At 48.8% G+C, this 132,640-nt stretch overlaps 3 protein-coding genes and 1 long non-coding RNA gene across 8 annotated transcripts; 2 read left to right on the top strand and 2 right to left on the bottom strand.

Annotated features, from left to right (window-relative positions):
- The first annotated feature begins 37,001 nt into the window (after nucleotides 1-37,001).
- On the top strand, nucleotides 37,002-40,207 carry Cst7 (cystatin F). Of its 2 annotated transcripts, none has more exons than XM_063248604.1 (4): nucleotides 37,002-37,212; nucleotides 38,393-38,565; nucleotides 39,534-39,650; nucleotides 40,112-40,207. In XM_063248604.1, the coding sequence occupies exons 1-4, from the start codon at nucleotides 37,149-37,151 to the stop codon at nucleotides 40,175-40,177; spliced, it is 420 nt and encodes a 139-aa protein (XP_063104674.1). In that variant the 5' UTR covers nucleotides 37,002-37,148; the 3' UTR covers nucleotides 40,178-40,207. The 2 variants fall into 2 exon arrangements, with proteins under 2 accessions (XP_063104674.1, XP_013015029.1); XM_013159575.3 differs by having other exon boundaries at nucleotides 37,004-37,212; nucleotides 39,810-40,207.
- A 2,678-nt stretch (nucleotides 40,208-42,885) lies between these two features.
- Apmap (adipocyte plasma membrane associated protein) lies at nucleotides 42,886-68,957 on the bottom strand. Of its 3 annotated transcripts, none has more exons than XM_003476396.5 (9): nucleotides 68,775-68,957; nucleotides 61,146-61,262; nucleotides 58,541-58,656; nucleotides 48,267-48,359; nucleotides 47,169-47,285; nucleotides 46,524-46,698; nucleotides 46,047-46,181; nucleotides 45,485-45,677; nucleotides 42,886-43,784 (listed from the first exon to the last, which is right to left on the bottom strand). In XM_003476396.5, the coding sequence occupies exons 1-9, from the start codon at nucleotides 68,864-68,866 to the stop codon at nucleotides 43,575-43,577; spliced, it is 1,248 nt and encodes a 415-aa protein (XP_003476444.1). In that variant the 5' UTR covers nucleotides 68,867-68,957; the 3' UTR covers nucleotides 42,886-43,574. The 3 variants fall into 3 exon arrangements, with proteins under 3 accessions (XP_003476444.1, XP_013015172.1, XP_063104673.1); XM_013159718.3 differs by lacking the exon at nucleotides 68,775-68,957 and adding an exon at nucleotides 65,867-66,312; XM_063248603.1 differs by lacking the exon at nucleotides 47,169-47,285.
- Nucleotides 68,958-68,970: 13 nt separating this feature from the next.
- LOC134476031 (uncharacterized) lies at nucleotides 68,971-79,580 on the top strand. Of its 2 annotated transcripts, none has more exons than XR_010047450.1 (2): nucleotides 68,971-71,225; nucleotides 73,550-79,580. It is a non-coding gene; the product is annotated as an uncharacterized LOC134476031 (long non-coding RNA). The 2 variants fall into 2 exon arrangements; XR_010047449.1 differs by having other exon boundaries at nucleotides 73,140-79,580.
- Acss1 (acyl-CoA synthetase short chain family member 1) lies at nucleotides 74,697-109,148 on the bottom strand. Its single transcript, XM_063248602.1, has 14 exons — nucleotides 108,647-109,148; nucleotides 101,586-101,682; nucleotides 89,952-90,151; nucleotides 88,003-88,178; nucleotides 87,556-87,708; nucleotides 84,183-84,330; nucleotides 83,558-83,695; nucleotides 82,851-82,943; nucleotides 81,856-81,968; nucleotides 81,506-81,632; nucleotides 80,825-80,952; nucleotides 80,646-80,709; nucleotides 77,388-77,506; nucleotides 74,697-75,879 (listed from the first exon to the last, which is right to left on the bottom strand). Exons 1-14 carry the CDS (start codon nucleotides 108,912-108,914, stop codon nucleotides 75,700-75,702), a joined length of 2,004 nt encoding a protein of 667 aa, XP_063104672.1. The 5' UTR covers nucleotides 108,915-109,148; the 3' UTR covers nucleotides 74,697-75,699.
- Nucleotides 109,149-132,640: the final 23,492 nt, after the last annotated feature.

Genomic DNA, 132,640 nt, shown 5'->3' with positions numbered 1-132,640 from the left:
ACCTGAGTGCCAGTGTGAGGACCTGGGCTCCATCCCTAGCTCCATAAAACAACCACCACCAGGAAAAAGCAATTGACCTCAACCCTCCTGTAGCGTGCTGGTGGCCCAGCCAGGAGGAGGAAGGAAAAGAACGGCTTTGACCCCTCACACACCTGGGGCAGGAGGCAGAGTCAGCCACCCCCAGGTGGAATCCAGAAGGATTGGACCCCTGTACTGTCCCCGAGTCTGCTCTTGCCAACTGCAGACACCTGGAGGTCTCAGCAAGAGCCACACATCCCGTTTTCCAGGTACCTGCAGACACTTCTAGTAGACAGGACCCCAGGTCTGGATGGGATAGAGAGGTAGACAGGTAGCCCTGGTCTGGCCACCAGGGTGGCCCTTGACAAGAGGACATGAAAGCTATCTCCCCTCTGCAGCAACTCCACCCCATAGGCAGCTCGCCTTGCCTGAAGGAAGCATCTGCTACTCTGGGTAAAATCATCTATTGCTTGCAACCTTTTACCTCTGAGCTACTAGGCAGGCTTCCTTTTGCTACACTCATCAGCTGGATTCCTGCGTGTTCTGTTGAACCTTCCACTCCTGATGCAACCTGCACACATTTTTCTTGTTGACAGATGACAGTACACTGTGAAATGTGTTGCTCAGTGAAACATAAAATCCCTTTGCCACTCGGGCTGTTAGTGTTTTCTTCCGCTCACTGTCTACTTCCTCCTTGCTGTGATCTTGTTTCCTTGCTGATGGATCTTGTCTCTAGCCCAATACAGCACATCAGCACCTCCTGTCTACCCTTCTAACTACATAGCCCGGAATCTCTACCCTAGGCAGGCATCTCCCACTCACAGTCAAAATCAGACCACTGCTGTTCTCAGGATTGTTTTGGTTCTTTCTGTGAATACAGCACTCAGCTGGCTCTGCCATTTGTCTTGGGATCATGAGTAAGGTGGCAGGGTTCAGCCTCTCATTCTTGATAATCTCTAAACCATTTACTTGAAAATCCCTCTTTGGCCTTCCGGCTTGAAGCATCAGGCACACAGACTAGAGCTGGGTGCTTGCCATGGGCCCTCCACAGGAACCTTTGGGGTCAATACAGTGCTGTTACCAAACTCCACATGTTATCAGCCTGCTCCCTCCTCTCCTTCTTCTTCCTCCTCCTGAACAATTATGTCCCTTTCTCCTGGGCCACATTCTCCATCGACACACTGCTGCTGGAGCCCCGTGTGTCCTGACACCATGGGTTACACAGCGCCCATGGCCACCTTGGCCTGTTGGCTCTCCCAGCTCATGGTAAATTCGCGCTTCCATGTGCTTGGATTTTTCATTTCATCCCTTGCAGAATCTTCAGGTTTTCTTTATACAGGTCTTGCCCAGTTACTTTTATTTTTAAATTTATTTTCAATTAAAAGATAATCATTGTGTATATTTAGGGGATACCATATGGTGTTTTGATCTATGGATGCGTTACAGAAAGATTCAGTCACATTTTTAATTTTGTATCTTGTTATGATCTCACCTAATTGCTGTTTAAAAGCCAATTATGCTTTTTCATAACACTTTAACAAGCTGACTTGCATAAGAAAGCAGCGGTAGAGCTCAGTGATATTCCTGCCCTGCTGTGTTCCCTTTTCCCTGTGTTCTCTTCCCCTGCATGCTCCCATGTGATGCTGGGGTCTATGGGGCTGACCACCAGGGGGCAGAGTGGGAAACCACTCCGGCTGCAGGGGGGTGGGCTCCAAGCCCCAAGGGAGGACATGGGCTCCGGGGCTCAGAATATAACACTGGACGCCAAAACCCCAAGTTCCATGGTGCAGCCCCAGGGTCCCAGGCCTGCACCCTCCCTACCAGGCCACCATGGCCAGGTGCCTTGCTTCCCCCGCCCTGCACCGGAAGAAGCCACAATCACAGCCGGTCTTGGTGCCTCAAGGGCCCCCAACACCCTGTTCTCCCTGCAAGCTGAGGGAGGCTACACTCGGGATGGGCAGAAGAGGAGCAAGTACACCAAGTCTGTCTCCCAGGGGGAGAAGGGGACCAGCCAGCACCTGGCTCAGCAGTGAGGGCCTGCAATCTGGTGGCACCATTCATGGCTACCTGTCTTCTCAGGGACTCTGGAGTAGAACTGTCACCTCTGCCCACAGATGAGAATGAGCCCCAAGCAGAAGAAGAACACGAGAACCAGAGACAGTTCCCCATGGCCACCGCACACTGTCCAGAAGCGTTTAGTCCTCTTCAGCCAGAGCAACCATGGGGTGAAGACGAGACCATGAAGCAGGCAGAGAGCAGTGCCCGTGGGCTCATGCAGCTCCGAGAACCAGAAGTGACAAGGAACACAGGGCGCCAGCCCTCCTGCTTGTGGGTCTGACCCAGCACAGCTGGAACCCGCCTTTGTTAGCTTTGTATCTGCTGTACAGGGATGGAACCAGCACCCACACAGGCTAGGAAAGTGCTCCGCCATGGAACAGTCACTCAGCCCTCTTTTCTTTCTTTCTTATTTTGAAATAGAGTGTCATGAAATGGCCCAGGTTGGCCTCAAACTTTGACCTCAAACTTTGCCTCAGACCCTGACAGTGCTACCAGCTCTGCCTGGCTGCAATCTGTAACTCAGAACAGGCTAGAAACACTGAGGCCAGGCCCCTCGTCCAACTGTGAAACTGGAAGCTGCATTTTAACATAATCTCCAGGTGACTCATGTGCTCTAAGGGACCATGGGCCCAGTTCCTTCAACAAAGAAACTTAGAAGAAAAGAGACAAAGGAGAATCTACAGCTTGGCAGAAATAAAACCATGCTGGGTGCAGCTCAATGACACAGCATTTGCCTGGCATACATGAGGCCCTAGGTTTCACCTCAGCACCACAAAAGATGGGAAAAAGGTAAAACACATCAATGAGAGGCACCGGTGATCTCGTTCGGTTCCTGGCTTACATCAGCGGAAAGTAGGCGCTCACCTTACATAGACCCTGGTACTCCAAGCTATGTTTGAAACTGAATCATTTTCTGAGACTCTGGTGGCCAGCCCTGCAGGGAGAGAGTCCAGCCAAGTTTAAACAGCCTCTTCCTGGGTCAGTGAGGGTGGGTCCTCAGGGGTCCAGTAAATTACTTTCCATACTGTGTGGGTTTGAAGTTCTCCTAAGAAAATGTGTTTTATTTCATAGATGTTTTTACTTTAAAAAAAGATTTCTAAGCATTTCCTACACATGTTGAATCTCTAAAAGTCAATCCTGGGAATGGTAGTGATGGTTAAGCTTGTTTGGTCAGCTGGCTGGTTGTTTGTTTGGTTGGTTAGTTGGCTGTCTGGTTGGTTGCTTGCTTTGTTAGTCAACTGGCTGTCTGATTGACTGGCTGGTACTAATTGGTTAATTGGAAGGTTGACTGGCTGGTCAGTCAATTACCTGGTCAGTCAGTTGGTTGGTCATTTGATTGGTCTATCAGTCAGCTGGATGATTAGTTGGTTGGCTAGTTAACTGTTTAGTTAGTTGGTCGGTTAGCTGGTAGGTCAGTTACTTGGTCAGTCAGTTGGTTGGTTCACTGGCTGGTTGGCTGATTGGTTGGTTGGTGGACTAGCTGGCTAGTTTATTGATTGGCTGGTTGACTGTAATCTCTCCAGCTCATCTGGAGGCATCTGGGCCCAAGAATGGAAACTGAATGGAATTCAAGTGCTACATCTAGAAAGAGCTGAACCACCAGGAATTCAGTCTTGCTTTCATCAGCAGTACAGACATGCAAGGGTCCACAAGATATTCAAAGGCAGAAATAAATCAGCTTCCTTCTGAGCAATTCAAATGCAGCATGCTTTCATTGTATGTAGGTCCCTCTCATTGAGATAAAAGCCCCCCAAAAGTAGGGAGAAGAAGCAGGAACCTAACCTCAGCAGGCTGTACCTTCTGGGCAATGGGCTGGACATGCACAGGAGTGCAATTCTAGCCAGGCAGGAAGCACAGCTCAGAAACTACCCCAGCCACAGCCTCCAAAATTCAGACATTAGAGAGTCATTCCTTTGTAGTGAATAAGCACTCTCATTTAAAATGCAAGTGCCAGTTCTCCTTCATAAGGTTCTACAGATCTTGACATCTACAGATGCCTATAAGGGACATCCATATGCATCCATAAAGATGCAATTCTGAAGAATTAGAATCATTTAGCAATGGTAAGGTCCTTAGACAACCTCTCACCAGCGCATAGTGTGTTATTTGAAAGTGGACTTGGACTCATTGTAAATGTATATTGCAAACTTTAGGACAACCACTAAATAAAAGTATAATTAAATCCTAAGAAAGAGAAAATAAAATCAAACAGAAATAGGGGCAAGGGCTAAAAAACAACACATTATATCATCAACCTCCATAAATGCCACCACCTTACCTCTACCAAATAAGACAGTCTATCAGAGTGCAACAAAAAACATACATACTGCACATAAGAAACCCACCTTAAATAGAACTACATATGCAGATTTAAAGTAAACAGAGAAATATGCTGTGCTGACACTAATCAAAGAATGTGGGGAGAGCTTTTCTAACCTCAGATAGCAGACTCACAGAAAGGAGAGTTAGCCAAGATACAAAGGTGCACTGCATAAGAATGAAGAGGCCAGTTCCCCAGAAGACACTGCAAACCCATCATGCATGTGCCCAAAATATAGGTGAGGTGAACCAGATAGAACTGCAGAAAGATAGAGTCATCCTGCTGTGATAGAGAATGTATCAGCAATGAACAACCCAGCAGGCAGAAAATCAAGGACAGTGTTGAATCCAACAACATCCTCAGTCCATAAATTACCACCAGTGTCTATCAATCACTTTATCCAACAATGGCAAAATACCATGCCAAGTTACCATGGACACTGCCCAAGATGGATACTGCCTGGGTCAGGGCAGGAAACTTTACAGAGAGGACAGGCACTACCCACATCAAGACAGATCAGTCTAGTGTACTGCAGCCAGAACACACATGCAAGCCTGACAGAAGATAGGAAAAGCCCCCCAACAATTGCTTAGTGTTTCTGGGGACATGTCCAGAACTGTTCAAGTACCTGGAGTTTGGGGCCTGCTGCCTAGGATGAAGCTTCTGTTCCAGGCTGCCTCAAGAGGGTATTTCCTGCCCACCTGCAGCCCCTGATAAGGCTAGCTCTGCTCAATCCAGTAGAGACAAAATTGAAGAGGGGAAGGAGAACCAAGAAGCCAAAACCTTCTTGTGACCCTAAGGCAGCCAAGCAGGCTAGGAGGAGAACCAAGACCCCTCCCATAAGCCAGCAGCAGCCATATGGGCTGGGAAACCAGCAAATAAGCCAACCTCCTCCAGTGAGCCATCCAGCACATAGGCTTGGCTCTTCTTGTCCCCCACCCAGGTATGCAACAGGCTGATTTGGAGGAACACAGGCTGAGATGATAGCTATTGAAGTAAGAAAACAAGTTAACACTTACACTGTTTGATTGACTTTGCAGGTCTAAAACCAGTAGTCTGAGCATATGTTTAGAAGATAACAATATGCAATATAGCAACTATGGGGGATTTCTTTCTGTCTTGTTTTTGAAATCCAATGTTGTTCTCACTGTTTTCATTGGTTCTGCTTTATTGTTTTTATTCCTTTTAAAATAAAAAGAATTTTTTAATTGGAAAATCTCCAAAGACAGAGTCAGAAGCCCCACCTTGTGCTGCTCCTCCTTACAGTGACCCTATATTTCAATAACATACTCTTGAACTGTGCTGGAGGGATGGAGACCACACCACACTGCAAGCTGCAGGGACTTTGCTCCTGGAGAAGATTCAGCACACTGAGCGAGATAGACACTGAGGCAGGAAAGCACACAGCCCTAGCAGCAGGCAGCCCTGCCTTCCTCACTGTTCCTAAGGCATAAGCACTCTTGAGCCCTTAGAACAGAGCTCCCAATTCCTAGACAGTGAGTCTTAGGGATCATTTACTGAGGTTTTGCTTGGAGGGCTAAATTTTTAGGTAAATCACTGTATTTCCTGTGAATGTGAAACTCAAGTAGATTGCCTTGAAATTCTAATCATCAAGCGGGAACACATTTGACTGAGGCCTGCACTGGTGCAACACGGAGCTTGCTGTGCCCAGGAGCCAGCAGGTGGCATCATTGCTTCCCATCTGCCTCAAAGTCTGTCCTCTGTAGCTCACTGTGTCCCAGCCTCATGTCCCCTCCTCCTGCCTCCTCCTCTCAGCCCCCAGGGCCCTGGGCCAGAGCCACAGGCCAACTCAGGTCTCCCTGGATCAGGACAACGGGTCTGCACTCAGTTCCCTCCTGGGGCCTAGGGATGGCACTGGCTGGCAGCAGCAACATCAGGTCCTCAGAGATCAGGGAAAGCAGATACTGTTCCTGCTGTGCAAGGGGTTCCAGTGCCTCTGCAGGAGGCAGGCATGCTTGTCCCTGACTCCCTGAACTACATGTGACTGGAGGACACCCCAGTGGTTAGGGCAGTGTTATGGGGTCCGTGCATCTGATCTCAGGCCCTGACATGCAGCTTTTGTTACACCTGTAGACCCTGGCCTCCACCTCAGAAGCTCAGGATTGGTCTAAGTGTCATGTTTGTGCCAGGCCTTTCCTGCTGTATCTAATTCGTTCTGGCTTTTAGTCACAGCATCTTCTTAAAGGTATTTTCAATGGTTCTTGTCTTCCAGCCTGAACCTCAACCTGGGCTCCTGCTCCAAGGGAAGGGTTTATGCATCAAAGCACAGTTTTTCCACCTTTCCCATCCCCTCCTCACACCTACTGTTTCCCCTGAGTAGGAATGGCCTGGAGCACAGCACACATAGCGGCTCCAGGTGGCATGAAGTGCCCGTGAATCCTGTCCATTCTCTCCAGTGTGGACCTGGCAGGGCCCTGGCTCCCATCAGCTACTGTTCACATCCCTCGTGGAAGGATGTTCTGCTGCCCGTGCCACACCGGGCAGGACAATTAGCACAATCCAGGAAAACTACTCTGTCGCACCTGCTGCCCACTGCTGCCTGGTAGGGCAGATGAGTTTAGCACATCCAGGGATCCTCACTGTCACTACCATGTGGTCATGTGTGTCCCTCTGGGGACGTGGATTTGCTCAAAAGCCAGTCCCAGAAAGGAGCAGCAGGGCAGAAGCCAGTGGTGGGTGTGGCTCCCCCTAGAAGCAGCACCGTCCCTGGGCAAGAGAGACAACTTCCGATCACCCTGATATTCATATCCACCTGCTCTTCCTTCATCTATAGGATCAGACCATTACTACCAGATGTGCTCAGTTACTTCCCGGTAATCCTGTGGTCAGCAGCTCAAAAATTCACCGAACTCCTAAGAAGGGTGACAGAGTAGCTCCGCCTGGTTGACTCACTTCCACGGCTCCCTACAATTCTCCAGTAGGTGGCGCACATGACAAGCTCTTTCAGTGAGTGAGTGAAGAAATGAAGGAGGGAGGGAGGAAAGGAGCAAAGGAAGGAAAAGGAGGGAAGGAAAGAGGAAGGGAGGGAAGGAGGAAAGAAAGGAAGAAGGGAGGAAAGTATATGAAAGAAGACACCAAGGAGCTGCTTTGAACAGTGCCTTGGATGAAAAGCAGGGAGACAGCTCTGCTGAAGATGTCCTCCTCCACATGTCACTGCCCAACAGAGAGCTCCAATGGACACGGGATGGTTCTGCATGCACAAACCAGCAGGCGCAATCCTCCCTGTGAACAGAAGCATGACAATCACATGACTATCTCAACAGACACAGAAAAAGCCGTGAAAAAATCATCCATTCTTGATAAAGAGAAGACCCTGAGGAACCTTATTTTTTTCTCTTTTTTTTTCCCTTTTTTTATTTAAAGAAAGACAAAACAAAATAGAAAACAGGCAGAAATAGTACATACTTTCAAAGAAAAGAAATAAACAGTAATAAATCACTAGTTGATATATACGTTGTTCCCCCACAAATAGTTGTTCAAGATACACAAATGGAACATATAAATGGGAATTCAAGCAGGGAGACTGCAAACAGTTTTGTTCAACTATCCAACAAAAACTAAGTATTATGGCTATAAATCCTATATACTTAGACATGTACCCATTTTTCCATATCTTCATTTATGTTGAAACCTAACAAAACTTATTAGATTAAAATCCGCTGGATTTCACATCATAACACTCTGGAATCAGCACTGGGTACTGCAGTGCCCTTTCTTTCCTTCAGAGTATTTGTTCATTCCTTCATGTGTCATAAGATCAGTTTTCATAAACTGTTTATAGGTTTTACACAAGCATGAGTCTTAACATGTATTTCTATCCTTTCTATATTAGAGGGAGAAACAGAACAAAGCAGGACTTTCTCCTATAGATACATAAAACTAAAAAGACATATAAATGTGCTACATAAGGAGTTCTACCATGGTCACTGTGCTGTTTCTTGTTATCATCAACAGAATTGGCTATATCATCAGATAAAGTATAATTGAACATATCAGTACATAACAGGATTAACAGAAATACAACTTTGTAGATAGTATAGAGCTACAAAAACAGGTAGTAATCAAATCAGAATGGATATCATGGTGAATCATTGTCATTTTCAGTATAGTTATCTATACTCCTCAATTTGATACCAGCAACCTAACAGTTTTAAATAAAATCTGTCAATAATAAGCAGCAATCAAACAAGTCAGATTAAACTAAGATCAGTCATGATACAACAGTATAAGCCATACAGGGATCCTGATTGAGTTAATAGGAAATTAAAGATGACCACTGTGCTATGTTCTGATATCTTCGGGACAGCTGTCTGTGCCCTCAGATCCAGTGCTTGTATACAAACTAGGATAGAATAAGTTCCAACCAATGAGAGTGGTGCAAGTAATAGGGGTTTTAATTCCTGATACACTATTAGCTATATCTTCTGCTGTTTTTTTGAAGACTATTTCTCCCCCTTTACCCCCCAGAATGAACTGTGTATTTTTGGGTCTCCCCAACACTCCCCACACTTTGTATTGTGGGGGACAATCTGCTATTTACCAAAGTGTTTCCAAACTTTCTCACTCCTGGGCTGGATTTCTAGTTATATTTCTTCATTTATTAAAGCCTATCTATTCAACCTATCCATAAATACTGGTCTAGTTATCCCTATTACTCTCTGGTTCTCTATCACATCGAGTTCCATTTTCTCATGTTTGATTTTGGTCCATATAACCTTCTTCAGGCTAATTGTATTTCCTATAAAGAGCCTCTCAGTGAACCCTACCTTTTGATCCACTCTGCCTGCAATTCTCTCTTTTTCCCATTAAGTTAGTGTATTTAGGCCATCTATATTAGAAATTTTATCCAACCTTCTTTACCTCATTTCTGTTGAGCTCTTTTTCTGCCATTAGTTGTCTGTTTGTCTTCTTCATTTCGCATCTGCTCCATTTATTGTGCCCTTTCTGCCATTGTTTCTGGAATCCTAGTACTTTTCTCTTTTAGAATGTTCTGCAGTATTCTCTGTAGGGTTGGGTTTGTGGTTGTGAATTCCCTCAGTTCCTCTTTATCTTGGAAGCACCTTGTTTCTCCATTAATTTCTAGGACAGTTGTGTTGAAGGTTATTGTCTTTCAAAGCTTGGATTATTTCACCCCATGCTTTTCAAGATTTCATGGTTTGTGACTTCCAGGAGAACATGGTGAATAGATAATAGCAGCTATGGAGGCTCTCTGAGATAGTCAGCTTAGAATCCAGGAATGGTGCAGTGTGAAGAGTCCTAAGCAAGGGGAGATAAACCCTGCCAACCCAGGAATGAACTAAGCTGAGAGAAACCAACTGGAAATGCAATCCCAGTGCTATAACCAGAACAGATAAAATCTCAGCGCCAAAGTTGGAACCCGCATAATTTGAATTTCCTGCTGCCACTGCTGCGTCTGAATCAGCACAGCAGGGACAGAAATGCGAAAGCTCTGAGAGCAGGAATCAGCGAATGGAGTTGAGAGCGGGACTGGAGGGGAGCCCTGCATCGACCTGCAGTGAGTGAGAGGAACGGGGACCCCTCCATAGATAAGGAGGCTCCAACAGAGGACATTCTGGGACCGGGCAGACTAGCCGGAACAGGACGCTGCAGTGACTTTAGTCACATATTCCCCTCTCAAGTGGGATTGGTGAGGAGTGCTTGGCTTGGGTGATGCCACGGACTAAGACCCAGTAGGCTAGCCCAAACCAGGTCTCAGTGCCTGGCGGTGCACCCTAGCAGTGAAGCCTTCAGTAGGTTGACCTGGAGGGACGTGTCCAGCAGAGGCTGCCCAGGTCTGTGTCTCCCTAGTACACTGCAGTGGTGGGAACACCTAGCTGGCGGATTCAAACAAACTGTAACTGACAAAGAAAGAACCTGAGCCTCCTGTATACGTTTGTATGGAAGGAACAAAAAGTATGGGAAGAGGGAGCAACAAGAAAGGGTCCTCAGTCCCCAGTCCTGAGAACACTGATTCAGGAAAGGTAAATGCAAAGGAGAATGAGGACAGAAAACATGCAATATCAGACACGGCACCAATAGACGTAAAGCAATATTTCTGGAGTCTCATACACAAGTTCAAAAGTGAAGTATTTAACGAAGTAAAGCAAGATATAAGTAGAATAGTTAGAGAAATGCTAAGCACCGCCCAAGAAAAAACAGTTGGTGGAATGGAAGAACAGAAAAAAAGGGAAGAATTGTTTGATGGAGAAAATAGAGAAAACATAGAATACATGAAGCAGGTTCAAAGAGAATACCAGGAAACTAAAAACTCTAATGAAAGCTGGCATAACAGCTTGAAAGAAACTAAGGATAGATTATCTGAACTGGAGGACAGATTTGTAATGTGAGAACATGAAATGAAAAACTTCTTAAAAATAACAAGGAAACAAACAGCAATAATATGAAGGCTAGAAGATGATAAGAGGATCTATAACTTAAGAATTAAGAATGTAAAAGAAGAAGTAGGGACACAAACAAATGAACTACAAAAGCTATTCACAGAAACAATCCAGGAGAATTTCCTTAATTTAGCAAAATGCAAAGATACTCAGATGTATGAAGCATACAGGACCCCAGCCACCTACAACCCAAACAGAGCTACACCCAGGCATATAATAATCAAAATTCCAGAAATCCAATATAAGAACAGAATATTAAAAGCCGTCAGAGACAAGAAACAGATCACTTACAAGGGAACACCCATCAGAATTACAGCAGACTTCTCGGCACAAACCATCAAATCACAAAGAGCGTGGGGGGAAATAATTCAAGCTTTGAAAGATAATAACCTCCAGCCAAGATTGATATATCCTGCACAACTGTCCCTAGAAATTGATGGAAAAACAAGGTGCTTCCAGGATAAAGAGGAACTAGGGGAATTTGCAACCACCAATTCAACTCTACAGGACATTCTAAGTGCAGGACATTCTAAGAAAGAAAAATACCAAGATTCCAGAAACAGTGGGAGAGAGGCCACAATGACTGGAGCAGAAAGCGAAATGAAGAAGACAAACTGACAACTAATGACAGAAAAAGAGCTCAACAGAAATGAGGCAGAGAAGGTTGGATGGTAGGAACAGCTATTTTGGAGAAAACAAGACATCATAATACCTAGTGCTGTTTTAATATCATCTTGTTTTGAAGTCTCATCAAGCTTTTGTTCTTCTGTCTCCATCGGTCTTAACATGTTGTATCTCATTGGATTTTATTATATGTGATAATACAAACAAAAACTTATAGACAAGGAGATTATACAGAAACCATTGTTCATTTTCTGTTAGTTGATTCTAAATACCCTGTAATACTGTCATCCTCTTGAATGGTTTTACATTGTCTTGATATGTTTGATGCTACAGTATATGAAGTTATACTCAAAGATTTCGAGGACAGAGACACTATGGTAACTACTTTTATGTCGGGATATCTTGTGGTGAAACACTATTTTGCTTAAATGGTTATGTTTTGACATGTGCTGTTTTGTTGTTATGCCCTCTTTTATCTCAATCTCCTTTTTTATTATTTACTTTTTTATTTTTATCTTTTTAATTAAGGGAAAAATAAATAAAATAGCAGGATATATTACAGTAACCCACTTTGATTTCCTATTAACTTGATTTGAAACCTTGTATTGCTCTCATCATCTTGTTTTGACTGACTTTCCTCTATTCTGTATTGCTTGATAGTACCAAGTTCAAGAGTATGGGCAACAACTGTGAAGACAATAAGATTCATTATGACACCCATTCTGGTTGACTATTTATGTTCTTTTGAAGTCCTGTAATGTCTCCAATGTTTTGGTTTTATTGGTTTTGTTCTTTACTTTTTTGTTCAATTTTATTACAACTGATGATATAGGCAATTCTTTTTAAGATAGCAAGAAGCATTATGGTAACCATTGCTGATCACCTTGTATTTTGTTTTAACATTATGTATTATGTCCATCCTTTTGATTTGACTGACTCTGTTTTGTTATGTCACATTTGGTTTTACTCTCTTCAAAAAAAGTAATAAGAACTGTGGGAATAAAAATCCAAAATGTGTAATTGTCATTGTACAAAAGAGAAGAAAAGAAAGTGCTCTAAAGGACATAACTGCATACATATTTAAGCGTATAAGATAGATAACCATATTACTGAGTTTTTGTTGGATCATTGAACAGAACGTTTGCAATCTCACTGTTTGAATGTCCACTTTATATACTTTAATTTTATAACTTGAACAACTATTTCTAAGATGACAGTATTTAATCTATTAACTAGTGATACGCTACTGTTTATTTTTTTCTGAAGTTCTGTATGACTTTACCCTTTTTTTTTTCTTTTTCTCCTTAAATAAAATTTAAAAAAAAAAGATTTCATGGTTTGTGCCAAGAAGTCTGCTGTAATTCTGAGGGGTGTTCCCTTGTAAGTGATCTGTTTCTTGTCTCTGACAGCTTTTAATATTCTGTTCTTATATTGGATTTCTAGAATCTTGATTATTATATGCCTGGGTGTAGTTCTGTTTTGATTATGGGGGGCTGGAGTTCTGTATGTCTAATACACCTAGCATCTTTACCTTTTCCTATGTTTGGGAAGTTTTCCTTAATTGTTTCTGTGAATAGCCTTTGTAGTTCCTTTGTTTGTACCCCTGCTTCTTCATTTACATTCTTTATTCTTAAGTTATAGATTCTCTTGTCATCTTCTAGCCTTTGTATTGTTACTGCTTGTTTCCTTGTTATTTTTGCTGTATCTTTTTTTTTTTTTTTTTGTCTTTTTCCTTTTTATTAGTACCGGGGATCGAACTCACGACTGCTTGCTTGCAAGGCAGGCGCTTATGCCGCTGAGCTAAATCCCCAGCCCCTTCCTTGTTATTTTTAAGACGTTTTTCCTTTCATGTTCCCACATTACAAACCTGTCCTCCAGTTCAAATAATCTATCCTTAGTTTCTTTCAAGCTTATGCCAGATTTCAATAGAGTTTTAGCTTACTGGTAATCTCTTTGAACCTGCTTCATGTATTCTATGTTTTCTCTTTTTTCTCCATCAAACAATTTTCCCCTTTTTTTTGTTCTTCCATTCTACCATCTGTTTTTTCTTGGGAGGTGCTTAGCATTTCTTTAACTATTCAACTTATATCTTGCTTTACTTGGTTAAATACTTCACTTGTGAACTCATCTATGAGGTCCTGAAGATATCACTTTATGTCTATTGGCACCATGCCTGATATTGCATGTTTTCTGTCCTCATTCTCCTTTGCATTTACCTTTCCTGGATCAGTGTTCTCAGGATTGGAGACTGAGGACCCTTTCTTGTTGCCTCCTCTTCTCATATTTTTTTGTCCCTTCCATACAGGCATATGTAGGAGGCCCAGTTTCTTTCTTTGTCGGTCTCAGTTTGTCTGAAGTGCACTGACTAGGTGGTCCCACCCACTGCAGTGTACTGGGTGGCAGCCTCTGCTGGGCCTGCCCCTCCAGGTCAACCTACTGAAGGCTTCACTGTGTTAGGATGCACTGGCAGGCACAGGGACTTGATTTGGGCTAGCCTATTGGGCCTCAGTCTGTGGTATCACCCAGGTTAAGCACTCCCCACCAATCCTGCTTGAGAAGGGAATATGTGACTGAAGTCACTGCAGCGCCCTGTTCCAGCAAGTCTGCCCAGTCCCAGAATGTCCTCTGTTGGAGCCTCTTTGTCTACAGAAAGGTCTTTATTCCTCTCACTCACCACAGATCGATGCAGGGTTCCACACCAGCTCTGTTCTCAGTTCGGCTCACCAATTCCCTCTCTCAGAGCGTTGGCATCTCCAGTGAGTTGAAACCAATTTAGGCATAGCAGCAGCAGTGAGTTCAATCCACGAGTTCTAACAGTGGCACCAAGACTTTAGTGTTTACTAGAACTGCATTTCCCATTGGTTTCTCTCAGCTTAGTTTGTTCCTGGGTCGGCAGGGTATATCTCCCTCTGCTTAGGATTCCTCACACTGCACCATTCCTGGAATCTAAGCTGGCTATCTCAGAGAACCTCTGTAGCTGCTGTTATCTATCCGCCATCTTTTCTGGATCTCAGGAACCTTATTTCAAGCTGATCAAGCTATCTACTGTGCCAACATCATATTAGGTGGGAGGAATCTGATGCTTTCCCTGGAAAATCAGGAACAGGCCAAAGAGTTCTAGCACCCCTCTTGTCCAGCACATTCCTCAGAACAGTAACCAGAGCACTCGTGCAAGAGAAAGAAATAAAGGGGCTATCTATAGAAAAGGAAAATGCTGAATACGATTATTTGCAGATGACATGATCCTCCACATAGAAGACCCAAAGAATTCCACCAAAACAGTTTGAGCATTAATCAAATTCATCAATGTAGTAGGATACAAAGTAAACACAAACAAATAGGATTCCTATACACCGATAATGAACTTACCGAGAAAGAAATTAAAAAACAACACCATTCACAATAGCATCAAGAAAAATTAAATACATAGGAATTAATCTAATCAAGGAAGTGAATTAAAATGCTATCAGAAAGAGATCAGAAAATGGAAAGATGTGTCCCCATCTCTGGAGGGAAAGAACTAATATTGTCAACAGACTTCTAAAAGTGGTGTCCACAGGCAGTGCAGGCCCCATCAGAAATCGAGCGGGGCTAGGGAACTAGTGCAGTCCTCTCCCTCCCTTTTCTGTGGGCTACATGCCTGGAATACACCTGTGACCACATCTGTGAAGTCTGCTCTGGCCTTGGGGACCAGCTTGTGGAGATGGGGCCAGGGCACAATGTGGCCTCCTTGCTATCTTGACAGCAGTGGAGCTGCCTAGCTGCCAGCATGAAGGCTGTGAATTGCTGTCAGAATGGAAGGTCAGTAATGTTCCAGGACTGGCCCATAAGCAAAACAGCACTGTGTCCCACGCACTGATGGCACAGTTTTCACAAGAACATGTGGAGGCATGACCACGATGGACCTGTGACATTCTCCTCGTGCTTTCAAAGGGATCCTCTCTCATGTGATTCAGTGACAGAGTGGAGAGCATACCAGTGCCAGTTGGGACTAAGGAGAATGACTCTACAAGGGATCCGGGGTAAGGAACCAGGGACAACGTGTGCAGATCTGAGTCCAAAGCCATAGAAATGCCCACCAGGAAGAGTGGGTTTTAATGGTTTTTAAAGCAATACGCTTTATTAAATTAACACAAATTAATAATCGGGAAAATTAATTTTAGTAAGAACTTTAGAAATGTTCAACTAAGTCTGAATGTGCTGGCACACACCTGGAATCCTTCAAGTTCAAGGCCAACACGGGCTAAAAGTGAGTTCAAGGCCAGCCTAAACTGTACGCATAGTGAAACCCTGTCTCAAAAACATGAAAACATAGCAAAAGAAGAAATGTTCAACTGACACTAGTCTGCTATAGAGAGAAATAGGTCCTGGTGGGGACAGGCCTGCTGCTTTTGACTCACAGGCTGTGGGTAACCAGATGACCCCAGTGACTGCCCAAAGCCTGTCTGAGGTCTTTGCAAGAGACACATTCACCCTGTCAGCAAAAGATAGAAGGTGTTGGGAGCAGGTGGAGAAAAGGGATCCCTGGTCATTGTGGACAGGAATGTAGATACTATAGCCATTATGGAGAAGAATAGGTGAAGCCAGGCATGGGGGTCCATGCCTATAATCCCAGCATTCAGGAAGCTGAGGATTTCTGTGTGTTCAAGGCCAGCCTGGGCTACAAAGTGAGCTTAAGGCCACCCCAAACTGCATAAACCAGGTAGAGAAGACTGGGCGCTCTCACTTACATGTTGCATGTGACAGACAAATATTGGCTCACAGTTTCAGAGGATTCAGTACATGGTTACTGGCTTCAAGGCAGAAACACAGGGGTGGAGCAAAACTACTCACCACATGGCTGCCAGGAGCAGAATAACGATGTGCCCTTCAAACACAGGCCCAGAGACCTGCCTCTTCCATCCAGGCTGCACCCTCTGACCACACGTTCAGCTAGGAACCAGCAGTGGAGGAGTCCACAGATGAAGACAGTGCCTTGCCCCCTGACCCAGTTACCTTCCAAAGTCTCACTCATGAACTCTAGCCTTTGGTGTTAATTTTGGTCCACACTACAACACATATGGAACTAAAAACTCTGAAATCACAGTCACGAGTAGGTAGAAGCTATGAGGCGGTAGAGAGGGGTGGCAGAGAAATGGAGAGGGATTGGTTAAAGGACACAGAGTTAGGCAGAAGGAATACATTCTGGAGATCTGTACTGTAGGGAGACTGACTATAATTAACAGGCATACACTGTATATAGGAAAGTTGCTAACAGGAGATAGCAAATCTTTTCACTCTGCCATAAGTCTGCAATAAGTATGCAAGGTGATAGATATGATAATTATCTTGATTTATTCATCTGCAGACACAGGTATCTATCAAAAACATCACAGAGCATACTGTAAATACACACACTTTCCACTTTTCATTCTAATTTAACACTACTAGTGGGAGGAAGTCCTGGGGCAGAGTCACAGGGTTACTGGCTGTACCCATTCCTGGGGCCCTGACCCGTATGTGCAGCCCAGGCCAAGGCCAGCTCATATGTCATGCAGCAGCCGGCCAGGAGCTGAGCTGCCACCTGCCTACTCCTATGGACACAAGGAAGAGATCCCATCCTAGGACTGGGCCCCAGCCATGGGGTGGGGTGACACTCAGGCTGTGCATGGAACCCAGAGGCCAGCAGTCCATGACCAGGAGGGGCTCTTCCTCTGTGGGAGCTCAGGGAGACTCAGTCTTTTCTCTGGACAGGAAGGGAGGTCAGCATACAGGGAACTCTGGCAACCTTCTTGGGGACAGAGGATATCAGCAGCCTTAGATGGCAGGAAAATTCACTGTAGAACACAGCCCTCCTCCTGCTGCAAGTGCCCTGGAGTGAGCCTTGCCTTAGACTGCAGAAGTACTGTTGAGTGATCCAGTACAAATTCTCCCAGCTCTTGAGTATGAAACAGATTTCCTGTCCTGTGCAACATAAAGACAGTGTATCCCCATCCTGGGTGGAGCCCAGGTCCCTGCAAAGGGAGCGTGATTAGCCTGAGGCCTGAGAAGAGCTGCTGACCACTCTGGCTGCTTTCTTCAGGCTGCAGCCACAGATGACAGACCCTGCACTGAGAGGTTGCTGGCTCAGAACATTCTGAGAGGAGCAAGCGTCCTCTGACCTGTGGGCTGGGACACAGGTGGAGGGCAATGCGGAGGAAAAGCCAAGGCTCCCCATGTGACAGGGACAGAAGGACCCAATCATGCACAAGCTCATGGTGCCTCAGGAAGGTGTAGCCTAGAAGCCACAGGTAGGGCCACAGGCCCTGTACCAGGAAAGGGGACCACGAGAAGTTTAGACAGGACATGACGGGGTCTCCATCAGGCCAAGCTGATGCCCCCAGTTGTGTGTTCAGCTTCTTGCCCAGGGCAAGAAGGGACAAATGGCAGGCTGGGGAGGGGCCGCTTCAGCCTTTCCTGAGCTGGGAAGCTGCCAGGGTTGTGGGCAGACAGCAGTGGCCAGACCGGGGATTTTCCACAACCAGAAACCAAACCCTGGGACGTAAAGACAATCAAGACAACTGCGTTTCTGTGGACTGAGTTCCCACTTCCTCAGCCCTCGGCCTTTGCTCTGGCCCCTCTTGTATCCCAGGAGGGCAACGCTCAACCGTCAGCCACAGCTCTCTGTGGTTCCACAGTTGCACGCATGCCACAGCTGGCTGCTCTGCAGGGGCCCCAGGCCAGCAGCCCCATCGGACTCTCACCACACCTGGGGCTCATTGCGACATCCCAGGCACTGAGGCCAACCTTCTCCAGACGTCTGATCCCTGCGAGAACAGCAAAGATTCACCCCATCAGACTTTCGTTCTGTTGTTTCCCATGGCCCACGCAGTTATTCGCCCACATTCTTCCCAGATTCACAATAGCCTCAGTGCTTTAAGGAAAAACAGCTTTTCCTCTCGTTTAAATGAATCCAGGAGTGGTTGTCATTTCGCTGCTGTCCCTCCCTCATGAGGCCTCGGGGCCCAGGCAGGGACACAGAGAGGTAGTAACCTCTCTCAGGTACCCTCCTCCTCGCAGCAGGGTACTGGCCACTCCCTGGGCCTCATCCACTTGGCGTTCCCTCCTCCCACAGGTGGCACATGACTGTGAGTACAGGCAGTGTCATCACCTCAGCCTCATTTGAGGCCTCAGCTACTGAAGTCTCGGGCCCCAGGCCACATAGCTCCTTGATTTCCTTCTCTGGTGTTGGATGGTGGTATGTGAACATGTAAAATGACCAAAACTCATCAAGCTAAAACATATGATCTGCATATTCCAGTTACACACATTATGCCTAAAAATCACCACAAACATGGTTTTCTCACCAATCGGAGCCACTCTCCCCACAGCATGGGCTTCCCAAAGCCCTTCCTGTGCAGCTCTTGACCAAGGAACAGGGATGATAGAGATGGGGACATCACCCTGCTCACTGTTCTGCCCCAGCTCCTAGGTCAGCACCTGGGAACAGATACCTAAAAAAGTGAAGACTCTGCAGCTATGGGAACAACAAGCCATCCTAAAACCCTGTGAGTTGGCTCAAGCCCAGCTGATTCTCTTGACTAAAGTCCCTGCTTTGGCTTACAGGTGACTTTTCTTCAAGTTAACATGTCATCATTCAATGTCAAATAAAACAAGCATCAGCAGCACAGATGAGAAGCATCCTCTGTAGCCTCTACATTCACACCCACATACACCCACTCTGGCTTCCATCTCCTCTGCCTGTGCACACAGATGGTTTCTTTTTATAAAAATAGTGTACAGAGCAGTGACTTTCTGCCTGCAGCTCACTTACCTGGGTTATTCCATTTGAGCTCAAATGCTTGAGCAGCTGCATGGTTTTGTATGAGTAAATACCATCCTCTCCAGACCCATCCATCAGGCACAGCCCACTAAATGGAATAATCATGCCGATAAAACTCAGCCCCTACAAACACACTGGATTCAGGCAGGACCCAGGCACACAAACTCATCTGGCCATGTCAGAAACTCCAGAGGAGCTGATCAAACATCACCTGGTCTGAGGTGTTAAAGTCACCATCTGGGCACCACTGAAAGAACTCTCAGCATGTTTGTCCCTGTGATGAGCACTCTGCTGGCCCTGTGACTGGCCCTCCTCACTTCAAAGACAGACCTCAACAGCACAGCTATGAATGTGACAGGGCTTCTGCAGGTGTGCTGACTTGCCTGTGAATTCTGCAGCCTCCTCACCTTCTCACTGACCCACATACAGCATGAGGTGTGGTGTCATGGTTTATGTCTGTGTCCCCCAGGCCTCATGAGTTTGCATTGTGCATTTGTAATTGGTTCATTATCTAGTGCTTGGATTGATGATGTCAGTGCTACACCCACATAGGGGTGGAGCCAGAATGTGATGTAATGGCAGGAAGAAGGTGTGTCTTGCTCTTTGCTGGTTTCCGCTTGCTGTTTGCAGCTGCCATGAACTGTGGCCCAGCCATGCCTGCCTGCCTTGGAGCCAACTAAGTGTGGACAGAAATCTCCAAAAACTGTAAGAAATAAACCTTTCCTTTCCCAATTTTGGTTTCAAGTATTTTGTCTCAGCGACAAGTAAAAAGTAACTAAGACATGTGGCGAGTTCAGGATCAGAATGATGAAAATTGGAATGGGATGAAGAGTCCAGGCTGCCTTGTCATGACCCCCAGGGAAACCACACAGAATGCCCGTTGCTCAGCCAACCCCAATAAAGATGCAATCTGTGTCCTCAGCCAGCTTGCTCATGCAGAGCAGGGTTTCACCATATGTGCACAGAGTGTCACCATAAGTGCAAGGTGTCACCATACATGTAGGGTGTCACTTTATATGCAGCATGTCACCATACATGCAGGGTGTCACCATATGTGCCAGGCATCACTGTACATGTCTGTCTACAAGTTTTTTGACTTGGAAATATTTCCTGTATCAATGTAAAATAACAACTCTGCCTGAAAGGAAGTTTTAAAAAGTTGTTTTTGAGCCAGAGGAGAGTTATCTCAGCCCAGGAGCATGGGTCTTGAGTGGAAAGCCCAGGGCAGAGGAAGCCACAGATCAATGGTTTCCCCTGCGGTGGATTAACTAATAATGCCCAGCTGAACTGAGTCAGTGTGGTGCTGCGCATGGAAGGCCCAACTGAGGATCGTTGCCAACAGCATAAAAAGAGAACTGGAAGGGAAGAGAGTACTGCTAGTTCTCCTGGAAAAGCTTGTCATGCTGGCTTCCTGTGAACTCGGCTGTTCTCATTGTCAGAGGAGCTCGGGACCTCGTTGTCACTGAGGATGGCTGTAGTACTTTTCAGGGGCATTCTCTTCTTTTCCTTGAATGTCGCTTGCTGGCTCCAGTGCAGACCCCTCAGCCTGCTGGCACAGATCCTTCATCCCACTGGCATAGTCTTTCTGGCTTCTACCATTGACCTGTAGGCCTTTCCAGAGCAAATCCATGACACAGACTTGCATGAGACTTTTTTGTATGAGACTTGTCATGGGCTCTGGGCCTCCCGCTGCACTCTTGCAGAGCACTGCCGTGGGATCCAGGCCCTTGGCTGGATTCTTTGAGTCTCTAATGTGTGGACAGGTCTCCCGAACTCTTCTGCCTTTGACTTTTTGAGTAAATATTATAAAATAACCCTATAAAGTATGTGTCCTGTATTAAATCTATTCCCTTGCAAACCCTGATTACAACACTGTCCACATTGCTGTTCCTTCCATACCTTCACTCCTAAATCTCTTTATAAATTAAGCTAGTTGACAAGGTAATGGAACTAGCATGGCAAAATGAAACTCCAATTTTTTTCTAGAGACAAATAGCCTCTCCAGACATCTTCAGACCCAGGGCAGAAGCCACCTCCCCTCCTCAGCTCAGGTTCACATGTAGACAGACGTGTAGGTGGCAACCTCAGGAGGTCACAGGATTTGTCTCCACAGGAAGGGAGGAATGAGTGATGGGAGGGCCTCCCATCTCCTGGTACCCTGATCTTGTCTTTGGGAAAAGACTCTCACCATCCAGACACAGTGAGCTGACCGGGGCACAGGTGCCCTATCTCTGCCACGCTCACTTCAGATAAAGCCTTTTGCTTTTCACCAAAAGGCATGGCTTCCCTCAGTTTGGTCAGCAGGGAGCAAATGGCCCTGGTCATGTGGACCTAAGTGGCCACAACCAGTAAGGGGCAGAAATCTGGCCTGACAGTAATGAAACCAATTCAGAGGGTGCAAAGGAATTTTTTAGGTAAAACAACTCAGGTCACCCATCCCAAAGACATCTCTGGCCCAGCCTGCATGTGCTTCTCTCTAACTGTACCTGGTAAGTCCATCCCCACCTCTAGGGACAGATGTCCCAACCACTCTTCTCTGGGGACTCTACAGACTCATCTGGTGACAGGCAGCTACAGCAGTGTGAGAACTCCCGCAGGAGTCAGGCTTTATCTTTAGCCTCACAGCATAGCGCTGGTGGGGGCTAGAGGTGGCCAAGCTTAGAGATGCATTCCTGAGCTTTGCTTCAAAGTCTGGAGGACACTGGTAAGATGCAGAGTGAAGGCAGTGGCTATGCAAGGGACTACACAGATGTGTCCATGAAAATGCCATGGACAGCTTGCCCTGGGCAAAGTGAAGAGTGAATGCTTCCAGTCAGGCTGCCTGCAGACCATTGCAGGGCAGGCAGTGCACCCTAGGCCCCACAGGCTCTGCTAGACCACACCCTGCTTGCTCTTCATTGGGGTGCTCCTTTGTGAAACTCTAAAAAATCCTCCGGGATGAGCCTGTGGGGAGCAGTGAGCCATTCTAGAGAGTCTGGAAAGTTTCACTCCATAGCTGAGTTTGACAGAAGTTGCAGGTGACCTGGGGACTTCCCTGCTTGTGGCTGAGGGAGCTCCTGCCCTGTGGAGCCCACACAGGTGCAGGGCCACTCATGTCGGGGGTGCTGAATTGTAGGATGCCCAGTGTGGGAAGGGCTCACATGCCTGCTATTGTTTCTGCAGTTCTGGGGTGCAGTGGGGTCCCTGCTGAGCCAGATTCTTGTCCCAAACAAAGAACTGGTCAAGACACATGAAAAGGTAGTGAGGGTTTTACATTTATTAAAGATAGGAAAAGAAACAGGCTCTGCAGAGTAAGAGTGAGCCAATTAAGTAAAGAAAGCAGCACCAGCCACAGGCTGAGAGAACCTGAGGCTAATGGCAGCCATCTTGTGTCCTCCACTCTGAAGTGATCTTCTATTAAAAAAAACAAACCTGCTTGATCTCACGCCAGAGGCACTGAGGATTGCATTTCCCAACAGGCCCTGGTACAGGGTTCCAGAGCGCATTCTGTGAATGTGCCCTGGGTCTCTATGACTGACAGGTCACACAGGCTTATCTGGCTGTCTGGCCACACCTGCTTTCATACCTTGGCACGTGAAGTGCAGAGGGTGTGCACAGCACTTGGTGCCTGGCTCTCGCTGTCTGTGCTGCTATGGCTGGGTAAGGGATTAAAGGGCTCACACCTACCCCCGCTGACCCTCCATACAGAACACCCTACCCTGAAGCTACTTAAAGGCTGGACTGCACTCACCCATTTTTACAAAACAGCTGCAGCATGAAACTTTCCTCCAAGACTGACCATATATGAGGTCAGGAAGGCAACTTCGACATGTTTTAATCTGAAAACCATAGCATGTGTGGTCTTCTCTGACCAAAATGGGATAAAACTAGAAATCAACAATATGGAGCACTTCAGAAGTTGTAGAAACACACAGAAATTAAACAACAGTCTCCTTGATGACCAATAAGTTAATAAAAAAATCAGAAGGGAAATTTAAATTTTTTTGAGACAAGGTCTCACTAAGTTGCCCATACTGTAGTCGTCCTGCCAAGAGCACTGGAATTACAGGCATGTGCCACTGTGCCCAGATAAAAATTTCCTTCAACAAATGAAGAAAGAATTTAACATACCAAAAGCTATGGGCTACAGCAAAAGCAGTACTAAGAGGAAGTTCATAGCACTTACTACCTGCACCAAAAGAATGATTTCACATAACCAACTTAATGATACAATTCAAGAACCTAGAAAAATTTGAACAAGTCAAACTGAAAATTATCAACAAAAAGGAAAGACAATGTTATGATTTGTATCAAGATGTTCCCCAAAGTATCATGCTCTCATAGTCAGTACTCTTTGGAGGTGACTGGGTTTAGGGTACACAAATGCGATTAAGAGTATGTGATAACTAAATTAGTCTACTGATTGGCTTAGCGTAGTTCTGATTGTGGATACTGGAAAGGCCCACCCTGAGTGGTAGCACCCTTGTACCCTGGGCGAGATAAAAGGAAAATGCGCTTGCCACTGCTGCCTCCTACCTACCCTGCTGTGGGCTATTTCTCCTCCATGATACCAACCTGCCATGCTGCCCTACCTTGGAGCCAGCTGACCATGGATTGAAACCTCTATGAAGAGTGGGTTATAATAGATTTTTCCTCTTTAACTGGTGAATGTCAGGTATTTTTGTCCCAGCAATAAGAAAGTAACTAAGATAGAATCCAAATAAATAAATCAAAGATATAAAGAAAACATTATAACCAGCACCACATGAATACAAATGCTCATTTGAGCCTATTATGAAGAACTATGTGCCAATATAATGAAAAACCGAGGGGAATGGGATAAATCTCTAGACACTCATAACCTACCAAAATTAAACATGAAGACACATAAAATCACAAGCCAGTAACAAGTAATGAGATTGTCAGCAATTTTTTAAAATTCTAACAAAGAAAAGCTGAGGGCATGAGAACATCACTGAAAATTTTACCAAACCTTTAAGAACACATGCCTTTTTTTTTTTCCAAACTACTGAAAGGATGGGAACCCCTTCAAACTCTAGAAGTATCAGCCTTGGATTAAAAACCACAGAAAACACAACAAAGGAAAAACTACAGATGCAAATATTCTCATGAAAATACTAGCAAATTAAATCCAGTGGCATCTAAAGAAACTATACAACTTGATCGAATGCGACATGTCTCAGAGATGCAAGGATAGTTTATCATATGCAAATCAATGAAACATCAAATCAATGGAATGAAGGGAAATCATAGGATCATCCTGATTGACACTAAAAAGCAATGCTAAGACTGAACATCTTTTTGATACACTGTCCCTGTCTGCAACTCACTAGCATACTGCATTGTGAAGGAACGTCTAGCCAGAGTGCTTCAGAAGAAATATAACCAACAAAGAAAGAAACTGGGGCCTGCTGGAAGAAGCAATAAAGATGGGAAGAGGAAGCAACAACAAAAAGTCCCCAGGTCCCAACCCTGAGAACATTGACCCAGGATAGGTAAATACAAAGGAGAATGAGAACAGCAAACATGCAATATCAGATACAGCACCAGTTGACATAAACAGATATATTCGGGACCTCATAGATGAGTTCAAAAGTGAAATATTTAGCCAACTAAAGCAAGATATAAGAAGATTAATAAAAGAGATACTAAGCATCCCTCAAGCAGACACAGATGGAAGAAGCAAGGAACTCAAACAAAGGAGAGAACCATTTGGTGAAGAATATAAAAAAACTATAGAATACGTGAAGCAGATTCAAGGAGATAACCAGGAAATTAAAAAGTCTATGGAAAGATGGCAAGTCAGTTTGAAAGAAACTAAGGATAGATTATCTGAACTGGAGGACAATTTTGCAATGTGGGGGTATGAAAGGGAAAACTTTTTAAAAATAACAAGGAAACAAACAGTAACAATGCAAAGGCTAGAAGATGACAAAAGGATATATAACTTGAGAATAAAGAATGTAAATGGAGAAGCTGGGATACAAACAAAGGAACTACAAAGGTTATTCACAGAAAAATTAAGGAAAATGTCCCAAACATAGGAAAAGGAAATGATATTCTGATATATGAGGCATACAGAACTCCAGCCACCTACAACCAAAACAGAGCTACACCCACGCATATAATAATCAAGATCCCAGAAATTCAATATAATAACAGAATATTAAAAGCCATCAGAGAAAAGAAACAGATTACCTACAGAGAAAGGCCCATCAGAATAATGGCAGACTTCTCGACACAAACCATCAAGTCAAGAAGAGCCTGGAGCAAAATATTCTAACCCCTGAAAGAAAATAACATCCAGCCCAGATTGGTATACCCTGCTAAACTGTCTCTAGAAATTAATGGAGAAACAAGATGCTTCCAAAACAAAGAGGAACTTGGGAAATTTGCAACCACCAATCCAACTCTACAGAGAATACTCCAGGGCATTCTAAAGAGAGAGAAAAGTACTAGGACTCCAGGAACAGTGGCAGAGAGGCCTCAATGAATGGAGCAGAAAACAGAATGAAGAAAACACGCAGACAACTGATGGCAAAATAAGAGCATAACAGAAATAAGGCAGAGAAGATTTTATTCAAAACTGATATGATTGATACTATCAAGTCTGAGAGTATAGGCAACTACACTGAAGATGACAAGACTCTATGATACACATTCTGGTTTGATAACTGCCAGTTTTTGAAGTTCTATTCTATATACAAAGTTGTATTTTTATTAATACTGTTATGTACTGACATATTCAATTATACTATGTCTGATGATATAGCCAATTCTATTGGAGATAACAAGAGACAACACAGGAACTATGGTAGAAGGATTTGTACAATGGTCTTATATGTTTATTTCGTTTCATGTATTTATAGGAATATGCTTTGTTTTGCCTTGCTTTGTTTTGTTTCTCCCTCTAATATAGAAAGGATAGAAATACATATTAAGATTCATGCATGTATAGAATCTATAAACAGTTTATGAGAACTGATCATATGACACATGATGAAATGAACAGATACTTTGAAGAAAAAGAGACACTAAAACACCAGTGCTGATCCTGGAGTGTCATAGTGTGAAACCCAGCCATAGCATTATTCTTTGTTCAGAGTGATATTAGCCTGCTTGGGTTTATTCAATCTCAACGTAATTGAAGATATGGATAACTGCATGTATGTTTAAGTGTATAGGATTGATAAACCATATTTCTAAGTTTTTGTTGGATGGTTGAACAGAACTGGTTGCAATCTCACTGTTTGAACCCCCACTTTATAAGCTCCACTTTAGTATCTTGAATAAGTATTTGTAAGAAGACAATCTGTAATCATGAACTAGTGATTTCTTACTGTTTATTTTTTTCTTTCACATTATGTATTATTTCTACCTATTTTCTGTTTTGTTTAGTCTTTCTTTAAATTAAATTTAAAAAAAATAAGACACTACAGTACCCAGTGCTGATCACAGAATGTCATGATGTGAAATCCAGCAATACTATTATTCTTTGTTCAGAATGATTTTAACCTGCTTTAGTTTGTTTATTCTAAACATAAATGAAGATATGGATAACTGCATGTATGTTTAAGTGTATATGCTTGACAACCATGTTACTAAGTTTTTGTTGGACAGTTGAACAGAACTGTTTGCAGTCTCGCTGTTTGAATTCCCACTTTACATGTTCCATTTTTGTATCTTGAACAACTATTTGTAAAACAACAATATGTAAACATCAACTAGTAATTTCTTACTGTTTATTTTTCTCTGAACATTTGTATTATTTCGACCTATTTTCTGTTTTGTTTAGTCTTTCTTTAAATAAAATTTTTTTTAAAAGACATCTTTTCATGACAAAAAAAAACCCTCAAAAAATCAATTTAGAAGGAACAGTCCTAAATAGGGTAGATGTGAATTATGGCAAACCCATAGAGTACATCATGCCAAAATCTCAAATTGTTTCCACTAAGGTCAGAAAAAAGACCAGGATGTCCATATTTCTCCCTCTAACTCATGAGGTGTCAGAAGAATAAGGCAAGAGATAGAAATGAAGGACTTCCAGGTAGAAAAGGAGAAGGTCAAGTTATCCTGTCTGCAGATGTCATAATTTTACAAGAAAAGGCCAAAAACTGTGAGAACTAAGAACACCAAAAGTCAATAGGTTTTATGCACCAATAATGAATTGATGAGTAAGACAACAAGAAAGCAATCCATTCACAATAGCTACCACCTAGAAACAAATTTAACTACAAACATGAATAACTACTACAATGGAAATTAAAATGCACAAATTGAAAACCACAAAAAATGGATAGATCATGTTCATGGAATCGAAGAACTAATGTTAAAATGTCTATATTATGCAATGTATTTTACAGACTCAGTGCAGTTCCTGTCAAAATACCAATGATAATCTTCAGAAAAATGGAAATGCATCTTGAAAAAAGAATGTATATACCGTATATCAGCAAGCTGACTCCTGAGAACTAAGCCAAGAAAAACCATCACTAATGTCCAAAAAGATGTTTTACTTTGTGAAAATTATACCTAAATTTGACCTTAAAGTAAAACAAAAATCATGTAATAATCAGTACCAGCCATTGTTTTATTTATTCTCTGAATTTGAAATGATTACTGGTTTTGATACATGCAAAAATTTTATGCTATGCAAATATTCAAAGCCAGTAAACTTTTTCATATAAAACCTAAACTTTGGGGGGTGGGGATTTAGCTCAGCGGCATAAGCACCTGCCTTGCAAGCACAGGGTCGTGAGTACCAAAAAAAGAAAAAAAAAAAACCTTAAACAAAACCTAAACTTTGCTCCTACCATGATAAATGAACTCAAAAAGCATTTTTTCAGTGCTTTACACATTAAAAATAAGTGAACTCTTCAAGTGGTCACCAAATGACAGAACTAACTAGAGCTCATCATCATATTTACAAATACTCTGCCACTGTGCTTTATTTAGAACCAACTATCACATGTGGGTTACTGAGGATGGGCTTGAGGATGTGAACTCAGAGGCAGGAAGTGAAGCAGGCTCAGAGGATTCTGGACATTCATGAGCAGACCCAAAACACATGCCTGAGGCCTGGCAGTTCAGTGGTTAGGGCTCCTGACTAGCATGCCTGAGGCATGGGTTCCATGGAGAGAGAGACAGAGATGAGAGAGGGAGGGAGGAAGGAAGACAGGGAGAGAGAGGGAGAAAGACAGAAAGGGGGGAGGGAGAGAGAGAGAGAGAGAGAGAGAGAGAGAGAGAGAGAGAGAGAGAGAAGAGAGAGAAAGGACGGGAGAGAGAGAAACCTGACAAGGGCAAAGTCCTGAGTTCAATTCCCAACATAAAAAAAATAGAGACAGAGCCAGAGAGGCAGATACACACAGAGAGATTATTTAAAAACAAAAAACGAAAGCATACAGCAAAATCTATTGGGTGTTGGTGGCTGCCTCCAGAAATGAGAGTTTCCTATTAACTGCCACACCAAAATCAATGTTTCTCAAGGCTAAGTGAAAACCACCTGCTGATGGGACACATGAATGTAATATATGAATATAGGTGTAGCAGCTGACATACACACAGACATGTGTGACATTTTGTGCTAGCATGTGGTCGTGTGTGTGTGTGTGCATGTGTGTGTGTGTGTACATCAACAGTAATGGCTGCAATGGCTTAGGACTCAGACCAGAGCTGTCTTTAGAAGGCCACATTCTGTCCTCCATGTTTTTCAGATTCTGCACATGTAAATCTTCCTTCCTTGTGTGGCTTCTTTCACTGGGTACATCCTCCGAGTCCGATGTCCTGTGACAGATAAGAGAATCTCCTTTTCAAGACCCAGTCATATCCCCCTTCAGGCAGTGTGGAGACATCTGTGAGCCAGGCCTGTTAAAGTGTTCAAATTCTTGTCATGTATCTTTCAGTGCTTTTAAAATCACTCCCTGGCTTCAATTTCCCTGCAATTTTTTTGATCTCAGTCTTTCAAAATTTCCTGAGTCGAGGATTCATGGAAAGACTCCAAGAGAGAGCAGACTCTGTCCCAACTTGCAGTTTGCCTTTGGCCTCAGGTTGGGCCCACACTGGAGTTGTTTTTCTTGTTCTGGACAAGGAGGTTGCACTTTGCTTTGCCCACCACACTGAGGATCGTCTGAAGGGGATGGCCCCCCCTCCCAGAGCCCTGTGAGCTTTGTGGCTCAGGGGACCTGACACAAGGGAACAGGACCCAGCCCCTGCAAACAAACCCACTGTGGGAACAAATGACTGGAAATCTGCTAGTTAATTCTCCCTGGAGGCTTTTCCAGTGCTGACCGCACAGCTGGCCTATTTCAGGTTGCCTGAGGGCTCTTGGACCACTTTCTCTATCCTTCATCTGCTGCTGGATGTGGGTTGATTCCTCAGGCAAGGCCATGCAGGTGCCTCTGCCATGCACCAACCTCACTTCCCGGCCTGTACCAGGGGTGGGAGAGGAGTCAAGTGCCAGTTCCAGTGTCAGTTTTCTGGGGAATGCCATGTTGCTCCCCACAATGGCTGCTCTTACACATGTCTTACGTGTGTCCCCTTGAGTGCAATCAGCCCGTCCTCCAGGTACGCCTCCGCAATTGTTGCTTCTGTCCTTTCCATGGTGGCTGTCATAGTCAGGGTGAGAAAGTTCCTCATTAGGGTTGAATTCATGTTTTTCTGAAGATTCTGATGCTCCTGACCACTGTTACGTCTTCCACAGAGAAATGTCAGTCAAGTCCATCACATATTTTCACTGGATTCTGAATATTCTCACCACAAAGAAATAAGAAATGTCTGCAGTAATGGATTTTCTAAATGCCCCAATTTGGCCATCAACACAAGGTATACATGTGACGAAATATCACACTGTCCCAGAAGTACACACACCTGTGTGTCAGATAAAGACAGGACAGAAACCAGATGTACACCACAGCAGACGCAGTGTGGGCTGTGAGGATACCGTGACCCCAGTCAAGGTCCATCCCTGCTAGGAACTGTGCCGCCCACCCTCCAGTCATGTGACAGGCAAGTCCCATAAGCAGACACCAGGTACCCTGACCTCCCAGAAGCTGCAAGGAGGAGGGAAAGTGGAGCTATAATCCATTTAGAAGACAAAAAAAAAAAAAAATACCCAAATGGGAACATGGGGTCTCCCAGGAAGTGTCTGACAAATGCAGGAAGCATGGCACTTAAACCGCAAAGGAAGAAACAGTGCCAGGGCTGGAGTTAGCTGTGTGTTACTAAAGAAAAGGAACACTTCTGAACAGGAAAATAAAATCATGTAGATGAATTTCACAAATTAGTCTTTGAAAAGAGTTAACAGAGAAATACACATCATACTTCTATCACTCATCAGACAAAAACTACACACCTCCATCTAGGGCAGACAGGCAATCTTGGCCATGAGGCAGCCTCCACGGCATTACGGGCTCTGTGTGCAGGGTATGAGTGCTGTCTACTTGAGCTGGGAACAACACAGCACCAAACCTTGCAGGGCAAGAAGCCTCACAGGGTTAGCAAGGGGGCAGTGCAGCAGGAGGAGCACAGCACACCGAGGGAGCTGCCTTACAGGACCACAGTGGGTCCCATGTGCTGGAGAGGGGGTATTTCAGAGGGTCCTGTACCTGAGGGAGGGAAGCTGCAGGGGGCAATGGCCTCTGGGATGCTGTGTGACCTGAGCTCACTGCAACCAAAGCCAGTGTCCCCTGGGGTAACTATGGGGTCCTAAAGCATGGTTGCTCAGGTGTTGGGGCAGCCACAAAAGGAAGACCAAAGCCCCTTGAGGAGCTGGCCTCATCCCCATCCTTTCCACTTCCTCCTCAAGTGAAAAGGGAGCAGCAGGTGGGCAGGTGACCTGCGGAGGGGCCAAGGCTGACAACATGCGCCCCAAGAGGTGGAGACACAAGACAGAAAAGCTCTTTGCCCCATCCCCCAGAGACCAAGCATAAGTGACTCATCACAGCCAGGCAACCACAGTGGCCTTGATGGCCACAGCCAAGGTCATGTTGCTCAGCACAGCCCCTTCAGGGGTCATCACCCCAAAGAGAGGAACTGGCTTCAATGGAGCCCTAAAGTAAGCAAACCCACCAGCTGCCTTCCTACAGCCCCAGCACTTGGAATAAATTGGGCTCAAGGGAGCCCAGGCACAAGGGAATAAAACACTGGTACTGTTCATTAGAGCTTCAACAGGAGCTCACTTCGGGAGCCCACAAAGCACAGGAGAACTAATGAGACTTGCCCCAGCCTGAACAGCCCAAAGGCTATGCAGACACTAATGAGCAGCCCACAATTAACACGGGTTTGCTTTTTTTTGTTTTTTGTTTTTTTTAACCAACAGTCTGCAAACAGAAGTGTGACATTCTGGACTCCTGCAATGTTATTGACTAATGCAATGTTCTTGAAGAACCTCTTTTTTATGGAACACTAGCTTTGAGCTGGGAAGAAATAAATCGGGCAGGGAAATGTTTCAGGGTGTAGTAATTCAACAGAGTCCCATGAAGGTATCCTTCCAGGAGTACAGCCAGGGCCACTCAGGTCACTGGCTCACAGGTAGACTGGAAAGGCATGGAGCAGCCACCCAGTGACCTGAGCCAGCACCAAAGAGATGCCATCCGAGCAAGCATGGCCACAGTGCCCAGGAGCTGGTACCAGGGGCATCACACTGGGAGCACCATGTGGGTAAGCTCCAGGAACCAAGACATGGGCCACACATAGGCCGCTGTCTTAGGAGTCCTATAACCCCAGGAAACTGCAAGTGTAGACACACGATTCTTAAGTGGCATCCCTGGGAGCTGGTCCTGGACTCTGAGACCTGGGATCAGGCCCAGGTAGGCACACTGGACAGTCCTCTTCAGTGCCTGCTTGAGCTCACGGCTGAGAGAAGAGTCGTCCTTCACTGACACCTGCACAGAGGGTCCCAGAAACAACCAGTGCTGATGGACCAAACTAAAGGCCTTCAGTCACCAGGCAGACAAGACAGGTGAGGCAGGCATTGACTTGCTCCAGGAATAGGGAGGTTTCTGCCAAAGGCTGCATGCAGTGTTGTGGCTGGGTGGGAGGATATTCCATAACCCAGTGCTCCTAAGGCAAGATAATATCTATAGACAACAACATAAAGCAAGCAAGTATCCAGGTGCAGGGAAGGACCTTAACTTGCTTTCTGTGTGATACCAGACTTGTTCCTCATTCTACAACCTCTTTCTTACCGCAGCACCCTGGTTGTTCCAGGGAGAGGTCACTTCCCTCCCTTGCCCTTCCACTAGCTAACAAAGTGGGCCAGCCCAAGAGGTCTTTCCCAGCCTGAGGCACTGACTGCCTATCTCTCTGAACCTGCACATTTCTCTTTGTCTTTCTTTATCCATCTCTGTACACATCCCTCCCCTGCAAGGCAACCTGGGGTCTGATAAGCCCTCTGTTGCTCGGTAGGAGGGGTGGAGCAGGTGGTGAGCTCCCCATCCTTGAGGGATTGAACAGAGGCTGAGGCAGTGTGGGGGTTACAGGCACTCAAGTCAGCTTATTGTGAAAGGCAAACCCAGCGCTCGAGCAGCCACCTGGACAGACATGGGGTGAGGCTGACAGGGAGGTTCGCTATAGGATTCAGGGCCAGCATGGGAGCGTGTGTTCATGGAGCAACTCTCCCGCTTCCCAGGGGAGGTTGGCGATATGTATAATAAAACTTGCAGAGAGATATCAAATGAAGAACTGGGTCGAGGGGTAGCCCTTCCGACCATGGGACAGGGATTCTCCGATACAGATTGTAACTGCCGCCCCCCAAGAAGCCAGCACTGCAGATGGGAGGGGCACCCCAGACACCCTCCCGAGGGAAGAGGTGAAACCCACCCTAAACATAGCTACACAGAGGGGCTCTGCTCAAAGAGAGGCCCAGCTTCTCCTCTGCCATTTGCTGGCTGCAGGCAGCTCCCAACCTGAAAGGTCCCAAATTCACTTCCTCTTGGTGTCAGCCAGGCATTTCATGCTGAACAGTGACACACAAAGGGAAAGCCCAGCTCCAAAGGTGCAGGCAAAGGATTCTGGGGTACTCGGCAGTAGGGAGTCTCAGGGCAGGTTTGCACCAGGGCTTCGTCTCTGGAACTCCTCCCCAGCTGGCTGCCCTTGTTGGTACCTCGGAGACCGCCAGCCACATAGGAAGTGATAAGCACACATACCAGCCCTATTCCCACCCACAGGAGGGCAGGAAACAGCAGGGACACAAGAGGGTGGGGCCACCCTTCCCTCCAGGATGTCCAAGCCCCTCGCACCAGCACCATCAGAGCCATTCAGGTACCTGCTGCACACCCATAGCTGGGCCTGGCCTTGAAGGCAGCGGACAGCAGCTGCCCCCACAGGTGATGGCAGGGAGGCTGAGACCTCAGGTCCTCCAGAACCTGCTGCAGGGAGAGCATTTCCCAGAAATGCTAGTCTGCCCATCTTCCTCTTCTGACAATGTGACAAGGACCCACAAATGAAGAGAGAGGGTCTGCTTCACTCCCCCTCTTGAACCTGGGTGGGCTGAGATTGTGTCAGAAAGGACACCACGTCAGTAAATGTTTATATTTAAAATTATTACAGTACAGACACATTGCATTTATCCCCCTCGAAATGCCTCCCCTCACACAGACACACTCTCTTGTGGCAGCCCCCTTCCCAGAGCATCATCACTGCATCAACATCCTGAATCATTTAAAATGTTTCCTTTCCAAGGTCATTTTGACTTTGGGGCAGAGATCACACAGTACCAGGTGTCCCGTGAATAAGGTAGATGAGGACACAGAGTCCTGGTTTTAAGAGGCTGTCTTTCCTTCTATTGGACAGAGCCATTCAGTGGCATTCACAGTATTTTTTATCACACTTCAGAAAGACACTCAGGAAAGAGAACTCCAGAGCTGCTTCAGAGAGTGGCAGGAACAAGGGGCTGAGTGCGTTCGAAGTCAGGGGAGGACTCTGAGAGATCTGTGGCAATGTGTCTTTAACTGTAACTTTTAAAAATGTAAACATCCAAGATGTATTTTAATTATGGTTCATATGTGACTTTGAAGGTTGTCACAAAGATGAATAGCTCCCAGCTGCAAAGGTCACTTGTCCTTTGCACTGGCCTCCCCACTGTGAAAAGTAGTGTGGCCTTGGGGATGGACACCTTCCCTCCATGCTGGACCGGCCTTCACATCTTCCCTATGACCATGCTACCTTGTGGAGACCAAGTCCTAACCCTGAACATCCGTGGTCCCTGCTGCAGAGTGGAGATGATGCAGCTGTCACACCCAGGGTGCCCACATGGTCCTCTGGGAAGTGGCCAGGATAGCCCAGCAGCTCAGAAAACCCTTCCTTGGCCCAGGAAAGCTGCAGAGGGTACAGGTGTTGGCCAAAAGTGGGAGTCAGAAGTCCTGGGTCCTGAGCAAAACTCGGGAAGTACAGCCTGGCACAGTGGTGCACACAGTTAGTCCTGGACACTTGATAGGCTGAGGCAGGAGTAACCCTTCACACAGCACTTCAAGGACATTCTAAGTAATATAGCAGACTACATCTCAAAACACCAAAATCTACCAAGTGGTACCGAAACCCCATTTCTTAGATCTCCACGCCACCATGTGGACAAAAGTCTTCCTACAAATCAAGCAGCTGGAGGACTCAAGCGTTCACTCTACAGACACAGCAGGCAGAGACTCACGCAGAGCGGAAGGGATGTGGAAGCCACTGACACATCCCACCTGTGGTCCCTTGGTGTTTGTGTCCCTCACATGGTGTCCGGGACAGGAGCCCCCATACCCCTCCAGAACAGTGCTGAGGATTCCTAGGACACAGGCTGCCCTCTGAAGTTGGTCTGACTGCACCACTAGGAGGGAGGGAGAAGGGGGAATGAGGGGAAGGAGAGGGAAGGGAAGAAGAGGGCAATGTGGGGGGGGGGCGTGGTGGAGAGGAGGGGAAAGGGGAAAAAGGAAGGGAGGGCAATACAGAGTGATGGGTGAAGGGAGGCCTGAGGCTCAGCATAGGAGCAGTGCAGCAAGCTGAATTCCCATCCCAGACAAACAGGGAGCGCACATGTGCATACACACACATGTGCGTGTATACACAAACCCAGTCTCTGACAACTAAATTACGCTCAGGCTGGGCCCTGGCTGAGAGGGTCACCAGCTCTACCAGCAGACCCACAGGGAGAGGAAGTGTCTGCGGACTAGGGACCACATCCCTGGAGATGGGAACGCCTTCCCCCTCAGGTCCCTCCCCATGTCCACAAGTCTGTCTCTGGCCCACACCCCCACCAAGCAGGCTCTGTAGGCCTGCGCCCCAGGACCCACACATCTACGCCCTCAGGTGTAGACTTCTTTCTCTCTCCAACCCATTCCTCTCCCTCTACCACCATCCAGCCCAGGCCCCCATCCCTGCTCAAAACCCAGTTTGTCCATGCACCCTGCCAGCTTGAGCTCCCATGTGTAGCAAGCCTGCCACACTGGGGGGGTGGACAGGACTCAGTTTCACCCAGACTTGGCAGACACAGAAGGGGTACCAAGACCAAGAACAGGTGTGCCCCAGGACAGCAGGTGCCTCTTCCGTACATGAATACCCAGCAGGATGTGGGGGCTCAGGATCCCATGCACCTCACCAGACCCCATTTCCCTGCTCAGGGCCCTGAGCTTAGCACCAGAGCCCTCAAGGAGGCTAAAACTCAGGGTCAGGAGAGCAGGCAACCAGGAGCAGGAAGAGTTTTGGACCAAAACGTGGGATTTGTCTCACCATTTGGTCCAGTGGTATCATTCTCACCCAGCCTCACTCACTATGTGCCCAATTCCAAAAAGACCCAAAGTCCCATGCACAGCCATATGGCAGTGGCTTTGCACAGGGGCATCAGGAGCCTGGTCAGTGGGTGTCACAATGGAACTGGGTGGCACCAGAGCACCAGCACAGCTTCCTGCCGGGAATTCCACTGCCCTCCCTGGCCCTGAGGAACCTGAAACCCAGGCATGGAGCCCTGGGAGCAGGCAGGCAGGGGTGGGCTGCAGGACATCACCACAGACACCTGCTGTGTGCACACAACCTCTCCCTGGTAAGTTCTTACCCTCACCGCTGCAACGTGACCCCAAAAGTCTCCTGCCCCTATCCCTGATGACCTGGCAGACTGTGGGCCCAACAGTCCCAAGTTCTGAGGAGGGGCTACCTGGCTCAGGATCAGGGCATCATCAGCCGGGTGACAGTGGCCCAGCACATGGGACACCACACTCCCATCTGAGGTGTAGGCCTGAGCTCTGGTTCTGTCCTAACTCCACAGCATTACCACTGAGGAAGCCCCAAGTCCTCGCCATAGTCTTCCAGGGGGAAACTGAGGCACAGAGAAGCTGCTCTTCACCTACACCAACAGGCATTAAGAATTCCAGCCCCAACTTAAACTCCAGTACTGTCCCAGGCTCCCAAGCCTGCTCCTAATCCTGGGCTGGGCATGGGAATACAGCCCTGCTATGGACTTCTCTCCCTTCCCGGCCTTGAGCCTGAGATGGGAAACGACCACTCAGTCATCCAGCAACCCCTGCCTGGCTCTTCGGAGGGCATATGCAGGTCCTCTGTTCATTCCCAAGACTCTCTGCCTGGGCCTGGAGGCCACTCCATTCAGGAGGGGAAGGGCCTAAATTGGAGGAGGGAAGTCAAGTCGTTTCCTCTGAAAACACTGCTCATCCCATCTGGGCCCTTTTCCCGCATGTGGCTCCAGGTCAGAAATCCCCTGTGGTCGCAAATCTGCCACTTCCTCCTCCTCCACCCCAGCAATCGCGCCTGGAAACTTTATAAAGGAAGCGGTTGCCCTGTGGCCAATAGCTGGAGGAGAGGAGCTTCTGGTCAAAGTGATTCAGCAAGAAGCCGAACCTGCTGCAAGTACACTGCCTGCCCGCCCTTAGGTGCACAGGGTTGTACCGGCAGCACCCGGGCAGCTGGCACTGTCCTAGCCATGTGGGCAGCAGTACTGTTCACCTTCTGCTGCCTCACTGCGGGCTCCTGCAGGGTTCCCCCAGGTAAGAGGACATCCCTGTTACTCATCCCCTGGGGGAAGGTGGCTCAGGTCCTGTACTCCCTGGTCCTTCTAGGCCCTCACTGGCTGGAGCCCCCAGGGGACCAGGGCTGGGAAGGGGGCATAAAATGGGAGGGCGGGGAGCAGCAGGCAGTGGGAACGGGGTCACAGAGCTCTGTCCCCAGCAGGGAAGCACCCTGTGTGTCCTGTGTTCCTGGGCTTAGGGCCCTGCGCAGCCTGAGACCACTCTGGGAGGGAACAGAGCAGAAACTGCACCCATGGGGAGGGCTTCTCTGCTGGCTTTCTGCCCCTCTGCTGCTCCTCAGTTCCCTGCAGTCTACATCTGAGGGCCAGTGAGTGGGACAGGGAAAAGGAGGACAGGAGGAGGAAGAGGATGCCACAGTGCCATAAACGAGCCAGGCCAGGTGGCTTGCCCAGCACACAGCCACATGTCCCCAGCAGCAAAAGACTGCAGTGGCCTGGGCCTGGCAGGAGGCATCCCACAGCAGTCACTTCTGAAACGGTGCTCAGGAACAAAGCCCCTCTGGATGGCCCTGCAACCCAGGGATGCGGTGGAACAGGAGTTGCCCTACTGAGTACAGTTCTTCTCTATTGTTGGTGTGGCTGGAGAGACACCCAGGCTACCATGAAGTCAGAGCCCAGAGACCCCTGGATGGGAGGCCACAGGGCAGGACACTCCCAAGACAGCACAGGCACACCCTCACACCCAGGGCCTGTGGCAGACGGATGTCCTGGGGCCACATCCTGTGCACACCCCACTCCCTACGTTTGTTCAGTGTCCTCTTCACACCCCGAGAGTCCCCAGGTCCTAGAGGACTGCACAGCAGGCAGAGGACAAGCTACCTCTCCCCAAGGTCTGTGTTGGCTCTGAAGCTAGCATGGGGTGGCTATGGCCATGCACATGGAATGCACATGGTGGGGAAGGTGTGCTGGCCACGTGCATGGGTGAGGGGCACTGGTGAGAGCCACAGGCAAAGAGCAGACAGGTGAGGGGTAGACAGGTCAGTGTGCACAGGGGAGGAGCAGACAGATGACAGGCATACAGGTGAGTCTGCACAGGTGTAGGCAGATGGCACTGGGGCAGTAGGGGCAAAGAATGGGGCAGTCCCCAGGCAGAGGCACAGGCCATGTACCCTGCTGACCTGGTTCTTCGTTTCTCTCAGATTTTCATTCCCTGGACCTTAACTTGAGAATCTGGCCAGGAGCTCCCAAACCAATAAAGACTAATGACCCCAGAGCCCTCAGAGCGGCCAGGTACAGTGTAGAGCAGTTCAACAACTACACCAACGACATCTTCCTGTACAAGGAGGCCCACATCAGCAGAGCCCTGGTGCAGGTGAGGCTGGCACACAGGCTGGGTGCCCCACCCACAGAAGTCTCATTCTCCTGGGCCCCTGCATCGAGGCCTGGAACAACCCCTCCTCCACATCTCAGCCCAGGTACTTGGCACCAGCTGCCTCAATGTGGTCCCACTGTACCCTGGCTCAAACCTGCTCTGCAACAGGCTGCAGAAGCTCTATGCTTCCCAGTGACAGCCATGCTCATCCCTGTCAGCATGGCCAGGTGACAGTCACAGGACTGGGAGGGAACACCTCGGGAACCACCTGCAGAGTTCAGGGACCCTGAGAAGGCTGGCTTGGAATAGCACTCGCACTCCACACATGCAGTGCAGCAGGGGAGAGGAGATGGAGACCAGAGGCTGGAGGTGTGTCCAGCAGCACGGCCCAGGTCTCGAGGTCTTTTCACTGTCCTTGACGCATGAGCTCAGGTGCACATCTTCTCACCTTAGGAAATCTGCTGCCCACCACAGCGGGGGGGAGGAGGGAGGTGTCAGCAGCCCACCCTAGGGCTACAGGCTTGTCTGGGTGAGGTGCCCAAGGTCCTCCATGGGAAGATGTTACAGGGTCCTTTGTACTTTAGGGAGGCTGGGGACTTTGTTTCACAAGGTACTGGAGAGCCTGAGGCTAAATTCTGAGCAACTCTCCCTCTCCTGCTCCACAGGACAGGAGATGAGCATGAGCAGACCTAGCTCCCAGGAGAGGCACAGGGTGCAGGGCTGGGTACTCGGCAGGTACCATCCTGACACCTCAGGCTCCTGGGGCTCTGGCACAAGTCAGCAGCTGAAGTGAGGGTCAGCATGGCTTTGGCTGGTGCCCTTCCAAATGAAGGCTCCAGGCAGCGGAGCCACCCTGGGCAGGATGGAGCCTGGCAGGTGGGCGGCTCAGGCCCTGTGCTTCCAGCTCCTCACGGCTCAGGGTCCACCTGAGCCATGCTAAGTCCCAGGCTGCTGCCCTTGCCCCCCAGGTGGTTAAAGGCCTAAAGTACATGCTAGAGGTGCAAATCGGAAGGACCACATGCAGGAAGACCTCGCACCCTGCTCTGGACCATTGTGACTTCCAAACCAGCCCCTCCCTGCAGCAGGTAAGCACACAAGGCTACCTACCTGCCTACCTGGCACTCAGGGGAGGCAGCATCTGTCCCCCGCCTCCTCAGGTATCAGAGACCCAGAGCCCACCAGCGTGACTGGGTAGGTGGGGCCCAGACAGGAAGGGAATGGGTCTGAGTCCCTCCTTTTTTCAGACTTTGTGGTGCTACTCCGAGGTCTGGGTCATCCCTTGGCTGCACTGGGTCCAGGTGCCAGTGCTCCGTTGCCACTGACTTCGTCTCTGGATGCAGCATATGCTGTGGACGCCTGCACTTCAGCCCCAAGGTCACAGCCTGCTGGCAGACAGATTTGTAGTGGCCTGGGGTGACACATGCATCTTGTCTCAGTGATCACTAAGATCGGTGTCACTGTCGCAATGGCCCTAGAACTGGTCCTGGGATGGGTAGTGCTGGGGCCCCCTCTCCACCAAGAGCCCAAGCCTATCTCCTGGTCCCAGATGCAGATCACCAGCTGGAGGAAGGCAAGCACACTATGGATCATGACCTTTCCTGGGAAAGTGTAAGAATGAATAGAGACAGATGACTTAAAACAATGTTGTGCGTCACTTTTTCCCTATGCTCTGGGGACTGAACTTCCAAGCCCAGCCAATTTTATTTTTTGAGACAGGGTCTCAATATGTTGCCCAGGCTAGCCTCAATCTCCAGTCTTCCTACCTCAGTTTCTAAAGCAGCTGGTATGAGAGCCTCATAACTAGGTGTCACCTGTGGCCAGGGGGGCCAGGAGGTCCAGGCAAGGTCACCAGGCCCTTCCCTCAAGGTCTGGCAAGTGTAGGCTGCTTCCCTGGGACTCTGGGGGCCTGCCCAGGTTTAGATGCCCTGAAGACCCAACAGCCAGTGAGCAGGGAGCAGGACTTCCCTGTTCTTTGCCGCCTGGGGGCCGACAATTTAGATGTGAGAAGAGCATAGGATACAATCCACATCACACCCCAGCTCTCTTTTTCACCCAGTTCCAAATTCTCACTCATTGGAAGGCTATGCTGCCTTGTGTTCTGCATATCACTTGGGCACAGGGAGCCAGCGAGCCAGCACACAAGGCCCAGTGTGCCCCAAGAGCAGGGCTTTAGCAAGAATCCTGTGGAACCCACAGTTCAGGAGGTGGTAGAGGCAGAGGGCAGCCAGGATGGGAGCATAGGCTCCTGCCCCACTCAGAACCTCTCAGCTTAGCCCCATCTGGGGACAGGAACTCGCCCCTTCTCACTGAGGAGAGACCCTTGGCCATGTCCCCCCCGCCCCCAACACACACCTGTCACAGCTCTGTGGGCAGATGCCAGGTGAGGTTTACAGACATACCACCCATCATTATTCCAACCCACCACGGGAGAAATGTCTCTCCTCACCAGCCTCAGGACACAGGGAGGACAGGGGCTGGCCAGGCTTCTGGAAGCTACAATGCTCTGCAGAGCCACCCTGGAGACATTACTCCCATGCCAGCAAGCAGCTACAGCTATGTGCAGGACCACTTACCCTTCTGCCATGCCCCACACCACCTGGGCCCTGCCACTGCAGGCAGCCCTGCTCCAGGCATCACCTAACGGTGACCCCAAGGTAGAGCCAAATCCAGGTGACAAGGACACCTGGAGATGGAGAGGACATTGACCAGTGATAGCCTGGGGTCCCATGCCACCAACCCGGCTTTGTCTATTTTGTTAATTTATCAGCTTTACACCAACAGAGGGAATCACTGTGACACTCCAGGGATGCTGTGCCACAGGGTTGTCCCTGAGGAAACAGAAGGTTACAGACTCAGCTCCTACAACACACCAGGCTTGTGAGCAAAACTGCAGCACTCCTGTTCAGTGCTCATACTAACCAACCAACACGCCAAGAGCCACTCTGCGGGTGCAGTGCTTTCCAGGCTCCCTGCAGGAGCGGACCTAGCCAGATGGGGCAGGCTCTGACAAATGCCCTGTAAACCTTACTCCTACCGTGCCCAAGGGACACCAGTGATGCCCAGGCTACCCCAAGACCTGAGCACCCCACAGCATTCTGATGTGCCAGTTAGAGCTGCACGCTGCGGCCACCTGTCCCAGTCCAGTCACACAGCATATTCTGAGGACCAGCTGTGATCCTGGGTAGTTATAAACCTGGCACTCTAGTTCCTCCCTCCTTACAGAACAGGCATCAGTGTGCACAGCCAGGAGTGGTACATAGCTCTAGGCCCAACTACTCAGGAGACTAAGGCAGGAGGATCACTTCAGCCCACAAGCTGGCAAGCACTATAGGCAACACAGCAAGAACCCATCCCAAACAAAATCTTTTGAACTACATAGCACACTACAAGAGCATGCTGATAATAAAATCTCAAAGGGGTGCTGGGAAAGTTTGTAGCTGAATCCTAAGTTTTTGTGACAGAAAGCAGAGGCTTGTGATGAATCACCCGAATAATTTCCAAATCACAATACCCATAGACCTTACAGAAGGCCTGTTCATGCATGAGAAGCTTGCTGCGCCTTAGTTTGCCAGTCTACAGACAACACAGGAAATGACACTTGAGATGGAACCAAGATCTCAGTCAGAATTGAGATGCCTCTGCTGCAAACTGTGAAGACGACTCACCAGCTTCTCACCAGTGAGAAGTAAGCGCAGAAGAACCAAGATGCTAGCCACAGGCACAGGGCTCAGAGACCCTGATCACCTCACAGTGAGGCCCAGGCTATCTGGAAGCCACCGCACTTCCTCTGTGTGGGCCATGAGCAATGCTAACGGCCGTCCAGGCAGGAAATGTTGCCTTATCTGGCTGTGGGGTTCTCACCTCTACTTGTGGTAGTTTATTCCACATGATGCCATCCAAAGAGTGACACACAGAAGATGCAAGGTCACCCCACCCAACCGTCACCCCACAAAACAGGCGTGACCATGCTGGGGTAGGCGAAAGATGAGGCTAATGGCTCCATTACCACAAATGTTCACATCTCTGAATTTCGCTAACATTACTCAAACTGGTACCCCCACTGAGTTATTGCGAACACTCGCAGAGACATCCCCAAAACATTCCCAAGCCCCCACAAAAGCAGCTGGTGCTGCAGGACCCAGCCCAAGTTCACCCATGGGGACCTGGCATGGAGGCAGGACTGCAGGGTTCTTCAGTTTTGCTGCACAGCCCTAACACCCTGGCCAGGACAGCACTCCCAGCAACGTGGAGGGATGAAACTTCACTGTGAAACGATTACAGTAGAGAAGAAACTCCCAGGCCATGCCATCAGAAGCAAAGTAAGTTAAAACTGTTTATTATTATCAAATTAAGACCAGTGTGTCGACCTGTCAAGATACACAGCAGTTGGGGTTGTGACACTAGCGGAAGATAGGACATCACACATGCACTGCCTACGTGGGGCCCAAGGGACAGAACAAAGGAGAGGCAGTGCATTCCCAGATGGACTCGCAGTCGGGGTCAGACTCAGAAGAACCCAAATGGGCCCACTAGCCCTAGATCTGCAGTCCTTTTCACCTCGTCTACTGAGGTCTGCAAATATCTGGTGTGGTTAGAAGGACTCTACACACAGTGGGGGGCACCCAGGCTGTATCTCGAACTCACACTGTGCCCCCTGGCCCTTCTGTGCTGCCCTGAAAGTACATGTCCCCCTCAGAAAGGGATACTGAAACCTTAGGGCAAGGCCAGAGCAGCAGTGAGCTCTGGCAGCTTATCAGTGACTCTGGCCATCAACTCTGCGCTCCATGGATAGTGCAAATTTCCCACATCCTAGAGAAAGACAGTCCCTAGAGACATTACTTTTTAAAAGGAAATGGCTTTCTATGAATGATCTTCCCCTAAAAGGGAAGTCACTCCCAGGAGAATGGTCCAGTCAGGCTGTAGCCACCTTTCCATCCACTCCTCTGAGGACCCACAGGTGCTGGGACAGCTGCACCCATGGCTGCTCCGGCTCCCTGGCACACACAGATCTAGACTGACTGCAGGCTGAGCCTGCAGAGAAAAGGCGACCGGAAGGAGCCCAGGTATAGGTGTCCGTCATGCTCATGCACCTCACTGATGTAGGTGGCCACCAGCCCTTCAGGGTCGTGCAGGCTCCTCCGGAAGGCACCACTGTCACTGAGCTCCAGAACCAAGCTGTACCGCGGCACGATCTTCAGCACTGTCTCCTGACTCAGCAGCTGGGAAGAAGCACAGAGGCCCACTGACCTGAGAAAGCCACACACAGGCACCCCACAGCCCTCAGCTCCAGGTGCCTGCACTCACACACCAAGCCACAAAAACACATGGGCAGGGGGCTGGGGATTTAGCTCAGCGGCATAAGTGCCTGCCTTGCAAGTGTGCGGTCGTGAGTTCGACCCCTGATACCGGTAAAAATGAAAAAGACAAAAAAAAAAAAAAAAAAAAACCACACATGGGCAGGACAACTCTGCATAGCCATGCTAAACATCCAAGGTCAAGTCCCATCAGTGGAGTAACAATACCGAGGCCAAGGCTGCTGGTGACCTTGACCCAGCAGAATGCGGGGTCAAAGCCAGCAGTTTCAGGGAATCAACAAGTCCCCTGGCAAGGAAGAAAGAATGTTAGGCATGCAGGATGCAAAGGATGGAGATCAGGAGAGCTCCTCTCAAAAGACAGCTGGAAAGTTTAGTGTGCCTTGTGACACAGCCTTGGACAGGCTAACTCTGATGCAGGGATGCCTCCTCACATGGGCACAGGCCATGGGGCTGTCAAGAAGGCTGAGGAGGGCTGGGGATTTAGCTCAGTGGCATAAGCGCCTGCCTTGTAAGCAAGCAGTCATGAGTTCGATCCCCAGTACCAATAAAAATGAAAAAGACCAAAAAAAAAGAAAAAAGAAGGCTGAGGCAGGAACCACACGGAAGGGGTGACGGCTACAGAGAGCACCCGGCAGGAAGCTGCAATGCAGGGGTGGATGACAGGAGTGGAGAACAGCAGATCTCTATCCCAAGGCTGCCATGTGTCCCTGTCCAGGAAATGTGGACAACTCTAGAAGGCTCACCAGCAGGGACAGGCTACAGGACAATCTGCAGGACTCCAGAGCCTCTCATGGCACGCAGCCTTCCTCCCTGCCTCTTCCTCTTACCCAAAAGATGGCAGCCATCCTCTTGCTCCAAAAAAGCCTCTGAAACTTCTACCTACACAGCCAGCACTGAGTACTGTACACCCCTTCAGCTGCTGCAGACTCCAGTCAGGATCCAGACAGCACCGGCCGCTGAGGCAAGAGCACCACTCTCGGCCTGGCCCTGGAACCTCCAAACCAAACCTCACACCAAGGGGCCTCAGAACCAACCCCTGTGTGTGCACCTGACCTTGGGTCCGGACCAGCCCCAGCCCCACAGCCAGCAGGGTTGCACCAAGATGCCCTCAGTAACACATCCAGGGATGCCTGAGGTTGAGCAGGGTAGGTTGCAAGGGACCAGGACCACAATGACCAGAGGAGGCTTCAGAGCTTAGGGACAAGGGTGTCCCTGCAGCAGGGTAGATGGCACAGGCCTTAGGGCCCATGGATGAGAGGTGCTAAAGGGGCTGTGGGTGCTACTGGCAGGTAGGTGGTGTTTTTATAGAAGTAGGGGTGTCAGAGGGCCAAGGGCAGAATCTATTGATCCTGACCATGGGGTGGGGGCCTCAGAACTCAACAAGCAGAGGTGACAGAAGGTTCTCAAAAACAGTAACAAGAAGCAAAACAGGGGGCATGGAGAGTCAAACATTTAAATTTACATTTCAGGATGAAGAATAAAGTATTGTTAAGTAGACATCACAACTACAAAGATTATGAGTAAAACTTTTCAGGGTATAAAGGTAAAAAAAGATTATTACTAGATTAAATTTTCATTGTATTTGGGGCTATAGTTCTAGTTACCTTGAAAATCATCTTTTTGATCCAGGGCTTGTCCGACAGGAAGTCCAGCATGGAGAACCCGGGGTTCTGGCGGATGACGGACATGGCCACCCAGTAGCCCCCAGAGCTGCTAGGCCGGATATTGTCAGGAAATCCGGGCAAATTCTCCACGAACACATCAGCCCCACCTTTCATCAAGCCCGACACATAGACCCTGCAAAGTTCCACACAGGCAATGAGCACAGTTCCAGTCAAGAGAAGATGCTTCAGCCAAGCAGCCAACAGGTCCCAGTTCAGGCACAGGCATGGAACCACTGCAGGGGTGTCCCTCAAAAGCACCCAAAGACAAGCAGATAGGGAACAAGGCCCAGAGTGTAGGGAAAGGAGACCTGGCTATGCCAGCATTAAGTTGAAAGCCTGGACAATGCAACTCTCAAGGGGCTAGAGTAGTGGAGGAAGCCCACCCTTGTGGAGTGTGGCTTCCACCTGCAGGATACCACGTAAGGCACCCACTGGTCCCCAGACCCTACCCACCTGGTCTCCACCTGCAACAACACCAGGCACCAGGGGACACTGCACACACCTGCGTATCCTTGCCATGGTCGTTTCAGCCACCAGGACAAAGTCCTCCTCAGGAGATAACTGTACCCCATTGGGAAACTGCAGCTGGTCCAGGAGCACCCGTACCTCTTGGGTCTCAGTGTCATACTCCAGCAGGCTAGGAAGTAGGTATACATGGGAAAGTATGTATGCTTGCAGCCAGCCCTGCTCCCCTCTGGGCCAGGCCTGGAGCTGGGTCAGCCCCGGGAGGCCAGCACTCCAGCTGCAGGCTCTCTAATGGTCTACCTGTCTGTTTATACCCCCCATGAAATACAAGCCAGTGCTGTTTTATTTCCTTAAAGAGGAAGTGAGGGTGCCTGCTCTCTTACCAGTTCCAAACCCATCAAGACCCTTCTCAGGGGCCGAGGGCTACACTGAGGAACACATCACAACTCCAGTGGCTGTCGGTCTGTGGAGTTACCGCTGGGCACTGGCTGGGGAAGGACGAGTGCACACTTACCGCCCATCATCGGTGCCTTCCATAACCAGCAGCAGGAAGTCTCGTCTCTGCCACTTGCTGCTGGAATCCGTGAAGTAAATCTTCCGCCCATCACGAGTGATGGTAAGATCGTTCACAAAGGACATCTTCCTTCCCTCAATGGGCATCTCAGAGGACAGCAGCAACTTCACTTGCCCTGAAATGAGAAAGAGAAACAGAAAGAAAAAGACTGGCTTCCAAGGACAGGTGCCCACAGATGGATGGGTACCCAAGGACAGGTGCCTAAGAGACCACCATGGGGCTCTCGGCACGAACCTGCACTGAGAAAGCTGCAACCCTAGTCATAATGACAGGACACCCAGTCAGGGGACAGACAGGGAGAAGGAAGAACAGTTGAAAGATAAAAAGAAAAAGGGAACAGCAGCAGACAGAGATGGAAAAATAAAGAGAGAGCTAGAAAGGAGTTCTAACACCCTTACAGCAAGTCCTTCTGAGACCTAAAGACTAAAATTCAATTGTCTGGGAGGTCAGAGGAGAGCCTACAGAAACAGGGACCCCAAGGCTTGATGAGTGGGAAACCTAAGTAGGTCCTCAGCAACTCTAAGGAATCCTATTGAGTCACCCATACATGTGTGGAAGATCTGAAAACCAGTCCCTGTGACCTACGTTTCTGGGGGTTGACTTCGAACAGCCCCTTGTACGCATCAGCCACGAATAGAGTGCCGTTGGGTCCCACACGGATGCCCAGGGGTCTCCCACAAGCAGGCTCGTCGTCACGGGTCTCTAGGAAGAAGCATACAAGTGCTGGGGGCTACAGAAGCTGCTGTACTTGCCACAGAGTCCAGTGCCTTACCCCTTACAGGACATACTTGGGGCTGTACACAGCAGGGGCAGGATGTTAACACCAAACTGTGGGATACTGGTATGCTCACTGCAGAGAATTCACTGTGGGCTCTGTGGGGTTTACTGTGGCTGCCTAGTATCCACATTCAGTGAAACAGGGCAAACTGAGAATCCAACCAGAGTGTAAGCCTGCCTATGAAACTATAGCATGGGTGCCTAAAAAGCTGCTCCCTAGATGTCAGTAACAATTAGACCTGAGCAGGTCTATGGTGAATTTTACTTTGCTTTTCATTCGCTTATGTCATTTTGTGTTGTGTCCACCTCACATTGAAAATGTAACACTTGTATGAAAATAAATTGCTGTATAAATGACATACAGGACTGGGGTTCAGCTCAGTGGTACAGTCCTTGCCTGGCAGGCACAAGGCCTACGGTCCAGTCCTTTCACCACAAAGAGAAAGTCTAACATAAAATATACGTAAAAATAGAAATAACTAGTAAGAAGTCATGGGCTCTCAGTTTATAAACAGTGAAGTTCTACTCTAGGTTTCCAAACTCTAACTGATGTAAGGGTGTTTAGATTTTGAATGACACTGCTGAACTCCTGAGATGCTCCTGTAGGAATTACATGTAAGCACCTGAAAATGACAAAACCACCTGCTGTTTTACCAGCACTACCACAACACCCATCAACCTCTGAAGTGACCCCAAAAATGACTTCAGGTCCAGTGGACCAGGGAAGGGGCAGGGCCCCAAAAAGTAACACACAGGGCCCAGAGACCACATGTCCAACACAGAACTATTGGTGACTCTGAGCATGCCCCTCCAACAGATGCCCAGCATTTTCTCCACAGGTAAAACTGCCTTTCAGGAAGGGCAGTTTCACCTTGGATACACTTCTGAGCAACAGTCCCAACTTACTGCATGCGCCTGAGCCAAACCGGGCGACAGTCTCTACTTCACCATTTTCAAGTTTTAGGACCCGGCCGTCAGCTGTACCAGTGAACATCACATCTGTTTATAAAGCAAGCAAAAAAGGGAAAGGTCATCCAGGGCTGAGCTAGAAAATACGACCACACCACCTTCTCAGCAGAGTAGGATGGCATTTTGGAGGTTAAGGGAAAGGATGTCACAGAATATTAAGAGGCCAGCCAGCCAGCGTGAACCAGAGCCTTGGTGTGTCACATGTGAGTCAGTGAACCGAGCAGCCAGGCCTCCCTCCTCCATCCCCGTGATCCAGGATGGCGCTCAGTACTTGGCGCAATCATGCCCACCTCATGACAGGGTCCAGCAAGGACCCTGCTCTGCTAGGAGTCCTGGGGCAAAATGAAAACACAATGTACAAGCAGCACAAGTACTAAATCTACACACAGAGACAGAGCAAAGGAACACAGACAGCCCTGATGAACAAATCCCTACTCATCCCACAGCTTTTAAATGCACATGGCACTCTAAAGCAAACACTACAAAATGTAACAAGAAATTCAGAAGTGATATGCTAAGAAGAGAGAAAACAGTATCACAAAAAGTGTTCAATTTAAAATATAAAAGACAGAAAGAGAAGACAAAAACAGAAACAGAACACAATGACATTATGGTAGATATTAACCCAAAATATCAATAATCACTTTAAGCATCAACAGTCTAAACTGAAAGAGACTGGAGCAACAACAAAGACCTGGCTTTGTCTTGTTTACAAGACACGCACTTCAGCCCAGAGATACATACAAATGAGTAGCACAAGGATGCAGAAACACGACCACTTGGACACTCACTACTTCAGTCACAGCAACTACAAAGCCAGGGAAGTGGTGAGAGGTGGAAGAACAGCAGATAAAGATAAAGGAATCAGTTCTCCTAGGAGACCCAGTAATCATAAACGTGATGAGCCTCCCAACACAGCATCAAAGTAGGTGAGACAAACACTGATAAAACTGCAAAGAGAAATGAAATCTACTGTGACAGAGAAGACTGGCATCTTCAGCACCCTTCTTCCAGAAATGCACGGACAGGCAGTCAGTAAGGTAAGGCTGAGTCTGATGGCACCTCCACCAGTCACCAGTGCAGCTGACATCAGCAACAGTGGCTTTCATGCCCACAGAGACACAGCTGAGAACTCAACCAGTCACAGTCAAGTGCATTTTTTTAACTGAACACGAATCATTTTTTATCATCATTCCTGAAACACAACAGTACTTACATTGTATTTCCATTGTCTCGGGCACTGTAGGTGATTGAGAGATGATTTAGCATAGAAAGGAGGACATAAGAACTCTGAGGAAACACCAGACCATTTAATGCAAGAGACTCACACCTCTGGCGTCCCACAGCCAACTCTTGGCAGAGACAGAGACCAACTGTGCCCATTCCCCTCAGATTCACATGTGACATTCACCAATCCTGACCACATTCTGGAATATAAGACACACTCAACAAATTTTAAAAATCATAAGTCACATAATGTCTGTTCTCAGACCACACTGGAATTAAACTAGAAATGAGTAACGACAGTAGCGAGAAGGATAGCTAGAAAATCCCAAAATTCTTAGCAATTAAACTATATGCTCCTAAATAACATATAGGTCAAAAAAGAAATCTCATGAGAAATTAAAATATTTTGAGCTGAATGAAAATAATTTACCAAAGTTTTAGGGATGCAGCAAAAGCAGTACTTGAAGAAAAATTTAGAGGACCTGGGCGGGTGGAGTGGGCGGTGCTGCGCCTCGGCCGGTGGCAGCTGCAACAGCTGCCCTCATCCCCACCGCCAGTCCAGTCCTTTCCATGATTAACACTCCAGCTGCTGGAGACGCGTGAGAAAGGAGGCGAGAAACTCCCACCAACTCACAGAGCACGGCTGGAGGATTTAAGGTCGTGCTGATACTGTGATGGCTGATAATGGGAGTCTGCAAATCCCGCGCCTTTAATGCAGCAAACTGACCAGTGGACCCAAGAGGAAAAGCTGTATTGGCTTTGGGTGACTGCTGGAAATTGAGACCCGGGACCCCGCGAAGCAGCCAGGGCTGCCCTGCTGCGCCAGAGGAGATTGTGAGAAGCTCCAGAGTTCCAAAGCCGGGCACTGTGCAGTTTTCTGACCGTTCCACGCTGTGTCAGGAAAGCAGTGAAGGCAAGCAGCATAGTGTGCAGTAGACTCAAGAGGAAGACCTGCACTGAGTCCTAGTGAGTACTGGGGACTGGGTCCCCCGGCCACTCTGGCTGGCTGGAAGACATTTTGAAATTAGGCAGAGCCCGCCACCACACTGACATCAGTAACACAGAGAGTCTGGTGGAAGACATCTTGGAGTTGGGCAGAGTGTGCGGCTCAGTGACATCAGACAGTCGCCCCTGGCGTAGAGAGGTCTGGTGGAGGACATCTTGAAAGTGGGCAGAGCCCGGTGCCATATCGGAGTCAGCGACATAGAACTAGTGGAACATGTTCAACTGGTAGAACATGTTCCACTAGTGGAACATGGAATTGGGCAGACCCGCAGCCACGGGGACATTACATAGTTGCTCCTGGCACAGAGAGGTCTGGAAAAGGACAACTGGGATTTAGGCAGAGCCCTGTGCCACGGTGACATTAGCCAGCTGCTTCTGGCACAGAGAGAACTGGCAGGACCTGCTGGGGCAGAACCAAGCCTCTGGTTGGGACCCAATAAGCAGATACAAAATAGTCACGATTCTGTGACACCCACAAAGTGCAGCCTAATTTGCAGATTGACTGGCACAGAGGCTGGAGGCTAGCCTGCACCGTCCCTGCATCCCTGCCTACCCCAGATAACAGCAAATTGGGGAGGACAGCAAAAACTCAAGTCAATGCACTTCTGAAAGGCCCTAAGCAATACAGAGAGGGCCAGAGACCCCCAGAACACTCTAGTCTGAAAGAAACCAGAAACATGACAAGAGATAGAAATTTAAAAAAATCTCCAGCTGCCCAACATGAGAAAATAAGTCCAGGAGAAGTAAACACTGAAGAGAACAAGCACAGTAACCATCCAATACTGGACACAGCATCAGCCAAAATAAAAAAATACCTCCATGACCTCATAGATGAATTTAAAGTAGTACTCCTGATCCAAGCGAGGCAAGATATAAAGAGATTAATTAAAGAAATGACAAGCCCCGCCCAAGAGAACACAGATGGAAGAACTGAGGAAATCAGAAAAGAAAGAGATACTTCTGAAGAAGAGTTTAAACATAACTTAGAATACATGAAACAGATCCAAAGAGATTACCAGGAAACTAAAAACTCCATTGAACACTAGCAAAATGCCTTGACAGAAACTAAAGTCAGCCTTTTGAAACTTGAAAAAGAGATTTAACATATATGATCGTGAAAGAAAAGACCTCTTAAAAATAACAAGGAACCAAAAATTAAAGGCTAGAAGATGACAAAAGGATACATAACTTAAAAATAAAGAATGTGAGTGAGGAAGCAGGAGCAACCAAAAATGAAATACAAAGAATATTCACAGATATATTAAAGCAAAATTTCCCATGTATAGCAAAAAGAAATGATATCCAGATAAAAGAGGCATACAGAACACCAGCTACCTACAACCAAAACAGATCTACACCCAGACATATAATAATCAAGATTCCGGAAATCCACCAAAAGAACAGAGTATTAAAAGCAGCCAGAGAAAAAAAGCAGATTACCTACAACGGGAAAATTATTGAAATAACAACAGACTTATCAACACATTTATCTCTTAAATCAAGAAGGGAATGGGGAGAAATATCCCAAGTCCTGAAAGAAAATAATATGCAACCAAGACTCATATACCCATCAAAACTCTCTCTCAAAATTAATGGAGAAATAAGATGCTTCCAAGACAAGGAGGAACTGTGAGAGTTCATGGCCACCAACCCAACCCTACAGAGAGTGAAGGACATTCCAGAGAAAGAGAAGGGATACCAGCATTCCAGCAACAGTGGCAGAGAGGCCTCAATGAACGGGGTAGACAGTGGAAAGAGGGAGTAAGGTGGACAAATTATAGCAGTAAAGTGGAGTAGCAGACAATGAGGCAGAGACGGTAAGCTATAGGCTTTAGTATAGATAGCTTTGATATACTACAAAAAAAGGCAGAGGTCATTGTTAATAGTGTATCAGGATTTAAAAGTCACAGTAGTCTTATCGCCCTGTTTAGTTTGAATTTAATTTGTTCTGGTCTGTCCACTCATATTGGATTTGAGGTCACAGACATCTGACCCAAACATAGCAGGTTATATCATGGTAACTATCCTTAATTTCCTATTAACTTGAGCTGAAATCCTGTACTACTTATATTGTCTTACTATGACTGATCTTATTTGAATCCAATTCATAAGACCGCAGTTTTGCCTTGGCTGATTTTATTTGAATTTGGTATCAACCCTAAAAGTAGAGGCAACTACTCTGAAGATGACATGATGTAAAAGACACCCATACAAGTATTATTAACAAGCTCTCAAGTCCTACAATGTTTTCAAAGTTGTGCTATTATAAAAATAGCTAGGTAATACTATGTTCAACTATATTAAGCCCAAAGATGTGGACAAGACTATGGAAAATAACAAGAGAAAGCATAGTAATTACAGTAGATCATCTAATATTGTGGTCTTATGTGTCTTTTTCACTGCATGTTTTTCTAGGAATTTGTTTTGCTGTCTTGTTATGATTTGTTTTCCCCCATAATACAGAGAAGATAGATATACATGTAGAAATTCACGCATGAAAAGATTCTTTTAAAAAACTATTTATGGGAACAGATTATATAATGCAATATGTAATGAACAGATACTCTGAAGAAGAAGAGACACTAAGAAACCCACTGCTAATTTTGTAGCATTATGATATAAAGTCTAGCAATATTATTATTAACTGATCAGATTGATATTAGTCTAGTCTCTTAAGTTCAATATTCAGCATATGTAAAGATAAGGACAGCTACTATGAAGAGAATGAGAAATGCAATAGTAGTTATTATTGTCTTTCCTAATGTCAGATTTGAAGACCTAAAAAGCCTTCATCATCCTGTAATGATCTGATTAGTTCTATAATATGCAGTATGTATTTAATGTGTGTTAAGATGGGGACAACTATTTGCAAGAAACTAGAGACAATTAGATACACAGTGAAGATCTCCAGTGGACTTGCTTTGAAATCTGTATTTCTTTAAATTGTTTTTTTTTAAACTGTTTTGTTCTGTTTTGATTAGTTTAATCTTACCCTCTTTGAGATATAAAACAAGTGTGTAGGACTGATAACCATATTACTAAGTTTTTGTTAGATCATTGAGCAGAACTGTTGGCAGTGTCACTATTTGAATGTCATTTTACATACTTTAATATTGTAACCTGAACAGCTAGTTCTAAGATGACAATATGTAACTTATCAACTGGTGATTTCTTACCATTTGTTTTTCTGTAATTCTGTATTATTTCTACCCTTTTTTATCTCCATGTGTTTTTCTTTTTGTTTCTTTCTCTTTAAATAAAAAAAGAAAAAAATTTAGAGCACTGCATAGGCATATTATAAAATTTAAAATATTTAAAATCAGTAATCCAAGTTTCCAATTTAGGTAACTAGAAGAAAAGATCAAATTACATCTAAAATAAAACAGATGACAAGATTTTTTTTAAAAATTAAGGCAGATATCAATGAAATTGAAAATAAGAAATCAATTTTTAAAAATCAATAAAATCAAAAGCTGGTTCTTTAAAAAGATCAAATAACACAAATGCCTAGGTGGGCAAAGAAATAGAGAGAAAACAAAAAGTACTAACATCAGAAATGAAAATGTGGCTATCTCTAAAGATCCCATGGATCATAAAAGGATAATAAAGGAATACAATGAACAACGCTGTACCTAAATTTGATGAAATGAACCAATTCCTTGAATGCCAAAACTACATAGATATAAATTGACCTGTATCTACTAAAGAAATGGAATAATTAACAATCTTTCAAGACCAAATGCATCAGGTTTGGAGGGATTCACACATGAATTCTACCAAAATTTAAGAATAATAACCAATTCTCTAAAATTTCTTTCAGAAGACAGAAGCAATCAGAACACTTCCTAATTCATTCCATGAAGCCAATATTACCCCAGTACCAAAACCAAAAATATAAGAAAACTATAGAACAATATTTCTCATGAAGACAGACGCAAAAACTCTCAACAAGTATTAGCCAGTCAAACCAGTGGCATATAGGAAGACTCATACATCACAACCAAGTGGGATTTATCCCTAGTATGCAAAGATGGTTCGATCTTCAAGAGGTAATTAATATACTCTATCACATTAACAGACTAAAAGAAAAATCTCATGACTGTGTCAACAGATTCAGAAAAGGTATTTGACAAAATACAACCTCCATCCTGAGGGAAAAGAGAATCCTCAAAAGCTGGGAATGGCAGGAGCTTCCTCAGCTTGCTAAAGATCATCCACAGACAACAGCTAATGGACTCAAATTTCTCCTACTGAGATTAGGAATGGGAAAGCCCATCCCCTCATGACTCATTTTCATACCATTTCAGAGGTCTCAGGTGATTCAATAGAAAGCAAATAACAGGTATGCTAATTAAGAAATAAAACTGTCTTTGTTTAGAGATGACCTACTATCTAGGTAGAAAACCTAAAAGAATCAAGCAAAACAACTAGAAGTAATTCGCAGTTGTAACAAGGTCACAGTATATTTGTATGTAATACAAAAGTCAATCACAATTACATTTCTATATATTAGCAATGAATAAGTAGAAATTGAAATTAAAAACATCCCTTATACTAGCACTCAAAACAATACACTTGGGTATAAATAAAACAAAATTTACAAGTTCGTCATGAAGAAAACTATGAATTATGATAAAGGAAACCAAAGAACTGGATAAATGGGTAAAATGATTCAATATTATCCAGATGTAAACTCTTTCCAAATTGATCTAGACTGAATGCAATCTCAATCAAAATTCCAGCAAGTTACTTTGTGCATATCAACAAACTGGCCCTCAAGTTTATACAAAGAAGCAAAAAACCCCCAAAGAGTCAACATAATACAGAGAAGAATGAATTCCCCTGACTGATGATGCCCAGCTTCAAGACTCACCATAAAGCTACACTAGTAGTCAACACAGCCTGCTACCAACAGAAGGACAGGCAGCCAGGCCAGCAGACAGAATAAACAGCTCTGAAACTGATGCTCCTAAACAGTCGACCTACAAAGGAACAAAGTCAGTAAAATGGAGAAAATAAACAGCATTTCCCAAACTTAGTGCTAAAACAATGGGATGTGTACAAAAACTTATCCAGACTTATGCCCTTCACAAAAATGGACCGACTCAAAGTGGATCACAGACCTCTATGTAAAATGCAAAACTAATAAAAATTCCAAGGAGATAAAAAAAAGAGGAGAAAATCTAAATTACCTTGAGTATGATGATGATCTTTAAGATATAGGTAAGATTCATAAGAAATAATTGACAAGCTAGACTTCATTAAAATCAAAACCATCTACTCCATAAAAGAGACTACTATGGTTTGTTTAAATGTCCCCTAAAACCTCATGTAGCCATGGAGGCAGCTGAATCCAGTGTTTGTGACTGATTTGTTGTTTGACACTGGAACTGGTGGTGTGAGTGCTGCACCCGCCCAGAGATGGGCCAGCATACAGTGTAAAGGAGGAAAGGAGATGCGCTTAGCTCCCCTTTTTTGCCCTTTTCACTCTTATTGCTTGTGGCCCCCATGAACAGCTGCCCTCAGTCAGCCATCCTGCCTTGCAGCCAGCTGCATATGGACTGAAACCTCCAAAAACTGTAAGCTAAATAAACCTTTCCTTGCTTCATTTTGGGCATCAGGTATTTTGTCTCAACAAAGAAAAAAGTAACCAAGACACAGGCTGTCAAGAGAATAAGACAAACCACAGACAATAAAAACTATTTGTAAAAAACACATCTGTTAGAGCAATGTTATCCAAAATATACCATGAACTCTTAAAACTCATCACTGAGAAACTGTTACAAAAGAGTATGGAGGACTTGAACAAACACTTTATTAAGACCTGGAGAGAGCAACAAAAGAGAGGCTCAGTATCTGTTACCAGGGAAATGCAGACGAAAACACCAAGATACCACAACCAGCTCATGAGAAAGGCCAGCATCTGACATGAGCAGCAGAGCCTGGCAAGCACACTGATCACCTCAGGGCTCCCACTGCCTCCTAATGGAATGCAGGTGGGACAGCTACTCTGGAAAGCAGTCTGCAGTTATTCTGTAAAACCAAACTCGCTCTTCCCTTATAGTTTATCCATTGGTATATTTACTCAAGTAAAATGAAAAACTCAAGTTCTGTTATTTTAGATCTAAATGTCCCCCAAAGCCTCGTGTGCTCAGAGGTGCACTGGATTATGGGGTTAATAGCTTGCTTCCAGCTAGGAGGTGAGGTCTGACTGGAAGAGGCAGTCACTGGGGCTGTGGCCTAGAAGGGTCCGTCTTCCTCCCAGGTCCTTCTTTGGCTCTCGCCTTCCTGTTGGCAGCTTTTCCTCCACTGTTCCCTTTCTGCCATGTCTTCCTGCCTTGGAACCTGCAGATTATAGACTGGAATCTCTCAAACTGAGCCAAAACAAACCTTTCCTTTAAATTTTGGTTGTCAGGTATTTTCTCCTAGCAACAAGGAAAGTGACTATGACAGTTCATACCAAAAACAAACTGCACACGTTTCCAGCAGCCTTATTCCTAATCACCAAGACTTGGAACAAGCAGACATCCATTAGTAGATGAATAGATAAACAAAATATGATACATCTAGTCAACAGACTAGCTTCACTGTTTTACAGAAATCTTCTACCAAGCCATGGAAACATGGAGGGACCTGAAATACATATCACTGCATGAAAGAGGCACTGAGAAGACAACTTCTCCCCATCCCCACAGCACAGGACAGTGCAGCAACAAGCAGCTGCTAAGGATAATAGGTAAAGGAGAGGTGACCAGGACAGGGTGGAACAAACACTCTGCAGGACTGTACTGATGGACAAATGTCACTGCACATCTGTCCAAACCCACATAGTGCCCAACTCTAAATATGAGTCCTGATATAAATTACAGACTCTGGGAATACAGTATCAAAGTGGGTTCATCAATTGCACCAAACACACATTCCTGATGATTAAAAAATCAATTTTCCTTTTAAAACATGACTGTACTTTCTGCTTAATTTTGCTATGAGCCTAAAACTGCTCTTAAAAACAAACTCCACTCAAAAAAAGATGAAGTGTGTTACTTGAAGATTATTCTCCTGCACTGTCAGTGACTGGCAAGTACCCCCAGGAGACTGGTTACTCCCAAACTGCAGCTGCATGAGCACTCAGAGAGGCCCCCAATGGGCAGCCATCTCCTTTGTGAGGAAAAAAGGCAAAGCAGGACTCGGGATCTTCTTGAGAGGTGAGGCCACTGGCTTGAGCTTCTCCATTTACAGGTTCTAGTTTTAAACTGCAGTGTTTCATTTTTCACCAAAAAAAGTAAAATTTACTTATAGAAATGTCAATGTCTTTTTTAAAATATATGAACTTTATCACAAAGTAACTGTTTTTCTTGCAATAACTTTGACTTTGTCAGCTGAAAATCAAACCAACAGCTGCAGCACTGGACCAGGCTGTGGGTCCTGTGTCAACAAGCAGAGGCCACAGAAGCCTGGGGCAGGATGAGAAATAAAGGACTAAAGCCCAGCAGCAAGCAGAACACACACTTGCGGCCCCAATAGGAATCCCAGCAGCATTTTCAAAGATGCTGCTCAGAAATTCTCACACCAGTTAGTCTATTCATTCTCTCACCAACTGTGCCTAATGCTCATTTTAATAGCAAATGCCTTGTCAAAGGGGCAAGAGACCCAACTTGAGCTGGCAGGCTGGGGAGGAGGGCAAACACCACACAAATGGACTTCAAACATGGAGAGCCACTCATTCCCAGCTTCAGGTGAAGCCCAAGAAACACACTTGTCCATCCACCACCTACCTTCCCAGGGGTCACATCTGTACTCTGCCTGTCCCCTTCCCAGCACTCTAAGTGCAGTAAAACGCCTCTAGAGACAAACTCAAAGTTTCTATCTAGCACCAAAACATCAGGCAGACAGGAGAGCAGCTGGAGGCCACTCATGCTGGGCCACCTACCCAGAACCCATCCCACCCCATGCCCCTCTTGCAGCCCTGGTTCACTTACCCCCTATATTTGCTATGGACTCCGGCCCAATGAGCTGATTCTCGAACAGCCTTTCCGCATGCCGCAACTTTGTATTTGGTTGTAGGACACCAAGCAGCAAAGGAGGTTCTTTGAAACTGTGAAACAATGCAGTTGTCCGGAGGGGTCCACAACAACACACAGGAAGATGGATGGATTATACCCACAACTCCCTGCTCTGAGCTAACCAGAGGACATCCCAATAAGAGCATAAGCCTTAACTTCCAGATATAAAAGGCAAAATAAAAAACTGTTCAAGGTAGTGTGACCGAAAAGGTCACACTACCAAATAATTTTAAAAGCATTAACGTGGCTAATGTCAGGGCTTTGGCAGTCACCTGCTCAGCAGCAGGGGCATCCACAAAGGACAGCAGTAGGGGCAGGGCTTAGCAGCCCCCATCCCCATTAGACCACTGGGCTGTGTGCATGTCTGTGTTGCTGGAGATGGAACACTGGATACTTTATCACTGAACTACATACCTAGCCATTTTCATTCTTTGCAGGGAGGTCTCACTAAGTTTCCCAGGCTGGCCTTGAACTTGTGCTTCTCCTGCCTCAGTCCCTGAGCATCTGGGATTACAGGTGTATGCCACTGTGCCCAGCTGGAAGACTCTGCTTAAAGCCAGAGGTCCTGCCAACTCAGCAAGGATGCTGTCGAGTTCAGGTTCTGCCTAACCAGCATCCAGAGCCAATCTTCCCTCCCTAATTCTGTCAAATGCAGAAGTGAAAAGCCTGTCATGCATAAGTGTGCATGTCCAGGACACTGTCCTGCGGAATACCATCCAGGGACACTGTGTCAGCAGCACCACCCAGCCTCCACCCATGAGCACTCAGACAAGGACTAGCTTCCTCACAGAGAAGAGCAGAACATGGGTGCTTATAGTCATTTCTAAGTCATGTTTATCAATTAATGTAAAATATAAGGTCAAGGACATACTGAAACATTTCAGAGAAGAAATTTTGTCACTGTAACTTTGGAGCCCAATGGGAAGAGTGCTGCTGGCAGCTGAAAGCTGTCACAGTACACAGGAACCATGGACTATCAGTATGAAACTGTGAAGCTCAAAAGATGATGTATGAAAACCAGCGGCCCACCATCAGGGTCGTCAGAAGCTAAGAGAAGCCCATAAATCACACCAGGACTGGGCTACAGGGGACCTCAGGGTGAGACGTGGGGCCTGACCTGAGCAGGAGGCACCTAGGGGAGCTCACAAGGTCCAGACAGGGCCATTCCAAGGCTACCACCACTCCTAGGCCAGCAATGGGAGGCAATGGCAGCCTCCTGTCCCAAGCCAGGGACAAAGGATGTAGCTCTGCCAAGCTGATCCCATCTCCTGTGCAGTCAACTGTGTCCCCGGGACCCTGGGTCATCACTGTGCCAGCACGAGCCCTCTGCCTTCCACAGTGGACAGCCAGGGCCAGCAGCCTCTTTTCTAAGCTTCTTTCCCACAATGCCCAACACACGACCACCACCCAGGAAGTCCTGACACCCTCCTCTCCAGCCCCAGGTTCTGAGCCCCCCGTTCACTGTGCTCACTCAGAAAGCCCACCTTTATTGTCTGCCTGCTGCCTAGCCCATTCACAGTACATTCTAGTCAGGTTCACCCCACGGGTGCTCCCACAGAGAGCTAGGACCCCACTGACCAGAATGTACAACTCTATCCAATCCCTGCTCTGAGGTCCCAACATTGGTAGTAGCATGACCCTGCACCACTACAATCACTAACAAGACTACATATCAAGGGCCCCTTTTTCCAGGTGACAATGGAGGACATACTCCTAGATCCCTACGCAGTAAAGGTAACTTAGGAAAAAAAAAAGTACTAATTGCAGATTTTCAAAAAAAAAATCAAGTCCTCACTGCTTGGCCAAATACCCCATGTAGGTGGCCCTGCTTCCTGACATAACATGAGGGGAACCTGTCCAGCGGACAAGATCCCACAGCAAGAGTTGGTGGGAACACCAGGCTGCAGAGTGGAAATGGGGAGGGAAGCAGTCACTGTCACCCGCTATTACCCACCTGGGAAAAGCCAGGCAGCCAAGCAGGCCCAGGGACACAGAAGCAGAAGGGCAAAGGGCTACAGAACAGGAGTGAGTTAGTTATCTCCTCCAGGCAAGACAGGACTGAGATGGTGTGAACAGAAAGAGGAGGGAACTGAGGAAAGGGCTAGGATGTGACAATCATGAACCAACTCCCCACAATGAATGTGTTTAATTCATATCACAAACTTGTACTAAAAAAAAAATGTAAAAATCCAGTTACTTATAGAATTTAAACAAGGTAACTCAAATCTAGCCTTAATTTATGTGTGCTTTTATCATTTCATAAAATTAAGGTTAACTCTATTCTTGTAAGTTTCTCTTATTTTGATTTCTGTCCTTGGTTTGTAAGCTTTTCTCAACAATGACAGAGACATATACCCATACACTCTGAGTAAACAATGTAAACTACCAAGGAAACCACAGCACCCTCTCCCGTAACTTCCCCTCGGCCTACTAGGTCGGCTGATTCAGTCTCCTTTCTCTGAAAACTACTTCAGCCTTACATACATCCCCTCCTGGGGAACGAAGACTGTGGGGAGCTCACCTGAGAGGTTGAGGGTCGATGGGGGACTCCAGTAGCTTCATGGCACCAAGCAGGGGCAGGATAAGGGATGCAGCCAGCACCAAGAAGGTCATTCGGAAGACTCTGCCACTAAAGGAGCTGCCAGAAATAAAGCACACAAAGGTAATCAGAAGAGTCCTTGGTGACTTCTAATTGAACTTTAGCACCATTTGCCAGGAGTGCCAAACATGACTGTACTTTTTTTTTTTTTAATTTTTTGCTGTGTGGGACACTCTGGTCAGTTGTTTCCAGATCTTGAACCTCCTACTGTAGCAGTTTTAAAGAAAGCAAACTCAAAGAACATAAAAAGTAACAGGAAAAAAAGGTTCCATAATGCACAATTCCCTGAGCCCTCCATTCCTGTCATTTCACAGATCCCATTTTTAGGAAGGAAATTCCAGCTCTTGTACTTGGTGGGAAAAGTTTGACAGACAACACAGTAACTACATAGAATCTACAAAATTAAAACTCTAAGCCATCAGTCCTGAAACCTGGAAAGATCTAAAAGCTGCTTGGGAAACTTGTGTAAAATTTTTAGACAAATGACCAGGAATGCCTTAAATATTTCTGAATCAATCCTCACATACATGATTTCTCACCTGCTAAATAAGTGAGAACATTAGCTTGCTACTAAATGAACCTCATAAATCATTATTTGCTTACATACACTGCACTCCAATTTACCACTTTACATTAAGATTAATTTAAAACAAATAAAATCACGAGCATCTAAGGCAGTGATGGTAAAGCTTTTAGAGACCAAAGGCCCAAACTGCAACCCAAAACCCACTTATTTATTGCAAAGTGCCAAAACTGCAATTAAACCTGAACACTGAAGTTTCAGTGACATCATCTCAGTGAGGGCTCTGTGGACTGCTGCAGCATGTCTAAGGTAACGCTTTTCTATCAAAAAACAAAAATGTTGACTTAAAAAATTCAAAATTCATGCTTAACAGAGCAGGCTTAGTTTAAGGACAGGGCTTAGATTTCTAACAGTACCGTCTTCTACATTAAGCACATTCATCTCTGCTCCAGTGGGACAGCAGAGTGGAGGCCCAGGTACCAGGTTAACTCACACAGCACCTAGCTAGGAACTGAGGCAACCTCCTCACTGCAGAAGCCCAAGGGCTGCCACTGTGGAACAGGTGGCTAGCAGGGACACTCCATGTGCTGAACAGAGCAGAAAGTGCAACCTACCCTCCTGAACAACAAAGGGAAACAGAGGAAAGGAGGGAGCAGCTTTCAGACAATACAATGAAGAGTGGGGGCTCTGCAAACAGAAGGAAGCACAAAACAGGTCCTCTACCCCAGAACCTTGATGAAGGGACCCTGAGACCTGCCAGGACCTTGATCTACAGGGGTCTAAGACAACAAATTTGTATTGTTCACATCGGTAAAGGTGTAGTAATTTGTTATGGCAGCACAGGAAATAAATAGTTTTCTAAGTAATTCCTAGCATTAGAAGTAAGATGCAGCTGTAACAAATACCTAAAAATTTGTAAGCAGCTTTGGAATTGGTAAAAGAATGAGAGAATTTTTGTAGAGAAAGACTATAAAGACCTAGGTTTCCTTGGAGAGTCTAACAGGAATATGGATGTTAAAGATTCTGCTCAGCGGGCCAGGGATTTAGCTCAACGGCATAAGTGCCTACCTGGCAAGCACAAGGTCGTGATTTCAATCTCTGGTTCAAAAACAAAAAAAAGATTCTGCTCAGAGATCTCAGAAGGAAGGGAAGAATGTGGTAGGAAAGACATATATCATCTTCTGCAGAGACACTTACACCTAACTTGCTGTGAACAGATATGTAGACATAAAAGGTACTATGTTGAGGGCTTAGCAGGATGTCAGGAACATGTTACTAGGGACATCCGGATATGGAGAGAAACCACAGGAACATACAGAAAAATGCATCCTTGAGATCTAGTGGCAGGCAGCAGTGTTGTGTCCCTCTTGTAGAAGATGAGGTGGGACACTGAGCAGAGGATGTTTCTGAGCCAGTGTGGGAGGTACAGCCCTTGTCCCCCTCCTGCTGCTTTCTCCTGCACAAGAGGACAGGTGTCGGGGCAGAGCTAACCACTCTTTTTGTTCCTTTGACATTTCCCCTTTGCCATGAGAATTCTCATGTGTGTCAATTTTCCTTTTGGTAACCTTCCAAAACTTTGCTCCATAGGGTAACTTCCTTCTTTTTGCTCTAAAGGTTTTAAATCCATCCCCTCATCCCCAGGTAAATTGTAAAACCATTAGTCTTCATCCCTTCTGCTAGAAGGAAAAGTAGGTGGTCTAGGTACCCAAATCCAAACAAAATGCAGGAGACCCAGCAGGAAGAGACTCTGCCCTCCTGAAGGAAAGTAGGCAGCCAAGAAAGAAGTCAAGTCAACCCCTGCCTCCAGTCCTTTCCCCAAACCTCAGGGCCCTACAACCATCTTCTAATAAAAAAGATTTGTACCAGTATGGGTACAAATAACACAAAAATGCCTATGAAATAGAGACCAGTGACAGGTGAATACAACCTGAGGTCCATAGCAGGGAAGGAGCAAGGGCCATGAGAGAAGATCGATGAGATGGCAAAAACAGGCCAGGCTTCCCATGGAAACCTGGCAGTGTGGTGACTCTCCAACTTAAAGATGAGCAAAGTGGCAGTGGGAGGCTCGGGTGCCTGTCCATGGTCCACGCCAGAACCAGCAGGCACCAGGAGGGTTGGCTCTGACTCCAGGCCGTGGTCGCCATTGGCAATGCTGCTACTGAAAGCAAGGGGAGGGGGATGAATCTGGCCCAACAGCTGGGGTCAGGCTGTGAGACTAGGTGGCAATGTACCTATGCCAGATACTCATGTGAAGGGGCACACAGTGTGTAGCCTTTTCTGCCAGGGTGCTCCCACCCAACATTAGGCCTCCCGGGTTTACCTCCCCGTAGAACGCATCAACACACTGTTCCGGTACCGGTACCACCTGACCAGCCCTCTGCTGCATGTATAACCCAAAACTCATTTTTCCACTCATCCACAGAGGACTTCCCATCCATGAGAGCAGGAAACGGCTCCTTTCACTCAGTTACAGTTTCTTAACCAGAAGAAGGTATTTCAGTGGGGTGATAAAACATTTTAAAACTGGAGAAAGCTGGTAGTTGCCAAATACTATGAATACATCAAATATTACTGAGTTGCATAGTTTAACATTACTAACAGTATCACTGTACATTGTGTGAATTTCACCTCAAATTTACCAGTGATCAAATGTTCTAAGCTAGACTGTAGTAACTGTTGCAAAATTCCTTGATGATACTAAAACCCACAGAGTCAGAAAGGACAAATGGGTGAGTTTTGTGGTGTATGAATTGCTTCTCCATGCAGATGTCTAAAACTAAAGAAACAAAGTGAACAACTCTCCCACACAAGGAGTCCTAGAGCTGGCTCTGAGGACCAGTGGCAGAAAGGCTTTTGTTAGTGTGGTTCTTTTACAAGTAGAGTCCCCAAAAGAGAACACATCCAAAGGCGCAAAGAGAAGTAGAGTGCCTGCCTGTCTCGAGCACTAACTTCAAGGGCCTTCTGCACAAGACCAAGCTGGATTCCTGTCCTTTAAGAGAACCTGATAGGGTCACATACCCCTCCACTATAATCCTTCACCGCTTGGCTATCATTCAAGAAAGTGACAGTCTAGTCAAAGGGCATCTTTGTTTTTCTCCTTGCCTAACCATTCTTTTCATCTGTCCCTAACTGACATTAACTTCCCTTGGCTACTGCATCTTACATTAGGCTGGGGCTGGAACCCAGGGCCTCACATGCTAAGCACAGACTCTACTGCTGAACACCCCTACCCCATATTTGGTATTTTAAAAAGCTTAGTACGGAAATCTGATTCAGAGTTTGCAACACTCTGTTTAAGTATCTGGCTGCCACTTCACACAATGGTAACTGATTCAATTATGTCAAAAGGAAAAGGTCCAGCCAAGACTGAAGGTGACAGCGTGTACAGCTAAAAATCAGCCACAAGTACAGATGATATGTGTCACACATCACCCTTCTTTGCTGGGACTAAGAAGCTACCTAGTGCAATAGTGTCAAAGGTAGCTTCCCTGCATCACCTGAAAATGCTTTAGCAAGGCCTAGAGCATCTGGTCTGCGTGTCTACAGTGGGCCTCGGAACACTTTCTTTCCATTGTCATTCCTGATAGGCACCGGACACTCTCTTATCCACGTCCTCTCCCAGGGAAAGCCCATCTCACTCCCTGCCCCACATGATCATCATCCAGTGTCTACTGGAAGCTCTACGGTCAACTTTTAGAAACAGCAGCTTACGCCTAAAGAAAACCATTTGAGCAGTGCTGCCCAACTTGGCCTCCACAATGACAGACAGAAAGCTACTCACCATGTAAAATGGAGCCAGCTTGTGATACAAATGAGAAAACCCAGCTCCCGTGCCCATGCAGCCTTGCCTGGATGAGGTTCATTAATGTTTTGGCAGGCCGTCCTCTCTGCGATACCCGTACACAGTCAACTATACTACACTACACTTCCCCCTCTTTTCTCTGTCAGCTTCCTGCTGACTGTGCACAACATTATTTTAAGTTAAATAAAAGATGCTACTCTTTTTTGTTTTTCTTTGTACCGGGAATCAAACTCACAGCCTAGCACTTGCTGGGAAGGTGCTATGCTACTGAGTTTTATCCCCAGTCGGCTACTCTTATCTCTATTCATTTTCACTGACCGGGCACCACATCCTCTCGACTTATGGTGTAGACACATTCAGGAAGGCTGGTGACTTGCTCCCAGGTGCAGTCTGAGAAGTCAACTTGTTTGCTCTATCTCTGAAGAAAAAGCCTGGAGACCAGCTTCCCTCTGGAGGACATTTGAAATTTCCTGCAGTCTCCAAGGGCAAGAACACAACCACAGTGATGCAACACATTCTGACAATTGCTGCTGCCCCAGTCACAATTTACAACACCCTCTGTCACTGCACATGCCAAACCTGAAGGACATTCTCTAACTGCTGCACATCAAACATCAGAGCCCCATAGACTAAAGCCATGATGGACAGACTCCAGGAAACCAAAAGCTTCCTGTGATTTCTGTGGAAAATCTGTTAGCCCCAATCCATGGGGCACCAAAACCTTGCTGATCAAGGCAATCCCTGGAAACTGAGAAAGTTAAAGAACAATAAGTCCCAATTTTTTAAGCAAATGCACCTTGAATTTGCACATTTCCCACATTTCCTTAAATTGGCTCTCTTAGAATTACCATGTTTCCTTGAAAAAATTTTAGGAAATTAAGAAACAAGATAAGCCATTTAAAATAGTGGAAATAAAAATTCCAGATTCCTGACTCCTCTTTGTTACTGCTCCATCTCCTCTACATTGCCTCCCTAACTTCAGTCTTAAAATGAAGAATGAAGAGACTAGCAGAGACTTTTAATTGGTCTTCCACAGTTCACTGAAAAAGCAACCATTAATTTTCAACATATTCATTCTTCACTCCTAAACAGTTACACAGGGACATTAAACAGTTTACTTCCTGAAGTTAGTGTTACCAACAGGAACACAGCGCAAGGCTATACTTTCAATAAAGTCTTCAACACATTTGGGAAAACTGTTGCCAAATAATGGTACCTTTGCACTAGTATGTTAAATTGCTTATGCTCCACACTGAATGAATAGCAAATGCCCCTTATCACTCAAATACAGACATTTGAGAGCTTTAAGACAAAATCTTATCACCAAAGCACAATTCCTAACTTTTGTTTCTCAATCACTGTCCAGTTGCTAATTCCACCCTTCCTTATTCACTTAAATTTCTCTATTAACACTATTCCTCATTCCTCAGTGACCTCCTCAGTAAAATATAGCAAATGCCACCTTTCACACCAACAGCCATGAGACCTAGTAAAGTATCACTAGGTGTCCTCTTACTACCCAAACTCATTGTCTTTCTTCTAGTCTCCTAGTTTAATAATATGTCTTGCAAGGTTCCTTTTGCCCTGTTCAGGACCTCTAGTTTTCTCCAACACTTTTCTCTTTCTGTTTCCTTCAGATTTCTGTACTCCATCCTCCATACACAGGGTTCCAAGGGTAGCTGAAGTCACGACCTTTAGAGTAATCAAAAAGATAATTAATTAAGCTACTAGATATTACCACAGAAAAATGAAAAATACAGAAGAATAACAGACAAAAATAAATAAAACAGCTATAATATTAAAATAATATTAACAGTAGGAAGGTGAGTGAGAACTCTCTTTGAAAGAAACCATTACAAACACACAGGAAAGGGACTGACAAATAAAAGAAAGGGTAAAAAACATATAGGAAAATAAGAACTGGGTACACAGATAAGAAGTCAAGAAAATATCTTAAATAAACACAAATGGAAAATGCATACCAGAAAAGATCAGGTGTCAAGATGACTTTGGAGCATCTAATTTTCACTGTCATTAAGGAAAAAATCCCCACAGAGCACTCGAAAAAACAATTTAATTAAATCTGCCCTCGGGCCTCTTACAAGTGCCTCACCTGGATATTCTGCACCCAAGTTTCAATACACTGCCCCACTCTGCTGCTGGTTGCTTTCTCCTTTTTCAGGCCAAAGTGCCTGTTTTCAGGTTTCTGTCATAAAACATAGCCAGCACATATGCTCATTCTAAAGGACACATCAGTTTCCAGTGGAGATTAACTGACAGTATCTACAGTAAGCAGGGTGACAGCTTCCCCTGGTTTGCCCAGCTACAGCCCTGAAAAACCTTGGAAATGAAAATTCATCACCAGTCAACCAACAGTCAGGACGACGGCTTCATGTCCTGAACTTTCCACAGCCCAGGGAGTCAACAGTGACTGCCACAAAACCTCCAAACTTAGACTTTCCAGAGCCCAGCACTGCTGTGAGCCATCAATCTCCCTCAGCCCTCTCATAATCATTACCGAAACAATTCAGCACATCGGGGCAAACCCCCTACTTGCTCAGTAAGTACCGCACCCTTTGGGACACTCTAGATGACCACTAGATACTTTTTCTACTTCGATCAAAATATAAGTTAATTCCAAAACTTGGCGTTGGTCTGTGGGACCTCTTTGCCCTACAAATTCAAATTATGAACAAGGACACAAAAATGAAAAGTTAAGTTTTAAGTATCCAAAATTCTTTAGGAATCATGCTTAGGTTTTTAACATCAAAACACAGCATAATTAAATTCTCGAGGACTGGAGAGGAAGCAAAGACCAAAACTTAGACACTTATCAGGTGTCAAAAACCAGTTCCCCTCCCCACCTGTCCCCCTGGGGAAACCTGACAGGTTGGGTCCCCAGAATCCGCCTACATGACCTTCTGCCCTCCGCAGAGACTGGGAAACATCCACACAGCATGGGGCACAGAAGCAATTCGAGGACTGAGGACTGTCACACCACAGAGGACCGGGTGCGGGGGCAGGGACGGGCCAGGGACTATTACTCCACACAGAGGACCAGGGGGGAAGGGAGGACGGCCGAGGACTATCACCCCACACAGAGGACCAGGTGAGGGAGGAGGGACAGGCCGGGGACTGTCACCCCTCAGAGAAGTCCGCGTGGGTCGGGACAGGCTACGGACACTCCGGGACTCCGGCGCAGCCACTGGGCTGCCTGCCGCCCTACCTGCCGCCCTTGGCCTCTGGTGCCGGACCGTCGTCCGTGACAACCTGAGGCCGCAAAGGCCGGCGCTGCCGCAGCCCGTCCGCCTCGCTCATTCTGGGACCGTAGGTACTCGCAGGGACGCCGGAGCCCGCAGTGAGGCTCAACCCTGGCCCGGCCCCCGCGCGCGGAAATGACGTTTGCCCTAGCCACGCCCCTTCCGGTGCCGCCTACCGGCTTCGGGCTCTGGGCGCGTCACCTCGCGTAGGAACTCAGTGCCCTAGGCTGGGAGTGGACGCTGTCCTTCTGTGAAGGCTCCAAGGCCGCGCTGCAGGAAGGCGGGGCGGACGGAGCCGTCACCCACGGCGGAGTCCGAGAAAAGGCTAGCGGCAGAGGATGGAAAGGTTTTGGTCAGTCGCTTGTATGTAAACCTCGTGTAGTTACTGTCTTATGGGGGACGTGACCATGCTGCAACCCAGGCGGGTTCGGGGGTAGTGAGCTCGGGGATCTGACCGGGGACAATCGCGGCGCGCTCGGCGGGTCCTGTGCCCCGACTGCGCGCCCGGGTCTCCGGCTGCAAGCGGGCCCTTCTCGATTTCAGCGCTGGATGGCGCTAGCATGCCACGGGAAGGTGCCGCCTTCTTTCAGCATTTAGGAGGCGGCTTGGAGAGGCGGAGAACCCTGCCCAAATAAATCCATTTCCCCAGGGCCCGTCAAGGTTGTGGTTCAGCCAACCTTGCCAGCACTACTTCATGCTGTGTCCTTGATTGCAGCCGGCATCAGGGTGTCCAGTCATTCTCACTAAGGGCTGTATGGTCTGGCTCCCTGCTGTTACCCTCCCTCCCCTAACCCGATTTCAGACTCCGGAAACTGCGCGCATTTGTAAGTCTGTGTCTTTCTGCCCTTGTCATATTATTCCTTCTTATGATACATTTTCTTTCACCCCCGCGGGGGAGAACCATTCTATCATTCTGGTTCCATTTCCAGTATGAGGTCCCAGGCCTCTCCCCAGAGAACACATTCCTCTTTGTTTCCAAGGCACTTTCAACAGGCTGATGATAACCATAAGTCCACTGTTTTGGGTTTATTCAAATTTCACACTGCATTAAAGTGCATAGATAAGGCCAAGCATTGTGGTGCACGCCTGTAATCCCAGCACTTGGTGGAGGGGGTGGGGGATGAGGCAGGAGGATTGCCACATATTCAAGGACAGCCTGGGCAACATAGTGAGTTCAAGGCCAGCCTGAACTACACAGCAAGACCATGGGGGGGGGGGGGGTGTTAGGAACACATCCATTAAAAAAAATAATGTTTGTATTATTGAACTTGGGACAGCAGAGGAATATGCCAGAGAACCTTTGGGCTCCTCAAAGGGTAAGCATCACTAAAGAGCCCTCAGGGGTGGGAGCTGGAGTTGTATTCTTCACAGGGGAGGCAGGTGGATGGGAGGCCAGTGGTCTTGTCTGGAACACAGGGGCCCATGGGAGCTCCTGGAAGATGAGCCCACAGCCGCCTCTAGGAGCACAGGGAACCGATGAGGTGGTGTTGGGATGGTCCCAACTTACAGCACAAGTGTTGCACAGCATGGGTTAGAATTTTCATTTACACGTCATGGTGAGATGCATTTTGTCTTATCTTCAACACTCCAACCTCCCACCTCACCCTTCAGCCCCATTGCCAACCAAATCAATTTCACTTTCTCTTCATGCCAGCAGTGGCCAGGGTTATGGGAACACTGATTGGCCTGATCAGATTTCCTAATGTCAGGGCTGTTAAGCAAAAGTTTGAGGAAGGGGAGGGAATGTATCCTTTCTACTAGGAAACAGCACCATGCCCACATAGGAGCTCCAAAGCCTGTCTCGTGAAGGAGTGGCTTGTGGGAATGACTTCCAGGAACTAAAGCTCTTCAGAGGTCAGGCCTTCGTCTCCAGGTCACTGGGTTTGTGTCCTCAAAGGGGACAGCGAGATTCCAACCCTTCCTCTTCCTCATTGCCCTGTCAGGAAGTGATGGTTTGCTCCATTAAACATACCCCACCAGGAAACACTGCCATCAAATCCTGAAGCCAACTGACCATGATGGAAATAACTATTCCCTGTATAAATTGATTATCTTGGGTATTTGTTACAGTGACAAAAAGCTGGCTAACACCGTGCCAATTACAGGTGTCTCAAGTCATCACCAACATCTAGGAACAGAGCAGCCCTTGCGGGAGGCCCTCTGGGCTGGTTCTCACCCTAAGACTAAAGATGAGGCCCCAACCTACATGACCAGTGCTGATCTGACACCTAGGACTCTGCATGTGGGAAAAGCAGCCCCTGATGCTGGGCGCACAACCAATGGAAGCCAGCGTCAGGAGCAAGGCCATTTCTAGTCCAGGGCTATGGCCCCAACATGTGCTCTTTCATGTTCTTGCACAGATGTCCCCTGGAAACCTGCAGGCAGCTAGGGAGAGCTCAGGCAGGAGGCAGCAAGCAGTAAGTATCATGACATCAGGTAGGGTGCCCTGGGGCCCCTTGGGGCATAAGTGCCTTCAGGTATGCAACCAGACAGCTCTCTGCTGCCGTAGGAAGAGCCCTGCACACCAGCCTTACACAAGCAACTTTGCAAGGGGCAGATTGGGGGGAGGGAAGAGCAGGGGCTTGGAGTGGGTCAATAGGGTGACAGCCTGGGGCAGGCATAGGGTTCCCGAGTGATCCAGCAGAATGGCCCAAAAGGGGCAAGGAAAGGCAAGTGGGCCAAACCCGGGGAAGCAGAAAGGGTGGCTATGGAAAGGGGTTGCTGAATTGTACTGAGAGGCTCAGGTTTCAGTTCAGGCAGGATGCAGATGAGCTTGTGCACCATAGGGAAAATACTGGACAACATACCATAGCCGGAAACACATCCACAAAAGCCAGCTTCAGATGGGAGAGGGCTAGACACAGTGGCACACATAGCAAGACTGAAATAGCACAATTGCTTGAACTCAGGAGTTCAAGGCCAGCATAGGCAACATAATGAGAACCCATCTCAAAAAGGAGAGGAAAAGGAAAGATGAAAAGATTTATAGGAAGGATTTGGATGTGCTCATGGAAGCCGGCACAGGAAGAGCAACACCATTCCTTAGGACTGGATGGTCTGTCCACTACCACCCATGCCCTGAGGTGCCTGGCCTCTGTCCTGCCATGCACCTTGTCAAACTGTCATTGTGCTGTCCCTTTCCAGAGAGCTGGAAAAGAAAACTGTCACCTGTACAGCTCGGGAAGCTAAGGTGGCCACAGGCAGTGTTTTCATTGAGAAATAGAAACCTAGGAGTTGTTTGAATCTCCAGAAAAGTTTTTGATAAAAGAGTCAAAGGACACTGGCCCTGCCTTCATCTTGAGTTACGCTCAGGGCACAAGCTGCAAGGGCCAGGAGCCCAGGTCCTCAGTGCCACTGCACTGCTGACCTCAAGGCTGCCCAACAGCTGAGATCAGCAGTCCCGAGTCTTGGCCACTGCAAAGTCAGGCAACAATCTGTGACCTGAGATGCTCCCGTTGAGCGAGGAAGGCGACAGCAAAGGTTCACTCACACCACAAGGGAGACGAGAGCAGGAGACTGCACAGGGCAGCACTTGGGCTTCATTGTACTCCAGGCTTCCATGGTGAGAGGTGTCCTGATCAGAGCTGATCCAGCCATAGGGTACAGGACTGATGTCACAGAGACTCCAAACTTCACAGCAGAGTGTCCACCTTTCCCTGCTGTTCCTTCTCTGCCTCCTGACATGGGTGACCCAGCCTGAAGGCCCTTGCCAGCACCAGGCTCCTCGGCTTCCCAGCGTCTAGAGTCATGGGCCAAGTAACTTCCTGCTCCTTGTAAATTACCTTGTATACCAGAGTATAAGGTGCTCTGATACACAGCAGTGGACAGATGAAGACAGATGGCAGAGACAGGAATGGTGGCCTCAGCTGCTGACAGGCTTACATGGCTGGAGCTTTGCAGGAGGCTGAGTGAGAACAACCAAGCACATGAACAGTGCCATGGGGTCCTGGGCAGGCTTCCTTCGTTGCCAGTGGGTGGCTCCCAGAACACCCCCATTTCACTGAGCTCCAAAGTGCTTGTGAATTCCTGGGAGGAAGACCTTCCTGACTCACTGGCTGGTTTCCAAGGACTCCAGAGAGCCCGCATGAAGTGACCTGTGCCCTGGGTCCACTTTCCCTGTAACTCTAGAGTCCACCGTGCCAGAGGTGGGGCCACCAGGGTCTGCCCAAGCCCTAGTGCTCAGCAGACACAGAGACTGCAACCCAGATGAGCAGGGTGGCGTCTAGCAGGCCAGTCACAATTCCAGTGGGGCTACCTGAGCTATGTTTTATACCAACTTGCTACACTATTCATTTATGTCTTACACATTTTTGTATTTGTTTTCATCAAAGGTCTAGCTTGACAGCTTTTTGACTAACTTACAATGAAACAGAAATAAGGATTGTGTGGCACATGAATGGAGGCCCAGCGCTGTCCCCAGGGCCCAGCCCATTGAAACAGTCCAAAGTTTGGACCAGCCCATGGCATCCTGGGATTCTCAGACAGGCAAGTGCTGTTCTGGAGACCAGGAGCCTGGAACAGCCCCTGGGAGCATCACTGTGCCATAGGTGACAGTGCTCCATGGACCCATCCCAGGTGAGGGATCCCAAGTCTCAGCTTGCAAGTAGCAACTAGCACACACCTAGTACACAGCCAGCCATGGGAAGGAATCGAGTTCATCTTTATCAGTATCTTCATCACAGCTGGGTACAGCCAGGCCCTGTACCATGTCCAAGATTCTTTCCGCACCACTTTATTTCAGATGCTGTGGGATTCTGGCATCCTCAGGAGCTGTGTCTCCTTCTGAATGTGAGGACAGAGCCTGGTCACTATGTCCTGTTCCATCCTGAGCCTGATGTGGTGTCACCATGTCTGCTGTGCTGGCCTGCTGACCACCCCAATGTCTCTGATGCCTTTGCTGCAGCTGCCTGCCCTTGTCCCTACATCTCAGAGCCACCAGCTTGGTCCCTGTCAGGACATTGGAACTAGAATAAAAAAATCAACAGCAACAAAGAGTCCTGAGGGACTCAGCCATGTGGCTGTTCTGGGACAGTCCACCCTGTGACAGCTCTGTCCTGCTCCTCACTAAAGGTGTCTTGGCTTCTCAGGAGCTCTGTCAGTGTCACATGGCCAGACCTGAGCCTGTCCCCAAAGCCAGGAACTGAGACAGTAAACAACCTGCCCTTGCAGTCTGGATGGAGACACTGATGAAGCAAGGGGAGGCCAGCATCCACGGAAGCCAAGACCCTTGCCAGCAGAAGGCTGAGCAAGACAGCCACCTGGGGGGACCCCAGCCTGTGAGGTGTGTGGCCTGGCTGCTGCCAGTGAGCTGCCACCACCTGTTCCATCTCTCACATGAATGCTGGGGAACCCACACCCCACCTCTATGTTCATCCAGTTCATGGCCCAAGGGGTCAAGGGGATGCCCCTGGGAACAGGCCTCCCGGCTCCTGCCCACCCAGCTGGGGCAGGACTCCTGGCTCCAGTTCAATGGCCTTTTACTCTAGGGACCCACACGGGGACACCAGGCCGACCACTATGGTGATGAATGTCCATGCTGTGCTGTCCAGCTGGTGGCCATGGCCACTGTGGCTACTGGACATCAGCCATGAGGCTACTGTGACTGAGGGCCTGAATTCCTATGCAGCAGAGCTTGTGGCCTGAGTGCTTGACAAGGTGTCAAGGAAGACATAGTTGCCAGTGTGCATGCTCAGTGAGAGTCTTTCAGCACTACCCTGAGGACAGACCTGCCAGCCTTCTGGTGCTGTGCTCTGGATGAGCACAGTGGAAAGAATGGCCAGGGATGAAAGTGCAGCTTGGGGTGGGCACCTGCCCAGCACAGGCCAGGCCTAGGTTCAGTGCCCAGCACCAGAGGAGGAAACACCAGCATCCATCGAAGCACAAGCCTGGACGGAGCACGAACAAAGTAAAACTTTATTTGAACCCAAGTCATCTCACAACTGCGCCTCACCTCATGTGGCTCAGCGTCACTAGTGGTAATGAGCACTGCTTCTCAGGAAGGTGGCTGCTGTGGCCTCTGCCACTGTGGGGTCTTGGTACTCGCCTGATCACTGGAGGCAGCAGCAGCCCTGGCCAGGGTCCAGCACCCAACCCCACCTCAAAAACACCTGCACAACCCCGGGTCTCCTCCTGTCCCCTACCTCACCCGTGCTCACCAGGCCTGGCTCCCGGTGAGCACTGGGCAACCTGACCCACAGCACAACATAGCTGTGGGGCTTAAGGCACACTGAGGAGGAGCAGGGCAGAGAGTGCATTCTGCCTTCAGACCCAGAGCCCGCTCAGGCCGCACTGCCCTGAGCTGCATCTGAGTTTTCCTGAGGCATCACGTGGAGAGTAATCCTGCCAGGCCACAGCTTGGAGGAACAAATCCACCTGAAGCAGCTTTGGAGCCGGGGAGTCAGGGCTTGCCTGTTCTGAGGCATATTCATGGGACATGGGCTCAGGTTACCAGGACAGGAGCCAAGCAGAGGCACGGACCTCTGAACAGATGTCCAGACTGGCTAACACGAGTTAGAGAGCACACCCTTCCCACTAATGGAGGTTTTGGAGACCTCCCTGACTCTGCTGCAGTGTGTGAGTGAATATCTTAGCCTCAGTAGAGTGCTCTTACAGAGCTCTCCAAATTCAAGAATACAGAGAGCACCACCTCTGCCTTTTGACTCTGGAAACTCCTGGAGAAGTGGGGCTGCCCCAGCTGTGGGCTTCAGATGCTGCCGACGTCCCAGACCAGACACAGAGCCCAGGCAAGCAGCACAGAGGACACTGTGTGCGCTGCCACCTGGCGAGTCAGACTGCGGCCAGCTTCATCCCGGGGTATGAACTACACGGAGCGTCCGAGGGGAAGAAATGCTGTGCCCCGGGGGCCAGGCCTGAGCTCACTGAGGTCTCATCCTACTTGGCAGCTGCCTGCCTCTCTTTGTGCGTCTGGAAGGCATTCAGTATCTCCTCAACGACGCTGGGATCCTCCAGGGTGGTGATGTCCCCCAGGTCCTGGACTCCACCTGTGACGATCTTCCTCAGCAGCCGCCGCATGACTTTCCCAGAGCGGGTTTTGGGGAGACGCTTCACCACCTGGCAACACGTGTGGCATTAGCATGGTGGCCTGGGTGAGGGCTGCTCTCAGGCTGACTCTGAGCAAAGGTCTCTGGTTCACCCACCCATGGCCTGAGCCAGGGCTGAGACACCCAGAACACAGGAGCCACCGAGGAGCAGATCAGCTGCAGCCCTGCCTGGCTGTGCTACACTGGCACCTTGCTGACATCACCATCTGCCCGCTGGCTCCAGGGCAGCAACTCAGGCTCATCCTGCAACCTCTCCCCAGCTGCAGCTGAGTTTCGTCTTTGGTGAAAGCTGAAGCAACTTCACAGAAGAAAATGTGAACACAACATGTAGCACTTTCAAGCAGCCACAGCCTATGGGGCCCCACTCCATGTCGGAAGATCAGAAGCTGTTGGGGTGGGGCCCAGCACCTCAAAGACAGCCAACAGGTGGCTCTGTCTCTGGGACTCAGCGCTGGCCACCTGGCAACTCCACACACCAGGCCAGCAGTGAGAATGGTGAGCAGCCCTGGACCCCGGGCCTGAGCAGTGCCAAGGGAGGGAGAAAGGAAGCACTGGGGCTAACGTGGCTCAGCTCTGTCCAGGGTGACAAGCCCTCCCCTGCCAGAACCAGGAAGTATGCTCAGAGGCCACACAGCAGCTGCTTCCCATGCCTCTCTTTAAAAGCTGCTTTAGGGGCTGGGGATTTAGCTCAGCGGCAAGCGTGCCTGCCTTGCAAGCATGCAGTCATGAGTTCGATCCCCGGTACCAACAAAAACAACAAAAAAGGTGCTTTAATCTGATGGAGGAGGGGGCTAACTCAGTGGTGAGCGCGTGTCTGGCACATGCAAGGCCCTGGGCTCTGCTTGGCTACTGTGGCCTTGGGAGACCCCGAAGCCCACGTGTTGGGGAATGATACTGAGCCTATGCATCCTAGGGTATAGCAGCCTCTTGGAGTTGGATCCTCCCCCACCCTCACCTCTTGTCCCCAGATGACCAAGCCCAGCAACTGCCCTGGGAGCCTCTGGCACTAGGAGCTACAGCGAGCTTTTCAGCCCTCTCAGTGGCCTCAGTTATTTTGTCAGCACAGAGGGAAGCTAATACAGAAATGCAAAGGGAAAATGAAATCCCAAAGTCTCTTTGGCACCCAGTCTTGAGCCTGCACCTGGCAGCCACAGGCCAAAGCCTTGCCCACCCCCAGGGAGCCAAGCAGGTCACCCCTGTGTTTGTTTATTGTTCCATGGCACTGAGGTTGAACTGGGGCCTCGTGCTGAGCCATGATGACCCTGACATTCCCTACGGCACCTTTTAAAATCTTGAGCCAGAGCCTAAGTTGTCCATGCTAGGCTCAAACTCTTGATCTTCCTGCTTCAGCCTCCCAAGTAGCTGGGGTCATAGGTGTGTACCACACCCCAGCTTTGTGCCTGTGTGATACTGATGGGGAGAGGGTGACGAGCTCTTTTGAGACTATCACCACTGACACCACCGGGCTGCAGAAGCAGCTTAAGGAGAGCAGCTCACCCAGTCGTCCCGTCCACTCACCAGGATTTGGTCAGGCACAGCATATTTGGCGATCTTGGTGGCCACCACCGACTTGAGCTCATTCACTACCATGTCTGCGTCATGGGCCTCGTCCTTCAACACAATGAAGGCGAATGCGGCTTGGGAAGAAAAGAAAGCAAGGGTTGGGGAGTGCCACAACAGCACCTGCCCAGCCAGGGTCCCAGTGCCACCTGCCATCATCGCAAAGGGTTTTGTCGTAAGCCAGGGTTTTGCTGTGTGGCTCACACAATCCTCCTGCCTCAGCCTCCTACAGAGCTAGAAAGACAGGTGTGTGTTACCACACCTGGCTCCAAGGGATCTCCAAGTCCTGTGTTGGTGACACTGGAAGCTGCTGTCTTGCTGTAGCAGTGCATTTCTGCCATACGCAGAGTGGCAGTGGGTCCAACAACTCGGTGGGCATGCCAGCCAGGCAGCCACCTATGGCTAGGAAGGAGCTTGGCACTACAGAGATGCCAATGGCCACTGTGACTCAGATAATCCCTCAGCTGTAGCAGAGCCCCCGACAGGGCTGATGGGACACGTACAGCTTCACTGAGAAGCCCCTCCAGTTCAGATCAACCCGAGGATGCACCCCTTGCTGCTCCTCCCACACATCATAGATGCCAAAGTGCAGCTCCGGGCCACCCCAGTCAGCACAAACACAGTCTTCACCAGCCAACGCTGGCGGCTCCGAAGAGCTGCACCTGAGGTTGTGTCTGGGACCTGACCTTCTGCCCTCCAGCTGAGTCCAGTGACAGGCAGCTGGCCACCAGCTCGTGCCCCAAGGCACATCCCTGTCATCACTGTGCTTCTGGGGCCCCCATGCCAATTCTGCCTCTTCCTCCTCTCGCTCCTCCCCACCCTCTGGGCTGTGCAGTTTCCTGCAACCTGTTTGCTGTCCTGGCCCGTCCCTTCTACTGCCTCCTCCCAACACAGTGGCCATGAGGGCAGAGACTCTATGTCACTCAGCTGTGTCCCCAGCAGAGACCAGGCCGGAGCACAGCACGAACCCCATGGATGTCTGCTGACAACCCGAAGGGGAAATGTGCCTGCAGAGCTGGCTCTGTGTGGCCTCAGCTTCTGCCTGAAAGGCTCCCATCTCCACTCAGCAAACTCCTACTTATCGCCCAAGACCCAGTCCAGCCCGACCCAGTCCAGCCCAGCGACAGCTCTGCAAGCTTTCCTGGCCCTGCCCAAGTCTGACTATGGGTGTGGCCCTGTGGGAATGGTTGTCACCCCACCCACAGGCTATGAGATCTGTGATGGAAAGAATTTTGCTCTATTCTCCTGGTGCTGGGGGAGATGGTGGCCTGGATCCTGCTCCAAAGCCAAAGATGAAGGGAGGAGCCACATGGCTGTGGTCAGGCAACAGGCTGAGCCAGAGGGTCAGAGACCCAGACAGTCTCAGGGACTGGACTCTGAGGGCAACCCAACCCAGGGCTCCCCTCCCACGGGACAGTGCCACTGGCAGTAGAGGTGGAAGACACTTGGCACAGACGGGCTACTGGGCCATCCACAAATGGAAAGTAAACAGATGTTCAAGTACTTGAGAAACCAGAAAGTGTGTGAAATCCATGCCTGCTGGCAGGTGACCCAGGCCTGCTTAGGTGTGAGCTGCCCCAGCTGCTGGCAGGCGCCAGTGGCCCTAGGTGTGTACCTAGGGACTCTGCCCTTGCCCTGGGCAGCCGCCACAGTTCCTCACATGAGGGCTAAAGTCCGCCTGCCAGGCAGCAGCCCACTGTCCTATGCTCACTCTTGGGTTTCACTGGGGGAACAGTGGGGATGGTGCCAGTCGAGGTCCTTGTCTGACTCCACAGCCCACTTCAGGCCCCGCACCTGAGCAGCCAGGCTGGCTCTGCCCTGATCCACAAAGGCCCAGCCCCGACACCTGGGCCCCTGCAGCCCAGGACACAGCGGGAAACGTAGACCCTGCCAGCATCACTTTACCAGGTGGACAACTTTTCTACCTGTCCCTGGCCTGACCACACCTGGCTGAGGCCTCTGCCGGGGCAGCACCCACAGCCCCCCCACAAAAGCCACAGCAGCCTCCCTGCCTAGCTACTCTGAAGTGCTTGCACTGATTTTAAGTTTTACAGTGGGTTGATTTAAAGAAAATATCGGAAGGGCAGAGTGGAAAGATCTGCTAGGTATGCACAAAGCACAAGAATGAAATAAAGTAGAACATAAACAGCATCTGAGTGAATACACGGGGGCACACAACCTGGCGGGCAGGCAGGTGATGCTTGGGACAAGGTGTGTAACCAATGAGCTAGCGGAAGTTCCCTTTGTTCCAGGCCCTGAAGTAGGGCCAACACAGTCAGTGTATTCAGTGCTGCCTGGACACAGGGTCAGCATGCCTAGCAGTGACCTGGCAGTCATTGCCCTGAGGTGACTGGCATGGGTCAGTGTGCCCAGTGGTGAGTGAACACAGGACCAATGTGTCTGGCAGTGACCTGGCATGGAGCTGGTGTGTCCAGCAGTGACCTGATGCCAGGTCAGTATGTGTGCCCACTAGTGTGCCCAGTAGTGGCCCCACCATGAGGCCAGCATGGCAGGCAGTGACCCTGGCATGAGGTCAGTGTGCCAGATAGTGACCCCAGCGTGGGGTCAGTGTGCCCAATGGTGACCCATGGCATGGAGTCAGTGTGCCTGGCAGTAATCACTGCATGAAATCGGTGTATCAGGAGGTGACCCTAGCATGAGATCAGTGTGCCCAGCAATGACCTTGGCGTGGGGTCCTTATGCCTGTTGTGCTTATCCCCAGGCCCTGGGGACTTGAGGCCTTCTGGCTCTGGAGCTAAGCATGTCCAAGAGTGGGAGGAGGCTTCTTGCTCATTCTGTGTCCCTGGAAGGTGGATGTGCCAGCGGGAAGTCAGGCCCCTCCTACATGCAAGTGCAGCCAAAGCCTGCAGCAGGCTCTGCCATGGACACTTAAGTCAGTGAGTACAAAACAGGACTGCGCAATGGGGATGGCTCAGGAATGCCCGTGACAGGACATGGGTGAAGCCCCAACATCGGTTGGAGACCCAGGATGAGCTTCCCAAGCACAGCAAGGGCAAACTGGGCAAAGGCTCCCCGGGCACATCATCGGACCTCACCTGCCCAGCCATTATCAGCTTCCTCCCCCAAAACCTCCTCTGGGAAAGGAGGAATGACCTGAGCCAGCAGGCCCTGTCACCAGTGCGCCCAGGACACCGTGCTCAGGGAGCAGCAGTGACAGGCACGAGTAGACATCAGTGAGGCTGCCTCATCACTCACCTTCTCCTTTGATGTCATGGGGGTAGCCAATGACAGCAGTCTCTGGCACAGCAGGGTGGTCAGCCTGCACCAGAGAGAACAGGTTAAAGTGTGGCAAGTCCACCAGCCTGGGAGGACCAGTTTGGGAGGCCCCAGAATCATGGCAGTGCTAGGGTAAAGGATAGGCTAGGTGCACTCACCATGGCATCCTCGATCTCTGCAGTGCCAAGACGGTGGCCACTGATGTTGATAACATCATCTATGCGCCCCGTGATCTGGTAGTAGCCATCCTGGGTTCGGTGAGCCCCATCTCCAGTGAAATAGTAGCCTGCAGCCCAGCAGAGGATCAGCTCAGGAGCCTTGAGCCCCAGCCCTCCATCTTGGTGCAGCCCCATCCTGGCCACTGGCCAAGGCTGCCCTCCTGGCCAGCCTGTCTTCCCTGAAGTCTCCTCACAACCCCAGCCAAGCCTTTTGAGCAGACAGCTGGCACTGCTGACTGCAGATGTGGGGAGCAGGGCAGATCGATCACCTCTGAGGAACCCACAGGGTCTCAGTACAAGTGTGAGACTGGAAGCCAAGTGGTGTTCATGTAACTTCCAGCCCAGCAGCATGACAAGTGGGGAGCACAAACGTAAGCTGCCAGACACTGCAGCCACGCCAGTGTCCACAGTGTTTCCTCCAGTCCTCTCTGCTAAGAGCTAGCGCAGCCACCCAAGAGTACTCACTGATCTCAAACTCCCAGCCCTGGCCTCAGAGGTTGAGGTCAGGCTAACTCCACAGTCCAGAGAAGGAAGCCACGCACACTTGCCCTTCACCCCTATACTGCACTGCCCAACATCACCCTGAGGACATTCTGGCAGACCTCAGGCCAGGCCACTCACCTGGGTAGGCCCTGAAGTAGGCATCCATGAATCTTTCATGATCTCCATAGATGGTCCTAGCCATGCCCGGCCAGGCCTGAGCAATGCACAGGGCCCCAGAGACATCACCACCCTCTACCACGTTGCCCTGCAACTCAGAAGACAGCAGGAGAGTCAGCCAAGACTGTTGGCATCATCATCCTCGCTGCTCAAAGCTTTTGACTCAAAGCCAAAAGATGGCAAGCGGGCAGGAGGAGCCGTCTAGAGCCTTCCTCCTGAGAGCCTGGCCTGCCTCCCACAGTGATGTCATCAAGGCAGCCCCAAGCGAGGTGATGGTCAGCAGGTGAATGGCCCGTGCAGGACCCACGCACCTTCTCATCCATGAGAGCGGGCAGGATGCCGAAAAAAGGCCTCATGGCCATGCCAGGTAGGATCTCAGCCCCTTCTTCTGAGGGCCGGGGTGCAATGCAGATGCCGCCAGTTTCTGCAACAGGCGAGAGAAAAGACTATGTGGCTGGGGGCCCAGACTGCACCCCCAGAAGGCAGGACGCATCCTCTGTGCTGGTATGAGCAGGGGTTGGAGGCGTCAGCCACAGTGGCCCCAGAACCTCCACCCAAGTAAAGGCAGCTCAGGCCTCTCAGTGTGGACAAGAGGGGATGCTCAGGTGAGTGCAGCCCTGAGCCACACCCTATGGCAGTGCCATGTCTTGCAGTGGGGTGCCTGTACCTTCCCTTGCCCTGTGCCAGGGAGTTTGGTCCCCCACTCCTGAACAAGGAAAGGCAGAACCATCTGCTCACACAGGAAGATGAGGAGCACTGGCCTGGCATGCACCCATGAGGCCTGGCCTCCTGTTGCTCTGCCACATGCACCACCCCCAGGAGGGATGTGAGATCCCTACCCAGTCAGGGAACCCTGCAGCACCTCTGGTCTGCATCACAAGTGTCTGCAGTGGGCTCCTTCCCTGTATATCCAGAGTCAGATTAGGAGCGGATAACCGGGAGAGAGTGCCATGGAATGCACCCTTCCTGCTACCCTCCACCTAGACCTGGGGCTCTGAGACAATGGGTCTGCCCCTGCTCCACAGCTGTGCTCAGTGGGCTCCATGCCAGCACCCCAACAACAGGGCAGGGTGCTGCAGAAAGGAACCCTGCATGCTCACCATACCAGGTCCGATCCATCTGTGCCGGGCCTGGGGGCCCCCAGTTACAGGCTGGGAAACCAAGGCCCCAAGAAGTCCTCACTGGCATGGAATAACTGGGAAGCAAGGCCAACCTGCAACCTGGATGGCACAGTGGACTCTGCCTCCCTGTATGAGAGCCCCAGCCTCAGCCTAGACCCAGGCCAGTACTTGCTGGGGATGCTCACCTGTCTGCCACCAAGTGTCCACCAGAGTGCACCTGCCATCCCCCACCACGTTGTGCAGCCACTCCCAGGCCTCATGGTTGATGGGCTCACCCACTGGAAGCACACAGAAAGGCAGAGCTTAGTGCTACTTAGTGGCCAGGCCACAGCTCAAGATTTCTCCAAATGTCACGTGAGGAAACCTGGAGGGGCTGTGAATCCATCACACTTGCCAAAAACACAAGCAGCTGTCACAAGGTCCAAAGGCAAAGAGGGGGCAAGAATGTGGGCAGGGGTATCATGCACACTGTGTGCTGCAGGGGAGGCGGTGGGGACATTTCCTCTCATACTTGAAGAGTGCACACACTCAGCACAACTACTTGACTACTTTTAGTGTTGCAAAATCTGCAATGTTAAACACCTGTTTTGCCTGTTACTCTGAAGTTTGACTCTGGACACATGCTTCACAGAAGGGAGTGCAGCTGGACACCCAAGGGAACACTAAGAACACTGCACAGCCCCACCCCCACAGGCAGAAGCTGCAGGCTCCCTTGAGGCAGACACGACTAGTGACAGCACAGCCAGTGCCAGACACCACACAATACAGCTTTGTGATCCATCTGCCACGCTGGCCCCAGGACTTCCAACCTAACCCTCAGTGTCCAGCAGACACTCCCACCTCTCTGCCCTCCATCCTCCACTGTCCCAGCCTGCCTACCCAGTACACTCACCTGAGCCCAGGGTACGCAGGGACGAGCGGTCGTACTTCTTCACCCAGCCGTCCCCGAGCTTCAGGAGCAGCCGGATAGCAGTTGGGGCACCATAAAACTGATTGACCCTCAGCCTCTGCACGGTCTCCCAGTACCGACCTGCAGGAGGAAGAGTGTGCAGATGCTGGCCATGGTCACCAAAAGGGGCCCAGTCCCCTGAGAGGGGTGATGCATCTTCCTCCTGTGCTGCATACTCCTCAGGCCAACCCGGTGCCCAACAAGACACCTGGCCCTGGAACCGCAAGCTGCATGGCTCCCTGAGGAACCTGAACATGACACACTTACGCCACTCCCTACTTAAGGATTTGAGGAAGGACTATGCTAAGGGGTCCCCAGGGCAGGCAGCTTAAAGCAGAGATGGGAACCTGGAAGGGCAGCATAAGGTGCAGTATCACCAGGCTACTTGTTGGACCCTGCACCTAAGCACCCTGAAGACGTGGCTTCTGGCTCCCATCCACCTTCAAGGCCAAAGATGGCAATTCTGCTGTCCTTCAGCATCTAGTTCACAAGACCACAAAACCCTCCCCTCACCTGCAGCTGGCCATGCCACCCAGCACAGGCCCCAGATGGGGTCCTGGGTTCTCACCAGCATTGGGATAAACTGGGGTGCTCTCAAAAAGGACACTAGTGGCACCATTGCAGAGAGGTCCATACACCACATAGCTGTGTCCTGTGATCCAGCCGATGTCTGCCACACAACCGAAGACGTCGCCAGGCTGGTAGTCAAACACAAGCTGCGGACACAGGGCAGTTGTCAAGCAGCATCCTCCCTGCCCCACCACGTTCCTGCACTAATGAAGACAAGGTGGAAGCTGTCCGAGTCCAGAACTGAGACAGCCACTCATGGCCACCAGCGGCAAGTGATGGGATTGCAGGGATTGCACACAGGGCACAGTAGGGAAAGATGAATCCCATGTACACAACAGCAGGGCGCCCCTTGCAAGATGCACATGGGCAAAAGCAGCCAGGTGCAGGACCACTGCTGTGCTCACAGCAGATGCACACAGCCAGACAGAGCTAGGCCATGGGAAGCGCTGGTCCTGGTGACTACAATGAAGGGTTTGCAGGGCTCTCTGGAGTCTCATCTCCCTCCAGCATAGCCAGCAGCACTCCACTTCTTGACCAGTCTGGTGTTTGCTCAGATGACTCACTGAGCCACACATGTGGCTTGGGTGGTTTCTTGTATGTTCTAAAAGCCTGCATTTAACTCTGGATGAGCTGTTACCAGGGTCCTGCCACCACAGACCCATCTCAGTACTCCCTGGAGTCTGCAGGCAGTTCATCAGGGCTACAAATGGCCAGGTGCCCACAGAGCTGTGTCTCTGTGGGAGAATGAGGTTTTGCTTGCTGGCCCAAGACATCCTCAACCACTCAGCACAGAGCTGAAGGGTGAGTGAATTCAACTCATACCCATACTGCCAAGCCCCCAGCTCCTGGAGCAAGATGGGGCCAGTCCCTCCCCAGGAGACCTGCAGCTCCCTGATAGCACTGAACACCCCAACATCTTCTCCCCAACAGCCCTGCCTCCATCATCACAAGCATAGGTGCATGGACAGACCTGTGCATGGGCACAAGGACAAACACTTGTGTACATAGGTAGACACACAGGCAGACACATACATGGCAGACACACATGTGCACGTGAACATACTTGTGTACAAGCAGACATACCAGAACCCCAGTGACAACCACAGGCCCTGTGACAGTTCACTTTGACTGTCAACAGGACAAGAAGAGCACACCTCTGGGCATGTCAGAAAGTGTCCCAGAGATGTGACCCTCAGGACAATGTCCAGCCCCAGGCCCTGCCTCTCCTCACATTCCCGGTGCTCTGCTCACTGCTGCCAACCAGTGAGCAACCCTGCTCTACCCCCACAATACTCTAGCCTCGGTGACTCTAGTCTCCTGGCACTTCTGACACTCTAAGCTCAGATGGCCTTTCCTCCTTCACATTGCCAGTGTCAGCAGTAACACACCTGTCCAAGGCTCGGCACAACTGTCACCTGGGCTTGGGGTGGCTACAGCTGTGAGGTCTGTTCCCCAGCTTCAGTTGCGGCCCTGCAACAGCCACAGCAGGGCAGAGCCAGAGCCCTGCTGCACTCAAACAACCTGGCTCCCACCCGTCACCAAATGGGCTAGTCATGTGGCTGCCAGCGATCCTGTGGGTGCCCCAGGCCTCCTCACACCCCAAGGCCTGGGTGTTGTGCCCAGCACAGAGCAGTACTGACAAGTGAGAAGGTGCACACTTCCCCTCTGCTGCCCTCCACAGGAGCTTGGTGGTGCCTGCTCCTGACGCCCCAAAATCTCCAAGTATGGAAGAGAAACTCGGAAGATGTCCTCCATCCCTCCAGCCTGCATCTCTTGCTTGGATCACCAGTGTCCTGAAAACACTCTGAACAGGGAAGAGCGAAGTCTCACCCTGCTTACAGCCCCCCAGTGTGCATTTTATATAAATAATGGAAACATCCAGCCTGCAACATTCTTGGCTTTCAGCCCCAGTGGTTGCTTTCCAAGCATCTTGCATAATCACATCTCTGCACCGTCCCATCACCAAAGATGAGGGAGGAGTCAGCTGAGAAAATTAGAACGAGAAAGCCTTGCATGAAGCCAAGAGCAACATCAGCATGAGACTCTGGAATCAGCCTAACGGTGATCTGCTCCACAGCCATGCAGAGCAGCTGTCTATCTATCTGCCTCTCTGTTAGGGTTCTCCATGCTGGCCCTGAAGCCTGTCCGTGTGTCCACCTGCCTGTCAACATCCTCAGGGTGGACCACACGCTGTGTACATGTGGATGCCAAGTGACCTTGTCCCAACATCTGCTCCTCCTCCCCAAGGCCCTCTGATCCTGCCCCAAGGATGACCTCCCACATGACCCACGCAGGCCAGTCAGCATTTTGGTCCCACCTTGAACCGCTGCCCACAGTGACCAAATTAGAAATGGGCGTAAGATCCTAACCTGGTCAAGACTCCACAGGGACTGATAAGGCCCACCCTGCCTGAGTTAGCCCAGCTGATGGACAGAAGCCTGGCGAGGTACCTCATCTGTGTGGTAGAAGGTGGCCACAACAGGGGCAGTTCCTTTTGTTGCTGCCACCAGCAGGCACTGAGGTGGCCTGCAACAGAATCCAGTCCACAGATGGTAACATGGAACTTGAGCCCAGCTGGGAAGTATCAAGGTCGCCACAGACACCCCATAAAACCACACTTACCACATTTACATGAATGCTGATTTGCAGATGCATTTACTGGAATAAAATTCAGGCTCCATCATTTCACTTTTATATCCCAAGAGAGTTACCCACTGTAATGTAATTCCACACACTAAACATAAGTTTCTTTATACCGCTGGCTTTTTAAATTTTACTTTTAAAATGAGGAGGGACTAGTTCCACAGATTTTTTTATTTTGTCTTTTTGAGACAGGGTTTCACTCTGCACTTCAGGCCAGCCTTGGACTCACTTTGTACCCCAGGTTGATCTCGAATTTGTGGCAATCCTCCTGCCTCAGCCTCCCGAGTGCTGGATTATAGGAATGTACCACCATGCCCAGTTTCCACAAATCTTTCTGGGTCTACAAAAATGTTTTCTTTTAAAGACAGAAGGAAAAAGTGAACTTTCAAGTGAGGAGAAAGTCTGAATTTTTATGAGCATCTGTATTCATCTTTATCCCATTTCGGTTTTGAGATTCTTTTCTCTCCCAGGCTAGGAAGAGGCACACTCTTTACCACTATGCCATGTCCTCAGCATCATAAATCTTAGTTGTTTAGGTTCTTTCATTTCACATGCAATCCAGAGGTACAATTCCTGATACTATGGCAGAAGTGACAGCAGCGCAGCCCGGGCAACAGAGCAGCCAGAGCCCTGTCCCTGGGCATGAGCAGAGGGACTTGCACACAGTCCCAGCACAGCAGCACTGTGGCCCATGAGGCCCTGCATGCATATGCAGCACCCACACTTACCTTGTGCGTCAGCGCAGCGTACAGCAGGTAGCCTGCCTGGGTGTGCACTAGCCCCTTGGGCGTGCCAGTGCTGCCCGAGGTGTACAGCATGAAGAGCATGTCTTCACTGCCCATGCTCTCTGGGACGCACACAGGGGCCTCCTGTGCCATCTCCTGAAGGGAAGAAGTGGCAGAGATGACTTAGCCAGAGCAACCACTGCCCCAGAGTGTATCTCCTGGCTTCCAGGCTCAGCCACAGCAGAGAAGACTGGGGACGATGGGGCTGAGCAGCAGCACGGAGACAGATCACGTGCTCACCCCCAGAAACAAAATGGAAATGTGAAGGCAGGCTCCTCAGGGGACCCTGGGCAGCTTCTGGGAACCCAGAATGATAGCCACAACCAACAAGGCCCAGTTCACCTGATAAGACCCCTCCTCCTCCAGCCCCAGAAAGTGAGACAAACCCACCTGCTCGAGGTGGACGTCCAGCTCCCCCATAGGGACTTTGTTTTCAGTCCTGTGTGCCACCAGAACATGCTGGATGGTCGGGCAGCTCTTCACAGCTTCATCCACTATCTTCTTCAATTCGAACACGCGCCCGCCCCGGAGTCCTTGGTTGAAGGTGATGACCACCTTGCACTTGGCTATAGAAGCAACAGGGATGCACCTCATTGTCTCCTCCCCGCATTGCCCCCATAGCCTGACTGCCCATACGTCCAGACCTAAGAGTGCGCTGGACAGTGTCCAACCTGAGTGGAACACCAGAGACATAGCGAGGGCTGCTCGGTACTGCAATGTGGCACAGGATACAGGCCTGGCCTGCCAGATGCATGCGGGGAGGGGCCCGACAGGCACAGAAGCACCACTCTCCTCCAGGGTGGGAGTACAGTCTCCCACCTCAGGTGCTCCTTCTGCCTGGCATGAGGGCATCCCAGGCCAGCCATCTGCAGTGACGGTGGTGACCGCAAAGCTCCAGAGGCAGAGACCAAGCCCCAAGGCATTCTCCATGTCAGGCCCCACCTAGGCTGACTTCAGCTTGCAGTCTGCAGGGCCCAGGACAGATGCCACCAGGGTGGGTCCCCAGGAGTGGCCTGCACACCTGGCCTTCAGGGAAAGCACCTAGTGATCCAACCAGGAGAAGCCAAGCCCATGGCTGATCTGGGGACTTCACATACCACACCCAAGAGAGGGCAAAGCCAACGCAGTGAGCAAGGGCCACACTCCTTGGGCATAGACTCACAGGCAAAGGAATCACCCTCAGCCCTGTACCCACCCAGGAGGACTTCAGGGACCAAGGCTGTGATGGTTATGAGTCTCTGAGGAAGACTCTGGAGCAGACAGCAGGTTTCACCCACAAGCCTGGAGTCCTCTCGTCAGCCTAAATGGGGGGCCTCTTCCAGAGCCATGAGTGGAACTGCTGCTCAAGCAGTGATTCTGGAGAAATGGGAGTATGAACCCCTAGCTCTCTGGCTATACCTGTGTCAGCCAGATCCATGGATGCTACAGAAGGGGCTCCCTGTGGATTAGCTCTGTGCTCCCTGTATGGCTTCCTCTCCTGGCCTCATTTCTCTGTGGTTCTGGTAGTTCCCAGACCTTTGTCTCAGAGTCTAGGCTCCGTCTTCCTGAGCCCTTCTGGAAGTGCTTTCAGGCCTGTGCTTATACTTTCTCCCTCCCTCTGCACCACCAGAGAATTCTCAGCACAGGGTTCACAGATAGATGAGCTGGCAGGCCTAACCAGTGGCTGGAGATACACTAGAGATACCCTAGACTAGTGGTGTCAAACCACAGCACACAGCAGACTGTTGGTATCTCTGAAAGCTCTAAAACATTAGCCATCAGTTACCTAGATCCACAGAAGTAGCCACCCATGCCAAGGGCCCTGGCCACACATTTTTCCTTCAGGGCACAACCACCATCTGCCATGGAAGCTGGGCCCACCTGAGCAGGACGTCTGGCCTCTGGATACCTTCATGGCGAGCTACAGGGGACAGACAGCATGGGACACAGGCAAGAGGCATGGGAACACGTCTGGTTGGACTCAATTGTTTACCCAGTTTGAAATCCTCTTTTGCCCCCACAACAAATCACCACAAACCAGATGGCTCGGGACATCTACTTTCAGCTCTCAGTCTGCCAGCCAGGGAACTCTGCTTAGTCTCCAGGACCACGGGCAGTGTCGGCAGGCTGGCTGTTGTCTGGAGGCTCTGGGCAGAATCGGCCTGTAGCAGCTGGCAGATCTCTGCTCACAGAAGACTCAGGCATCCCTGTGCCTATATGCCTATCCCTGGTGGCACCAACTATCTGTCTTTGTGACGTTATTAACGTCTAATGCCACTTAATCTCCATCTTGATGGCCAGTCCCCTGGGAATAAGGAACAAGGGACTCCTGGCCCTGCTGCCCCTGCCCTTGTACTCACCATCATTGATCCTCCCAGCCAAGGATTCTGCACTGAATCCAGCAAAGACAACTGTGTGGACAGCTCCAATCCTGGCACAGGCCAGCATTGCTGCCACAGCCATTGGGGACACCAGCATGTAGATGGCCACACGGTCCCCTCGCTGGACTCCATACCTCTTCAGCGTGTTCGCCAGGCGGCATGTAGTCTCCAGCAGCTCCCTGCAGCACACAAGAGGGACAGGTCAGGTAGCACAATGCACAGAGGCAAGCGCATGCCCAACCCTGCTGGACAGTAGGCTCTGGATGCTTGTGGCACAGTAAGTTCCTTTTCAGAAAGAAATGGTTTTGACATTTGGCCAGCCCTCACCACCCAGCGAAGTGACAAGGCTGTCTTCATTTCCACTTCCAGGGGGACCTCTCAGAGATCACAAGAGGCCACACACAGAGCACAGTCCAGAGACGTGTGTGAACAAGTGCCCCTGAGCTGAGAAAGACGCTCAGGGACGGGTGCTTTCTGACAGCATGGACGGGGGCACTGTGCAACCCACTTGCCAGGCTAGGACCCAGGCTCAGGCTGGTAGATCCCAGTCTGGGACACAGAGAATCAGGGTTTGGCGTGCCAATGGGAGCACAGCACAGCCCTGGACAAGCTGGCTGGCTGCTCAGAGTTAACACGCAGTCCAGCCCACCCAGAGTCCATGATACTCAACTCAGAAAAGCAGGCATGAAGCACACTGCCCCATACCAGCGGGCAGGAAGTGGAGACAAAAAGAAGTGAACACACCAGGCTCAAGCTCCACAAGACCCTGCCAAGCTTGAGGCCTTGGTTCAAAGGGCTGCCATGCTCGGGACAAAGGCAAAGCTCACCCAGAGGCTGCCCAGGCGACCAAGAAGATGAACATGAACTGTTCCCATTGCAACAGGAACCTCGGGGGCCTTCATTTCTCCCCAAAGCCACCCTGCAAAGGAGCCCATCAAGAACCAGCTCTCAAGACCAGCCCACAGCTTGCCAATGTCCCTGGAGGGATTTCATCTTTTCTTCCCGCAGCATTCAGAAGGAGGACAAAGACTTTATTCAGTGGGGCCTACCCACCCCTCGCCTAAGTTTCCTCAAGAGTAAAGGGCCCAGAAACGCTCCCACTTCTGGGAAAAGAGGCACCAATGGCACTAAAGAAAAAGCTGTGTCAGTAACACAAAGGAGCTTGAGGCCTTGGGGGAGGACCCTAAGCACCAGGGGTAGGGCATGGTGGGTGGGAGACGGAGCTGAGTGCCTGCACCCAGCAGTTTAGAAATGCAGCCTTTATTCTGCAGACCTAAGGCAGGGCTGGGCAGCTTTCTACAGTAGCTGTGCTGGCCTGAGACGTTCTGTTTCTCAGCTGCCACATGATTATAAGTTAAAGAGTAAGCATCCTCCACTTGGTAGAACCATTTCAAGTACTGATAAGAAGCAGAATACACCCAGGACCCACCCAGATGAATATTTGTAAGTATGCTCTTTCCCAACAGGCAGAAACTCCCATCAGTGTCTAAAATCATTTTCTAAAATAACTAAAACCAACCACTCACTTTGGTGAATCCCTAAGATGTTAAAAACTCCCCACCAGGCACCACAGGGCCACTGGCATTAAAAGAATGAAAGGGTCAGCATCTTCCAGAAGCACAGCTGACTGGAAACGGGAGATACATGTGCAAGGGTGTACACTACAACCAACCTCTCCTCTGTGAGATGCTGTCACTGAGGCAGCAGGCAAAGCTTTCAGGACTGGGCCGGAGAGGACTGAGTGGTGTCCCTGCAGGAACAGCCACTATGCTGGGCAGCTGAACCTCATCCAGCCTGAGGCAGCGTCCAGAGAATAGATCAGGCTGACCACGAGTTCAGGAGGACAGCGGCCTCTCCGTGCAGCCAGGTGCTGGAGCCAGATCTATGGAGGCCTGCACCCAAGCCTCCAATGTGCTTTGGAGACCCTGATACAGGCCCAGGAGTGTGCCAAGGCTGGTGTGTCCGGAGAACAGCCCACTTCTGACAAAGAACTTGATGCAGGTGACTGTCTGAGCCTGACCCATTTCCTACTCATTCTGCCATGACCACAGATCTGTGAAGGGAATCCTGAAAGGTCAGGAGGTGCAGCCCCTCTGGGGCTCTGGAACTCCAACTACAGCGTCCAGCCTCTGCTTATACTTGCTCTGCCAACGGCTGCTCTACAGTGCTGCACCTTTCTTGCCACCTTAACAAGGTCTTTCCGCCTGAAACCGGACCAGATTCCAGCTGTTCAAATTCCACCTCTTAGTCCTAAGAGCTGCTTGCAATAAATCTACCATTCAATGATTGTCCTTCAAATTCCCAAATTCTCCCACCCCTCACCCTCTCCAAAGACTTCTTTCCCAGATTCTCTCATCTTGACCTTTACGGTCCTCTCCTGACACCTCCATATTAGCAGTAAACCTTCACATTCCCAGGCTGTCTGCCCAGAGCAGAGCCAGGCTTTGGGGACAGGTGCAATATTTAAACGTGTGTTCAATTTATCTCACTTAGCATTACTCTGTCAATGCATCCATTTTGGAAGCGTCTTGTTAAGGGAGACTTTACATCTCTCCCTAGCTAATTCTGTCTCAGTTTCCACTCACCTATCAGGTAACTCATCATTTTCTATGCTCACCTTTCAACACCAGCAACCTTCTCCAACTTGTGTCATTGGAAAACGCGGTCAGCAAACTTCAGTCTTCAAATCATTGAAAAACACTGTTCAAAGGTTCCTATCATTCCAAGTACTCAGAAATTCTTTAAAACCATGTATTTGAATATCCATCCACGTGGCTTCTCAAAGACTTCCACAAGCCAAAATGCCACTGCTTCTGATTCAAACAGTACTGTCAGCTTAGCAGCAAGGCTCGGAGTTCAAACCCCAGCACCAAAATAATAAAATAAAATGGTAATGATAGTAATAATAATGTAGCCATCCAGTGAGACCTCTGTGCTGCAGACTGGTGGTCTTCATGCAGGGTAAGCATCATGGTACAGATGCCGGGTGCAGAGAGGAAGTCTGTCTCACCACCCTGCCTGTTCGTGAAGCCTATCCCTCCTTCCCTCACCACCTCTGCCTCTCAGCACCAGCCCCGAGGAGACGCCAGGCTTTGAAGACATGAAATTCCTGCAAGGGCTGCACCTGAGAGGAGGAGCAGGGAGACAGGGAGAAGAGGCCCTGTCACCCTGCACAGGTGCTCGTTGTGTGGCACTCACATGCTGGGAACATTCACTCGACAAATATTTAATGAGCATCTTTTATGAGTGGGACTGAGTTCCAGATGCTGGGGAAAAGGCAATAAATGAAGCTTAAATCTGTTTCCAAGCAGACTTTGTACTTGAACAGGGCAGGAGGAGATAAGTCCATGGGCTAGTGTTTACTCCATGAGTACCAGCCAAAGGGGTTGCAGGAAGTGATCAATCCTGTGGGAGTTCACACAATTTATTTGTTTTTTTTTTGTAGTACTGCAGATTGATCCTATGGCCTCATGCATGTGAAGCAAGCACTCTGCCAGTGAGCTACATCGCCCCACAATTTGTTTTGTTCCCTAAACACAGACAAGTTATCTTATTCCCTGGGTTGGCATCAGGAAATGGCTAGAAGGAAAGATACTGTGAAGAATCAGTTTTGACTAGAAGAATACCAGTGTACTTCTTTCTCTCTTTTCTCTAAACTCTGTTTCCTGTTTTGGGTTAAACTTAGACTCTGAAGGGGGTGGGGTGGTCAGTTCAGGCAGGTAGCATTTTGGTTACAGAGGCTTGCAGTCGGGTGTCTTTAACAATGAACACAAGGCTGTTGCCTGTTGTTGTGGAGCTATCTCCAGAAGCTCTACTTCCTCCCCCAGGGCCAGTTAACAGTGTACGGGAGTTAGGCATCAGGAATACAAGGCCAAATGCGAGTATCTGTGAATATCATTTACATATCTCTACACAGAACACTGAGTCCAGAGTGGCTTACATTCCAAGTAGCCTTAAATATCCTGCTCCAGAACTCAGCAAGTGTTACATTACTGAAAACAAACATGTTTTACTGGGATCATTTCTCAGAAAGCCGCACATTGCTGTGCCTTGGAAAGTATACTGCAGAGCAAGACAATATTCTGCAAAGAGGAAGTGGGTGTTTCCTGCAGCTGTGGCTGAAAGCTCTCCTTGCTGGGGGCCACAGTAGCTCTGTGAGAGCCTCTGTGTGTGTGTGTGTGTGTGTGTGTGTGTGTGTGTGTGTGTGTGTGTGTGTCTGTGTCTGTGTCTGTGTGTGTGTCTGTGTGTGTGTCCTATACATGGAAGGCAGGTGTCTAGTGATAAGCTATGTTCCCAGCCCTGCATCATTTGATTCAGAAGCACCAACGTTTTGGTCTGCAGGTGTCTTTGAGAAGCCACACTTGGCCTGTGCCCAGCAGGGGACACCGGTGGTAGGATTGGATCTGAGGAGGACACAGAGCCACTCACAGTTAGAGCTACTGCCAGCCTTGGTTCTAGGATGGAAGGACCTTCTACACAACCCGCCTGTCATCTGCCACATGCCACCCCCTTCTCCTGCCAGCCTGTCTCCCTGTGAGCTCAGGGTCTCTCTCCCCATGCCAGCCCTGGCACCTCCATTCCAATTCCACTTCCCAGAATGATAGCAGTAATAGCTACAAGTGCCTGGGCCCAGGGCTGGTTTCATACAGGATCATCTGACCTCCCAGTAGCCTATAGCTCTGAGTTCATGGCCCTCTGGGTTCACACAAGGAAGCTGAGACACAGAGAGGTTGAGCCTCCTCAAGGCTGCTCAGGAGTTGGGCAGGGCCAACCCTTGCCTTGATCCTGCCCAGCTCATCTCAAAACCTCACAGCTGCTTCATGGTCCTATTGGCTGGTACTGCTTCGTTCATGGACTATGTTGCCCAGGGTTAGCTTACTTTCTTAAATATAAACAATGGACAAGTCTAGGGGTGCAGTTTGGTGATATGCACTGCCCCGGGTTCCATGCCAGCACCAAAAAAGTGAAAAAACAAATAAACCAGAACCAAAGGCTTTGAGCTTCAGGCTGACTCTTGTTTCCAGGGAACTGACCAGAAGTGCTAAATGTCGCTGGCCCCTGGGTTACACTGAGCTTTTCTTGTCACCCAGGTGCAGGAGTCCCTGCCAGTCTGTCTCTTCTTCACCCAGGCCACAGCCTACCCTTGGGCCTGCCTCCAGCCCAGCACCCAGGCAGTGGCACGGAGGGCATGTGGGGCTCACACAGCCTTACTAGTGCCCGGCGTCCTCTCAGACCTTAACTTTGGTCCTGACCCGAGTCTTGTCTCTGGAAAGTTCTTTCCCTCCCAGTCACACGGCACAGCTCATATCACAGGGAACCAGGTACCAACTCATCAAGAACCAGAGATTTCTGCAGCCAGTGGCTGGGGAGCTTTGGGAGCCAAGACCGGGCTCAGCAGGAGCCCAGCCAGCCAGCAGGTTGCTCAACATGTGGGAGGGTCCCGTCTGTCCTTGATGGGTTTGGGAAAAGCATATCGGCTTTCTAAAATCATTCACTTTTCTCTGTGTCTGAGAAATAAAAGCCCCAGGGTATTTTGGTCCCTGTGCAGTCACATGACCCAGCCTCCTGCTCCTTAATAACAACAGCAAAACAGAATGCTGAGTTCACAGAAAGCCCTGGGCCAGGCACAGGCTGGGCACAGGTAGCCTGTCCACCTATTTCTAAGCTTCCCCACTAATCCAGACAGGGAAAGCCACCCCAGGGTCACTATAGGGCACCAGAGCCCTGGGCGACACTGATTGGGGACAGGACAAGAGATTCTCAGTCTGCTTTGAGCTGAGAAACGCTCACCAAAGCCTTTCCAGGAGAAGAGTCTGGGTGTGGACAGTGACATGAAACCATGTCCACTGAGCTCTCCCTGCTACTCCCATGGCTCAGGGACAAGGCATAGGACCAAGGTCCACCTAGCTCTGAGGAGCACTGTCAGTGAACCAGCCTGAGAGCCCAGAGAAGCAGCCAAGGTGCCTGCACTAGACCAGGTAGCACCAGCCTTGTGGCTGCCCTTGGAGACCACACAGATTAACTGTTCCTTGAAACAACAGTGCTCCACAGTCAGCTCATTCCTTCTACTCCCTCACTTTGTAATTAGCATCACTCAACAAAAACTTGAATAGTAAACTTGAGAGGGAGAGGAAGAGCAAAGGCATGGTTCTGCAGCTCAGAACTGTGCCCCTCTTTCCCCAGCCACAGAGGCCTGCAGTCCCTCCACAGGGGGTACCTGCTGGGGATGCTGCACTCCACAGCTCACATGGCCCCTTGGCAACTCCACCAAATATGCCCATTTGCACCAGCAGAAAATGAACCCAAAACCTCCAAAAAGTGAAAGACTGGCACCCAGCATGGTGGCCCTTGCCTGTGACTCCAGCCACTGGGAAAATTAAAGCAAAAGGACAGCTTCAGCCCAGGAGGTAGAGGCATGGGCAGCACAGCTAAACCCCTCTCAAAAACTGAACAAAACAAAAACATGAGACTGGAAAACCACACAATTTAGCTGCAAGTCCAGAAAATTAATGGGCTCATACAGTCAAACGGGCTATCCTTTTAGAAAACAGCTGGCCTGCTGCCACTCTGCACCCCGACCACTTCACCCTGAAGTCACTGAGCTCCAGGGTGAAGAGCAGGGCCTGTGAGTCACCACAGCCTTGAATGTTGTGGTGGATGAAGGCCTCGACATATGGGACAGGCTCCAAGGTCACTTCCAGGGTCCACCCTACCTTCCCATGGGTCAGGCTGGGATACTGCGTCCTCTGGGTAGGAGGATGGGTGGGGGGACAAAACGAAGCCTGGGGCAAGATGGAAGATGGGCCAGGCTGGACTCTGCATAGGGTCACCTCCCTAACCAGGCCTGATGAGGAAGCAGATGCCACAGTGTGGCAAAGCTGCTCAGGCTCACCCAGTCTGTAGCCTTCAAAGCAGGACAGAAGCACAAAACAGGACAGAGCTGGCTGCTGTAGGCGGGACCATCCCACTCGCCAGCCCCTCCCCCAACCTAGGCTGAGAATAACAGAGCAGAGCAGCTGGACTGCAACTCCCAGAGGGCATGTGCTCTCCCGAGCACCTCAGAAAGTCCGCAGAGGTCTCCTAGATACCCAGATAAACTCCCACAATCACGCCTGCTGCAGCTCAAACAACAGGCCACCCTAAATAAACTCTGAGAACCTCAGCTGGGCTGAAAGAATGACAAAGGAATAGAGCAGTCACCTGAACAGATTCCAAACATGTCCCAGCACCAACGATGCTGGAGCCACAGTAAAGGACAGGCAGGCACTGGTCACATGACATTTCTGCCAGATTCCAGCCACCAGCACGCAAGGTCCTGGCCAACCCTCGAAGAATGACTGAGAGGTCTACCCAGCTCCTGTGCAGGCAGGAGGCTCGGCACAGCTCACGTGGCCCAGGACCCTGGCTCACACCCAGCTAGACCTCACAGATGCCCTCACATGGCCAGTGCACCGTGACTGTGGCCTCGCATGCACAGTAACCACCCCTTCCTGCTCCATGCTCCAATAAGGAGTTGCCGCACTGAAGTGATCTACCTGGGCAAGAAAGGTCACACAAGTAGGGTGGGGCTGCCTCTTAGCTGACACACTTGTCCCAAGCTGTGTCCTTGGCCCTGCCGACAGGAGATACGAACCCTCCTCCCCCAAGCCAAACTTAGGCTTTTGGCCTGCACATCCTGCCAGCACCCAGCAGCCCCATGGAGGAGAAGCACAACTCCATCTTGCAGAGGACATGAAGGCTAGCACGAAGACAGTGCAGGCACAGAGTCCCAACCCTTCATTAAGCCTTGCTGCTGACACCTGGCCCCCTGTCTCCCAAACTCAACCGGCCCAGGCCTCTTCTGCAGAGTATTCACGCATGACTTCTGCTTCCAATCCCTTGAACCACAGGGTAGGCTGTATCTGCAACCTTCATAAGTGGCCACCTCTGAAGACAACCAGAACACCTTCCTCTCAGGAGGGCAGCTCCTGGCCTTGGCCCCCACGCCACCTGGCAGCAGCATATGAGTACCCACCTTGAACTTCCTGCTGGGCCATCCACACTGGCACTGGCTGAGTGGGTTCTTGATAATGCAGTATCCAGTCCATCACCCTTAGCACGCACAGAGAGCTTGAGGCGGCAAAATCGAGGAGCTGGTACTCGTGCCTAGGGCTCTGTCAGCAAATGAATTCCACCAGATACAGAAGCCCAGGAGAGACCAAGCACCAGGGTCACTCTCTCAAAAACAACATTTAGCTCAGGCGCCAGCAATAAGGCCATCCACCCTGGCATCTGTGCCAGTGTCCACAAGGCTGCTGGTATGCTATCCCTACCCAGTCCTCCAGCCCAGCTATCATCCAAACCCTGACTCTACAAATGTGGAGTAGGCCCCATGACCACAGACCTGGCCAGAGGTCAGACTGCTTTTGTGGTTTGATCACAACTCTCTCCCTGGGGCTCAGGTTCAGGTTTGGACCCTCCACAGAAGCCACCAGGAGAAATGTGCTGGCTCAGAGGCCCAGCAAACGTCAGCCAGCCACCCACTCCCTGCCTCACCTGTGTCAGGACCCACACATGGGCCAAGAGAAAGCAAGCAGCAGGCCCCTTGCCCATGTTGTCCCCCATGTGGACCCTGCCTGGGCAAGGAGCTCACAGGCCAGCCAGGCAGGCATCGGACTTGAAGCCACTCTCATCCATCCAGACTGTCCCGATCTCCCAGTCCCCACTAAGCTCTAGAACCTACCTACCTGCCAGACATGAAGGGCCATTTAGAGGATGCCTCCTGGACAACAGGGCAAAGCCACTGTCCAGCCTGTGACCTTGACCTGAACCTGCCCTGTGGCCTTAGGGTCCATCACCCAGTCCGAGGCCTGGGGGGCATCGTCAGTCACCACAGCCATCCAGTCAAGCCCCTTGTGGTGTCCTCTGCGAGGTGGGGACCTGGCTCCAGCTGCCACTGCTAATGGCAGAGGGAAGGAGCCAGTGATGTGGACAAATGGGTGACAGTCTGCTGAGCTCCCTAAGTGCACCCCCTCAGCCTCCATGGCTTAGGACCACACATAACAGGGTTCAGATGCCAGCATACAGATCAGCACCTGCTAAGGCCTCAGGCAGGGCCACCACAGGCTGTGGCTGGCAACCAGCTCTGACCAATGGTTGTGGGAGCAGGGACAGAGCTATGCAGTGCTGGGGGATCACATGTAAATGGTGTGTGCATGTGCGTGTGCACATCTACCCATGCACATGGCAACATCTCCTGAGTCCTCTGAGGAGGTGCTGCCCAGGGCCAGGTCCACAGTTTCCGGGGAGGAAGAATAGGTCCAGAAAGGCAGTCAGGTAGTATAGCCGAGACAGAGGGTCAGGACCAAGGACGGAGACATGTGAGCAGCCCACCCAGAGAGCTAGGCCCAGCAGGCTGACATGGCCATGCCGCCTCTCACCATGCTCCACCAGCCTAGTAAGTCTGCACTACAGGCCACAGCAGAACCCAATGATCTGGGCCTGAGCCCCAGTGGCCCCACAAAGCACCTGCCCTGCACAAGCCACTCTACTCAGAGTCTGCCTCCCCCGCTTTGGCTGGGTTACAAACAATTCCTATTCAGAAAGAAGTCAGAGCAGTGGTCACTTGAAGGAGCAGGGCAGCAGCTGAGAAGTAGGCGCAGGTTCCTGCAGTGACGGCTGTTCTGCACCCTACAAAATGGGCTGAGGTAACAGAGAAGACCCTTTCCCCAAGTGCCCAGAGATTCCCAGATGGTGACTTTGGGGCACCAAAGCTTCCTGGTGCCAGGAAACCATACGGCACCAACATCCCATGGGGCCTGCAAGACCTCAGTCTTCAGGTTCCTCTAAAGGACCAGGAGCCAGGGTGCAGCTCCAAAGTCGGGCACCGGGTGAGTATGTGCAGAGCCAGGGTTGATCCTGCCAGCACCAGAGTCAGGGGACAGCTGATGAGTCCGGACTCATAAAGCCTGTGGCCACCCTGAGAACCTTGAGGGCCCCTGCACCAGCTTCTGGGCTTTATTTGGGGGCAGTGTCCCTGCTGGCAGGACAACAGCAGCCAGCAACAAGGACAGGAGGATTTCCTGGGAGAAGGCAGGAAGAAAATCCCAACACCTGAAATGACCAGGAAAATGATTAACAGGCGTCCTTCAAGTGCTGCAGCAATTACAGATAACCTGTACTTATGTTTTTCCCTGGAAAAGCAAGGCAAACAGCCCATGGGTATCAAGCCCAGTAAGGTCTGCAGGTAGACTTGGACTAACTCTGTTTATTGTTAGACAGACAGAATAATAAACACCTTGGCGTCTCTGCCCCCAAGCTGCTTTGCTGCCGTGGAACTGACGTGGCTGCAGGGTTAACCTGCTGGCTTCCATTATGCACATTCCTGAGTGGTTTACATTTAACCCATGTCATAGCAGCCAGCCGAACTGGGCTCAAGCATGGCAGAGGCCATAGCACCCAACCCAGAGATGACCAAGGCCGCACCTTCTGGCACCTCTGCCTAGGGCCTCTCAGTAGGTCCCAGGAGCTCTGCCCAGCAGGGGACATGCTGGCAAAGGAGTGTCCCCATCATGAGGGCTGTATGAGGGTGAGGGTGTATAAGCTAAGACCCAGTGCTATGCAGATGCCCAGATGCCCTGCTGCTTGATGTGAGAATAGCCCAACCAGGGTGGTGAGTCCAGGCAGGTACAACTGGATTTCCAGGTGCCAAGGGAAAGCACGTGTTCCTATGGCCTCCAAGCCACCAAGGGCCAGTGACGAACCACCTCACTAGGAGGACTCTTCTCTTCTCCCATCCCTCACCCCAAGTCCAGCCACACACACCTGCTCTCTGCTCCTGGATACCTGGTTCCCTGGTCACCAGGACCACAGCTCAGAGAGGCTGTGACTGCCATGCATGTGGGCCGAGGGTTACACCAGTGCAGCCTGATGGGGACACAGGACAGCCAGCAGCCACTGTACAAGAGGCCTGCTGGGGACAAAAGACTTGTGGCCTGAGCGCATGGTGGCCACAACACTACTGTCCTTTGTGGCGTGAGCAGAGGACACCATTTTGATAGCTGTGGCACTGGAGCTGGAGCCCAGGGCCTCATGGGCTGGGCCAGCGCTCACCACTGTGCCACCCCAGCCCTAAACCTCTATGGAGAACCCAAGCCCTGAACCCACTGCCCTCCAGGTCCAAGGGAGGCAGTGCCCACAGGAGCCAGTGTAAGGACCCAGAGGTAGCCCAGGCACACATGCCTGCAGTGTGATATGCACAGAATCACTTAAAACCAAAGGAAAAACCCACTAAGGTTTGCCACGCTCTTCCACAAGCATGCAGCACAATGGGAGGCCTGGAGCCAACGATGCTACAAGCACTTTGTCAGCTGCCTCCACTACTCCCATCTGGAGCCAGGCTCTTTTGAAGGCTGGACCACACCCTGACACTGGACATGCCATCCCTGAGCACCTGGGCTGCACAGCTCCCTGCATCAGGAACCCTTCACCAGGTCCACCCAGCAGGGGTCCTCTTCCCACAGGACTCTGAAGAGGCTCAGGACCCAGGGCAAAGGGGAGCCGGGCTGCTTCTGGGCACAGTGCCTCCTGTGCTACGAAAGGCACCATAGCCCCATGTGGCCAGGGATGCCATACCTGTAGGTGATCCTCACTTCCGTGCCAGGCTCGTCTCGCTCCCAGATCAAAGCGATGCTCTCGGGTGCCTTCCAGACATGTTGATCCAAGCAACTGACTGCACAGAAATAGGAACATGGACATGAACATGGACAGGGCTGAGCAAGGATGGGGAGTCCACTCCCCAAGGGGGACCTGTCCTTGCCCACGGTCACCATGACTCACCCTCCTTGAGGGAGAGGGAGATGGCATCACTGCAAAGGAGAAGCCAGACGACAGAGACATGGTCTCGTGACCCCCAAGTATCTGAGGCAGCCGTGGTCCCAGCCCTGGTTGCATCCAGCCCCTCCCAATCCCTTCCCAGCCTTGGGCCCCCAGCTTCCTGCTTCCATACACAGCCAGCGCAGGGCAAACAGCCTGGGACACAACTGTAGGCCCACTGGTGGGGGTGCCCCCAGGGCCAGGAGCCCAGCCCTCTCCCAGGTGACCCCTGGCACCTCAACCAGCTTCTACTCCACAGTGGAAAAAACAACTCTGGCTTCCCAGAATTCCCTCCCCAGCCCCTCCCGCATGCAAGCTCAGATCACAGGGCTTCTGCAGAAACCGGTCTGTGCCACCATCTGCCCTAATCCTCACTTGCCCGACACCTGTACAGTCACGAGATTTCACAGGTGAGCCCCTCCAGCCTCAGAGGCCGGCTCCTGTGCACCTCCACTGCTGGCCCAGGAACTCGGAGAGAATGAGCACTGTGGGGAGCTGGGGACAGCTGCCACCCCATCCTCAGGGTCACCCTAGGGTCTTGTGTGTACACAGTCTCATGTGTACACTGCACCTAAAGTAAACAATACCTGCTAAACTGTGATCTCAAATGTTAGAGGAAAAAGAAAAGGGAAGTCACTAATCATTGGGTGTGAAACTTCAGGTGTATAAGAGGAGTCTGTGTGGAGAGTGTACAGTGTCTAACTCTACATGCACTGCCTTGTACCTTCAGAATCTGCTAAAATGAGGTAACCAGGTAGATGCAGGGGAAGGTACTAAGTTACTGACTGACCCGGGGAATTCCTCCAAACAGAGAAGAAATGACAGAGAGAGACCAAGTACAAAAGAGACAGACTGACAAAGGGCTCAGGGGCAGGGCTGGAGGTACACAATCATTGGTGTCAGTGCACATGCATGTGTAAAAGTGTATGTGTGTCTGTATGCAGGTGTGTGATGCACACAGGAATGTGGGTGCGTGCATGGCTGTGAGGGTGTGCATGTGTGCATATGCATGTGTAGGTGTGTGTGTAGTTGTGGGTGACACTCACTGGGCCAGAAGAGCTGACACGCATGTGACACTTCTCTCAGGGCTCACTGAAGGACAGCAGGTGCCCAACATTCTTCTCACTGGAGCGTGACAGCCCCAGGTCAGGTGAGGCCCCCTCAGAGCCTGAAGGTCATGTGCTGGGCAAGGGGGCAGAACAGACAGCATCAGGCATGCGTGTAGCAGATGCAGTTGCCATATCCAGAATCCCAGCAGGTCAGCCCACCAAGGGGCTCTGCCAGGGACCCCACAGAACCTGGGAAACCCCCACCCCAGACCCTTTGCATGCCCTTCCAGTTGCAGTCCCAGCCCACCCTTCCCATCCTCTGGGCCCTGCAACTCCCTCTAAGGGCCTGAGATATCTGTTGCTGGCTACAGGGTTTCAGGCCACCTGTCCAGGTCATGTTGGTGCAGCTGCCCAGAGCTTGGAGCTGAGGGTCACGGAGGCAGGAATGGTTGTGGTACGTCCTCCAGCTGCAGGATGATGTGGAAATCTAACCTGCCCCAGTGGCCCCGCTGTATACAAAGAAGGAACAGTTTTTCTGGCTTTGGCTCTCAATTGAAAGTCTCAGCTTTGGCCAAAATTGGCACTCCTCAGCCTTGCAGGTGTCAAAGCCTCAGAGAGGGCTGTGAACCCTGTCCCCACAAAGCGGTGGCTGTGGTTTCAGCATCCACATGGACTTAGCTCCTGGGTCTACACCTGCACATTCCACTTTGTACATAGGCCTCAGACCCCAGGGCTTTCTTTTCCTTTGAGGACTAGAGCAATCAAACACTTGCAAATGCTTTGTGACATCAGGTCTCCACTAGTTGGCCAGAAGCCCGCAGCTGTAGCTAAAATTGGGGTCTCCAGTCCAGTCCCAAGCCAAGCACTCACAGGTGTAAACAAAGCTCTCCAAACCTCAGCTTCTATGAGTCCCAGGAGAACCACCCTGGCTCTGAGCGTGCCTGCAAGAACTAGGTGTTTCCCCTCGCAGGTTCGGAGGTGTCTCGCAAGGGAAACACAAACAGAACAACGGTCTCCACTCCCAGCCCCAGTGTGGGAGTGTGAGGGGGCCCCACTGGCTCTAGGCACAAGCTTAGGGTGCCTGCTATTGTCTGAACCCAGGAAAAGAGATGAAAGGAGGGAGAGAGGGGAGGGAGGGAGGGAGGGAGGGAGGGAGGGAAAGAAAGAAAGAAAGAAAGAAAGAAAGAAAGAAAGAAAGAAAGAAAGGAAAGAAAGAAAGAAAGAAAGAAAGAAAAGAAGGAAAACAGATGGAGAGAGGAGAAAGGACGGCAATTCTTACAACTCTATAATCAAAAAAATAAGTAAAAACTTCTATCAAAGAGCAGGAAAATGAGACAAGAGAGTTTCATAACCTCGAGTTTCCAAGAGGAGCTGGACTGAACCCAGTGCAATTCGAGGTGAAACCCAGCTCTGCCTCCTGCAGCGAGCCCTCCAAACGTCCCTGCCCACGCCCAGGGCCTATGCTGCCCTGCAACATTACTTCCCTCTCTGCCTGTGGTTTCTATTCTGGCGCCCACTCCACCTGGATCACAAGTTCCTGGGTACCGGCAGGAACAGGGCTAGCCTTGCAGCCCAGTGTCCCCAGCACCTTAACCACCTTGAACAAGACACCACAGCTCCCTCTGTTCTTTACTGCTGGCAAAAGGCACAGGAGGTCTAGGAGGCCACTCAGACCAAGTGCTTGCCAGGACCCTCTGCCCCACTGGCTCAGCTTTGCACCCCAGACCACTCAGCTACCACACAGGAAGAAGCATTGCCTAATTCAAGAACCGAGGAAGAGAAGGCAGCCAAGATCCTTACACTACCTGGTTGTAATTCTGTCTTCTAATAACGAACTGAGGAACCACTCATTAGAATGAGGCTCCACGGCCTTGGCACTTTCTAGGTTACTCACTACTGTCCTTGAGTTGGAGCCTTTAATTCCACATCTGCACAGTGGGGCCACTGACCCCTCCCTGTTGGTGTCCTGAGGGACCCCTTCGGCCGTGAGAGTACAGTGCCCTGGACTTGGTCCAGTCACTGAACTGCAGGTCCTGCCTTGGCCTAATGCCTGTTGGTGGGCCATGGGTTTCTAGTTTCATTGATCAGAAAAGAATTGCCAGGGTTATTACTTCCATCCTAAAGATGGCACGTGCTAACACAGGAATTTTCAAGAACTCTTTTTTTGGCGGTGCTGATGGAAATCAGGGCCTCCTGCCGAGGAGGCAAGAACTCTGCCACTGGGCCACACCCCCAGCCCTGACTCCCTGGTTGGTTGTTTAAATATATCCCTTAGCCAGTGGCACCGGTAAGTGAGCCCAGCTCACAAAAATACAACCTTAATCAAAAGAAAACAGGGAGCCAGTATTCACAAAAGTATTCACAATGGTCTTCTTTAAATAGCAAAACTCACACCACACGTTTTAGGACATGACATCAATCACAAAATACCATATTTGCCAACTTTCCAGAAACAAATGCTATTTAAAGTAAGTGAGGCTTCTGATGAAGGAGAAGAATCCAGAGACCCATCCAGAGGACCTGCCCCAAGGTTAGGGTCAATTTCCATTTAGAATTCCTGAGAAACCTTAGACAAGTCATTGCGATCACTGTGGCACCTTGCTGTCATTGATTTGCTTTCTGAATGACTGGAGGCATGTCACAAAGCATTCCAGCAGAAATGCCCTAAAAGCATGGAAAAGAGTTAGGGGTGTGGCTCAGTGGTACAGCCTTTGATAGCCTGTGAGAGAGTCTAGGTTCCCAAGCAAGAGAGAGAGACAGAGACAGCACTCCGTGTCCAATTCTTTATTAAACTGTTAGCACTCTTGCTTGAGAAAGAATACATTCTTTCAAATAAGTCAGACTCAAAACCTGGGTTTAGAAAAGTGAGCTTTGCTGTGCTTTGAAAGCAGCACATAGTTTCCCTAGAGTTCTGCATTTACAACTTCCTGACCTCTGGAGTGTTTAGCATCTGTCAGGCTTCACAAAGAACAGAGCCAAGTTTCAAGGGTGGGAAAGAATCCTCCAGAACTTGACTTTTCAGAGCAGCTTTGATGAAGCTCCAGAGGAGGACCTGGCAAAGGCCCTGCCCCTGGGCCTGGGACATTACCCAGCACCGGCCATCAGAGCTCAGCTGCAGCTTTGTAGGGTGTGTGCATCTTCCAAAGCCTGCCTCCCACCCACCCTAGGCCAGTCAGTTCATACAGACCCAGCACTGGGCAGGTCAAGGCCTCCTCAAGTGCCCCATTAATAATTAACACTGGCTGCTGATTGGGCTGTAGTATGCCCAGGGCTCTACAGGTCTTATCTATCCCGAAGAAGAGCTCCATGCTGGGGGTGCTGATAACCCCATCCACTGATAAGATAAGAAACTGCAAGCAGATGGCCCTCCCTCCCTAGCCAGAAGGGGCTAACAGGCCTGCCCTGACTTCTTGGACCTCCCGCTCAGGACAGTGCCTGGGCCTCACTGACTTGCTATGAAAAGCCCTGCATAGTTTTGGGGCCAAGTCCTGTAGCTCAGTCATCCAGGCCGACTGGTCCATTTTCTGATACTGTAAGGAAATACCTGCGATAGTGAAGTTCTGGAGGCCTGCAGGCCCACATCAGGAGATGGTCCTGCTGGCAGAGTCTTAGATGGCACAAGCCATTACATAGCAGGAGCCAGCATGCTCATGTTTGTGTGTGTGTATGTACACGCGTGTGTGTCTTCTGCTCTTTCCCCAGTTTCTTGCAAGGTCACAGGATCTCACCTGTGACTGAGGGCAGCACCCAGTGACCTTACCAGGCTCTACCCACCTCTGAACACCACGGTGGGGTTAAATTCCCACCATCTTAATACCTCATCACGGAGAATAAACTCTAGCTCAGGTCCCATGTTCACACTCCTGCACCAACCCAGGCCCCAAACTGGAGGGGAAGTCAGAGTCACTGCTGCCCTGTCCGGAGTCCTGACCCAAAGGACCTGGTGAATGCTGGATTTGGGGAGCTTTCGTATAGAACAGCAGTGCCTAGGCCAGAACTCCATCTGCATGATCCTCAGAGTTCAAAAACAGGTCACTTGCAAGCCCAGCAGAAGGATTCAAACCGAAAGAAATGCCCAGATCTCTGAACTACAGTGTTGCAGAGCCTCTCCTGCCCTGCTTGGTCTGTGCCATCTCCTTGGCTCCCTCGCTTAGAAAGGCTTCATCTGCCCTGGCTTGGGGAGCAGGGGGCACCTGAGGGCTGGCCCCAAAACACAGAGGGCCAGGGACCATTTGTTAATTACAGGCAGTAGGTCTGCACCCAAATAATCCTGCCACCCCTGTGGCCTTGGACCATGCCTTGGGGTGCAGGTCTTGCATCCCTGAGTGGTGAATACAAGAGGCAAGGGGTCAAGGTTCTGCTGACTTTGCCTCAGCAGACAGGGCCAAAGCTTCCCCACCCTCCACTCCTATCGAGGGAGCACCCTGCTCTTGTGGCCTGGCCTGAGACAGATGAGGGAGGGACAGCTCCCAGAGCTGCTCTGCCACAAGTCAGTTTTCTGGAGCTGTGCCTGGCTGGCCTCTATCAAGGGAAGGGAACTCCTTGCCCCACAAGCTGATCCCCCACAGTTCCCCATCTTATCAGGTCAACCCCAAAGGAGCCAACCACGGCCTCCACCCACCCAGAGTCCAGAGGCGGCTCCCAGGACCAGCTCTGTGCCCTAGCGTGCCCTGGCCATGCCCTGACTGGCCCATTGTGCTGCCTCTCAAGGGCACATTCCACCCTTCTGCACACCCTAGGGTTTCTCCTTCTCCCCTGGTTCAAGGACACTGGCTTGGACTTGACTGTAAAGAAAACACTATCGAGTAAGTGACTCATGTTGATTAAAACTGCAACACAGGATGCAACATGGAAAAATAACTAGTCCAGAGATTGTTCAAAAAAGAGACCCTATCTATGGCTTCACGTCAATTTCTGAATATAATTAACATTTCTACAGCTTGCTGTTCCCCAGGAGCCCTGGGCCAGATCCACACCTCCCACGTTGTCCTGCAGCCTAAGAGAACACGTGGGCGGTTTTACCAGAGCCAGAGGGAGACTCTAGCAGCAGAGTAACAGGACTCCTCCACGTCCCACCACGGTGCTGCCTGCAGTAGGGCAGGACCTTGCCAAGAGGACTCCTGGTCCCACCCAGCACCCATCCTGACACCCCAAGGCTGCAGATCTCCCCAGCCCCATCCTGTCTGTCCAGTCTGAGCTGTCTCTTCAGACTCAGAAAGCCTAATGTGCCCCCAGCCCACATCTCTGAGGGCCTGGTGAAGCTGGCTCCTGTGCTACCCCCAGCAGGTGTCGAGCAGGTGTGGCAAGCGCTGGTCCTCCTGGACTAAGAACTTCCGCAAAGAGATGATCCACTCTGACCTCCTGCCCTGAGCTCTTCTCCAGAACTCTGCAACCACTGGCTCTTCTCCAGGGTCCCTCTTGCCCGCCCCCCCCCCACTTCTCCCTGGGGTCCTCGCGCGATTCTCTCTGAACACCTTCCCCCCCCCCCGCAGCTGTTTGCCACAAAGCGCGTCGCGGGTGCTAACTACCGCCAGGCTTTCCGTTTGTCCTGCAGCCGCTCTGCACCCGCCTGGCAGGTGACGCCCACGCTCCCGCAGCTCGTGCCCCGCGTCCGACGTCGGGCCAATGCCCGGGTCCCTATAGGGGACAGTCCTCACAAGGCTGGTGCGGATCAAGGCATGCAAGAAAAGTTCGTGGCGTACAGCTGGAACCGGCGGGACGGTGGGATGGCGGGACGGGTGCAGGACAGGCTGGAACTCCGCTCCAACTCACCGGTCACGTTGAGCCGGCCCCCCAGGAACCAGCCGATCTTGCCGCTCCCGAAGTCGCAGTCGCAGACCGTGTGGTACGGGGCGTCCCACACCAGCGTGTCGCGCGCCAAGGGCCCCCAGAAGGCGGCGGGCTCGCGGGCGGCCTGTGCGCGGCGCGCGGGGTAAGAGGCTGCCCGGGCCTGGGGGGGCGCCGTGTGCGCCCAGCTACCTGCTCGCACCAGGACGCCCCGCAGCCGTCCCACGCCGCGGCCCAGGCTGCGTGCCGCCATCGCCCACGCCGGTGCCGGTGCCGGTGCCGGTGCCTCAAGCCCCAGCCTCTGGGCCGGCACGGCCCCGCCCCACCCGGGTCCCCGCGCGCCACCTCCACCCGACCCGGGAGAGGGAGGAGCGGCGAGGGGAGGAGGAGGAAAGGAGGAGGCGGTGGTCCTGGCGCGCCCGCCCCGCGCCAGGCGGTTTCTGTTTGCGCGCCTGCGGAGCCCCGCGTTTCTCTACCCTGAGCCCAGAGGCAGGGCGTGGCCACAGGGGTCCGGGCCGAGGGCGTCGCCAGCATATGGGGCCCAGCTCGCGCTGGTGACTCTGCGCCCCCTATCGCCCCCGCGCCTTCTGGGACTAACAGGCCCAGGGGCTTCACAGCCCGACCCAGACCTCAACCATCGCCCCACGTCCTGTCCCCCACTCGCTAGCCTGGGCTCTACGGCCGTCACTTCCTGCCTGGGAAAAAGTGCGAGAAAACAACCGCAAGAACCCGCTGGCTAACTTGACGGGTTTGCGGCGGTGAGGCTTTCTGCCATTTGGATGTCTGGGGCAGGAGTTCAAACTCTGACATTTCTAGCGCCGGGCACCTGGCTTGGCCTGGTGCTTTGACTGGTAAAGGCTCCTTTTCCTTTTCTGCTATGCTGGATCCCGCCTCTGGGAAGCAGGGTGGATCCAGGCTCAGATACTGCCGCTGGTGGGCGCAGGGTACAGAGCTCTGCCTAGAGGTAGAGGAGGCGTGGTTGAGGGGCCAGAAGGGGACTTGTCTCTGCCAGTTCTGAAGTATTTCAACACCCAAGAAGTAAACACACGATACAAAGATACACACCGGGGAGGAGAATTTTGGAAAACTGGTTTGTTGAGTTCTCGGGCTGTGAAAGATTCCTTCCTCTTGGCTGTGACCATGGTGCTGCCCTAAACAGAGCCTGGCCTCAGAAGAGCTCCACAGACAGTCAGGCTGGGACAGCAGCACGTGCCCCACACCGTGCCAGAACTCAACTTGCATGTCCACATAGATTAAAAGTTATCCCAAGCCTTGCATGGTGATGCACAAGGACCATTCCAATAGGCTGAGGCAGGAGGATTGCAAGTTCAAGCCCAGCCCGACCATTTTAGTGACAAAGAGACCCTGTGTCAAAATTAAAATTTATCAAAAGCACTGTGAATGTAGCTCAATTTGAAGGCCCTGGGTTTTCCCAGTTAGGGCAGCATACACTTGCAGTCTAAATACTCAGCTGAGACAGGAGGATTGTTTAAAGTCAAAGTAAGCCTGGGCAATATAGCAAAAACCTGTAGCAAAACAAATCAAAATCAGACCATCCAAACCAAGCCTTGGCCAGAAAATACGCAAATACATACATACATACACACACATACACACACACACACACACACACACACACACACACACACACACACAAAGCAAGTGAAAAGAAAAACAAGTTACTTAGTACTAATAAGTCCCTCTGATTGCCAGCTCCCAAGTGGACCAAATGAGGAAGCTGAGCCCAGACAAGGCTGATGAAGAGCATGTGGCTGCAGCCGGAAGAGGAAGCCCGCTCCAGCACTTGGCCCAGATGCCTATTTTTAATCGATACATAAAATTATGGACAGAGAAAGCCTGTGAAGTGGCAGTTGGTCTCAGAGATGGCACAGACACTGCCTCCCGCCACACATGAGACAGCTGGCTCTTCTGGCCAGGAGCAGCCCCGTGTTCCAGTTCATGTTTAGCCCAGTATCACACATGTGCACACACATCCACACACATGCAAGCACCAGGAGCCTGGTTCCCCCTCAGTGTAGGCTGGCCTCCTCGTTTGACTGGCAAGACCTGGGAGAAGCAGTGCCTAGGCCATGGGGCGGGGGGGGGCAGGAAAGGAGCAGCTCCTGGACTCAAATGGGGCTCCCAAAGTCTTCTGGCTCTTCCAAGGCACAAAAGCACTCCCCAGTCTGTTCACAGAGCTGAGAGATCAGCCAGTGTCATTGTTGGAAGCCACTGGATGCTGTGAGCTTGTTACTCGGCCGACAGTAGCTGATACAACTTCAACCAGAAGTGTGTGCTTTTCTCTTACCCACTGGCCTCTGCTTTCAGCCCCTTTTACTGGTTGCTTTTCATATCTTTGTCCTCAAAGCCTTAGGGCTTTGGGCTTGAGGCTCTGGCCTCAGCCCCCTCTCTTCCTTGCCCCTAGGACACCATGGTCAGCTCTCTGAGCGCAGATTCTCCAGTCCTATCCTCAACTGAGAGCTTTCCTGCCAATTACAACCTCTGCTCACATGAGCAGTCACCATCTGTGTCAAGTCCCCCAGGTCAGAGGACAGACGATACACTTCTTGCAGGTGACCTCATCCTCTGATCACCAGAGACCCAGCCTTGAGCACACTGTGTGTCACCCAGCAACCTGACCAGAGTACCCACAGCACTGACCCTCATCCTGCCCTTTCCATCCTGAACACACCATCTCCTTTCAGCTCCCAAGAGTCCCACCCTGCTCTGCAGCCTCAGCACTGGGTTGGCATGCAGCTCCATGATGAGCACCTGCCTAGCAGGTGCCGAGCCCTGGGCGTCCTCATTGCCACCAAACTGCAATGGCAGATGAAGTTGTCCTGCAGCTTGAAGCAATCCACAGGCTCCTCCAGGAGGACAGGCTTTCCCCTGGCCCTGGCACAAGGACGTATCCTCTGGCCTGCCCGGCACCTTGCAGAGCAGCAGAACACCAGGTCCGTCTCCAGCCTGTTGCAACAGAATCTGCACTTAACGCATCCCTAGGAGACCTGTGTGCATATTTGTGTCTGAGAAGTGCCCCTGGCCAGGCATTCGAACAGTTGTCATCCCAGCTACTAAGGAGGCTGAGGCAGAAGAATCACTTGAGCCCAGGAGTTGAGGGCCAACCTAAGCAACATAGCCAAGACCCCATCTCCAAACAAAAAAAGCAGCAGCAGCACAGCCTCCTTTCTCCACGTCCCCCTCCAGGGTCCATCTCCCATCACCTCCCCATCCCAGCTGAGGCTCCAGCCACTCAGACCTTGTCCTGTCCCTCCCACACCAGAACTCAGCCCCAGGACCTGCCGTTGTGCTCTCCTCCTGCCCCCTAACCTCATTCAGGTCTCTCCAAACATCCTTTAACCCAAAAGGGCCTCTCTGCCACCTCCCTGAAGCCAGACCTCAGCTCTCAGCTCTAGTCCCAGCCCTGACTTTATCTTTTTCCGTGCATGTGTTCATTGTTTTCCTGCCCCTCCCAGCAGGAAGAACCCTGGCCATGAAGTGGTGACACTGGCCATGGCAGGATTGTGTCCACAGCAGAGAGGAGGGAGTGTCAGCATGCAGTGAGCACCCCATAGACCTTTGCTGGGTTAATGAGAAAGAGTAAACAGGTGCTGCCTTCTCTTTCTGTCACCTGTGTTTCCCATCACAGAGCACCCTGATGACTCCCTTTTCATCCTTCTGGGGATGGGGCTGGAACCCAGGGCTGCTCGTGTTCCCCCAACTGAGCCACGCCCCAGCCCCTGGACCTTTTCTGGGGCTGCATGAAGAGAGCAGCTGCATGTGCAGAGGACACTTCAGAGCCCACCATGTAGTTTCACTCTCTGCTGCCCACCACACCCTGGAGCCTCACAGGAAGTATGACTGCCCTACCAAGGCTGTGGTCTCCCGGTACTACAAAGACAGGTACCACAGGGCCTGGTCCCTAGAATTTCCACCTTGCAGTGGGGTTGCCTCATTCTCCCAAAGGACCAGCATGGGCAGATCCCAAGGGAACAGAGGCTACTCCTCTGTCTGAGTGGATTCCTAATCCCTGAGCCCACAGACAGAGGCTGCCAGCTCCACTTTGCTCGGCAAACAAGCTTGGGGCCACCGAGCCAGGCAGTCAGGGAGCGGAGGGGCTGCTGCCTATTGGGCAAGCAGCTTCAGGATACAGTCCACACACTCCCCTTTGTGTCACCTTCATCATGCCTGCCCACATGACGCTGAGAGATGGGCACCCAGTCACTACCAAAAATCCTTTCTGCCAGCACAGGGCAGCAGTGGGGAGGACAGGGCAAGGCCCAGGGATGAGGGACCAGTACAAAGCCGACCTGTCATTGCAGAGCTGATGACCTTGGAGCTGGGGCAGGAAAACAGAGAGACAGCTGGCGGCTGCCATCAGCACCTGCCGTTCCCTTCAGTCAGCGTCCAGAGGTTGGGGCTGGCCCATGGGGAGTGGGCTGCACTCTCTCTGACTTGAGGCCTCTGAAGGTCAAACAAGCAGCCCTGTTTCAGCTTGGCAGCATGCACGGGTTAGGATAAGTAACTCCATCTTCATTTTTAGCCTGATTGGTGCAAAGTGAAGTCCCAAGCAGCGGCCTCCATAATATTTACCTAACATAAGAAACCCTCAGTGTTTTGAAATTTTGTTTTAGTTTTTTTTCCCCCTTCTTCTTCTCTTGAAATAAAATGGTTTTGGAAAAAAAAAAAAAAAGAAATTGTCAGGCTTGGTGACACACTCCTGTAATCCCAGCACTCAGGAGGCTGAGATAGGAGGATCACAGTGAGTTCAAGGCCCACCTGAACCATTAGTGACATGCTGTCTCAAAAAACAAAACAACACCAACAACAAAAATCAACCTTGATTGACGAACAATGCCCCCATCAGCCAGCTCTGCTGCAAAGCCACCAAATGCAGCACTGTGGACTTAGCAGTCTCCAAAGAACCTGCAAGTCCCCTGTGTCCTCTTCATCCACCCAGCTCCTTCTTCCTGTGACAATCACAGGACGTCTGGGCCCCCAGACACAGCTCCTGGATGAGGGCCACGGGTCAGGGCCTTGCCAGGCTGCCGGGGAGGGCACCATTCAGACAACTGTGATGTGAAACAAAAGCAAAACGGGAAGTTCAGTGAGAGTGCTGAAGAGGCCAGCGGAGCGCCCAGAAGCTGGAGACTGAGAGTGGCTGTGTGCGGCACAGGGCTACCTTTCCCTGCACTCCTCATGAGCCCATGGTGACTGGGCAGGGTAGGGTGTCTCATGCTGTCACTTCAGATGGGACCCAAGTCCCTGCACTGCGTCTCACACACAGTGCGACTGGTCCCTGTGACCCTGCTCTGCTGCCCTGCTTTCTGCAGGGTTTTTCCAGTCACCCAGACATGCAGGACAGGAACAGTGACCACGGACATCAGGAGCAGGTCAGACAGGAAATGGGGCCAGGACAAACTCCAGTAGTGTGGAGCACCCTTCTTGGGGCCACCTTCTGTAGTTTGTGACAGTCCCAGAGTCACTCTGTCAGCTCCAGTGATCTCTGACTAAACTACTTCAGCACCAAATCTGTTGCTTTTCCTTCAGTGCAGGGATGGAACCCAAGGCCTCTTGCACACTCGGCACTCACTGTACCTCCAAGCTGCACCCCAGAACCCCAGTAACCATCAGAGCTCCCTCTCCTCTCCATGCTGCACAAAGGTGCCACAGTCGTACCCTGCACCTCCCTAGTTTCGTACAACCATGCCTCTCTCTGAACCAGGATTCCTGGCTCATGCTGTGCGCCACTGTTCCTGGAACTGTCCAGCTTGGAGGCCATGTGCTACAGTCCTGGGTTTCTCAGCTCCTGCAAGAAAAGGGGCTGGGGTGAGGATGGGGCTGGGTTGAGGACCGGGCTGGGCACATCCTGGAGCTCAACCCCCTCACCCACCCGACACAGGCAGATGGCATCAGCTGTGCCAACTCTGCAAGACCCAGGAGCTCCTCTGTGGACCCAGCACTCAACTGAGCCCCAGCATAAAGGTTTATAACATGGCTCAGCTTTGAGACCCAGTACACACGCAGAGGTCAAGAAAGCTGTGTTGGACGTGGCTCTTCTGAGGCCAGTCCCTGCAGGTCCAAGCGAGAGATTACACCCGGCCCCAGCCAGAGGACACCAGCTGGAGCCAGAGAAGCTGCACGCCTACCGATCTGGAGCAGCCTCTGTCACCTTTCAGAGCCCTGAGATGGGAAGCGACAAGGCTGGCATCACGCCGCCTAGTGGAGGGATTGTGCCACTGACTTCATGCTTTCTGCCCCTGGCATTGTTTGTGTTCTCCCTGAGAACCTTTATCTAGAAGAACCCAGAATCACTCTCCCATCAGAGGAAACCGTGGCTTCCCTTGGCCACAAGGTATAGGAGTTGTCTGTCTCTACCCAAGTTAAGGACACAGCCTGACCACCCAGGGCTTTGTGTTGCCTCTGAGCTCTGGACAGACACTCAGGGCAGGGAGTCCATGTGGCTCTGTCAAGGAGAGAGGCTCAGCATCCAAAATGGGAACCCTTTGGTTGAGGAGCAGTCCCTAGGGTGTCCCCAGCAGGTGGTGGACAATGGACAGAAAGAAAGGGTGAAAGTTCAGGTCGAAAGGCTCATATACAGTAGGAGAGGCTGAGAGCAGCTGTCAGGAGTGGGAGGTGCTCTCTGAGAACTATCAGGTTTGGCTGGGAGTCAGGGAGACGGGAAGGAGATGAAAATATTGCCCAAGTCCTTGAAGAAAGGCAGAATGGCAGACACGCCACATCACTCTAGTTATTGGTAGAAATGTGTTGAAAATGTATGCATATTTCTTAGAAATTAACTTCCAAGTCATTGGTAAAAGAAATGAAACAAAAGTTGGCCTGAAAAAAGGGCAGAACCAGGTGTGATGCTGTAGTTTATGGTCCCAGCTACTCAAGAGGCTGAGGCAGGCAGATCGCTTGAATCCAGGAGTTCTAGACCTAAAAAGATCCCCCACAAAAAAGTCAGTAATGGGTGGCACAGTGGTTAGGGTGGAGGGTCAACTTGACCACTTGAAGGATTGGCAGGCTTTGGAATCTCCCCAGAGGCTTAGTGGAGCAGATCCCTGGGTGTGGCTGGGTAGGTCATGGAGGCATGACCTTGAGCATCTGTCTGATCTCTGGTCCCTCCCTATGCTCTGCTTTTTCCACCATGCTCTGCTTTTCAACCATGCCTTTCCACCATGATGCTCCTGTCTTGGAGCCAGCTAACCATGGAATGAGTCTCCCCCAGCTGTGAACCAAATTAAACCTCCCCTCTAAGTTGCAGGCATAAGGTGTTGTGTTCCAGCAACAGAAAAGCTGATGCAGATGGGGTGAGGAAAGACTAGCAAGGAGGGCAAGAAGAAAAATATAAAATAAGATCAAGGGATAGATGTGGAGCTCATCTTAGGAATAACTGTGAATTAAAACAAGACTTTCCCACTAAATAGAAAGTACAGCACAGAGTCAGAAGGATACAAAACTTGGAAAGGAAAATGCAGGACATGGGGTGAGAAATGGTACTTACATGTTTAGAGTTTCTGGTTGGGGTGTGGCAGTATCCAGTGAATTAAAGTCTGGAAAATGTCCACAGTCAGTGAAACATTAAACTTAAAATCAGAGAGTGCACAAGGTCCAAGCAAGCTAAATAAAAATGAAATCATAGCTGTACACAAATTGGTGAAACTGTTGTAAATTGAGGCCATAAGTGATGTTGTTGTTATTTACCAATTTTTTTGCATTTATTTTGTTCCTGAAATCAAACCCAGGGCCTTGGGCATTCTAGGGTAGTATTTTGCCACTGAGCTTCACTGCTAGGCCTTTCTATATTTGATTTTGAGACAGGTCTCACACTCATCCAGACCAGCCTTGAAATTGCAATCCTCTTGTCTCAGCCTCCCCAGTAGCCAGGATTACGGTTGTGCTTCAGCAAGCAGTGCATTTCTAAAGCAGAGAAGATGGGGTTACCTATTCAGGAGCAGTGGCTAGATCTCAGCCTGTGGGTGAGATGAAGCTTTGAAGTTTTCTAAGACGTTAATTCTCAGCCATTAGAAGCATAGTCAGTGAGATCATCTCTCAAGAACAAGATAAAAAGCACCATAAACAACAGGAGGTAGTAGAGTCTCCTCCCTGCACAGTCACCAAAATGATCGCCCAGTGAAGATATGACATGAAAGGGTCAGCTGGCAAGGTGATTGCTGTGTGTGCAGCTGAATCGACACAGAGCTGGCAGGAGTGCCAGCTGCAGCACCACCTGCACCCTGGACCTGAGAAGTGAGTTAGAGGGAAAATCCCAAACAAGAGCATGGTTTTCGTGGCAGAATCATAGGCGGAGTCCTTCACTGCTTGGGAAATTTAAATTTAAAATGCATGTTGAGTTTTCTGGATTAGCTACAATGACAGCAGAATATGTGCCTTCTAATCTAGTAGAGGGGAAATGGAACAAGGAAGATCTGATGGAAAGAAAATAAAAACAAATATAAAAGAGACAAAGAAAAGGCAGTAAAAATTTAAATATCCAGGCTAGGCATGGTGGCACATGCCTGTAATCCCAGCATTTGAGAGGCTGAGGCAGGAGATTTACCACAAATTTAAGGCCAGCATGTACTACAAAGTGAGATCCTGCCTCAAAAAGAAACCACACAAAACAAATTCAAATATGCATAAAATTATGAAAGTAAATTCCACAATGTCAATGATTGTTATTGATGGAAATGGAATAAATTCTCTGGTTAAAGGCAAACATTGTTGGGATGGATTTTTGAGGTCCTAACTACTTCTTCACGTATATTCCTCAACCTAAAACATATTCAGAAACTTTGCTGGTGAAAAGATGAGACATATTTACCAAATAAATAAGTTACATAGCAGACAGAACACACAAGATATGAGAAATGAAGTACCCTACACTTCAGCCAGGAGGCCTAGGACTTCTTAATCTGTGGGCCCCGGATAACCAACTGAAAAGGAGCACACCTAGCAGAAATATAAGGAGGAGGAGAAAGCCCATCTCACGATGTGTCCAGTGCATGGCTGCACAACCCCAACACTATCCCTTAACAACTGGACACTGCTCGGGCTCCACTCAGCTTCTCCAGCATGGCTGTGGATTGAAACTGTCCACCAACCCAAAGGCAATAGAACCATGTGTGCATGCATGCATGTGCGTGTGTGTGTGTGTGTGTGTGTGTGTACATGCGTGTGTGTGTATATGCGTGTGCATGGTGGGGTTTTAGGTCAGGACAGCATCTCTGTCCTATGACCTTTTTCTCTGTCCCTCTTCCTCCCCCAGCCATCTCAGCCCTAGAGGAGGTTTCAGCAGTGGCTTGGAGTGATCCAGAAGACAGGAGGTGAAGCTGGGGAATGGACACAGGGATGGGAGGCCCAGGCAGGTGTTCATTCTCCAGCTCCATGGGCAACCGGGACAGTCCCCTGAGGACCTTGTGGTGCCATGTGGGCCTTCAGAGTTCTGCACCTGGGGAGGGAGCCTCTGCTGCAGGAACCCACCCTGCCTGGCACTCACAGGCTTCCCAGGGCTGGGGTCCTTCCTGGTCATTCAGGCCAGAGAACTAAGAGGCCATGGCAACTCCAGGGCAGGGGCAGGACAGAGCACTGCAGCAGGGCTGGAGGAAATCACCCAGGATGTGGCACTAGCACAGGCGTGTTGAAGGGTCTGGGTTGCATATCTAGATGACACAGATGCACACACATGCACACATATACCACCTGGGCTTGCAGCTGGGGCGTCTGTGTTCTCTGTTAAGGCACCACTGGCCCTCAAGAGCTTCCTGCCAAGGATTTTAAAAGAGATCTGGGAATACCCTGCCCTCTCTCCCCAGCCTGCCTGTGTCCATCCCTAGGCTCCGGATTGGATAAAGCTGTCAGTGTATTGGAATAGGAAATAAGCAAGAGACTCTGTGGTCAAAGGATGCAAAATTTCAGTTAGGTCCTAGGAACCAGCTCAGTTGGCCACTGCATGGTGTCTAAGATAACGATGTATGGAGTTCTAGCAAACCACCAAGGGCTGCAGGCTCTCCCCACGGAAAGCATACATACAGCAGAGGAGGCTGCGCTGACCGCTTTGTGTAGCTGTTCCCCAACATTTCCATATTTCAGAACCTCACACACCCATAAATACATACAACTTTACCAATTAAAACTTTAATCCATTTGTGAAAGAAGTGGCAGTAAGAAGCAGGCAGGAAGAAGCATCCTAGAACCCCGGGAGGTGGTCGCATTCTGCCAGGCTGCTGCAGCATGCCTAGCTGGGGCCAAGCCTGGGTACCCAGTCTCTGGGGACCGTTCAGAGACCAGGGCAACCTAGCACTTCTGCACCAGTGGGTGTGTGTCTGCGCCCTAGACACAGGAGCCCCAGGGCGCAGACTTTCAAAGGGAAGCAGCAGAGTTTCCTGACAGGTCTCGGGCCAGGCCTTGCTGGAGCCACAGGAAAATTGTGTTCCAGAACAAAACCCCAGTCTATTAGGGAACGGAAAAATTCCCTGGCACCTGCAGAGATCTGTGTGGCTTCCCACTCCAGGCCCAGGAATCTCGGCAGCAGTGTCAGAGGCTAGGGCCCATTAGCATTTGCCACAGGGGAAGGAGGGAGCCAGGGCAGGAAGAAGCTGGCTGCCTAGAGCCCCAGAGCACTGAGGGCTCAGCTCCCAGGCTCAGGTGCAGCTCTGCTCTGGCCTGACTTGTGGGAGGCCCTGACTGCAATCCCCAGCATCCTAAAGGGAAAAAAGGAAAGGAAAAGAAAAGAAGAGAAGAGAAAAGGGAATCCCAAGGACAGCAGATGAAAGAGACACAGTCATGGGTGAGCAAGTGGGAAGCAGATCACTGTTCCACCCAGATGAGTCCTTTTTCAGCTGTCTATGGCCTTTCTGAGTTCCTTGGCCCACTTGCAGAACTAGAAGCACTTGATCTGCCTGCCCAGCGGAGCACATGCCCAATGACAAACTCCAACAGTGCAGGAGGCTGCGCAGCAGATCACAGAGGCCACCTGACCCTGACCCTCTCCCCTAGGCCTCTATTCAGGTCATCCCTTTTCTCCTTTTCCTCCTGTCCTCTCCTTCCCTGTCCCCTCCTCTCTTCTCCTTTCTTTTTTCTATAGTGCTGGGAATGAAGGCCTCACACATGCCAAGTGAGGGCCCTTCCCAGAGCTGTACCCCAGCCCAGTCATCCTTTGAACCCTTTGAGCTATTCAATCAGGCGTGTTCCTGTAGCAGTGTGACCCAAGGCCAGCTATGAAATGCTGTCTCAAATGAGGGACATCTGTAAAACCAGTAATCTGAGTCCACACCAAAGCCAGGCTGAGAGCATTCTTGACAAAGGGGAGGCAATAATTAAAGCCACACAAGACCCCAGGCTCCATTTCCAAGGGACACAGGAAACTGCTGTGAGGAAGGAGAGGTGGGGAGCAGTGGTAGAGGAACGTGATTGATATTTGAGAGGTCCTAGGTTCCCCTTGGGGTTCTTTTTTCAAAAAGAAAAAGAAAGAAATTTACTAACAAGCATTATTTAATCAATCAGCAAAATTGAAATATGGATTCAAATGTAGAATATTATAGTCAATACTGGATGGCATAAGGTTGTATTCAGATTAGACTACTGTGTTGAATTCACTGTTAGATATGCACTGATCCTGTATTGAATGAGATATAAATTATATGAAAGATTAATCCTATATTCTATGTAGGTTTAGAGTATTCAGATTTAAGTTCAGGTATTTGTTTAGATTTACATTCAAATATTAGGTTTCCTGAAGTTGATAACTCCTCAGATTAGGTAAGAGGATGCCATGACTCTTAAGAAATTCACATAGTATTAGAAAACAAAGGGGGCAGAGAAAACAGCTGCTCTGAGGGTCACCGTCCAGGCGCTGGAATAGAGCATCGTAAGACAGGCAAGAAGGAGGGAAGTGGGTGCCCTGGACTCAGGAAGAATCTGAAGTGTGAATCAAAACTCACAGAGAAAGTGAAAAGAAAAGCTTCAGAGGGCCAGGGCCCTGACTCAGTGATATAAGCACCTGCCTGGCTGTGAGGTTTTGAGTTCCATCCCTGGTACCAAAAAAGTAAAGAAAAAAAAGAAAACCCTCAACAAAGAAAAAGTGATAGCTGGCAGTGCCTTTGCCCAGTGGTGGATTCACTGCACGAGAGGAGCTGTTGGAACCTGGGGACGCACAGTCACAGTGACCGTGAGGTGATGGCTGGCAACCCCAGAGGCCTCTGCAGAGACATGAGGCAGTGAAGGGAGCAGCAGACATGGAGGACTGCACTGGCTGGCAGGGAGTACAGAGGACTCAGTCCTCCTGCAGGAGAGAGCCATTGACCAGGAGCCATTTTGGAGTCAGCCTGATAAGCCCAGGACCAGGACTGCTGCCAGCTTCCTCCAGCAGATCCTAGCTGGGTGCAGACCCCTGGAAATTGCTTGGACTGTGCCGAGCCCAATGAGTCTGGTCTCGGGACAGGCCTGCTAAGGTTATCTACTACTTTGCCATAAAGCAACTGCTGTTTGCTGGAATAGAGTAGCACGAATAGGGATTCTGTCTCCACAGGCTGTCTACTAGTGAACCCAGAGAGACTCCTGGAAGTAGACTCTTTGGGGAAGTTTTAGTTTTTGGTTTTTTCTCTTTTCTTTTTCTTGTTTCTTTATTTTGTTGTGTTTTATTCACTTTGATTTTTACTTCTCTTTCTCTTTGGTTTTTTTTTTTTCCTATGAATGTGAAAGTGGTTCCTAACCTCTTTGTGGGTATGGTTCTGTTTTGTTCTGCCTTTTATCTCTTCCATTTCTCTTTTCTTAATCTTCTGTACCAGTTTCCCCAAGTTAGTGGGACCCATCTTTGTCCTCTAACCTTACTTAAAATCTCTTTCTCTTTTTCCATTTCTCTATTTTCTCCTTAATCCATTTTAAATTTTAACTCTGAGGGCAAAATTGACATGTTACAGACTTACATATTGCATATAACTATCTAGTTTGTTTTACATTTTGTTACATAATCACAAATCTGGTTCATACAGTTAAAAGTTGCAAATTAAGGGTTAGCTCAGTTTGTTGTTTTATAAGCTGCTGTGTTTGATACTATTTGAAACACTACAGTTCAAATGGACATAATTGTGCTAAACAGCTGTTGGCTTGATAATACGACTGAGATTGACTAAAGATCACAGAAAATACTGTGTGGTACAGTGCCAAAGAAACAGGGATTAGGCCAAACGAGCAATAACTTCTTATCGCCAACAAACTGAAGAAGTAAAATCTTCCAACAGATTCAAGACCCAAAAATCACCTACAACTGGGAGATACCTTAGAGAAATAATCAACACCTAAGTGTCCTAAATATCAACATAAAGCAACCCACCATAGGCAAGTTGCAAGCATCACTCCCAGGAATTAAACTGAAAAAAAAATATGAGAAGACAGTTAAACAAGATGCAACCTCAGACATCCAGTACACCAAAGGCAAACTCAGAGAACAAAGGAGGGGAGATCCAAAAGCCCTTGCCAGGTCTCTCAAAGTGGTAACAACAAATTGATTGATTGAATGAGGCTCTCGAAAAAATAAAATCAGAAATAACCTCTCAGATAACTACAGAGATAACCAAAAAATATACCATGAATAGTGATGTTAGAGCAGACGAAGACAAAAAATAGACCTTAGGCAAATTATGGAAGCTCAGCATAGGAAACAAATGAAGTCCATAAAGCAGATTCAAGCATCTATCCAGGAGAATAAAAATTCCAATGAAAGTATTTGAAGCAGCTTAGGCCAATGCAAGGATAGGAGCTCAGATATTGAAGACAGGATTGCAGTTAATGACCAGGAAAAGAAAGATTTCTGAAAAACAGCAGGGAACCACAAGAAATTAATCTAACAACTGCTAGATGAGACAAAGCAGAATAACTTAAGATTAATTGGAGTCAGTGAACAAGCAGGAGATACCAAAAGTGACATGAAAAACAGGTTCACAGTCATAGTGACAAAAAACTTTCCTAGTAGAGAAAAAGAATTTCACACACAAATAAGTGAGGCATATAAAACTCCAATTAGCAATAATAAGAAAAACTATATCTGGGCATATCATAGTCAAGATTGTAGAAATTCAACACAGGCACAGACTCTGAAAAGCTGTTAGGTAAAAGAAACAAACCACCTAAAAGGAAAGCCCATCAGAATCATACCTGACTTCTCAGTACAAACTCTCAAGTCAAGGAGAATTTGGAATGAAGTACTCCAAGTTCTAAAGGAAAACAACTTTCAACTCAGATTGATGTAATCCCACAAAACTATCTTTCAAAATTGATTGGGAAATAAGATACTTCCATGACAAAGAACATCTGAGGAAATTTATGACCACCAAACCAGCACTACAAAATGTTGTGAAGGACATTCTAGAAAAAGACAATAAGGACAACAGCTGTATGAACTGCACCAGAAGTAATCCACCAGGGAAGGCAAACAATTGGAAGGAAAAAAGGGGGAAGCCTAACAACAGGAAAATAACATGAGAAGGTTAAGTCAATATATATCACTTTTAACCATCAATGTTAATGTCTCAATTCACCAGTCAAAAGACACAGACTGGCAGAATGGATTAAGAAGCAAAATCCAACAATACGCTGCATACAAGAAACACATTTAATTCAAAAATAAATTCATAGATTGAAAGTCAAAGGATGGAAAACAATGCTCCATGCAATAGGAATCCAGCTGTCCTGTTTGCAGACAAAATGAATTTGAAGCCAAGATGGATTAAGAGAGATCAAGAAGGTCACTACACCCTCATAAAGAGAACAACCCAAGAGAAAGAGATAGCAATCATAAATATATATGCAACAAATTCTGCTGCACCCAACATTATAAAACAATTACTAATGGACGTGAAAAATCAAATAAATCCTAATACAATTGTATCAGTAGACCTCAATACCCCGCTGTCACAAAAAGACAGATCCACTAGACAAAAAAATCAATAATAAAATAATAAAACAGTACAACTAAATCAAACTTCTGAGCAAATGGATGCTCTAGATGTCTACAGAGTATCCCACTGCACAATATCAGGATACACATTCTTCTCAGCTGCACATGGGATATTTTCCAAAATATACAATATACTGACTCATAAAACATGTTTAAGTAAATGCAAAGGAATTGAAATTATCCCAAGCAAGCTGGGCATGGTGGCTCATGCCTGTAATCTCAGCACTCGGGAGGCTGAGGATCGCTGTGAGTTCGAGACCAGCCTAGGCTACAAAGTGAGCTCAAGGCTGGACTGAACTGCACAGTGAGACCCTGTCTCAAGAAGACAAAAAAAAAAAAAGAAAAGAAAAAGAAAAAGAAATGATCCCATGCATACTAATAGAACAAAGTGCAGTGAAACTGGAAATCTATGCCAAAGGAAACCCCAAGAACTTCATAAACACATGGAAATTAAATAGCACTCTACTGAACAACCTATAGGTCACAGATGAAGTTCAGGAAGAAATTACACACAGGAACTTGTGGGATACAATGAAAGCAATCTTAAGAAAGAAATTTATGCTGGGGAGACAAGAAGATGACAGCTTGATAGGTAGCTAAATGGAGAGCCTTTCTGGGAAAAACAGCTCAGATGCTGGAATTTGACAACATGGAGAGGGCTGAGGGGAGAGAGATTCCCACGACCCCAAGAGGAAACTGAAGGAAAAAGGAAAATAGGAAGAGGAAGGAAAAACATGGGTGGAGGGCTGGAGCTGGACGTGCTCACTGAGACAGGTCCCATGCTGAGCTGGGCGCGCCATGGAGTGGGATGATTCAAGGTCATGCTGAAGCCATGGCTGCAAATAACAGGAGCTGGTGAGTTCTGGGCCCTTGGCGGGAGGACGTGGCACAGTGTAGAGTGGAGCCAAGGTGGAGAGCTGCATTAATTCTCGGTGAGCACTGGAATTTGGGTCCTGTGGCGAGTGTGGCTGACTGGAAGAAATATTGGAATTGGGCAGAGCCCAGCACCGCAGTGGCTTCAGTCAGCGGCCCCTGGCCCAGAGAGGACTGGTGGGATCAGCTTTGGCTGAGTCACACACCTGTTCGGGACTCAATATTCAGGGACAAAACTGTCCTGACCCTGTGACATCCGCAAAACACAGGCTAAGTTGCTGAAGTCACTTGCTGGTTGACTGGCTCAGAGAAGAGCAGTTAGCCCACAGTCCCTGCATGCACCCCAGATAACAGCAAACTGAAGAGGGCAGCAAGCCCCCAGCCAGCATGCTTCAGAAAAGCCCTAAGCAATACAGAGAGGGCCTGAGACCAAACATGACGAGAGAAAAAAATAAGAAAAAATTTCTAGCCACTGACCCTGGGAAAATAAGTCCAGGAGAGGTAAATACAGAAGAGAACCAGTGCAGCAGTCATGCAATATTGACCACAACATCAGCAGACATAAAGAAATACCTTCGTGATCTCATAGACGAACTTAAAACTGAAATTCTAATCCAAGTGACACAAGATATAAAAAGATTAATAAAATAAATGCTAAGCCCCTCTCAAGAAGACACAGATGGAAGAATGGAGAAACCCAGAAAAGGAAGAGAAACCTTTGGTGAAGAATATAAACAAAATCTAGAATACATGAAACAGAACCAGAGAGATTACCCAGAAATTAAAAACTCCATTGAAAGCTGGCAAAATGCCTTGACAGAAACTGAAGTTAGCCTTTCAAAACCTGAATACAGATTTGCAATGTGTGATCGTGAAAGAAAAGACTCCTTAAAAATAACAAGAAACCAGGAAGTAACAATTCAAAGACTAGAAGATGACAAAAGGATCTATAACTTAAGAATAAAAAATGTGAGCAAAGAAGCAGGAGTAACCACTAATGAATTACAAAGGCTATTCGCAGAAATAATTAAGGAAAACTTTCTAAGCATAGGAAAAAGAAATGATATCTGGATAAATGAGGCATACAGAACTCCAGCCAACCACAACCAAAATAGATTTACACCCAGACACATAATAATCAAGATTCCAGAAATCCACCACAAGAATAGAATATTAAAAGCAGTCAGAGAAAGGAATCAGATCACTTAAAAAGGAAAATTCATCAAAATAACGACAGACTTCTCAACACAAACTATCAAATCATGAAGACCCTGGGGGGAAGTAGTCCAAGCCCTGAAAAAAATAACTCTAACCAGATTGATATAATCTGAAAAACTCTCTCTAAATTAATGGAGAAACAATATATTTCCAAGACAAGGAGGAACTGTGGGAGTTCATGGCCACCAATCCAACCCTACAAAAAATACTGAAGGACATTTTAGGGGGGGAGAGAGAGAAATATCAGGATTCCAGCAATAGTGACAGAGAGGCCTCAATGAATGGGGCAGACAGTGGAATGAAGGAGAAAAGTGGACAAGTAATAGCAGAAAAATAGAATAGCAGAGATGAGGCAGAGAAGGTGGGCTATAATCTCTAATATAAATATCCTTGATACACTAACAAAAAGAAACACAGGCAGAGTAGATTAGGAGGCAGGATCTGTCGAGATGCTCTGAATAGGAAATATAATCAGCATGAAAGAGGGTTAATAAACTGAAAGTCAAAGATGAGAAAATGATGTTCTGTTTGACAGGGAACCAGAGACAAATAGGGACAACTCGTCCAGCAGCTGCAGATAGGTTGGAAAGTCATGACACTTTGGTGCAGTGGAGAACTACACAGCTACAAATAAGGAAAACCTTGTGACTTTAGTAAGAAAAGGAATACAGCTCAAGATCAAGCTCAAGGGTAAGAAGATTCAGCACCACTCAGATAGATAACAGGTTGCCTCCCTAATCTAAAAACTAAAGGAGCTAGTGGGAACTAAAATATACAAAGCATCCTGAGAAAGAGAAATGTGAGGAACTGCCTAAAAAAGGAAGGCAGAGAACATCGTTAATAGGTATCAGGATTTAAAAGTCACAGTAGTCTTATCGCTCTGTTTAGTTTGATTTTATTTTGTTCTGGTCTGTCTACTAGATTTGAGGGCACAGACAGCTATCCCAAAAATAGCAGACTATACTACAGTAATTATCCTTAATTTCCTATTAACTTAAACTGAAGCCCTGTGTTACTTACATTGTCTTACTATGACTGATCTTAGTTGAAGCTGGTTTGTTAGACCACTTTTTCATCTTGACTGATTTTATTCAAATTTGATATGCTTGATAGTGTCAAGTCTAAGAGTAGAGGCAACTACTCTGAAGATGACAAGATGCAATAAGATACCCATTCTGGTTTGATTATTAACTGCTTTTGAAATCCATAGGGCTGGGGATTTAGCTCAGCGGCATAAGCACCTGCCTTGCAAGCAGGTGGTCGTGAGTTCGATCCCCAGTACCAATAAAAAGATTTTTAAAAAAAGGAAATCCTATAATGTCTCCAATGCTGTGTTTTTATTAAAATTGCTATGTAGTGCTATGTTCAATTATAATATGTCTGATGATATAATAATTCAATTGAAAATAACAGGAGAAAGCATAGTAACTACTGTAGATCACCTAATAATATGGTTTTATATGTCTTTTTCATTTCATGTTTTTCTAGGAATTTGTTTTGTTGCCTTGATTTGATCTGTTTTTCCCTATAATACAGAAAGGATAGATATACATGTAGTGATTCACACATGGGAAGAATTTCTAAACAGTTTATGGGAACAGATTATATAATGCACGATGTAATGAACAGATCCTCTGAAGAAGAAAAGACACTGAGATACCCAGTGCCAATTCTGTAGCATTATGATATAAAATCTAGCAATACTATTATTCACTGTTCAGAGTGATATTAGTCTAGTCTCTTATGTTTAATTTCAGCATACACAAAGATATGGACAGCAACTTCAAAGGGAATGAGAGACATTATGGCAGTCATTGTTGACTCCCCCAATGTCAGGCCTTGAAAACCTAAAAAGCCTTCATCATCCTGTTATGTTCTATAATGTTCAGTATGTATTCAATGTGTGTGAAGATGGGGACAACTATTTGGAAGAAAACTAGAGACAATATGATAGACAGTGAAGATCTTCAGTGGACTTACTTTGAAATCCATGTTTCCTAAAATTGTTTCCTTATGATCTGCTTTGTTCTGTTTTGTTATGTTTAATCTCACCCTCTTTAAAATAAAAAAGAAAGAAATTTATAGCAGTAAACACCCACATCGGAAAACAGAGCAAGTGCATATAAACAACTTAATGTTGAACTGCAAACTTATAGAAAAAGAAGAGCAGGCTAAACCCAAAGCTCATACAAGTGAGGAAATTATAAAGATCAGAGCAAGGAAATTAACATGCCAGAGATTAAGATTAGGGTTAGGGTTGAAGAGTTGGTTCTTTGAGAAATTAAATAAAACTGACAAATCCTTAACCAAGCTTAGAAAAAAAAAGGGGGGGGGGGAGACTTAAATCCACACAGGAATGAAAAAGGTGAAATCACAACAGACCCTGCAGAAACCCAGAAAATCATCTATACCTACTTTGAATATTTGTATTTTAACAAGATGGAAAATACAAAAGAAATGGACAGATTTCTAGATGCATACGAATTACAGAAGCTGAAGGAAGAAGATACAAAAATTCTAAATAACCCAATATCAATAAATGAAATCAAAGATGTAATTTAAAACCTATCAACAAAGAAAAGCCCAGCCCTGATTGATTCACTGCTGAATTCTATAAGAATTTTAGTGAACACCTAACATCACTACTTCTCAAAGTTTTTAATGAAATTGAAAGGGAAGTATACTCCCAAATTCATTCCTGGAAGCAAGCATTACTCTGATTCCAAAACCAGAAGAAGAACCCAACTAAGAAAGAAAATTACTATCCAATCTCCCTAAGGAACATCGATGCAAAAATCCTCAATAAGATACTGGCAAATAGACTGCAACAAATCGTCAAGAAGATTACACACTATGGTCAAGTGGAATTCATCTCAGTGATGCAGGGATGGTTTAACATACATAAATCCATAAATGTAATATACCATATTAATAGAGCCAAGGACAAAAATCATATGATCATCACAATAGATGCAGAAAAAGCTTTTGAAAAAATCCAACACCCATTCATTATAAAAACTCTACAGAAAATTAGAATAGATAGTCTTTTTCTCCATCTGATAAAGGCTATCAATGGCAAACTAACAGCCAGTGTCATACTAAATGCACAGAAACTGTAAACTTTTTCTCTAAGATTAGGAACAAGACAAGGATGTCCACTCTACTCTTATTCAACATAGTCCTGGAAATTTTAGCCAGAGCAATTAGACAAGAGAAAGAAATAAAAGGAAAAAAGATAGGAAAGGAAGAAGTTAAAGTATCATTATTTGAAGATGTTACAATACTCTACTTAGAAGACCCCAAAAACTCTACCAAAAGACTTCTAGATTTAATAAGCAAATTCAGTAATTAGCTGGTTACAAAATCAACACTCAAAAATCAGTAGGTTTCTTGTACACGAATTAACTATTTGAGACAGAAATCAGGAAAACAATATCTTTTATAATAGCATCCAAAAATTGAAAAACCTAGGAGTCAATATAACAAAGGATATAAAAGACCTCTACATCAAAAACTACAGTACTATGAAAAAGGAGGTTGAAGAGAATATTAGAAAATGGAGAGATATCCCATTGGAGAAAACGGAGAGATGCTTTTGGGTAGGAAGAACTAATATAGTGGAAATGGCCATATTCTCAAAAGTGCTATACAGACTCAAAGCAATCCCAATCAACATTCCAATAGCATATTTCACAGAATTAGAGAAAACGATTCTAAAATTCATCTGGAACCAGATGAGACCTAGAATAGTAAAGGTAATTCTGGACAACAAAGACAAGATGGGTTGTCACAATCCCTGACTTGAAATTATATTATAAAGCTACTGTGATAAAAGTGTGATATTGGCCAAAAAAAAAAAAACAAACCTGAAGATCAATGGAATAAATTAGAAGATGCAAAAACAACTGCAGACACACTAAGCCATTTTATCTTTTGACAAAGGTGTCAAATACATTAACTGAAAGAAAGTTAAGCCTCTTTAATAAAGGGTGCTTGAAACCAGACCCATATCTTTCACCATGTACTAAGCTAACATCATAATAGATCAAAGATCTTAATATTAAAGTAGAAACATTAAATCTGCTGGAAGATGGATTAAATCTGTCTTGAAGACAGTAGTGTAGGCACAGGAACTATCACAGATTTAGCCACTGGGATCTGACCCTATTCAAAATCTTTTGTCCAGCAAGAGAAACCACCAACAGAGTGAAAAGACAACCACAAGATGGGTAAAAATGTCATCTGTACCTCAAACAAAGGATTACTATCGAGAACACATAAAAAGCTCAAAAAATCAGTCATCTCAGATTTAAAGATCCAATAAAAAATGGGCATCTGAAATGAACACACACTTCTCAGATGAAGAAAAATGAACAGCAAATAAATATGTGAAAAAATGTTCAAGATCACTCGTCATTCAAGATGCAAATTAAAAAAACTGAGATTCCACCTCACCCCAAAAAGAATGATTACTATCAAGAAATCAAGCAATAACAAATGCTGTAGGGGGCTGTAGGGAAAAAGGAACCCTTCTCCACTGTTGGTGGGAATGCAGACTGGTACAACCGCTGTAGAAATTAGTGTAGAGGTTCCTCAACAAGCTAGGACTAGAGGTCCCATTCAACCCAGCTATTCCCCTTCTTGGTATCTTCCCAAAAGACTTAAAAACATCATACCACAGTGATATATATACACTCATATTTATAGCAGCATAATTTTTAATAGCCAGATCTTGTAAACAACCTAACTGCTCATCAACTGAGGGGTGAATAGAAAAGATATGGTATTTTTATACAATGGAGTATTACTCAGCCATAAAAATGATACTGAACATTGTATAGGTAAATGGATACACCTTGAGAACATATTCATTAATGAAATAGATAAGACACATGTGTAAACGTATTGTCTCACTAGTGTGATAAGCTGAAAGAAACAATGTATGTATATATGTATGTATATGATTATGTACAGGAAAGAATAGTTAAGATAATTATACTACTGGTTTCTCTGAGTTCACTAAAGAGAACAGTTTGTGCCAGTATTGTTCGCACAACTGAATGTAGATGTGCTCTGGGTGAATGATTTGGGGATACAATTCAAAATGCATATACCATTGTTGCCCCATGATTGGTGTGTTTTGAAATTTTTTTAGTTTTCTGCTTCTTTCTTTCTTTTTTTCTTTCTCTCTCTCTTTCTTTCTTTCTTTCTTCCTTCCTTCCTTCCTTCCTTCCTTCCTTCCTTCCTTCCTTTCTCTTTTTCTACTTGAAATAAAATGGATTTGGGGGTAATAATTAAATTTGTGTGTAATTTAATTCCAAAGGCAGGAATGTACCTGAGTGCATATGCAGCTGTTCCTTAGGATTCCTGATCCTAAGGATCTGGAACCCTGTTCCAGAGTCCTGTGGATGCTAAAACCTCAGATGCTCCCATCCTCACAGGGTGACATGAGGGCCTCCGTGACCTGTGCATACCACTCACATATACTGGGCCATCTCTAGGCTCCTTATGATGCCCGGGGTGACAGGAACGACAAGTGCATCACTGTTACACTGCACTGTGCAGATGGAGACGAGGGGACAGCCTGGGCAGGTTCAGTTACAGGAGCAACTTTTAAAAATGCTTTCCACCACGGTGGACTGCAGACACAGATGCAGAGCCCAAGATTTCAGAGGGAGGGATGACAATGGAGAGAAAGGGGAGGGGAGGGAAGGGAAAGTTGACCATGGAGAGGAAGGGATAGAGTACAGGGAAGGGAAGGGGAGGGCAGGGAGGGGGTTTTGGTAAATCCAGGTGAAGAGGAGCTACTGATTATAACCAAAATGAAGACTGTTTTAGTCAGATGTGGTGGTGCACATTTGTAACCCCTGCATTCAGAAGACTGAGGTAGGAAACTGAAAGTTTTAGGGCAGCCTGCGGCAAGTTTGGCTTCCAGTCAATCTGATGGAGGCTTGGTATCATCTGCTACTTCCCTCTTGGGAAGACCTGAATGAAGAGATTTATCAGCCAGACCAGGAGACGACTGGATTAATTACAGGGAGAGAACCTCTAGTTCTCTTAACAGCCACTGCAGCTACTGGCTCTGTGACGTTAGCTCATTCAGTACAGACTGCTTGCTTTGTAGACAACTGGGCAAGAACTGCTGATAAGAGCTGGAAAATTCAGCGAGAAATTCATATAAAATTCCAAACTTGAGTAAGCATTCCAGAGACCTCCATCCTTTGGATGGGAGATCAAACGGAAAGTTTACAATTGCAACAAGAATTCAAACATCACTAGAATATGCCTTGCTTTTGTATCACAACTTTACCACACAATAAAATCTATACCCATGGGGAATGATCAGAAAACATATACAAGCAGAGATCCTCAGATTATTTCTGTGGCTATAGATGTTCTTTAGAGAAAAGTGAGCTCTATGTCACAACAGATAGCCACATTCAATGCCCAAATTAAAGACTGGGATAAGTCTGTTGATGCTATACAACAATTAAATCCATTTGCATACCTCAAAGCTCACTTCTGGTTTTATACCGGAATTGGCATGTTCATTCTGCTGTTTATAATTCTTCTCATTAAAGTGTGTCGTGGAGGGTTCACAACCCCACCACAACTAGAGGCCATGTGGCCACAGCTGACTCTGCTGCAGGTTCTTCAAAAACAAGGAAGGGAATACGCTGTCCTTGTATGCAACTCACTAGCACACTGCAGTGGGAAGGGTCATCTAGCCAGCACGCTTCAGAAGAAGTGTAACCAACAAAGAAAGAAACGAGGCCTCCTGGAAGAAGCAAAAAAGACGGGAAGAGGAAGCAACAACAAAAAGTCCCCAGGTCCCAACCCTGAGAACATTGACCAGGACAGGTAAATACAAAGGAGAACGAGAACAGCAAACATGCAATATCAGACACATTGCCAGTGGACATAAAGAG

The sequence above is a fragment of the Cavia porcellus genome, unplaced genomic scaffold (genome assembly GCF_034190915.1).
Source record: "Cavia porcellus strain 051 isolate PalLab524CR breed Dunkin Hartley unplaced genomic scaffold, mCavPor4.1 scaffold_5, whole genome shotgun sequence".
Taxonomy (NCBI): domain Eukaryota; kingdom Metazoa; phylum Chordata; class Mammalia; order Rodentia; family Caviidae; genus Cavia; species Cavia porcellus.
The sequence above is the reverse complement of the archived record's forward strand: the minus strand, read 5'-3'. Positions and strand labels throughout refer to the sequence as shown.

Bases quoted from the DNA above. Each gene is read 5' to 3' on its own strand.
- Cst7 (XM_013159575.3), top strand. From the start codon at position 37,149: ATGTGGGCAGCAGTACTGTTCACCTTCTGCTGCCTCACTGCGGGCTCC. The intron at 38,566-39,533 runs GTGAGGCTGGCA...CTTGCCCCCCAG, and splicing joins TCAGCAGAGCCCTGGTGCAG to GTGGTTAAAGGCCTAAAGTA. The intron at 39,651-39,809 runs GTAAGCACACAA...TCCTTTTTTCAG, and splicing joins CCAGCCCCTCCCTGCAGCAG to ACTTTGTGGTGCTACTCCGA.
- Apmap (XM_003476396.5), bottom strand. From the start codon at position 68,866: ATGAGCGAGGCGGACGGGCTGCGGCAGCGCCGGCCTTTGCGGCCTCAG. The intron at 61,263-68,774 runs GTAGGGCGGCAG...TATTTCTGGCAG, and splicing joins CCAGAGGCCAAGGGCGGCAG to CTCCTTTAGTGGCAGAGTCT. The intron at 43,785-45,484 runs GTAACTAGAACT...GCTTCTTCCCAG, and splicing joins TCAAAAAGATGATTTTCAAG to CTGCTGAGTCAGGAGACAGT.
- Acss1 (XM_063248602.1), bottom strand. From the start codon at position 108,914: ATGGCGGCACGCAGCCTGGGCCGCGGCGTGGGACGGCTGCGGGGCGTC. The intron at 84,331-87,555 runs GTAAGTGTGGGT...CTGTGTCCGCAG, and splicing joins ACGCTGCGCTGACGCACAAG to CTTGTGTTTGACTACCAGCC. The intron at 81,633-81,855 runs GTGCGTGGGTCC...TCTGAGTTGCAG, and splicing joins CCGCTCTCATGGATGAGAAG to GGCAACGTGGTAGAGGGTGG.